The 126,832-nt window shown below is 45.4% G+C and overlaps 3 protein-coding genes and 1 non-coding gene across 8 annotated transcripts; 2 read left to right on the top strand and 2 right to left on the bottom strand.

Annotated features, from left to right (window-relative positions):
• Positions 1-9,544: 9,544 nt before the first annotated feature.
• Positions 9,545-25,673, top strand: ppwd1 (peptidylprolyl isomerase domain and WD repeat containing 1). Its single transcript, XM_007892123.1, has 11 exons — positions 9,545-9,716; positions 11,455-11,557; positions 13,516-13,616; positions 15,792-15,912; positions 16,582-17,029; positions 18,237-18,427; positions 20,339-20,528; positions 20,772-20,953; positions 23,585-23,666; positions 24,517-24,699; positions 25,393-25,673. Exons 1-11 carry the CDS (start codon positions 9,581-9,583, stop codon positions 25,534-25,536), a joined length of 1,881 nt encoding a protein of 626 aa, XP_007890314.1. The 5' UTR covers positions 9,545-9,580; the 3' UTR covers positions 25,537-25,673.
• A 678-nt stretch (positions 25,674-26,351) lies between these two features.
• Positions 26,352-39,835, bottom strand: trim23 (tripartite motif containing 23). Of its 2 annotated transcripts, none has more exons than XM_042335000.1 (11): positions 39,553-39,835; positions 37,013-37,175; positions 36,471-36,592; positions 35,349-35,627; positions 34,524-34,706; positions 33,447-33,662; positions 32,289-32,423; positions 30,275-30,404; positions 29,153-29,263; positions 27,941-28,065; positions 26,352-27,328 (listed from the first exon to the last, which is right to left on the bottom strand). In XM_042335000.1, the coding sequence occupies exons 1-11, from the start codon at positions 39,616-39,618 to the stop codon at positions 27,149-27,151; spliced, it is 1,710 nt and encodes a 569-aa protein (XP_042190934.1). In that variant the 5' UTR covers positions 39,619-39,835; the 3' UTR covers positions 26,352-27,148. The 2 variants fall into 2 exon arrangements, with proteins under 2 accessions (XP_042190934.1, XP_042190937.1); XM_042335003.1 differs by having other exon boundaries at positions 27,941-28,062.
• A 2,046-nt stretch (positions 39,836-41,881) lies between these two features.
• On the top strand, positions 41,882-68,047 carry trappc13 (trafficking protein particle complex subunit 13). 4 transcript variants are annotated; one of them, XM_007892118.2, is made up of 13 exons: positions 41,882-41,996; positions 49,211-49,279; positions 50,399-50,498; positions 52,704-52,788; positions 53,299-53,426; positions 54,660-54,732; positions 55,956-56,000; positions 58,480-58,497; positions 61,521-61,654; positions 63,260-63,458; positions 64,337-64,437; positions 65,002-65,149; positions 66,245-68,047. In XM_007892118.2, exons 1-13 carry the CDS (start codon positions 41,951-41,953, stop codon positions 66,350-66,352), a joined length of 1,254 nt encoding a protein of 417 aa, XP_007890309.1. In that variant the 5' UTR covers positions 41,882-41,950; the 3' UTR covers positions 66,353-68,047. The 4 variants fall into 4 exon arrangements, with proteins under 4 accessions (XP_007890309.1, XP_007890308.1, XP_007890312.1 ...); XM_007892117.2 differs by having other exon boundaries at positions 64,999-65,149; XM_007892121.2 differs by lacking the exon at positions 58,480-58,497.
• On the bottom strand, positions 52,356-52,427 carry trnal-uag. Its single transcript has one exon. It is a non-coding gene; the product is annotated as a tRNA-Leu (tRNA).
• Positions 68,048-126,832: the final 58,785 nt, after the last annotated feature.

Raw genomic sequence — 126,832 nt, 5'->3', positions numbered from 1 at the left:
ATTTGAAACTTTGTCAAATGCAAATAAATACAACAGTTTACGTCCATTAGTTCAGATACATTTTCAAAGAATACCAGTAGGTACAGACATGTTTTGAGGTATGATCTATTGCATTGCAAACCTCCAGAATTGCATAGGAAGATTTCCAGTGGCAGCAAAGCAGGCAATGGTAGATGGAGTAATACACTAGTGAATAAAGAAGATGTGTTCAAGGTCACAGTCAAAATTTCCACTATGCGGGGGAGAAAGAAAGCCTGGGACAAAGATACAGGGATGGTGAACTCATTGTACAAGGCTACGAGGTCTGTAGAGGAGGTCAGGAGGAAATGTCGTGATCAGTAGAGGAATGCTAAGTTTCATTCTTAAACTTATGCTAAAATAGTCTACAGACTGCTTCAAATTGCATGCAAGTGTTTGTAAATGCTATCATGTTATCTGCAGATGCATAGCTCTTTAAGTAGCCTAAAGCCCATTTGCCAAGACCTCCACATTCTGTCACGGGCTATGAAGATAAGGAAATGATGGCAACTCCAATCTTTGTAGCAAACAATACATTTCAGAGGTCCATGAGAAAATATTATCAATGTCAAATGAGAATGGGTCTGCCTCTTTTAAAGATGCTTCTACTCCTGACATGGAGGATCAGTTGGCCGTCAGGACACCGATACAATTTGACACCGTCTCTAAAAATGTGCAACCCTGCATTGCCAATGGATTTTCTACACTTGCCATAGTGCTCAGCCAGCGGAACTCCACTAGTGTCAACATTGCTAGCGGAGATAATGAGCCGTCTTCCTCTCATATTATGGTGATTGCTGTTACTGTGTCTCAGCGCATGGAGGAATATTCAACATCTGCCTGCTAACACTGATGGTCTGTTGCATAATTATAATGGAAAATCACATTGTAGAGATAATGAAAAGGTAGCTATTAGTTTCAGCATTATAGACACTAGTGGCTTAAACACAACCTTCTCATTAAATTGAATAATATCACAATAGAATACGAAGGTGTCCAGGTGTGATCTGAAGATGGGCAAGGTGGGGGAATTGAGGCAGAGTTCCAGAGTTTCGGGGCATAGTAACTGAAATCACGGGCGCTGATGGTTGAGCAGATGGGGACAAGGAATGTGCAGTAGCCGGAGCCAACCGAGTGAAGGGTGTAAGCGGATTGGAGAGTTTGGAAGGGGCCAGAGCATGAAGTGATTTGTACTGTGGAGCCTGGAAAGGACTGTGGTGACAAGGGGTGCAGAGGTGAGGATGTGTGAGGATATGGGCAGTGGAGTTTTGAATTAATTGGATTTTATGAATGGTGGATCTGGGGAGACTGGTGAGGAGGACACTGGAAAAGTCAAGCCGGGAGCTAACGAAGCATGGATAAGGGTTTCAGGTTCATTGAGTGAGAGATATGGTTAAAGGAGGGCAATGTGGCAGACATGGAGGAAAGCAGTTATGGTCAGAGACCAGATTAGGTATCAGAAGGACATATGAGGATCAAACCTGATGCCTAGGTTGCACACATGTTCGGTAAATCTGAGGGATAGGCCTTGAAGGTTAAGGGGGTTGGATCCACAGGTGAGAAGACATTGATGTGAGTGAAGAAGTATGGTTTCCGTCTTGTCAATTTTCAGACACATAAAGTTTGGTCTTGTCTGACAAGCAGAAAGACAGAACATCAATGAACCTGGGGTATTGGCTAGAGGACAAAAAATAAATTTGGGTACATATACATACATGTCTGTGGATAGTATCACTAAGTGGGAGATGTAAATGAGAAAAAGGAGGAGGCTGAGGATAGAGCCTTGGGTATACTACAGGGCTCCCAGAAGTCGTCTGGTGTGAAGGGCGCTAATATAAATGTAAGTTGTTGTTGTTGACCCTGTGGGGGCGGGAGGTCAAACGACTTGCAGAGACAAAACAATGGCAGGTTTAATGCCTCATCCAAAGGACAGCACCTCTGACAAGGAAACATAATCCCAGCACATTATTGGGTATTATTTTAGAGACTATGTAAGTTTAGGTCCCAACGTGGGATGTGAATCCACTGATTCAGAGGTGAGGGTGCTACCAACTGAGCCAGACTGACAGACAGATTAAACTGAAGGTTCATTAATCATACATTAAAGTTGCTATAAACACCTTCCAGTCAGAGTGGCATTGGTCCTGAAAGAGTATTGAAAGAGTTTCAAGGTTTGGTTGTTAACACCGATTTTACATATAGCAAACATTGCATGAATATCAGTGGGAGAAAAGCAGACATACAGCAAAACAATAACTAAAGTCTGCAAAGAATTTGAGAAATTAATTGCACAAATACAGGTGTGGAGGCCTCCATACCAGGGTCAGATTGAGGTCACTCACACAATTACGATGAAGCCAGGAGGCAACCCAAAAGCAAGTGTCAGTGAAGCATTTGACCATTTGACTCTTATTGTTAATTGAAAATGCATACCACAATTCTTCAATTGAAAAATCATCCTTAAAATTCAGAAGAATAGCTATTTTATCATCATGTGGAGTCCTGTAGCTCAGTGGTTAGAGCACTTGCCTCGCAAGCGAGAGGACGTGGATTTGATTCCCAGCAGGGCGAAACATTGGGCAAGTTTCCTTACTCCACACACCTCTGTTTACCTAGCAGTAGATAGAGACCCGATTGTTAGTCGATTCAAAAATAAAAGGGAGTTTCTCCTGGTGTCCTGGCCAATAAACCACCAAATACAATTGGTCAGTTCATAGCTGTGTGTGGGACATTGCTGTGCGCAACTGGCTACCGTGTTTTGCTGGCAAAATACAGTCAATCTACTTTACAGAGTTTCCTGAGAAGCTCTTTGAGACATCTCAACGATGTGATAAGGCGCTATGTCAAATTCAAGTATTTTTATTATTGTATTAGACAATTTGTGAAATACAATAGAGGAAATGTTTCAGGACGAGAGTGAAACATCTTCAATAAGAATTTATAGTCAGACTATGGGCCATGGATTGCTTGTGTTGCTTTCAGTCATTTCTCTATATATCTACTCCTTAGGCAACCATGTATAAACAGTTGAAATCACTATTGTTATTTGTTTTAAAACACTCAAGGTAGTTTGCTTGGATGCAGAGCTAAATCTAGCTTAAGTGACTCATCAGCTGGATGTAGATAAAATGCCTAATACTGAATTTGAATTGAAGAGGTTCACAAAGGATATCAGCGTTAAATGTATGATTGTATGATGTTACTTATATGATAGATAATTTATAAGTCACTAAAGACATATTTAACAAGGAGGTAATGAGTGATTCACATACATTATCAATACATTTTTCATAGGAAAATAATTAAAATGCAGGCAGTGTGAGGGCTCTGCTCAGAAGATCTTTCCTCGGGCCTTGGAGTGAATGGTGCATCTCCTACGCTACTCAGACTCTCACAATTGAGCTATTTTGTGCATGTGCAAGGATTAACATTATTATGTGTATAGATCCCTGGAGTGGCTCTGCAAACACAGTCAGGTCTGCCACCTACTGGCCTGCTTGAACTGAAATGAAATGAAAAGTAATGATACTACCTTTCTGAATCATTATTTTCATTATTTTCAGGATCACAAAATGAACTGAATTCATTCATATTCACCACGTCTCCAAATGGAGCCTCTCTGCTTTTTACTTAGATATTAAATATAAATCTCACCAGTAAAATACATCCTCGCGTTTCGAAAGCGAAATTTGAGCACCTTCGCATTAACTCACTGAGGTTGTCTGTAATCTAATGAGTGACAAAGATATGTTTAGTGAATGTTGTAACAAAGCACGCTCTTGGAATCAGCCTTCAACCATTTGTGAAACAAGGCATATATTACAGCATAACATTCTGGATTGATAATAGGATAAGTGGATAAACTAGCAACACCTTGACTCTGCTTATAACAAAACTTTTGGAGCTTATAGGAATTCGCTCTGCGGTCACTTCCCCTCCAACATCCACCAACCCCCCCCCCACCCCCTCACTCCCACACTCCGACTGTTACCCATCCTCCCCTACTCACTTTTGTACCCATTTCCCCACCCTCTGTCACCAAACTCATCCTATCCGTGAAACCAACCACCTGCTCCTTTGACCCCATCCCCACTCCACTCCTTATCTCCCAGCTCCACTTTCTTGCCCCACATATCACCGACATCGTCAACCTGTCCCTCTCCTCTGGCTCTGTCCCCATTCCCTTAAAAACTGCCACCATCACGCCCACCCTGAAAAAACCCTCCCTTGATGCGTCGCAGCTATCAAGCTACCGGCCCATCTCCAACCTCCCCTTTCTCTCCAAGGTCTTGGAAAGAGTTGTCGCCTCCCAACTGCGCTCTTTCCTTTCCACCCATTCACTTTTCGAACCCCTTCAGTCAGGTTTCCGTGCTGCCCATAGCACAGAAACTGCCCTGGTCAAGGTCACCAATGATATCCTGACCATCTGTGACCAGGGCTCCCTCTGCCTCCTCGTCCTCCTCGACCTATCGGCAGCATTCGATACGGTCGACCACGCTATCCTACTCCACCGCTTGTCCTCCCACCTCAACCTTCAAGGCACTGTCCTTGAGTGGTTTAGGTCGTACCTTTCTCACCGTCTTCACTTTGTCTCGACAAATGGCTTCTCCTCCACCCCCCGCACTGTCTCATGTGGTGTCCCTCAGGGCTCTGTCCTCGGTCCCCTCCTCTTCACCCTCTATATGCTCCCCTTGGTGACATCATCCGCAGACATGGGGTTAACTTCCACATGTATGCGGATGACACCCAACTCTACCTTTCCTCCTCTACTCTCAACTCCACGACCACCGATGTCCTGACAGCTGCCTGTCCGACATCGAGTCCTGGACGAGAGACAACTTTCTTCAGCTCAACGTGCGAAAAACCGAGGCCCTCCTGATTGGCTCACGTCAGCGCCTCCGCACCTCAGGCGCCGACACCATCAGCATCCAAGGCTGCACTCTCCACCTCTCAAAGCCAGTCAGGAACCTCGGCGTTTTGTTCGACCCTGAGCTGTCCTTTCTCCCTCACATCCGCACCACAACTGGCACTGCCTTCCATCACCTCCGGAACATCGCCAGACTACGGCACTACCTCACCCCTCACGCTGCTGAAACCCTGGTCCACGCCTTTGTCACCTCAAGGCTGGACTATGGGAACTCTCTCCTCGCCGGCCTTCCCGCCACCTCCCTCCACAAGCTGCAGGTCATTCAGAACTCTGCAGCTCGTGTACTGTCCCGCACCAGGCTTCGGGACCACATCACTCCCACCCTCGCTCGCCTCCACTGGCTCCCCATCCCCCAGAGGATTGATTTCAAGATCCTCATCCTCACCTACAAGGCCATTCACGGCCTTGCTCCCTCCTACCTCTCCAACCTACTATCCCCCTACCTACCTGCCCGTACCCTCCGTTCCTCTGGCTCCGGTCTGCTCCACGTCCCCCGCCCCAACCGCCCTACCATCGGTGGTCGGCCCTTCAGCCTCTCAGCCCCCAGGCTCTGGAAGTCTATCCCCCAGTGCCTTCGCCTTGCTTCCTCCCTTTCCTCCTTCAAGGCCGGTCTCAAAACCTTTCTCTTTGACCGAGCCTTCAGCTCCCCTCTCGACTCTCTTCCCCCTCCTCGCTCCCTCCCTTCCCTCCCCTCACCCTGACCATTTCCCCCTCCTCGCTCCCTCCCTTCCCTCCCCTCACCCTGACCATTTCCCCCCCTGCTCGGGTCCTGACCCAACTGTGCAGCGCCTTGGGACGTCCTCCTGACGTGAAAGGCGCTTTATAAATGGAATCTTGTTGTTGTTGTTGTTATAAAGCCATTAATTACATAACCTGTGTTTTCCATAACCCAATATTACTACAGTTAAGAACTTTCAATGATAGTTGACAACTATTAATATTTATATAAAGGGGAATTTAAGAGGAAGTTTTTCGCCAAGCGAGTAGGTGGGGTGTGCAATGCCCTGGTGAGTAGGGTAGTGGAACCAGAGTCCATTGTAGCTTTCAAGAGGGAAATACTTTTATCAACAAATGAACATGTATGAACGTCATTTATTTTAACAAAAATGTTGCCCACAAGCTTGAACTTGCCAATTTTTATTCTGTAAAAAAATGCTTTAATTTAATAGTAATGACTTGAATTTATACAGTTTCAAAGCACTTTGCAAAATGTAATTGATTAGAAATGATGTTTACTCATATAAATATTTCCTCAGATATATCTCACAAGATCACAAGATTAGTCTGGATAAAGATTCGGCCCATCCGATCTCATTCCTTCAGAACACCCACCCTACTGTTGCCCCATTACTGCATCAAGCTGCTTTTTAAATGAGTCTTGTGCCCCGGTCTCTATCACCTTTCCTAGCAGCCTGTTCCATTCATTAATCACCCTCTATGTAAAGAAAACTTCCTGGTATCTGTCCTGAAATTGCCCTTTACAATTCTAAACAGTTTTGCTCACAAAACACTCAATTCAATTTACAGTACCTCACTCCGCCAATACCTCACTCCAAAAGCCACTGAAACCCTGGTCCATGCCTTTGTCACCTCAGGCTGGACTACTTTAACGCCCTCCTCACCGGTCTCCCATCCACTACCATCCATAAAATCCAAATCATCCAAAACTCTGCCGCCCGCATTCTCACCCGCACGAAACTCCGCTCCCCGATCATCCCAGTCCTTGCCAGCCTGCACTGGCTGCCTGTCCCAGAGAGGATCGACTTCAAGTTCCTCACCGTTGTATTCAAGTCCCTGCACTCCTCTGCACCCCCCTACCTCTCTGACCTCCTCTCTCCCCAAAACAGTACCTGTTACCTTCATTCCTCTGGGTTTGGCCTCCTCCTCGTGCCTCAAGTCCTCTGCTCCACCCTCGGCAGCCGTGCCTTCAGCCACTGTGCCCGGAGGCTTTGGAACTCCCTTCCTCACTCCCTTCACCTCGTTCCCTCCCTTCCTATTTTCAGGTCTGCTGAAGACTTTTCTTTTTGACCGCGCCTTTGGTCACCTTCCTCCCCCTCCTCCTGGCTCGGCCCCGGGATCCGTTACTATGAAATGCTCTCAGACACCGTCCGGCGTGGAAGGCGCTATATAATCCAAGTTGTTGTTGTTGTTGTATATTCTGTGAAGTGCTTTGAGATGCCTCAAAGAAGTGATAAGGTGCTATTTCAAATGAAAGGATTATTATTATTATTAAACCTATGTTCACTTGTTCTGCTGTCATAACACCCCCTAAAGTAATGATCTGGATTTACTTTCTCAACGGCAGACTCATCAATCCACAACGAACACTGGAAACTACACCAGCTGGAAGATTTTCAGCACAGTTCATTTTGTTATTCTTACAACATTAAACTGAGAATCTCCTTCTGTGCTGTAAGATTGTATGATTCTATTTTCAACACAATACAAAATTACATTTGTACAGCGCCTTTCACGTTGAGAGGACATTGGAAGGTGCTGGACAGTCAGGGATTTGGACCCGAGCAGGGGGTCTGGGATCAGGGAGGGTGGAGGGCTGAGAGGGTAGGAGGGTGGCCGAAGACATGGTCGAAGAGGAGGGTCTTGAGATGTGCCTTGAAGGAAACAAGGGAGGTAGCGAAGCAAAGGGAATGTGGGATGGAGTTCCAAAGAGTTGGGCAGAGAGGGTGAAGGCCCAACCGCCGATGGTGGGGCAAGCCAAATGGGAGATGTGGAGCAGCCTGCTGAGTGGAGGGAGCGCACAGGTTGATATGAGGTTAGTAGGTAACAGGGGTAGGAAGGAGCAAGGCTGTGGAGGGCTTTGAAGGTGAGCATTTTGAACCATATCCTCTGGGGGATGGGGAGCCAGTGGAGCCAGGCGAGGGTGGGAGTGAAAGGTTCATGGAGCCCGGTGTGGAGAGAACATGAGCTGCAGAGTTCTGGATAATCTGCATCTTGTGGAGGGAAGAGATGGGAAGACTGACAACAGGGAGTTGGCTTAGTCGAGCCTCGATATGATGAATGCGTGGATGAGGGTTTTGGCAGCCTCAGGGGTGAGGCAGTGGTGGAGCTGGGCGATGTTGCGGAGGTCGGGGAAGCCAGAACGTATCATAACAACAACAGCTTGCGTCCTCCACGTCTCAGAGCCCTTATGGTCCTATCTACCCCACATCATGGCATAGATGTGGGGTAGAAAAGACAGTTGAGGGTCAAACAAGATGCCAAGGTTCTGGACTGGCATCCATGGATGGTGATGCTATCAGTGCCTCAGGCGTGGAGACTCTGAGGGAGCCAATCAGGCAGGTCTCAGTCTGGTTAACGTTCAATGTAGAAAGTTAGCTCTCATCAAGATTTGATGTCTGGCAGACATTCTGCCAGGACAGCAGTGCTCCTGGAATTGAGGGTGGAGTATAGAGCTATAATGGCTGAGCATCACTGAGCAGTATGCAAGTAACTTCTGGTGTATGAGGATGAATTACTGGGTGTGTTATGCATGCTTGGAAGAAAGTAAATTTTGCTAAAGCCTGATGTAATAGATACTATGTCAAATGCAATGATTATTATTATACATTTTCAGATTTGAGAGACAATGCAAGTTTGTGGAGTCCTGTAGCTCAGTGGTTAGAGCACTCGCTTTGCAAGCGAGACACCTGGGTTCAATTCCAGGCAGGTCAGGGCGAAACCTTGGGCAAGTTTCCTTACTCCACACGCCTAATAATAATCCCTCCAAAACCAAAAACAATAATAAATTGGTCATTTTCAATCTACGACTGTTTGTGGGACATTGCTGTGCGCAATTGCTGCCGCGTTCGCCCACAAATATACAGTCAATTCACTTTACAGTGTGTTCTGTGAAGCGCTTTGGGACGTCCTCCCGACGTGAAAAGCGCTATATCAAATGCAAGGATTATTATTATTATTATTATATACAACAACCCTTCACACAGGCAGTGTATCGGAGTATATAATGCAATTCAAGCTACACAAGTAGACAGATATTTATAAAACAATATTATATAATCCTTGTACTTGATATTGCCTCCATGAGTTTGATAGGATTTACGTTAGAGTGTAATGACTGTGTATTTTGAAGGTCTTACACATGTGTACTCACAAAATACAGTCACACCACTTTACCGTGTACACGTTACATGTACCCAGTGAAGCTCTTTGTGCCTCCTTGAAGGAAGTGGTAAGGCGCTATATCAAATGCAAATGTAAGGATTATTATTATTATTATTATTATTTCATCATTTAAACAGATTCATGATCAAGCATTCCCTATCCAATACATTTTTTCCAGATGTGCGTGACGCTGGCAGGAGCAGCACGTATTGCCCGTCCCCCGGGTTGCGGTGGCGATGGACCTTATCCTCAAAACACTGCAAAAATGCAATTGCACTTCAGTGTAAGTCACCGCCAATGCGACTCTCTGAGCCCTCGTTGCGCTGCCACCAAAGTGTTGGGGAAGGACATTGCTGCTCAGGTCGGGTCCCTGGAGCTGCCGAAGCCCCGCCCAACACTGGGGCCCCGCCCCTGACCTCTGATTGGCCGCCTGGACTGCCAATCACCCTGAAGACCCCGCCCCCCCGCCCCGGAGTCAGGGGTCGAAGGTCGGGGCGGGAGCTGAGGCCCAACATGGCGGCGGAGAGGGAGACGGAGAGGAAGAGGAGCGGCGAGCGCGGGCGGGAGGAGGAGACCGGCGGCGAAGCGGAGGATGACGGGTGGGTGGGACCCCTTCCCTCCGAGGCCGTGAGCACCAAGAGGAGGAAAGGTAACAGCCGCCGCTCCCCCGGGGGTCGATCCGGAGCCCGAGACTCGGGGGCCTCAGTCAAACCGTGCACTTGGCTTCACGCGCCCAACAACAACAACAACAACAACGGCATTGCATTGATACAGCGCCTCTCACGTCGGGAGGACGTCCCGAGGCGCTGGACAGTTGGGTCGGGAACCGAGCCTTGGGGGGGGGGACTGGTCAGGGGGAGGGGAGGGGAGGAGGGGGCGAGGAGGGGGGACTGGTCAGGGGAGGGGAGGGGAGGAGGGGGCGAGGAGGGGGAGGGTCAGGGGGAGGGAGGGAGGAGGGGCGAGGAGGGGGGAGTGGTCAGGGGGAGGGGAGGGGAGGAGGGGGCGAGGAGGGGGGAATGGTCAGGGGAGGGGAGGGGAGGAGGGGGCGAGGAGGGGGATGGTCAGGGGAGGGGAGGGAGGAGGGGCGAGGAGGGGGAGTGGTCAGGGGGAGGGGAGGGAGAGGGGCGAGGAGGGGGGAGTGGTCAGGGGGAGGGGAGGGGAGGAGGGGCGAGGAGGGGGAGTGGTCAGGGGAGGGGAGGGGAGGAGGGGCGAGGAGGGGGATGTCAGGGGAGGGGAGGAGGGGCGAGGAGGGGGAGTGGTCAGGGGAGGGGAGGGGAGGAGGGGGCGAGGAGGGGGGAGTGGTCAGGGGGAGGGGAGGGGAGGAGGGGCGAGGAGGGGGAGTGGTCAGGGGAGGGAGGGGAGGGGGCGAGGAGGGGGGTGGTCAGGGGAGGGGAGGGGGGGGGCGAGGAGGGGGAATGGTCAGGGGGAGGGAAGGGGGGAATGGTTAGGGGAGGGGGAGGGGTGAGGAGGGGGGAATGGTCGGGGGGGAGGAGGGGGAGTGGTCGGGGAGGGGAGGGGAGGAGAATGGTCAGGGGGAGGGGAGGGGAGGAGGGGGTAGGGAGTCGAGGGGTGGGGTTGAAGGCCCAGAGCCGCCAGCGCGAGCCCGAGGCGGTCAGAGAATTATAATCACAGTCACAGTAAGGCACGGCCGCGCGGGAGATCATCAGAGCAATTAATAATCCTTGCATTTGACACAGCGGCTAATCACGCCGTCCGTCTTCCACACGCGGCTCCAGGCCGAGGTGGCGGCTCCGTTACGTCTTGTTGTTTTCGTCGGAGCCGCGGTGTGTCCGACGCGTGCGGAAGCCCATCACCCGCGCAAAGGCGTCCAAACCAAACTGAGATTGGAAATCCCGTGGAAATCCCGGCGGTAGATTGTTGGAATGGAATCCGCGCTCGCTCCCTGGATGGAGGGAGTTATCTTGCTTACCTAATTCCGCAAACTATTAGGCGCAGGTTGGCAGGAGCCAAGGCTTGGGGGACCCCAGAGTAATGAATTTTGCCGAAATACTTAACTGTGCAGGAAGGTACTCAGCAAAGGCTTGGGGTTTTGCTGGATGCTGGAGGGAACATGGGGACCTCACCTGTTAGTGGAGCACATTAGATCATCTTCTGCCACAGCAACTTGCATTTATATTGTGCCCTGTGTGCGAGTTAGCGGCTTGGTGTGCTGGAACCGTTGTAGACATTTTATTTAAAATGCTCAATTCTTAAACACTTAAGTTGAGTCCATTTCTACAGTTCCCCAGAGTTCTTACCTGGTGATGGTGAATTATGAAGGAATGAGAAATTAAGTATTTTTCTAATTGTATATCTAGGTGTACCATAAATTAGATTATTTGTTCTGTTTTCCTGTGTAATTCTGAATTGTTTTATTTTGGTTCCAGTTCTTGACTTTGAACATGTGTATCTGAACAACCTTCCTTGTGCATCTATGTACGAGCGGAGCTACATGCACAGAGATGTTATTACACACTTAGTGTGTACTCGGTAAGACCTGCTTTTGTTTACCTTATTTACTCCATTGAAATATAAGACTACAAATGAAATCTTTGTGGTGGTTCAATGAATACATTTCGATTCATGTACAATTCTAATGTAATGTTCATATTGTATTTGGAGTTTTGAAGGGGAGGAATTGCCTTTATTTTTAAAGTAAACATTTTCTCTCTCATGTTTGTAGCCCTTGTTCCCTCTGCACCACAATCGGCGGTCATGCCTTCAGCCACTATGCCCTGAATCTCTTGATCTCCTGGCCTCAATCTTCTGTCTTGCCCCCTTTGCCCATCCTCAAGTGACACCTGAGCACTTTTCTCTTTGACCGTGCCATCAGTCACCTCCCGTCCTGTTTCGGCTTGCTGTCGAGCCATACTGCAGTTAAGCGTGTTCTCCCAGACACTACCTGTGTGAAAGCATTAAATAATATAAAATACAAGTTGTTGTTTTCCACTCCCCAGCACGATGCATTCGATTTTTGAAACTATCCACTATAAATCTTGTGTGTTTTGACTGTGATATTTAATTTTGTGTGCATTTATGACTCAACAATAAATGTATATTTATCTATAAATCACACCGATTAAGCAAAATTTGCTATTATAGAACCCAAACATTTATGTCTATATGCTCCCTCTTGGTGACAGCATCTGCAGACAACTTCCACATGTATGCAGATGACACCCAACTGTGCCTCTCTGCCTCTACCCTTGACTCCAGGACCACTGCTTTCCTGACAGAATGTCTGTCAGACATCAAGTCCTGGATGAGAGCTAACTTTCTTCAGCTGAACGTCAACAAGACCGAAGCTCTCCTGATTGGCTCCCATCAGCGCCTCCATACCTCAGGCGCTGACAGCATTACCATCCATGGTTGCACACTCCACCTTACTAAGCCAGTCTGGAACCTTGGGGCCCTGTTTGACCCTCAACTATCCTTTCTACCCCACATCTGCGCCAAGACCTGCTCTGCCTTCCCCCACCTCAGCAACATCGCCCGGCTCCTCCACTGTCTCACATCGCAGCCCACCGAAACCCTCATACATGCTTTCATAACATCGAGTCTTGACTATGCAAACTCTTTGCTTGTCGGCCTTCCCAACACCGCCTTCCACAGGCTGCAGATCATCCAGAACTCTGCAGCCCGTGTCCTCTCCTGCACCAGGCTCCGTGACCCTATCACCCCCATCCTCGGCCGACTCCACTGGCTTCCCATCACAAAATCCTGGTGCTCACCTTCAAAGCCCTCCATGGACTTGCTCCCCCCTACCTCTGTGACCTCCTAACCCCCTACCATCCTGCCCACTCCCTCTGCTCAGTGGGCTCCGGCTTGCTTCTCCTCCCCTGCCTCGTGCACCCCACTATTGGTGAGCGGGTCTTCTGCCACTCTGCCCCGCCTTCTGGAACGCCGTCTCGCAGTCCCTCCACCTCGCCCCCTCCCTTGCCTCCTTCAAGACCCATCTCAAGACCCTCCTCTTCGACCTTGTTTTTGATCACCTTGCTTCCTCCACCCGCCCTCCAATCTCCCCAATCCCGACCCCCAGCTCGGGTCGTCTGATGCACTGACTGTCCAGCGCCTTGGGATGTCCTCCTGACATGAAACGTGCTATACAAGTGTAAATTTGTTGTTCTTGGTGCATGTATGTTTGATCATTACATAGTGACACAGATCATATGAGGGTACTAGTATTGAAGATAATCATTCCTGATTCTAAATAAACTATTGAATAAATTCTAAACACTAGTTCATCGACATTAATGGCATTTACCAGCTGACATTCGTCTGTGGAAATATCTGATGCATGAATTGTTTGATCATTAAGTACAATTAAAATTAACTGCATTAATTTTTTTTCCCGTTTTTTGTTTGAGGCTTCTCAGAACATGATTTTTTGGACAGTTTAATATTTGAAAGCTTGCTAAACCACTGTTCCTTGATTTGTGAATGCATAGGACAGACTTCATAATAACTGCCAGTCAGGACGGACACATCAAGTTCTGGAAGAAGAAAGATGAAGGGATAGAATTTGTTAAACATTTTCGCAGTCATCTAGGTAAAAATTACCTTTTTTTTCAAAAAATGTTGTGTTATATATTAAAGTGAAAGTCAAATATAACAATTTCAGTTGGAAAACTATGATTTTATGCTAAACATTATTACAGAGAAAGCATTATACATGAAAATGATAGCAAACAAAATGATCATTTCATGTTGCTGTTTAGTGATAGGCAAATTGTGATGTTTTGGTCTGTTTTTACAGTTAACAAGTTGACATGTTCAATGTTCAATGCCCACCGTACAATATGCTTTTAGTGGAACTTACGTAGTCTTCTTATTGCTAGATTTTAGCCTTTCAAATCTAATAGAAAATAAGTACGTGGTGCTATTGAGATCAAAGGAGCTATAAACCATTCACTTGGTATGAGCTCTTCTCAACTGACGTTTATGGAATATCTAAACCATCAATTTTGTTGTTATTGCAATTACTGTCTATCAACTGTTTGATAGGACAGACTAACTGCTTGGAGTCCTGATTGTGTGATCCACAAGTAATGTGGAGTATGATTGTCACAAGTAATAAAGGAGTGAGACTGTTTGTGTGTATGTGTGTGTGTGTATATATATAATTTAGCTGTTCCCAGAACTGCATTGAAGCCTTGAGCTCAAAGTCCTGATGTGGGGTTTGAACCCACAAGCTTCTGACTCTTGAGACAAACCAACTGAGAAAAGTTGACACCTTGTATCCACTTATAATAATAATAATAATCCTTGCATTTGATATAGCGCTTTTCACGTCGGGAGGACGTCCCAAAGCGCTTCACAGAATATACTGTAAAGTGAATTGACTGTATATTTGTGGGCGAACGCGGCAGCCAATTGCGCACAGCAATGTCCCACAAACAGTCGTAGATTGAAAATGACCAATTTATTATTGTTTGGGGTTTTTGGAGGGATTATTATTAGGCGTGTGGAGTAAGGAAACTTGCCCAAGGTTTCGCCCTGCCTGGAATTGAACCCAGGTGTCTTGCTTGCAAAGCAAGTGCTCTAACCACTGAGCCACAGGACTACACTTCTATGCCATCAGTGTATATTAATTGTTAATAGGGCATGGAGTGGGATAGTTCAATTATCCCTTCAATCCTGTAGCTCACGTCTGCTCACTGTCATGTCTGATAGCCTGTGGCTGCTTTTCATCCAGAGGAAATGAGTGAAACATCACCAGGGGCACTGAATAACCAGGCTGAATTGAACAGTGTTTGTGTCTTTTTATAATTTTAGTATTCTGCTTATTTCAGTAGAGTTTAGAATCCCCATTAGGCCCTGGAAGTCTCTCTGCAGCTCATTGACACAGCAACACAATATTTTCAGATTTTATTTTGTGTTCTCAGCAGCTACTGGAGTCGATTTCAGTTCCTGCCACTCGCCTCGATTCAATATTTATGCCTTTTAACGCAGGGAAAACAAATTCTCTTGAAATTGTGCAAAAAAGAAAACCCAACCTTCCCACATTAATTTTTGTAGTGTTCCATGTATTTATTTCAGTCAGCAGTAGAAAGCATTCCTAACTTAAAGGCTCCTAACAGTCTCATAAGCAATTAATGGCTGCTGCCAAGTAAGTGAAAACCCAGTCTGAAAAATATCTGTGCTATAGATGGAATGGAAATAATTGAACTGGTCCTAGGATCTAGATACTAGCTGGGTGTCTTCCTTTTCATTGAGTCAGGGAAAAATGCCTATATTGCAAGGGGATTAGTGTGTAAAATGTCAGCTGGTATTTGTACTTTGCTTTCTTGTTATGGCATCTTTCACCAGGTGAATGCTGTATTTGTGTTGGTAAGAGCCTACCTTGATGGGTCATCAAAGGAGTTACATCTGGTACGTTCACAGGTTGGGCAATACTGAACAAGGATGTCGACAATAAATGTGTTGCTGATCTAAGTAAAAAGGGAAGCTAACACAGTACTTCAAAAAAGATTATTAAGTGTTCTGATCATGGTTTTACTATGAACAGTCACAGTGGGTAAATGGAAAGCAACAAGATACACCAGTTAATGAACTGGGGAATATATTTTAATAATAACAGTATTAATCCTTGCATTTGATATAGCGCTTTTCACGTCTTCTAGACTTCTCAAAGCGCCTCACAATATGCTGTAACGTGAATTAACTGTATATTTATGGATGAAATTACTATTACTTGAGACTCAACAATTTTTTTTAATTGCAGGTGTTATTGAATCTGCTGACATTAGTTCAGAAGGGGCTCTGTACTGTTCAGTTGGTGATGACCAAGCAATGAAGATTTTTGATGTTGTGAACTTCGATATGATCAATATGGTCAAACTGGGGTAGGTATCAGTCAGATAGTAATTTTACTTTCATATTTTTTCTATAAATGCTTTAACTGAACATTTGTAATATTGAGATTTCTTTTCTTAAACTTTTTTAAATTTGGAGATAATAATAATCCTTGCATTTGATATAGCGCTTTTCACGTCGGGAGGACGTCCCAAAGCGCTTCACAGAACACACTGTAAAGTGAATTGACTGTATATTTGTGGGCGAACGCGGCAGCCAATTGCGCACAGCAATGTCCCACAAACAGTCGTAGATTGAAAAGGACCAATTTATTATTGTCTTTGGTTTTGGAGGGATTATTATTAGGCTGTGTGTGGAGTAAGGAAACTTGCCCAAGGTTTCTCCCTGCCTGGAATTGAACTCAGGTCTCTCGCTTGCAATGCGAGTGTTCTAACCACTGAGCTACAGGACTCCACAAACCTAGATGAGTATCTAGGTGGTCTAGACAGTCAAGTCTATTTGATTAAAAATAATCCTTGCATTTGATATAGTGCCTTATTGCGTCGTTGAGACGTGTAAAAGTGCTTCACAGAATATACTGTGAAGTTAATTGATTTTAGTGAGTTCCCATTGTAACTAGCATCTAGATGAGAAACTCGCATTGCTCACATTGTTGTATAATGAATTTAAAATTAAGGGTTCACAATTTTGTTTTACAGCTTCCACCCTGGGAAGTGTGGATGGATTTACTCACCAGGAGATGCTATATTTGCTGTAGCATGTTCTGAAAAGAACAGTGGAAAGATCTTTGTGTATGACGCTCGAGGAAATAACAAACCGCTCCATGTGATTGAGAAACTGCATAGCTCCCCCCTCAGTCAGATCAAGTTAAATCCCGTGTACAAGGTTGTCGTATCCACTGATAAATCAGGAATGCTGGAATATTGGACTGGGCCACCCAATGATTACAAATTTCCCAGAAATGTGGCATGGGTATACAAGACGGATACAGACCTGTATGAATTTGCGAAGTGTAAATCGTACCCAATAAGCGTTGCATTCTCTCCTGATGGAAAGAAAATGGCCACCATTGGATCTGATCGCAAAGTCAGAATTTTCAGGTTTTTGACGGGAAAGCTCATGAGGATCTTCGATGAATCCCTTACAGTAAGTAGATTTTTTAAGAGAAAAATAGTTTGCTTTATTCTGATCAAGGTGAGAAAGTATCAGTGAAGTGGTATAGAACCATTTCCATTTTTCCAATGGACGTCTTGTAAATCAGATGGATATGAAAGGATTCCTGTCACTATTGCAAAAAATGGTGGCGTTTGCCTCTGTTAACTTGTCTTATATTCTCTTTTTGACACATCAATTCAACCCTCAAATGCCTTCTCGTTTTATTGTTGATGATGCTGTTAAATTAGCTGCTGTGTCTGCCTCCATAACATTTACTTTATTCCTAATTAATTACATTCTGTAAAGCTCTTTGAGGCATTTCTCTCATGTAAAAGCAAATTTATAAATGTAAATTACTGTTAATATTGTGCATTCTCAGAACAGGTATATGCTCACATTCAGAATTCATTTTCAGTGTAACAGTTTGCTTAAATTTGCAGGCATCTGTTCAAGCGACTTAAATATTATTGAAAAGCTGACTCAATTTAAGGGATTACCCAGGAACCTATTAAACATGTAATTTGATTTTTTAAAAAATAAAATTGCCTTTGCACCAGATGTGGTTATACTATAGACAATGCCAATGGAAAGCAACGAGCGACTATCTCCTCGAACAGTTTGGTGCTTGTTACCATGATGAGCGTGTGTTATTTCAGTGTGACTGACATTGATTCAGTGCAAACTAAAGTAGAGCTTTGTTATAACAGGAAGCCAGTTATGGGTCCCTATGGACCCATAACTGGCTTCCTAAACCCAAAGTGACTCATCGTTATCTGGTATAACTGGATCAGTCCCAAAATTTGCTTAATATTTTTGATAATTTTTCACTATTTTGGAGGGCTTCAGTAACATATTTGAAACTAAGTCTTGCCTCCTTGACTCCAGGATCACTGCTATGTTGACAGAATGTCTGTCAGACATCAAGTCCTGGATGAGAGCTAACTTTCTTCAGTTGAACGTCAACAAGACCAATACCCAGCTCGCGTCCATAACTCTGTCTGTCCATCGCCTTGGGACGTCCTCTCGACGTGAAAGGCACTATTCAAATGTAATGTTTTTGTTAAAGTTCTACAGATCTATACATTTCACTAGTTCCTCAATCAGTATTTGACTTGCAAAGAATTTCTATTTGCAAATGTCCTATAGTAGAATTCTGTCAAGGGTATTCACTACTTAAAAGTTAAACTTTTGTTTTAAGATGTTTACAGAATTGCAACAAATGAGGCAACAGCTTCCAGACATGGAGTTTGGCCGGCGTATGGCTGTTGAAAGAGAACTGGAAAAAGTGGATGGAATAAGACTGGCCAATATTATTTTTGATGAAACTGGACATTTCATACTTTATGCTACAATGTTGGGAATCAAAGTAATAAATGTTGAAACTAACAGGTATGTTCATTGCTGGAAACAATAATAAATGCAATGGCAGATCATGTGCACTGGCTTTGAGATATCGGAGGTTCACAGCTGTAATCCCATCAAATTAATCAGTTTACTGTAGAAAACCCTTAAAAAGTGAGCTTCTGTTTATTTCTGTGATGGGATAATGCACTTTTTATAGTTGTAAACCCATTTGGTATGCATCACGTAATCTTGCACATAATTTTGTATTTCTTTTACAATAGATCTTATTTATGGAAATATTCTAAAGAAGGATGACTAGAATAGTGAAGTGTAGTTCACATAATCCTGGTTAAGAATCCAGCAGATACAGTCAACTCCTGATATCTCGTCACTCCAAGAGTAAAGGGCTCAGTGACGAGTTATTCAGAGGTGAGTGAGGCATAGGTCTTTCCGGACCACAAGGGGGCGCTGAGAGCACCTACTGTATACAACAACCTGTGTATACAGCACCTGCCAGAGTGACAGAACAGTTTAATAAAACTCATTTAAGTAATGTATATTATATATAATAGACTTGTTTGTGTATAAATGCACTTATATTCTGTTTCCTACTGCTTATATCTGTTACTGTGTTAGAAACTGCTCTTCTCAAGAGATGTACTATAATGTATTTGTATACACACAACTTGCATCACAATTAACACCACGTAGCTGGCTGAGCAGTGACCTTTTCTGCAATTGTTACGAGAGTTTGCTTCTTGTCATGGCAAATTATCTCATTGATTTTACATTGAGTGTAATTACGAGATTTTCTGAAATGTGACTTTATTGCGTGTTAAGCGGAGTGACAATATTTTGAATGGGATGCAAGCAGGATATCGTCAGCATGGCGACTTAAGTGGTAGTAACTAATTAAGCCAGGGTCGGGGTTATCAAGAGTTTGCTGTACTAACTTTGCACTGAATGGATTTCCTCAGTGCCTCAGTGGGAGAGTGGAGTCCTGTAGCTCAGTGGTTAGAGCACTCGCCTTGCAAGTGAGACACCTGAGTTCAATTCCAGGCAGGGCGAAACCTTGGGCAAGTTTCCTTACTCCACACGCCTAATAATAATCCCTCCAAAACAAAACAATAATAAATTGGTCATTTTCAATCCACGACTGTTTGTGGGACACTGCTGTGTGCAATTGGCTGCCGTGTTTCGCCCACAAATATACAGTCAATTCACTTTACAGCATATTCTGTGAAGCGCTTTGAGACGTCTAGAAGATGTGAAAAGCACAATATCAAATGCAAGGATTGTTATTATTATTATTAATGTATCTTGTGATGTGGACTGTGAAGATCCCAGGTTTAGTTGTTTCTAGTTGCTGAATTAGAGGACCTCAGGGTGGCAGTGGGGTTGGTACAGTTCGCCTTATTGGTCCCTTAAGTTAGAAAAGGGAAACATTGGTCAGAGTTTCCATTCCTGCTGTTTTAAGTAATGGAAACAGCAGCATCCAAAACCAATCACTGATCACTTTAATAATATCCTGAGTTATGGAAGTGTTTATGTGCAGGGTGGGGTGGGGGATTGTTGGGAGTGGAGTACTGGAAGGTTTGCTAGAATTGTACCCCAAACCCAGGGGTAAAGGCAGAGAATTAAAAACATTGTTTGAAAAAGTATTGAACAATCATAGCAGAATTTCACCCTAGCGGGGATTAAAGGACAGTAAATTATAAGATTTACTGGATTTCGGTATTAATACCAGAGTTGCACAAATAAACACAAGCCGAAATACAAGGCACTGAATCAAAAATAGGCCATTTATATTGTAAATTTTGAAATACAGAGAAACTAAAAATTGGTGATTGATAAATGCATTGCTGCTTTCTATTGCTTTTATTTTTCATGGATATTTTAAAATGTAAATTACAGCACCACAGACACCAATGAAAAGCCTTTCTATTTTCTCTTAAGGTGTGTGCGTATCCTTGGTAAACAAGAAAATATCCGGGTGGCTCAACTGGCTTTGTTCCAAGGTGCAGCTAGACAAAGTCAGGTTGTAATGACGGTGGAGATGAAAGCTTCTGACAACCCTGTGCTACAGAATATTCAACACGACCCAACCATTTTCTGTACAGCATTTAAAAAGAATCGTTTTTATATGGTACGTGAAAAATCTAAGAATATGCAAATGTACTAACTTCAATGACGTTTTAAACTTCAAATTTTCCTTTTTATTTTTTTCCATCACGTCTGAAATTTACTGAGGGAAAGAGATAATGGCACAAGTATAATCTACTTGTAATCTCTGAAATGTAAATTGCTTATAGATTTTAATTTTCAGATCCTTTCACGTTAATTATTTTTTAAAGATGCGTTTTTAAAATGAAGTGTTTTGCATTTTTAGTTCACAAAGAGGGAACCAGAGGATACAAAGAGTGCTGAGTCCGATCGAGATGTCTTCAATGAAAAACCATCCAAGGAAGAGGTTATGGCTGCCACACAAGCAGATGGTCCTAAGCGTGTTTCTGACAGTGCAATTATCCACACTACTATGGGGGATGTGCATGTTAAGCTGTTTCCCGTTGAGTGAGTTCACTTTTATTTACAACTGTTTTGCTCTGAAAATTTGAAGCATTGAACAGATATTTTCTTAGACTGGTAATTTAAAAAATACATGCAGTAAATTGCTGCTCTTAGCAATTCCCAGGTTAAATTATTACCATTAGAAAGAGATTCATTCAGTCCTGGGTGGGACATTGCTGTTGTTATCACATGACGTGTTACAATAATATACAAGCTGGATCCAAATCAGGTGCAGATGAACGTAAGTTTATTAAAGGAACAAGTTTAAGCACTTTCAATGAAACAAATATTATACTTAAAACATTAATTTCTCCTACGAAGGGAAGAAAAATGAACTACCGAGGAAACAGTAGATTAGCCTGGCTCAATTTGTAGCACTTTCACCTCTGAGTCAGAAGGTTGTAGGTTCAAGCCCCATGTTGGGATTTTGATCTTACAATCTAGGCTGCACTGCACTGTCAGGTTTCAGAGGTATCAATGTTCAAATGAGATGTTAAATCATGGTCCTATCTGCTCAGTTGGATGTTAAAGATCCCATGGCACTATTTGAAACGGAGAAGGCAGTTTCTCCAACGTCCTGGCCAACAGTTCTTAAGATAAAATTGGTCATCACTTGAACATTGCCAAATGCAAATTGACTGCTGCATTTGCCTACACTACACTTTATATAGTATATCCCATGGAGCGCTTTGTGATGTTTCAATAATGTGATAGGTTGCTGTATCAAATGCAAGGATTATGATTCTTTATTAATAAGTTCTAACTTGTAAGACATCACATTCATAGCAGCATGGTAGAGACTCAACATGCTGTGTCTCCTGCCAAAACAGCTGCTTGGGTGATGTCAAGTGTGAGCATTTCAGTGAATGCTGTGCAAAAGGAGTGCCTAAATGATATAAGAATCTAACCAGGAGAATACTGCTTCCTTGACCATAATGAGCTGCTTTGAGTCCTACCCCCAATTGTCCTTCCTCCCCCACATCCGGTCCCTCACCAGCACCGCTTTCTCCACCTCCGACCATTCGCCCGTCTCTGCAAATACCTCTCTTAAAGCCGCTGAAACCCTAGTCCATGCCTTTGTCACCTCAAAAAACCTTCCCTAGGTCCCTCAAACTCCAGCCACTACCACCCCATTTCTAACCTGCCCTTCCTCGCTAAAGTCTTAGAACGCGTTGTTGCCAATCAACTTCGCGCACACCTCTCCTCCCACTCCCTCTTCCTGGACCGCTCTGTGGCATTAGACACAGTCGATCACGCCATCCTCCTCCACCGCCTTTCCTCCGTCATCCACCTCAGTGGGACCGCGCTCGCCTGGTTCGAGTCCCACCTCACAAATCGCCAGCAGTACATCTGCACAAACGGCTTCTCCTCCCGCTCTCTTCCAGTTACCTGCGGGGTACCCCAAGGATCAATGCTTGATCCCCTCCTCTTTCTGATTCACATGCTCCCTCTTGGGGATGTCATCCGCAGACATGGGGAACATTTCCACATATAAGCGGACGACACCCAACTCTATTTTTCTACCTCTCTTTGCGACCCCCAGTCCCCTGATGTTCTGTCAGCCTGCCTATCAGACGTCAGGGGCTGGATGAGCGCAAATTTGCTTCAACTGAACGTTGACAAGACGGAAGCCATACTCTTTGGCTCTCGTTAACGTCTCAAATCCCACGACTCTCACCTCCTCCACCTACCTGACTTCCCCCTAAAACTCTCTGAACCCGTACTCAACCTCGGCGTTAGGTTCGACCCCCAATTGTCCTTCCTCCCCCACATCCGGTCCCACACCAGCACCGCTTTCTTCCATCTCCGACGCATCGCCTGTCTCCACAAATACCTCTCTCCGAAAGCTGCTGAATCCCAGGTCCATGCCTTTGTCACCTCGCGGCTGGACTACTCTAATGCCCTCCTCGCCGGTCTCCCATCCACTACCATCCATAAAATCCAAATCATTCAAAACTCTGCCGCCCACATTCTCATCCGCACAAAACTCCGTTCCCCGATTACCACAGTCCTTGCCAGACTGCACTGGCTGCCTGTCCCAGAAAGATTCAAATACCTCCACTCCTCTGCACCCCCCTACCTCTCTGAGCTCCTCTCTCCTCAGAACAGCACCCGTTGCCTTCGTTCTTCTGGGCCTGGCCTCCTCGTCTCCTGAGTCCTCCGCTCCAGCCTTGGTGACTGTGCCTTCAGCCACTATGCCCCGAGGCTCTGGAACTGCCTTCCTCACTCCCTTCGCCTCGCTCCCTCTCTTCCTACTTTCAGGTCCCTTCTGAAGTCCTTTTCGACCGCGCTTTTGGTCACCTTCCTCCCCCTCCCCCTGGCTCGGCCCCGGGATCCGTTACTGTGAAGCGCTCTGAGACGCCATCCGGCGTGGAAGGCGCTATATAAATCCAAGTTGTTGTTGTTGTTGCTTGACAAACTCACCACATTAGCTCTTTTCTGGTTTGGGAACCTGACGTGTATTTGTAGTTCACTGCTCTCTAACTCTATTCCTCTGAAAGTTAAAATCAAATTGTTTTTGTTTGAGATAATACTTTCAAAGTGAATGCATTGTCATTCTCATTCCAGTCCAGAGTGCTCTTTAAATTGTGTTTCTGGGTATGTGTAACCAATACTTAATTTTTTTCTCTGCAGGTGTCCCAAAACTGTTGAGAACTTCTGTGTGCACAGCAGAAATGGATATTACAACAGTCATGTATTTCACCGTGTCATCAAGGTATCGTGACTCTATCTCTAGTGATAATTTGATGAATTGTATAGCAAATTAAGAGTTCAAATGTCAACTGTAAAGTCCTGGATGAACCTCAGCTATCTTCAGCTGAACGTCAGTAAAACTGAAGCCAGTTTGTCTTGCGCTTACCAGCACTTTTTTGCTTTTGGTTCTACCTCCATCAGCTCCCTTGGCTATTTACTCTGGTTGAATGAGAAGTATGTCTGAATCCCTACTCCGTTTTAAACGCTGTGTTTATATTTTCACAAAAGCTACCTTCTCCAACATTGGCTGCTTATGTCTATGTCATTTCTTCTGCAACCAAAACCCTCATCCCTGCTTTTGTCACCTTGAGGCTATATTTCCCCAGTATTCTCGCCAGCCTCTCCAGTATAAGCTACATAAGCTACAACTCATCCCACACCTTTAGTCTGTATTCTCTCCCATGCTAGGTTTCACACACACATTATCCCTCCTCACTGAGCTCCACTGATACCCAATAACCCACAGATGGATTTCAAAGGCCTTCAAATAGCTTCACAGAATTAGTCCTCCCCCTTGCATTCTCCGTTTTGTTCACTCTGATCTTCTGACTCCACTTAATGCTCATTCCTCACTCCCTCTATTCCCATCGTAATTTGCCAAGCCTTCAGCCACTATGCCTCCACTCTCTGGAACTCTGTACTTCTCAACAAGCACATCTCTCCTCTCCTCTGTTCACTGATTCCCACTGTCTTTGTAAAGCATTTCAAGATGTTCATTCTATGAACGGCACTGTATAAGTATATTTTAATGCAGATTAAAGTGCTTTATACAATAAATGTAATTTGGTTTGTATTTATATATTTTTCCCTAGGGCTTCATGATTCAAACTGGTGATCCAACTGGCACAGGAATGGGGGGAGAAAGCATATGGGGAAGTGAATTTGAAGATGAATTTCACCCAACGTTGAGGCATGATCGACCCTACACATTCAGCATGGCCAATGCAGGCGCCAACAGCAATGGGTCCCAGTATTTTATAACTGTTGTACCTACAGTAAGTTCTTTATCTTTCAAGTATTCAATATCATGTGGCTGTCGGATGACTGTAAATTTGCTTTTTTTTTAAGCACAAAGGAAACAAAATGGCCAACTTGTCTACTGCACATAGTGACAGAAGCAGAGGCCTGATGATCTAGAAGTCAGATATTTTTTATGTGGGAGCTGGCCCATGTGCAATGAATTGGGTTTACATTCGATTCACACTATAAGCAAATGCATATTATAACAAAGCATTGTGATGCACTTTTTTAGCTGACCTTGTTGCTGATCAGTGTCAGGTAGTAATTTACTCATGTTGAAGTGATCCTTGGCCAATAAGCCCAGGCAACCTTGTAGTTGAGTGACAAAACATCTGGTTGGAGAAGCAAGACCATTGTTACGTTATTGAGAGAATGTGAAATGCTAAGCAATATATGGAAAACACAAACCTCTGGCTCAATGTATGTTTTTGTCCTGTGTTGCATTTTCACCACAAAATACCATTTGACCCATCATATCTATGCAGTGCTTGTCCTCATTTAAAAAAAAACTTGCTAATTTGATTGGCCTCTTTTTGCTGAGATTTCTGAAAATTGTACTGCATGTGGATTGTTCACAGGGTGTGTTTTTCCTTTAAAATGTTATTGCAGTGTAGTTTTACAAATGAGGTATTTGCCACTTAATAAAATACTTGTTATTTCTTTTCTAGCCATGGCTTGACAACAAACACACAGTTTTCGGCAGAGTAACAAAAGGAATGGAAGTGGTCCAAAGAATTGCTAATGTCAAGGTCAATCCTAAAACTGACAAGCCATATGAGGATATCAGTATTATTAGCATCACTGTAAAGTAAAATAGAAAATAAGTACCACTTTCTGATCTGTCGTATTTTATAAATTTATTAAGCCTATCTTGTAAGTTTCCACATTGTGAAATAGTGCTACTTTTGATAATCCCATTGAATAAATAAATATTTTATATTAAAGTCTAGTACTGTCACTTGACACTTTTTAAATGTGCTCCTCACTGGCCTCTATAATTGCAATATCACAAGCTCATTCGAAATCCTATTGCCCTCATAAAAGTTTGTATATCCATCATCTCACCAGGCTCCAGTGTGAGCCTGGTGAGATGATTGTGGATCGACTTCAACCCCTCTGTCTTTTAAAGCTTGTATAAACCTACCCTTGAATGTATGGTCATTCAAAGTTTATATAAATACCATATTCAGTTTTATAATGGAATTTTGAAAATGGAAAAGAATGCAGGAGAAGGAACCACTCTTGCATTTATTTATTTTGCATAATGATAGGATTGGTCAGCTAAATTAACATCTGGAAAAATCACTTGGGACAGTGTGTACAGATTATATATTCTATTCATCCTTGATCTCACATTAAATAAAAACCCTACCCATCAACTGCTCTTTGAGGCTTTATGCAGGGTGAGTTTGTGGAAAGATGATTTATAATCTGGAAGATACAAAACTGGAGAAGGTTGTTTCAATCTCTAGGTGCACAATAAGCCTTCCCTAAGGTACGTAAACAGTAGTAAACATTAAATTATATGTATATGCACCTTACCCCCACCAACATATAACCAAAAGTTGACTGAGTGAAAGCAGATATTTCACACTCGGATGTAAAATAATGCTAGTTCAAAACAATATTTTTGCATTAAAAAGCATTAAGTTGATTTTTATTAAGCACACTCAAATAGTAACAAGTGCAACATTTCTTAATACTGTACCGCAAATTGTATGAATGTGACCCATTTATTGACTCGAGCATTCAGGGTATAAATGGTGAGACACGTGCCTGTAGTAATAATTAAATCTAATATGGATATCTTTTAGACTCACTTTTTTGTTTTAAGTCAGAATAACTTCAGGTTTGCAGTTATTTACAGCAATAGTTGGTTATCAGTACATACCTCAATCATTACCATCATTAGCACTGAAGAAAATTATATAGTGCACCATGAAATTAAAATATTAGTCCTGCTAAGAACCAGGACGATCAATGAAGTAGAAAGTCAATGCATTGTTTTAATCTTGAAAACTTTTCACAGCATCACACAACTGTATATTCCTAAAAGGAAGCACTATTTAAAATGTTTTAAAGTGTCATTGCACTGACTGTTAAGAGCTATATATTGGGGAAAAAAAATCACTTCACAATTCATTAATGCATTGTCGTACACAAGAATTAAATTGAACTTACTTTTTTCCAAATTAGGTCACAAATGTGAGCGTTAAAGAATAATGTAATACACTTCAAGTCAATTTTTGGATCAATTTCAACAGTGTGAATTTCTCCACAAAGTTAAAGCCTGTTTACTCTCCCAATGCCAGCTTTCTTAAATATACATTACACACGGTAGAGGTACTATAGTGACATAAGCAGAATGGAAATGCAGGCCAAAATGAGAAAACTTGTTAATCAGCTAAAGAACTTGCTCCACACCTATGCCACATCCAGTACACCTGCAGCCACCAACTGTCTTGAGAGCCAGTCCAACCCTTCATGTAGTCCCAGGCCACTGCGGGCATCACATCCTTGAACATGCCAGTTACGCCCACAGCAAAGCTTGTGCAGACTGAGCAACTCTGTCATTTCTTCTACTGTAAGTGCTCCAGTCACATCCTGTGCAATGAATTATAACAGAAAGAGGAAGTTATGACTGCTAGTAGTGCAGCTAGTACCTTACTGCTAGTAGCTTTTAACATCAAAGTGTACAAACTGAAAATGTATAGAACTGCTTGGCCCAGGAGCTTCGGTATACTTGACTGCACACCAAAGTTTCAATAAACTATTTCATTGACACAAAATCCTCATTCACCTGCTTTCACACCCTTCCCCACCCTACTTTTGTGGTCTCTAGCAGTCCTACACACTCACCCACTTCCTGCACTCTGATAATTCTGGCCTACTTTGCATCCACCAATCTGCCCTGCCATTGCTAGGTGAGCTTTCAGCCACTTCTCCCTATTCACTGGAACACTATTAATCTCCCACCTCACACTCTCCCTCTCCATTTAAAAACACCTAAAAACTCAGCTCTGTCACTGCCCCTCTCTCCCACACTGATCGGTTTTACTCTGAAGTGCTTTTAGACATTTTCCCCCATGTTAAGTGCACATTGTTTTATTTTGCAGCAATGCCCATTACAACATTTTTAACCACCTATCCAAAAATATTAAATCAAGCTTAAATTTGTACTTTTAATAAACATAATTATTCAGACTAAGGACATACCTGTTTATTGGCAAAAATGAGAAGCAAGGCGTCTCTAAGCTCCTTTTCGGTCAATAACTTTGCTAGCTCACCGTGTGCTTCCATTAATTGCTCCCTATTGCTGCTGTCGATCACAAATACAACTGCTGCAAGAATGAAAGATGAGCAATAAAACCATGTTCTGAATAATTCATCTACAAATACCAACTCTCATATACACATGCAATTTTAAACTGTCTTTTTGAAAAAAAAAGTTTAACCAAAAGATAGCATTGGTTGTGAAGTTTAAGGGTTTGCTTTAAAATTCAATGTCTGCAATATTTTCTCACATCATTTTTTTACAGTATTATAATTAATTACAAAATCCCAATCAGAAGACAGTCAAGTAGAGCAAAAGAGGTCCCACTGGCCCACTTTGAAATGATTTGTTCATAACAATACAAATAATAATCCTTGTATAGTGCTTTTCACATCTTCTGGACATCTCAACGCGCTTCACAGAATACATTGTAATGTGAATTGACTGTATATTTGGTGCACAACAATGTTGACTTTAGGAGAATCAAAAACATGAACATGAATGCATGTAGTAGTTGTATATATGCATCATGTAATTGGCAAAAAGCCCTGGTAGATCAGAGAGATCCAGTTTCCAGGTACAAAAAAAATAGACAAGAGACAGGATACATTCTCAAAGGAAAACACATAATTGTTTACCCATATGGCTTGGAATATATTCACTACCTGGAATGGTGCAAATTAGCTGCTGTATTCTTGTTGTGTTCACCTACACAACAACATTCAGTTCATTTTTTTTTAATCAGTAGATAAAGTACTTTAAATCATTTATTTTACACTATATAAATGTAATTGGTTATTGCTGGTGTTTACACAGAGGGAAATAAACAGCTGAAATTAGTTAACAGGCAGGGTATTTGAGACAGATTGGAAAGCAGATTTTTTGTCTAAGAAGATGGCAGGGTTGATCATTTGGAAGAATGAAGTCAAATGGGTCAAAAGGCATTTCTACTTTGTAACCTCCCTTGTGAACAATTACAGCATAATGTCAAAGTAAGAAATCAAGTGCAGTCAAGTACGAATTAATACACTGTAATCTCAACATACAAGTCAAAAAGGGCTACAGGGTGGTGCCAACATTTTATAATGATACACAGTAATACTTAGGAGTTGTTGACAGATAATAAGTTATTCAATGACACAAATATTGTTTACCTTGTGTATTAAGATAATAATGCTTCCAAAGCGGTCGCAATATATGTTTGCCTCCTACATCCCAAATGGTAAATTTCAGGTTTTTGTATTCTACAGTTTCCACATTAAAACCTGAGGAGAGGAAAACGTGGTTATTACCATTTTATATGAAAAAAGGTTCCCGAAAGCTGTCCTAAAACTACTCATATTTCCAGATGGACAATAACAATTTACATTCAAAGTACTTTACACAGCTAACTGAGGGGGTAGAGGGTGTAGGGGGCATGAAGCAGACTGGTGCTAAGTGGAAACATTCTGCATTATTTATTGTTAACATTTCATCCAAAGAACAGTATTCCCCAGCACTGCAATACAGTGTCAATCTAAACTATGAGCTCAAGCTCTGGCATGAGACTTGAACCCATAATCTGCTGTCTCGAAGGCAAGAGTGCTACCAACTGAACCAGCCACTTGTTAGCATATGCAAACCTCATCTATCTGGAATCCAACAGAAGTCTCAAGAGGATGATATCTGTAATAAAAAATTCTCTCTACATTCTTACATCACTTTAATAAACACAGGTATACTTAACATTCAACTCTCCCCATTCCCCCTGCTTTCAGCCACTATGCCCCCAAACTGCAGAACACTCTCCTTCAACCTTGCCCCCTCTCTCCCCTTTTTCAAGTCCAGCCTGAAAACCTCCCTTTTTGACCATGCTTACTGTCACCTCCCCCCACCTCTGAGATGCTACCCTGCGTGGAGGGCGCTATAGAAGTGTGTGTGTGAGAAAAAAATAGACTGCACTGAAAGTTAACTATTTACTCACAACTTTTATACTCAAAGGCAGCACTGCACCATCAAACTTCACCTGATATCCTCTCTGCCAATCAATTAATGATAGAAGTTCCAATGTGTAGGAACTGATCCCAGTGTTTGTCATTTACCACCAGGAATACCCCTCTCCCAATGACACTGTGAATGACAGGTGAAATACAATTGGCCAATCCTAGCTAATAATTTTCAAACAAGCAAAAATGCAGTGCTCAATAATATGCAGCACAGCCCAGTTATTAAGTGCTGTGCCAGAGTGTCTAACAATAGTGAACAGACATGGTTGTGATAAAATAATTCAACATTACCTATGGTAGGAATAGGTTGCATAAACTCATTCTGCTTCAGTTTGAAAAGAATGGTTGTTTTGCCTGCTCCATCCAGTCCTAAAGTTACCACACGAATCTCCATCTTTGGCCCAATATGAACCCGATTATCCTGTTAAAAGATTATGTGATTGTATGCATTTAACTACACAGCTCTGGAATAAGTCATTTGTTTTCAGTTCACTACTTTTAAAAATGATGAGGTTATTAATGCTATAAAATTCCATTGTGTTAGTGATACACTGACCTTGTCACAAGTTGTCATTCATTCATTTTGACTTTTATTCAAATAAACATTCTCAGTAGAAGAAAATTGAATTTTTTTTGTTATGATATACTGTTAGAATAGGTTACCGTGAGTTGTGTGAAATTTTATTGTACACCCTTATCAGAATTACACGAGGAAGACCACAAGCATTTTGAGGAATAGTTCCATGCAATAATGGAGCAAAAGTGTGTGATACAATAAGACACAGCCAGATAAATTCTGCAAGGAAACTAGAGGGTTCTACTGCAAAGCAATTCGTAAAAAATTGCAAGCAAGAAAAAGACGCACTTTGGACATTATTTCTAGTTCACTAACATAGTCACAGTTTAAGACGCAGTGCATCAACTCAGTGTAAGTAATATCTGAATACCTTTATCTCTCATAAATCCAAGATTTTCAAAAGAGTTTCTGAACAGATGTGTTTGTAATCTCCGTTGGGCTGTATAGAATTCATGTGTAGGCTACGGTTAACACAAACCATCAAGTTCTGCAGTGCTTCTCATTTTTGCTTACTGCTTTTAAACCTTTGCTTCCACATTTGATATATCACCTTATACATCTCAAATCATTTCACAGGATTTTTACTGTGTATTTTGTAGGCAAATGCAGCAGCCTGTCAGCCGAGTACTGAATTTAAAATACAGCCCTAATTAATCAGAACTGATCAGCATAGGTCTAAAGATGCAGTAAAAAAAATAAGCAAATGTATAATCTTTGCATTATATATAGCACCTTTCACATTAGGAGGATGCCTCAAAGCCAAGTACTGAATTTAAAATACAGTCCTAATTAATCAAAACTGATCAGCATAGGTCTAAAGCTATAATAAAATAAATATACAATCTTTGCATTATATATAGCACCTTTCCCATTGGGAGGATGCCTCAAAGCGTTTCATAGAATTTCCTGCAATGTAGTGAATAAGTATTTTGTAGGCAAACAGCTACATTTGTGTTTATGTTGTCACAAATCTCTGACTGTATTCATAGAACTAATAGGGACAGAGTAAACATAAATCACATTAATTTAAATAGAAGGGACTTGCAGAGGTCAGCCAACTACACATCATTTATAGGTCTTAAATGTCAGTATTTTTCTTATTAAAAATTAGTCACGTCAGAATGTACTTGAACTTTAGCTAACTCAGCACAAGTTACAGAATTGTTGTGCCAACCACAACACATTTGGGTTGGGTAACGGTTAAGACTGTTTGAGGATACAGTAAAGAATGAGAAAAGACCGTTTAATCAATCTAACTTATTCCATTTGGCTCATCTAACTCACTTCAAAGAAATATGCAACTACAACATATTGGAAACATTTGTATAAAGTAGTATAACATGACAAATTTAAGAGAGTATTATTTAGCCTGATAGTGATGCACCATATTTTTAACATATGTCCCATGGAATAATAATAATCACAATAGGGGATTTTCCCTCAATTCACTTTTTGCCAAATATCTAAATTCAGCTATGGAATGAAGGGAGGGACAAGTAGAAAAAAGGCATTTTGCGACAGAGAAAAGGATAAATCCAGTCAGTGGACAGGGTATTCCAGGACAATTATCTACATCTCCTATCAACTGGTGGACATCCGAAAGCAAATCACTTCCTCGGTTCCGAAGCTGGGAATTGTCTCCAGAGCAGGACAGAAAAAAAACACCCCCAAGAAATAATGAAGGAAGATTAGTCACACAGAAAGGCAAAGACAGAAAGGATTCTTTACCTTTGTGAAGGTAACAGGGATGCTGGCATCCAACTGAATGTGATCAGCGAGCTCTGTGAACTGTTGCTGCTGTTTTTGTAGTGTTTCCAGCAAACGAGTAATCTCCTGTTTTGCCCCCACCACACGACAATCATCCTGTGGAAGGAAAACTGATTTCACTCTGGTCCACACTGAGTTTATTATCTAGTCACAAAACTAAAAAGCAAACAAGTGTTGTGTGCTGTTACAGTTGTGTATACAGTGTGAAGAACTGCTGCTGCACTTTACGCTGATGCAACTGAGAAAATATATTTAATAGGTTAAACAGGTCTGTCGCCTAATACAAATGTGTCAAGTTCAGAGAGGCAACAGAACAATGGAACATGTTGTTGCACATAGAGCAATAGGAGCAATTTGTCCATGCAAACCTCCATACAGATTTCCACATCTTACCCATGCCTATTTAGAGGCTGGCAATACTTTATCAAAGAAAGTGTCACCCCAGGCCACTTATGTACACATTCTGATTACCAGAGATATCCAAATTTGTTCTCTGCCATGGGATGTTTAACGTACACCTGAATAAGCAGTCAAGATCTCAGTTTAATGTCTCATCCAAAGGATGGAACCTCCAACAATGCAGCTCAACCAGCACTGCAATGGAACGTCAGCCAAGATTGTCTCAAAATCCCGACACACGGCCTGACTCACAACTTTCTGACTGAGAAGTGAGAATGTTACCAACTGAGCCAAGCAGACACCTGATACCCGCCATCGCCTGTTCTAACGCAATTGTTCATGGTTGTGCCCTTGTTGTGTAGATTTTGTTGCAGGCCTTACTTGTGGTTGCTGGTAAATACAGGGGAAGTAGCCTGTGTTTTGGGGTATCATCAATCACATTTAGTAGCATATTTAAGAGCCAATCTGAATACATAGATTTGATAGGCATTAACAAATGTCCATTTTCCTTCAGTGTAATGCTGTAAAATAGCGATCAGGAGCTATTCAAGGGTAGTTGGAATTCATTACTTTTACTGCACAAATTGTATCTTGGACATTACAGCAATGCAACTGCATCAGCAATAAGTATGAGTATATGTATATGAGCAATCTTATGAGTATAAGACTTTCATGTGAAAGGAGATGTACAAAATTCTGGTTTGCTGGTTCACCACTTACCTGTTGTAGTGTTTTTTCACAGTGAAGACAAGCAGTTGAAACCTGAGATAGTAGAATGGTCATGTCCTCTTGTTGTTGTCTCAGCCAGATCAACTTCTCCCGCACATGAGCATCAACAACACTGAGTGCCATCTCCTCCTGCCTACAGAGGGTTTCATGCAATTCTGCAAAATACGCACGAACACAGGAACGTGCATTCTCAGCACTACCTGGAACCTACCGTAGGATCAGACAGTTCAGCAATTAACAACCAAAACATCAGATAATATTTGTTTTAAATGATTAAATATAATTGTTTTTCACTATTAAATACACCACCACCACCTTCTCAGGACAACTAGAGATGGATAATAAATGTTGGCCCTGCTAAAGTCATCACATCCTGACAGAGTAATGAAATAAGGAAAGTTTCCTTTTCCTGGTCACTAGCCAGTAGCCATTACTGAAAAGAACTTGTGGGAATACTAGGTGAGGAGATGATCAGGTTCAGCTATCATGCCGCTAATGAACAAATAATTCAACACCCCCATTAGACCTCACATCTGCAGAATGACTGAACAAGGAAGTAGAGGGTTTTTAACCACCTATGAACCTGAGCCCAAGTCTGGAAAACCATTTTCTTTTTTACAAAAAAGGGGTGGGGGGGGTGGTGGGGGTAGCTCTGTCTAAGTAGCAAATAAGTAAGCAAGTATAGTCAGTGGAGCTTAAAACAAAAACAAGCATCATACACAAAATTTGGAAAACCCAAGGAGATTTGATATAACTTCAGAAATATATAGGATTTCTAATATTAACTAGAAACTGTCAGTCTAAAGATCAATTAAATAGCTACATCGAAGATACATGCAGGGATGGATATTGGATGGGGGTTCAGTTTATTCTATGAGACCTTGAGAGTTGAAAAGTAATTAGGGATTAAACAACATGCAACTACAATAAACTAAATAACAAATGTTACGCTTAAAATTTATGGATATTTGTGTGTAAACGCTATAAATGTTCATTGTTTAAAAATAGTATGAATTGGCAAGATCCTAGTTGTAAAGATAGGTCCACTTGAAGCTGTTAATATCTTACATGTTCTGTGTGAGCCATTCCAATTCGGTCTTCTACTATTTGTTCTCCTCCCTCAATCTTCTGAACAATTCCACCTAATTTTCTAGAATAATCAGCAATCTCCTCAGTAAAAGTACGAATGCAGTGTGCCATATCCAGAATAGATGCACGGATTTGATCTGCTTCAGTTTCCAAGACTGTACACTGCATTTGAAAAAGCAGATAAAAATCTAAAAAGGGATTTCATGGTTTTACATTAAGAAGAAAATCACTAAAAAATGTTTAACACACATATCAAAAATGCAAGTATTTTTACTATGCCACATCATATCTTCATTGACACTACTGGTAATAGTTTCTCAATAAATGCTTCATTCTTTCCCTCACCCACACTGTTGGTTAGTTTCTTCAACAAATCATATACAATTACCTGCAAAGTGGAGAGGTAAGCAATCTATTTCTAGGGCTTTTCCCTACTGAACTAATTCATAAGAGATGTAGGAGTACAGAGTAGATGGCTTTGGGTCCCAATTTTCACCTTTTCAAGTTCTTCTACAAATATTTATATTCATATTTTGACTAAGATTGATTTATTTCAGTGCATTTATTGAGTCACGCTGCTTAATAAGCTAGTTCATAATAACTCATAAAAATATTTTTCTCTATTTCTCTACCTTTTTTTAAAGCATGAGGGTATTCCTTGAGTTCTTACCAAATCAGTACCACAACATTTAGCGCCCTTCACGGCCTTATAGCGACCTTCACACAGGGCAGCATCTCGGACTAAAGTACAATTGAGATCAATGCTTAATATTCACATTAGGTTCACGTAAAAGTTAGAAATACCTTGTGTCCTTGGTGCTTCCCATACTCTTTGCAGACACAGCACATAAGGGGACTGGATTGACATGGTTCCTCCAAACAGACAAACTCAATCACATGCACCTGGTGCTGGGAGCACATTGTCTTTTCGTGTGGTTTGTCTGCCAGGGGCACACGGCGATGTTTGGCCAGCGTACGTGTAGAGTGTGTCACCTGGGAGCAGTCTGCACAAAGGTGAGTTGCACACACAGTGCAATACATGGACGCCACATGGCTTTCATCTTCATCACAACGGATAACTTGCTTTAGAAATAAATAGCAAAAAAGTAGATATTTAATTCATGCAAACATAAAATCAATGTTGACATTCTTTCTGCACAATACTGGCTGGTTTAGTGTGCAATCTAATCAGAAGATACAATGCCTTAGCGATACTTCGAAGAATCGTGTGAGTAGGATAATAATGGTTTGAATGATTTTCGCAGTACTATTACAACAGTTACTTCTTTATCTAGTATGTTTCAGTGTAAATTGTAGATCAGTTACTAACTTCAGAAGAGATATCAATAAATTAATTAATGGATAATGTCCATTTCAGCTTCTTGTGGATAGCCTTTCAATAAAACAGAACAACCAATTTCACTGTTAAACAGTTCTTAAAATTAAACATACAGAGCAATCCCATTATAATGCGATGGTTTGAGTCCATGGGGGTGGTTGTGCAGTACACATTTGGGTTTTAAAATTGTATTGATGTAAAAAAGGAATCATAGAAATTATAGCAAAAAGAAGGCGATTCATATTATTGAACATATACCGGAGCAATCCCCTCCACTAGAGCTATCTCCTATCAGTCCTCTGCGCTTTCCCTGCACCCTTTAAAATTGATTCTCTTCAAATATTTCTCTAACCGTTTTCAAACATTATGGTCATCGCTTCAATAGTCACCTGTGGCTAAGTATTCAAATAGTCTTCTAACCCTTGGCCTGAAAAATCTTTTTAATTGTCACCCTAAATTCTTCAATGATAATCTGAGATTTATGGCCTCTTGTTACCAATTATAAGAAAGAATTTTTCACTACTTATGCTCTCAAAACTTTTAAAAGTTTTGAAGTCAAATGTCTTGAGACGTCCCTTTTCAGGTACCTCTCCAGAGATTCCTAGAGCCTCTTCAGATGTTCCTTGATAATTGACAGCACCATTCTGTAACCGCTCTAGCAGCTCCAATAAAGCAAAGTTTTTCTTCAAACCCCAGACACCTGAATCACCTGTGAAATAAATTTACCATCAGTCTGAATAAAAAGATCCATTAATTTATTACCCCAAGTTTACAACCGAAGTCAACCACAAGGAAATTTTTGAGTGCAAACATTATTTTAAGCGTCTCTGAATCTCGTTTTTCTCAAAAGTTAAAAAAAAATCATTTCTATTCTTACACTTTCACGCTTCATTTGGACTGTTATATAGGCAAATTCACAACACTGATACTATAATATACGTATCTGCTAGATTTACTGCATATTTCACTTCAAAATTTGCCATATGTTGTATTGCATCCTATCACGCTTGCCTTAGGTTTCAAATTGCTTATAAACCTCATTAGAAAACAGCAATCAAACATAAAGGCCTTAACAATTTGGTTGCTTTTCCTGGTTAGAAATGGAAAATATGAAAGTTTCCAGACCAACCTAGTTCAGTGACTTGCCGGTCAAATGGACAACGTATTGCTCTCCCCTGAAGTGGAAGGCGAGTAAGACAGTCATGGCAGACCGTGTGGCCACAAAGGAGCAAGCGCGGCACTTTGTCTCCCTGCAAAGTAAATACGTCTTCACAAACTCCACATTCTAGAACCTAAGATTGAAAAGATAGCGATAGTTAAACTCAGGTTATCACTTTAGGTTTTAACCAGCTTCCCACTATTTATTCTGTCAATCCATTACATAGCTTTGTACAGAACAAGGCACACCAGGAAAACTGCAGACTTAAAGCTTTGGACTATAATTAAAATGGCCAATATTTGACAGAACAATAATAATAATCCTCAAATTTGGTACAGTGTCTTTTTTCAGAGGATGCCCAAATGAAATTCACAGGATAAAATGTTAAATGGAGTGACTGTTTTGTGGGCGAATACATCAGCCAATTTTCAATTGGGATTTTTAACTTCCACCTGAACAGGCAGACGGGTCCACAATTTATCTACCCATCCGAAGGGCATGCACCAATAATGCAGCACACTCCCAGCACTGCTTTGCAGTGTCATCTTAAGACTATACGAGTTTCAAGGCCAGTGGAACTTGAACCCATAACCTCTGACTCCGAGTGTTACCAGGTGAACCACGCTGTCACATAGAATTGAAGTGTAGGGATGGGGTGAAAGGGGAAAATATCCAGTTATGTGTTCCATTTTTTGTTTCTATTCAGTCGTCCAGTCGGAAATGCATATGTGGATATCAGGTGAGGAAAAGGATCAGGCTCAAGTCACTAATGGTGAATGGTCTGCCAACACTTCCCATCCATGCACACATAAGGAATGTCCACTTGAACAAGATACCAAGACAATGATGTCCAGGTATCTAAACCCCAGTTGCCACATTCAGAAGATGAAGAACAAGCAAAACAAACAAACCACAGTCCTAACAGAGAGGATAGTCCTCGCTGGATAAGCAGCGGGAAAGCTTGCTACATAGTGCTATCAACAACAACAAGATTACATTTGTATAGCGCCTTTCACATCAGTGGTAAATTGTGCAGATTTAGCTGATTACAGTAGACTCTAGACTTCAGCAGTACCCAACACACATCCTAGGGTCCCCAAGCCTTGGCTCCTGCCAATCTGTCCTAATGCTTTCGGGAATTAGGGAAGCAGGAAGCAGGATACATCTCTCCAGGGAGACAGCGTACATTCCATTCCAATAATCTATCTCTGGGATTTCCATGTGTAGGTGGGATACATGGAGTTCTCAATTTGGTTTGAATATCCTTAAGCGGAGTGATGGGTTTCCACATGTGGCAGACACCGGGCTGACAAAAAAAGTTTCATCCACTTACATATGGAATCCCAAGCCTATGGATGATGCAGGAGGTGCAGTTGAGAGGTGAATGAGAACAACAGACAAAGAGAGCCCTGATTGATGATGGAGAGAACGGCACTGGTGACTGACCAGGTCAGCCTGGATGTTATGGGCAAAGTAGAAATGGGACTGGAGGGCTTGAAGGGAGAGACAGGAACGAAGCTGAGAGGCAACGGCTTGTTCCAGCGTCTCAGTGAGGAATGTGAATTTATTGAATCGATAAAACTAGAAATTTAAATTAAAAAGGCAATTGTCGACGCCGTTTCTTTCTTTGTACATTCACACGCATGCACTAGATATGTTCGGCAAAGGTTTGGGAGAGAAGGGTGGAGCAGGGGTCCCCGTTACAGAATGTAGGTTGGGGAGAAGGTGTGGAACAGGAGCACTGGTCCCTGTTACCATTGGTGTGTGTGTGTGTGTGAGGGGGGGATGAGGAACCAGTGGGGGAGTGGGTGTGACTGTGGCACCTCAGGGTCACATGCAGTCACACCCGGGAGGGAAGGGCACAGAGTCAACAGTAACTTGCAATCATATAGCACCCATCATTGCAGGGTAACCCCCCGGTGCTGCTGAGGGTGAGGGGGGTGAGGGGGAGGGGGTGAGGGCAGAGGAGCGGAGGTGCGGGGCAGTGTGATGTGATGTGATGGGATGGGGAGCGCGGGCTGTGGAGGGGCTGTGGAGGGGCTGAATGGCGGCTCCTGTTGTTGCTGTTGGTCTGTCCCTGTGTGTGTGTGTGTGGGGCGCCACGACGGCAGCTCCGAGAACCCAGACCCCCGCGCTCTCCTGTACTCTCTGCGGCCCTACCCTGCCCGACCCTACCCTGCCCTGCCCGGCCCTACCCGGCCCTACCCTGCCCGGCCCTACCCTGCCCGGCCCTACCCTGCCCTGCCCGGCCCTACCCGGCCCTACCCTACCCGGCCCTGCCCTGCCCTGCCCGGCCCTACCCGGCCCTACCCTGCCCGGCCCTACCCTGCCCGGCCCTGCCCTGCCCTGCCCGGCCCTGCCCTGCCCTGCCCGGCCCTGCCCGGCCCGGCCCTGCCCTACCCTGCCCGGCCCTGCCCGGCCCGGCCCTGCCCTACCCTACCCTGCCCGACCCTGCCCGGCCCTGCCCTGCCCTGCCCCGGGGTGGGTGGTCAGACACGGCTCCCACTCACCTTGACGGAGCCCGGGGTGCCGGCGCGGGGCTGCCGGAGCGCTTTGTTGACAGCAGCGGCCGCCATCCCGGAGCCCAACACCACCGGCGACCGTAAGAGAGGGGGGAACCGCGGCAACCGCTCCACAGCCCACTCCGCGCCGCCCCCCGGGAACCCCCGAGCAGTTTGACGTGGAACCAACCCCCGGGGGGTGTGTTACCCCATAGTTAAAATACAGGGGATGAAAGGTCCCCGTCCCTCGGGTGCGGCCCTGCACCGGGCACTCAGACCCCCCCCCCGCCCACAGCGTCAATGGTGCAGCCCAAGACCCCGCTGTGACGTCACCGCGCTCGTTATTTTGAACTGCGCATGCTCAGCTGCCGGTCAAGGCAACGCCTCACGTGACCGCACTTCCTGTTCCTCTTCATTTGGGGTTAATCATCGCTCACACAGTTGTTAATGGTTCGGACGTGGAGGGCAGCGCCTCCGTCAACCTCGTCGAGAGCCTTCGCAAAGCGCCGCACAAGGATCGCGCCGTGAAGCGGTGCGGCTGTGCGAGCGGGAACGGAAGCCCCTCAGAGCGCTGTGTCGGGGGGGGTCGGGGGGTCAACCGGCAAAAAGGGGAGATTTATTCACACCATAAAATCAGTGGTTGTCGCCACCAATAGGGAAAAGCCTGACATGAGTCTTAAATTGGGCGCAAACTGCGCGCCGCTGCTACGTTCCCTCTTTCAGTTTTTTTCCGGCCGGGCGCGGAATGAATTTGGGTTTGTGCGCCGATGTGAAGGCTGTGTGCGCCGGCGTAAGAAAAAAAAAGGGCTCAAAACTTTGAATAGAACATCTTAGGGTATCTGACAAACAGAACCAATATACAAAATAATGGATGAGTGTTAACAAGGCGAGCGGTCAAGGATTTTTAATGAAACAAAACTGGTTGTAGAAATTTCAGAAGTAAACACCTCCACCAGAGGAATAGGGACATCCTGAGTGAGACCCAGAGTCTGAGGATGACAGGCCAGATGACGGAGAAGAAAAGGGTCACTTGTCTCTGGTTCGGATGTTTTTCTCTTCTGTCTCTCCCTCTCTTCCAGTGTTTATAATAATAATAATCCTGCATTTGATGTAGCACTTTTCACGTCTTCCAGACATCTCAAAGTGCTTCACAGAATATACTGTAAAGTGAATAAACTATATATTTGTGGGAGAAATGCGGCAGCCAATTGCTCACAGCAGTGTCCCTCAAACAGTTGTGGATTGAAATGACCAATTTATTATTGTTTTTTTTTCTTGAGGGATTATTATCAGGTGTGTGGAGTAAGGAAACTTGCCCAAGGTTTCGCGCTGCCAGGAATCAAACCCAGGTCTCGCTTGCAAGGCGAGTGCTCTAACCACTGAGCTACAGGACATATTTTGTCCAGATTTACTTCTCTACCACTTGACAGATGAGATTTGATCCGCATGAGCATATCAAGGTGATTTTCTTTCAATTGGTTTTGGGATTTTGTTTTTATATTATTCATAAGGCTGAACCCACACTCACAATCAGCACTTGAAGCTTGAAACGTTGCACATATATCCTCTAGTTGTGAAACCACATTGCACTGTTCTGTAATTTGTAGCCTGAATGTCACCATGTCCTGAAACGTTTTCAATGACTTTGTTTCAATCTTCTCTGCAATTAAGTACTTGTTGTCATTGTATTGGCTCACAATGAGTTCCATTTCATCCATGACGTTTTGCCCAGAAGACCTTACTTGACCAAGGATCAGGATTTGTCTGTATTTGTCAACCATCTTTTCAATATTCTCAGTGCCAAATTCATAGCTGGTTTGTTCTGGTGCAAGTGAAGCAAAACCGAAAGCAGACAATTCATTGAGTTAATTTTCTGGGAACTTTTTCTCCAGATCATCCCATAGCAGGGATATGAATGTCAGAATCATATCTGACTGGCTGCTGCGTTTCGCCCACAAATATACAGTCAATTCACTTTACAGTCTATTCTGTGAAGCGCTTTGAGACGTCTAGAAGACATGAAAAGCGCTTTGTCAAATGCAAGGGTTATTATTATTATTACCCTGTGAGGCGCTTCGAGACGTCGCGACAATGTGATTAGGCGCTCTATCAAATGCAAAGATTATTATTATAATAATAAAACTGAAAATCCAGCATCACGTGAGTAAAACGTAACCAAATTACCTGCAATGAGAAGTTCAGATTTTTTTTACAAGAGAAGGGGGCAAAAAAATCCCTGTGAGAGCTCTGATTGGATTGGTGGGCGGGGCCTCCCAGGGATCACGTGGGTTTGTATCCGGGGCTCTGCGGTTTCGTTTCGAAATCTCGCGAGTCGCTCTTCTCCCGCGGCTTTCCGGCTCATCTCGGGCTCCGTACTGCCGTCTGCGCATGCGGGTGCGATCTGAAGATGGACGTGAATCAACCGAAACTGGAGCACCTGCTGGCCCTGAAAGGTGAGAGCGGCCCCGCCCGGACAGCCCCGTCCCGGACAGCCCAGGCCCGGCCCGGACAGGCCCAGGCCCGGCAGTCCCAGGCCCGGCCCGACAGCCCCGGCCCGGACAGCCCAGCCCGGCCCGACAGCCCCGCCCGGCCCGGACAGCCCAGCCCCGGCCCGACAGCCCCAGGCCCGGCAGCCCCGGCCCGACAGCCCCAGGCCCGGCAGCCCCGGCCCGACAGCCCCAGGCCCGGACAGCCCCGGCCCGGACACCCCCGGCCCGGTCTTCCGAGACAACATCGTTAGAGGGAGACAGGGATTAAATCCATACACCGTGGAGGGGACACGGGGCCTCTGGAGAGCGGAGGGAAACACACAGGGGCTGGTGGGGAGGGGGGGAATGACAATGATTGATGAGGGAGAGGGGGGGAGGGAATGAATGTCGCTGCGCACTCAAACCCTGGCACTCCCTACTTGATTCCCTCTGCCTTCCCCGTTTGTCAGTTCACCCCGTAAGACCTTCTTCGAAGACCATTCCTACTGTCACCCCTCTCCCCCCCCCGGGTCTTGGCGTCAGGCTCTGCCACTTTTAAGCACTCCCGAGACACTCCCCCCGAGTGAAGGGCGCTATGTAAATGCGTGTTGTTGAATGAAAGGGGGAATGGATGAGGAGAATGATTCATGGAGGGGGGGGGAGTGGAGGAAGAGAGGCAGTATATACACTACACCTGGTGTTCAGTGATGTTTAGTGAATCAACTCCTCACCTATCCTGTGTTTGGTAGTTGTCATTTAAACAGGAGTAATTGAAAAGTGTTGGTGTGGCACAAGTTTCATGTAAGCGCTCTGAGACGCCATCTGGTGTGAAGGGCTCTTTGTCAATGCAAGTTGTTGATTATTATCACAGTGCCTCTGCTGATGAGATTTTAAAAAGTAGGTGCGCTGCTTAAGACTGGCCTTTCATTTCAGTGGCACTGGGATAGAGCGCAACAATTGAGTGCGGATACCATTCCTGATTGCTATCAGTTGGCGATCCTTATTGAAAAGTATGAATGTGTAGCTGTCTGGTTAAATTAGGATTAGGATATTTTGAAAATAATATTACAATAGCTCATACCTCTTAATTAGTTGTCTTTGCAAAATAGTTATCCAATTCCCTCTTGAAATTGCTGATACACCCACCACCATTGCTACCACAGGCCATCTACTATTCGCCACACTCTGTGTAATTATATTAAAATTATTTGTGTCTCTTCCCTCTTGTTATTCCTAAATCTGTGTTTACTTTAGATTAATGACAATGTTAAGAGTTTATTTCTCTGATCTTTAAGATTATTTAGAAGGTGGGATAAATAATGGCTGGGAAGAAACTCGTATGTTTTAAATGAGGTTGCAATGTTTGTTCATTGTTAGCTTGGTAGGGGCTCATTGCTGGAGATGGCTATGAGGATTAAACGTGCTGAGATGGGGAAAACTCGTGGAGTCCTGTAGCTCAATGGTTAGAGCACTCGCTTTGCAAGCGAGAGACCTGAGTTCAATTCCAGGCACAGGGCGAAACCTTGGGCAAGTTTCCTTACTCCACACGCCTAATAATATCCTCCAAAAACAATAATAAATTGGTCATTTTCAATCCATGACTGTTTGTGGGACAATGCTGTGCGCAATTGGCTGCCGCGTTCTCCCACAAATCCTTGCATTTGATATAGCGCTTTGGGACGTCCTCCCGACGTGAAAAGCGCTATATCAAATGCAAGGATTATTATTATTATTATTATTAAAACAGTTTGATTTAATTGTTTTTTTGACTGTAGAGCAAGATACTATTAACACTGCAATATGTCTTAGAACTTTGTTTATCCCTTTCTGTTTACCTATTTCTGTACACTGCAAAAGCTACTAAATCATCTGCAATTCAAGCTTCACTAGTTGTACTTTTAGTAAAATTCAATTGTCTTGTGTAGGGATTGTCATATTTCTTGGTATTTTTATGTAGTTGCCACAGAGTGGTGAACATTGATCCATTTCTTTCCAGAAAATAGGCACAGATTGGCAAGAACCCAGAGTGTCTGTTGGGGTGCTGCTGGAGTTTAACCAGTTAAAACTGCACAGCTTGCCATTGAAAACACTGTCTAGCAAGCTTCACTCTGCTTGTCCAGCTAGGACCATCCTACCCGTTAGGACTTTGGATTATATGGTTAACTGGAACTGAATGGAAAGAATCTCAGAAATCGGACTGAGACTGCCACAGAGTTGACTTGATTCCGACATTCCAAGGGGAAACATATCAGATTGGAGCCAGTTCAAAACAATGTAAATTTGTATTGTATTGGGTGCTGATGAAGGTTTTTTTTATTCATACGCTTTTGAAAGCTATGCGTTTGCATCACATTGAATGTAAATGGTTAGCATTTCAAAGCACTGATTTTCTTGAATGAACTCCATGCAATTTTTGCACTGTGAAACTCCTGCACGTGACATTTAGTGTTTTAATAGATGGATATTGGTGAGGGCATGTTCTTATATGAAGTTCAGACTTGCCAAGAAGAAAATGGTGTATTACTTTTTGTTCGTTGTAAAAGATTGCTTGTGAGATATTTAAAGACCTTTATCTCTGCAGGGTAGCACTTCCTGAAGGTCTTCAATACTGGACTTTTGCGTGAGCTCCTTTCTCATTTAACCTATACTAAATTTGAGAAGGGAGCATGCTCAGTGACAATCCATTTCATTCTGAATGAAAGATTTGAGATTGATAAAATGAAGAGAGAGAGATTGACGTTTTTGAAAGAAGACTGTTACTTCAAGCTTTTTTTAAAAAAAGATGAAATCACTTCTGGACGCCCAGAGTTGCCACTCATATGGAGTTAGTGGTACATTATAGGTCCAATCGAGAGTGTGGTCCAGAAGTGCTGAAAGTAGCCCAGAGAGCATTAGAGGATTTCCCAAAGAGACCTTTAACAAGATTCACTCCATGGTTTTCAAATGACCTTCAGAATCTACCATTGAAGCCTAAGAACCATCCGCCAATAATTTCAAATGAAGAAACAAGAAGGATTGAAAATTATTTAGCTGCATTAGAACCTAAAGAGCAAGTGCAAAGCTATGATTGTACAGAGCATCTCCAAGAGTTTTTTGCCAATTTACAGAAGGTTGGTACTGTTACACAAGAAGCTGATGCGGAATTTTTTACTGAGACCGGCTTACAGCATGGCGCTACAGATTGGCAAAGCAAATCGCAGCGATCTTGGAGTATTACAAAGTGCAGCAGAACGGAAAAATCGAACACATTTACGGTGAGCAAAGCACTCCAGATGATCCAAGCAAAGTTACAGCTACATTCTTTTCAAAGGACAAAGTGGGTCATTGATCAATCCAACTGCAGCAATCGGAAATTGGAAGAGCACTGGGCTGTACTGACCAACCTTCTTAAATATGGTAATCTACCTGGCTGTAATGCCAAAATACATAGAGACCTTGGTCAGATATGGATCTTTTGTGACTTTCAATGTTGTGAACATGTTGGTAATCAGATTAAACAAACTTTAAATCTCACTGGTAAAATCAATTTACTTGTACACAGACATGGTGTTATTTATAAGTTGTAGTTACTTAGCTTGTTTCTTCGGAAGTAAAATGTCATATTCTATTTGTTCAGAAGTAAAACTTCATTGTGACAGGTTTATAGTTGATGACTTTTAATGGAAATTATTAACTTGCAAGCAATTTTGCTATATTTTAATTGGTATTAATGAACATTTACAAATGTTCTTAAGATGAATTCAGATGTGCTCTTTTGGTTTTACAACTATAGCAGTAGCCATGGTTTGATTTGTACTTTAACTTTTAGAACCATTGAGAGTTGCTTCCATGATCAGGGATTGTTCTATGTGACTTTGTTTTAAGGCAAAATATATTTAATTTTAGTGCCTTTATTGATGTGGAAAATCTGGGCAAGAATAAAATGTATCCTGTTTATTGTGTTACTGGTCATCTTGGATTGATGACAGCTCTGCTTGTCTCGCATGGTATCCTAAAGTAAGAACTGGTTTGTTAGGTAAGCGATGGATTTCTGACTTTGCAGGAATTCTCTTCCCCTCTTAAAAAAGGCAACCAGGAAATGCGAGGGATGAATGTAGAGTTTTTTAAAGAAAATGTTCACATGGAAATGTATATTGTATGAAAAATGTGATTAAATATGTGAATACACTGACAAAACGTTTCAAAGCTGTCTATTAAATTATTTTTTGGAAACTATAACCAATTGCTCTTAATAATAATCCTTGCATTTAATATAGTGCTTTTCACATCTTCTCGACGTCTCAAAGCGCTTCACAGAATAGACTGTAAAGTGAATTGACTGTATATTTGTGGGCTAAACGTGGCAGCCAATTGCGCACAGCAGTGTCCCACAAACAGTCGTAGATTGAAGTGACCAATTTATAATTGTTTTTTATCTTCTTGAGGGATTATTATCAGGCGTGTGGAGTATGGAAACTTGCCCCAGGTTTCACCCTCCCGGGAACTATAACCATTGTGTCTATAACCATTGTGCCCTTTACACAATGCTGGTGAGTAGTGCGTTAGATCAGGTGATAATCAAGGCATGAATTAGGGTTTCAGTGGCGTTTTTCCGAGATAAACGAAAGCCTCTGAATGAAGTTTCACTCCTGCTGCCTTTCCAATATTTTTGTACTCAAAGTAATCTTTATAGATTTGTATGCCTACTTTTGTTTTTGGTTAGTCAAGCGGTTGACAATTTGGAAACCCATCACCATGCTTAAGAGTATCCAAACCAGACTGAGGATTCCATGCATCCCATCTATACATGGAAATTCCTTTATATTGGAATGGAAAGTGCATTCTCTTACCTAATTCAGGAGAGTATCGGGCGCAGGTTGTCAAGAGTCGAGGCTTGGGGACCCCAGAATGTGCGTTGGAATAATGCTGGCGTTTAACCAGTTAAAACCACATAACTTGCCATTGAAAGCGCTGTCTTGCAAGCTTTCCTGATGCTTGTCCGGCTAGGACCATCCTATCCATTAGAACTTTGGCTTGTATGGTTACCAGAAGCTGAGAGGGAATAATCCCTGCCCCTAGTGACAGGTCTGCTCTTCCGGGGCTATAGTCAGAAGTGCCTTGGAGTACTGTAGGCCCGCAGAGAACTAGATTACCAGAGGATTGACTACTGTTTTTTTTTTAAAAAGCAGTAAATCTGTCCTGTGCCTGTTTTATAATAATCCTTGCATAAGTACTTCATACTTATGCAAGGATAACCTCTTGAAGCACAGTACAGGTAAATGCTGTCAAGTCTAGGGGGAAGGCATTTCTAAACAACTAGCAGCCAATTTGTTTGTGCACAGGATCCCACAAATGGCTATGCATGCAATGATAATAATCTTTCTGTTAGATATAGTGCCTTATGATGTCTTCAAGACATCTCAAAGTGTTTCACAGAATATACTGTAAAGTGAATTGACTAGATTTTGTGGGTGAAACACGGTAGCCAATTGCGCACAGCAATGCTCCAAAAACTTGTTAATCCAATTTAATATTAAATTGTTACTAATATTTAATATTTACTGTTACTCTTCTAATTCCTTTACTTTGCTCTATCGCTTTAATATTGTTTTCTTCCAACATTTATCCATTTTCTCTTTTGAACACGGTTTTGTACTCAGCCATTTGTAGTAAAGTATTTAATATTCTAACAACTCTGGATGTATAATAGAAAAAAAAGAAAAAAGTTTTCTATTATACACGTGGAAAAGTGGATTGAATGACCAAATTATTCTTATTTTTTTAAGGGATTATTACTCGCGAAAAAACGATCTGCCAATTGACTAACAACCGGGTTCCTACTTACTGCTAGGTAAACAGAGGCTTGTGGAGTCAGGAAACTTGCCTAAGGTTTCACCTTGCACCAGAATCAAACCCAGGTCCTCTCGCTTGTGAGACGAGTGCTCTAACCACTGAATTACGGGACTCCAAATTATAACCACGTTACAGTCCTGACTTCTGTCATGGCTGAAATAAGTTAATTCAACACACGGTGATAAACCTACAACCTTCTGGCCTGTACATGCCTAGAATGCTTTATGTGTAATCTTTAACCTTAGTCCCTTCTCTCCACACAGGGAAACTCAACGAAGTATAGCAGCAGGCCATTTGATCCATATAGTTACAGGTTTAAATTCCAGGATAGCAGATACAATAGGTTTCATTCCCCAAGGTTTAACAGGGCTATGATACCATCCAAGTTAAATAGCCTTCAACAGAGAAGCACAGTGGACAATATAGAGTGAATAGTTGGTTGGTGGGTAATTGAATTAAAAGGAACGTTTTTCTATTATACACACAGAGTTGTTAGAATATGAAATACTTTACTACAAATGGCTGAGTACAAAACCATGTTCAAAAGGGAAATTGGATAAATACTGGAAGAAAACTATATTAAAGCGATAGAGCAAAGTAATGGAATTAGAGAAGAGAGTAACAGTAAATATTAGTAACAATTTAATATTAAATTGGAATAACAATATTCAATTACAAAAATTAGTTCTTGTTTCACAAAGTTTCCCACTGAGGGGGGTGCAAAATAATGTTGTTTGGTGTGAAATGTCTGTATAGATGTAACTGCGATCCTGCCTGCCGTAGCTGTTCAGCCCTTGGGCTGGTTGGTGCATTTAATAGTAAATGTCCTTTCTCAAACCTGTTTGCTTCCAATATTAAACCATGTGTTGACTGTTACACGATAAAATACTCATAAGTATGAGGTTTGAACTGCCTATGGGTGATGATATAACTTCAGGGAGCCTGTTAAGTTAGGTTCCCTGTATTTTTTTTACAAAATCCCTAGGTTTGTTCACGTCACAGTCCCATCTAATTAATGAGAGGCAACCTATTCGCAAAGGAGAGTGGCAAAAACAATCATAGCACAAAACAATCAAAGCAGACCAGTGGTACTCTGGGGAGAGGATTATTACTACCTACATATATCAGGATCAGTGGAAAATTAAGTCTGGATTTTCTCCCGGGAAGAATTTGCTTTAAAGCAATCAATCACATGAGACATATATCGAGCTTGCAGTGTGGTGACAGTATTTATCTAGTATTAACTGTGTCACTTTCTTAAGCATTGTAAATGGTTGTGGTTTATTTGTGTCAAATAATATTAGGTAATGGTTGATGACCAAGTTCTTTTCTGTTGCACTATAATTCTTTTTACTTTCATGTTACAGTGATGAGGCTAACAAAACCAACTTTATTTACAAACCTGCCAGTGACCTGTGAAGACCGAGACCTTCCAGGTAAGTCAAAACAACTGTTCCCACTTTTTTGGGGGGCAACAAAACAGTGTAGTACAGACTTCTTTAGTGGTTCATATGCTATTGAGTAATATACATTTCAGCACAATACATAGTGCATTCTGAATGTGAATGGTTAACATTCACTGGACTTTTGTAGAAAGCCTACAGTGTCTTGTATTATAAGAATAATCTGTACATACTTAGTCTGAGTATTCTATATTTATGGGATTGTATATTTCAGTTGGTTTCTTCCACCAGAATGTTTAATGTTATTGGTTTTGGGCAATTCGTTGAATTTTCTAAGAAGTCTTTATTCAAAATAAAAATGTGAAGTGTCATAGAATCCATTTCACTGCAATGCAGGGATGTACTTCACATCACCATTGAACCAAAAGTTTTTTGCAGTTGTATAAGTGATTGGTTTCAGGACAACCTCAACCTGCAGATGTTCATCTTTTTTTATTATTTCTCAATATGGAACAAAGCCACATGGGGATACACTTTAATAATTTGTTCTGGTTTCAATTGCTACAACTAAATTGGGAGTGAATGTAGGTCCTTTCCAAAAAGTAAAACCATTTCTTTATAACATCGTAATCTACAAAATATTGTCATTTAACTTGCTTCCTTCCCTCCCACTATTCACGCACATGAGTGGAGGGCTGGGGACAAGTTGCAGCCAAGTTGATCCTGTCTTTCGTAATTCAAATATCTTGGTTTTAAAAAAATATTTATAGGTTTTGCTTATCTAAAGGGTGTGGGTTTGAAGGCTTTTTGTCAATCCACATTTTCTAATGTTCACTCTCCAGCAAATAGCGACATAACTTTGTTCTATCCTGTGACCTGAATTAATTATTGAAAGTTTTTTTAATTCAAATGTTTGCTTCTTTATACAAATATTTTACAAGGAACAGATTTGATTGAGGCAATGGAATCCAGTGAAATGGATATTCTTTTGTACATCTTCAGGAAGAACCTGGTACATTTAACTGTGGGTTTCTTTGATGTTATGAAGATCCTGTAAAACAAAGTTGTCAAAGTAGAAATGTCACCTTTGTATGATTTCATAAGTATTTCATAAACAAGAATGCAAGTTAACTATCATCCATTTTATAATAGGAGACCTTTTCAGTCAACTTATGAAGGATGATCCCTCTACAGTAAAGGGAGCAGAGATTTTTATGTTAGGAGAAATGTTGACTCTCCCTCAGAATTTTGGGTAAGAATATCATCTACATAATTTGTTCTGTGTTTGTTTCACTTACCCATTGCAAGAGGAGATGTGGAATAATATATTTTACAGAGGGAATGAATGCAAAAAAAATAGACTTGAGCTGTGCTTAACACCTTGAGAAAGGACAACAACTTCAACAACAACAACTTGGATTTATATAGCGCCATCCACACCGGATGGCGTCTCAGAGCGCTTTACAGTAACGGATGCCGGGACCGAGCCAGGGGAGGGGGGGAAGGTGATCAAAGGCGCGCTTGAAAAGAAAGGTCTTCAGCAGAGACCTGAAAATGGGAAGGGAGGGAGCGAGGCGAAGGGAGTGAGGAAGGCAGTTCCAGAGCTTCAGGGCTTAGTGGCTGAAGCTACGGCCGCCGAGGGTGGAGTGGGGGATGAGGAGGAGGCCAGACCCAGAGGAATGGTTTGAGGAGAGGATATCAGAGGTGGGGGGGGGTGCAGATGAGTGCAGGGACTTGAATACGAGGGTGAGGGTCTTGAAATCGATCCTCTCTGGGATAGGCAGCCAGTGTAGTCTGGCAAGGACTGGGGTGATCGGGGAGCTGAGTTTTGTGCAGGTGAGAATGCGGGCGGCAGAATTTTGAATGATTTGGATTTTATGGATGGTAGTGGATGGGAGACTGGCGAGGAGGGCATTAGACTAGTCCAGCCGAGAGGTGACAAAGGCATGGACCAGAGTTTTAGCGGCTTTTGGAGTGCGGTATAGGCGGAGACGGGCGATGCGTCCGAGATGGAAGAAAGCAGTGCTGGTGAGGGACCGGATGTGAGGGAGGTAGGATAATTGGGGGTCGAACCTGACGCCTAGATTGCGTACAGGTTCAGAGAGTTTTAAGGGGAGGTCGGGTAGGTGGAGGAGGTGAGAGCTGTGAGATTTTAGACGTTGACGAGAGCCGAAGAGTATGGTTTCCATCTTGTCAACGTTCAACTGAAGGAAATTTGCGCTCATCCAGCCCCTGAGAGCTGACAGGCAGACTGACAGAACATCAGGGGACTGGAGGTCGCAAAGAGAGGTGGAAAAATAGAGTTAGGTGTCGTCTGCATACATGTGGAAGTGTACCCTATGTCTGCGGATGACATCCTCAAGAGGGAGCATGTAGATCAGAAAGAGGATGGGGGCAAGGATGGATCCTTGGGGTACCCCGCAGGTGACTGGGTGAGAGCGGAAGGAGAAGCCATTTGTGCAGATGTACTGCTGGCGGTTCGTGAGGTAGGACTCGAACCAGGCGAGTGCGGTCCCACTGAGGTGGATGACGGAGGAAAGGCGGTGGAGGAGGATGGCATGAGTGACTGTGTCGAACGCGGCGGAGAGGTCCAGGAGGACAAGGAGGCAGAGGGACACATGATATTTGAAGTAGATATTGTTTATACAAGATCAGAACACCCATAAAGTAGAAACTGCTATCCATTTCTATTCATGAGTACCAAATTTGGGTAGTGGGAAAAAGAAAATATGTTGTACACAAATGTTTAACTACCATATCAACAACAGCAGCAACTTGATTTGGTTGTGTTTCTTCTTTGTAAATGAGCATCAAGTTTGGTATTTTGGAATTCCAAATAGATGGTTCTTCCTCCACTTTTTCCTCATTAATAATAATAATAATCCTTGCATTTGCTATAGCACTTTTCACGTCTTCTAGACGTCTCAAAGCACTTCACAGAATGTATTGTAAAGTGAATTGACTGTATATTTGTGGGCGAACGTGGCACCAATTGCGCACAGCAATGTCCCACAAACAGTTGTAGATTGAAAATGACCAATTTATTATTGTTTTTGGTTTTGGAGGGATTATTATTAGGTGTGTGGAGTAAGGAAACTTGCCCAAGGTTTCGCCCTGCCTGGAATTGAACTCGGGTCTCTCGCTTCTAAAGCGAGTGCTCTAACCACTGAGCCACAGGACTCATTGCTTTCTTGTTGGTTCTGAATTATGTTGGGTTATGTTATTTGAGTGGTACACTTTCCAGCAGGAGTTGCTGGTTAAACCTTGAGAGAACCAGATTAAATAATTTCCTAAATGCCTCCCCATCTGATTGGAGGGTCTAACAGTGGGATCTTGCTTTCTTTGCTGCTATATGACCTTGCACTTGTTCATAAGTGTTCATTACAGAATGCTCCAGTACACAATTTATGTTTTGTAGGTCTGCTTTACTAAAGTGTACCTTTCATATTTTGGGCAGAAATATCTTTTTAGGAGAAACTTTCTCAAGTTACATCAGTGTACATAATGACAGCACACAAGTTGTTAAGGATATACTAGTTAAGGTAAGAATGTTTGGATTACTATATTTTTCCTCCTTACCAATGGGGGTGACAGTTTGGACTTGGTGACAGTTTTTTTTTCTGACTAATTTTTTGGAAACCAATACATGCGGCACTTGATCTATGCAATTTCTCCTCCTCATCGATCAGTTTTTTTAAGTTCATTTTTCTTTTCCTTTTTTCCTCCTGCATCCCGTTAGTGTTATGGACCAGACTTAACTGACCAAGACTACTGTTGTATAACTGATTCTAACCCTGCGAGAGTGATCAGACTTCATTATTATTTTTCTTTCTGTGAAATTCACATATAATAATAATAATCTTTGCATTTGATGTAGCGCCTTATAATGCCTTTGACATCTCAAATTTTCAGATGCAAACCTGTATCTTACTGGTCACTGGAATGTTAAACTTATTTGGCCAGCAATAAGTAACTGCTGGACTTTTTAATAATAAAAAGAAAAAGCCACCAATTTATAGTTTTCTAATGATTCTGTTTTTTTATTAAATCAGGCTGACTTGCAGACCAGCTCCCAGCGTTTGAATCTGTCAGCTTCTAATGCTGCTGTGGCTGATCTTAAACCTGACAGTTGCATTGATGACGTGATTCACCATGAAGTTAAAGAAATTGGAACACACATGTAAGTTTTTTGGGAAAACTAAAGGTGCTTTAAAAGTTTGACTTGACTCGCCCAAGAACCATGTATTTGCATGTGAAAATTGTGCACGTAAAGATGTTCTTTCATGAATGTTGCATAACTGAGCTACAGAGTAAAGGAGCTACTCTTGGTGACGTACTCTGTGACAAAAATCATCCCTGGAATCTTGCATCGTATTTTACTACTAGAAAACTGTGCAGTGCTCAACCAATGACATGTTCGACTTCTGCCTCTAGTGATGAGTATAGTGACTCAAAAATGAAGGTGCTGATAAGGGTGCTGCTCCATTTGTTGCTGCTGCATCACTTTGCACTTGTGGCAGATCCCTTCCAGCCTAGCTTTTGACAAACCAGGGTAACCAAATGTAGTGTATACGTTACAAAAGCTCCCACTCTATGGAGGTTTCCATCTGGAAATCTTTTCCGCCATCATTGGAAGCAATGTCTCAACCTTCTGTTTGTTCATTTCCTAGTCGCCCTTCAACTAGTTATTTTAAGTCCATTATAACCGAGCGTATTTTCTTCCAGAAAATGTTTTAGTTTGATATTCTGTATGTCATGTTGCACATTCCCATGCCACGGACTCAGTAACTATCATCTTCAATCTGTTTCAGATCCTCCCCTTGGTCTAGTGGTAAATTCAGCTCATTTAAGCAGTAAAATGTGACTGTTTATCTTTATTTTGTAGAGCTGAACTGACTACTACATCAGCCAAGGAAGCAGTGTGGGCAGAACAGTATCCTTGGTTAGAAAGCAGGAAATCCTATTTCTCATTTTTCTTTTCCCCCCCACCCTCCCATGACCAGTTAGGCTGCCAACACTGCTATTTTGACTCACATATGAAGGATGAACACTTACCACTTCACCTTCTTCCATATAATTTCTGAAGTCCTCTTCATTGGTATTAACCCAACAGTCAAGAAGCTACACATCACATTGTCAGAATGTGTTACAAGTTTTCATCAAATAATAGTGTAGGAATTTCATGTTGATGGATGCCAACAGTGAACTCTCTATGTACCTTCCTCGTACAGTTAAAGATCTGAACTCCATTTGGATAGATAAAATAAGTAGTATGCATATCTTCCTACTGAATCCATTTGTTAATGTCCTTATTGTGTCCTGAAGCCTAACTTATTGTGCTTTCATGGATTTCAGCAATCTTTTATTTTGTATCCCATTTTCTGATTTTATTCACTTGTCTTTTCTTTTACAGTTTAGTCTGTGCAGTCAGCTACACAACACAGGCTGGAGAGAAGTTGTATTTTAGGAAGTTCTTCAAATTTCAGGTAGATTACATTTTTCGGGATAACCCTGAGAAGTCTTTTGCTAAACTCCCATTGTTTATTATCATTTGTTAATTTTCTGTGACCCGGGACTGCACATGGACATAACTGGTTATGCTTATTGGTTAGCCTACCATGCAGCCCGTACTGCATTTTATATTGTCAAAAATTAAAAATGCATTTGTCAAAACCATACAGTTAAGCTATGTTAATATGCTAACTATTCAGACGGTTTCATAAGATGAGCCAGGACTGTCTTGCTGTAGTTTTAAAATAATTGTATAATATCCAGTTCGGATCCATTGATTTTAAGCCAAAGTCTTACAGAAACTCTCCTCGTTACTTTGCTAATTTATTGCAAGTTGCATGTCCCGAAGTGCTCTGGGACACTACCCACATGAAGGGCACTATATAACTGCAAGTTGTTGTTCTCTCAAGATGGCAATGTATCTCTCAAATTGCTCCTCTCAATCCTTGTGTTGAAGTTTTCAGGAAGCCTTTAATTGTTCATCTTAAGTGGAACAATCTAACTGAAAGAAATGAGCAATATTTAACACCTTAAATCAAAATAAAACCCATCAATGGGAGTTGGCAAGAACTGTCACATAGACTGTTGATGTACATCTGTTTTTCAGTACCCCAAATGGTTGCTAACAACAAATACCAGACTTTGCTGGAGTCACAGCTAAACAAATGGAGGATTATGCTGTGCTAATCTAATACAGTGTGTAATGCCTTCACAGTGTGTCCTGCAGGATGGTTCTGAGTTTCAGTATGTATCACAACTGAGTGACTTTTAACACCTCCTACAATAAACATCAACTTTACACAAAAAGCATTTAGCATCTTCTGGTCAGGAACAGAAGTGAAGCTATCGAACTGGTACAACAATTTACACTAGCTGTGGATTAAATCAGTGGCTTGGTTATTAAACCTTTAAATCCCTGTGACGTAACAGATTGTTTTTGAAGGCTACAGGTCTCTGCAACTGATAACGTGCTGAACTTTTTACAAAATGGATAGGATTCTGCTGGCCACAGCGCACCCATTACTCGAGTTTGTCAAATGTGCTACATTTTCTTCAGTAATCAAGCACTTCAGTCGACTTGCAGTTTAAGTAACTGGCACTTAATTAGTGTAATTCAGGAAGAATCTACATCTTAACAGTTTTGATGGAAAACCACCCTGAAAAAGCGATCTTCAGTCTGCATTCTCTATTTACGCAGGTCCTTAAACCACTTGATGTGAAGACTAAGTTCTACAATGCTGAAGTAAGTACATGATTACACTACTTATATTAACGAAGAGGGGCTTTAAGCCATGTCATTTCTGTTCTTTGCTGCCTGCAAATATTTTTGACTAAATCAGCCACTGTCGTAATGATGCATTGAAATGTGTTTATTCTTTAGAATAACTTGCTTCATTGAGGCATTTTTATGCTGAGGTGGACTTGATTTGGAGAGGGTGGTCAGATTTTGTATGATTCTTATGATTCTTGACTGCCATCATACCACATATAATAACACAGCAGGGTGAAACCTTGGGCAAGTTTCCTTACTCCAAACGCCTAATAATAATCCCTCGAAAAAACAAAAACAATAATAAATTGGTCATTTTCAATCCGTGACTGTTTGTGGGACACTGCTGTGCGCAATTGGCTGCCGCGTTTCGCCCACAAATATACGGTCAATTCACTTTACAGTCTATTCAGTGAAGCGCTTTGAGACGTCTAGAAGACATGTAAAAGCACTATATCAAATGCAAGGATTATTATATATGAGCTTGGAGTAAATTGCCATAAATTACTTGGAATGGGAAAGCAGGTACACACCTGTTTTATATAAAAGAAAGCTTCGGCAACATGAGATGCAATATTTATGATGTTGCCAGTGCTGAAATATAAAAGGGGCATAAAGTATCACATTAGAAAAGGTTACATTGACTTCCAACTATTTATAGTGTCTTTGCAAAGTTTTTAACAATGTATGACCTGAATTTCTTGAGCCAGGTTGTAAAGATTTTACAAGCTAGTAAGCAAGTTATATAACTTAGCTGCTGAAATGTTCTGGTATTTGTCTACTCATCTTGTTACTTTTGTTTATTTTATTTTGTATTCATTGCCTTTCTTAGCATATGAAATGCCAGAAGCATTTAGTTAAGGTCATGGTTGCAGTCAGCATTTTGGCTTTGGTGAATCTTTGCAGATAAAAACCCTGGTTTGCAGATATTGCCTCTGTGTAGCTCTTTGTTGTAGGCAGCTAAAGGTTCATTTCAAGTGAGCTTTGCAAGGTTATGTGGAACTTGCTGTGCAAAGCTTTTCTTTGTTTAGAGGGTTTACAGACTATTGAAGGATCAATCATTACTTATCATTGGCAACTTTCTCCATTCCAGAGAGCATTAGGTGAAGATTAATGAACCAAGACTTGGAGGCCCTTAATTGTATGTTTGATGACTGCTTGAGTTTAAATAGCTAAAACCACGTAGTTTGCTATTGAGTGCACTATTTCGCAAGCTTCCCACCGCTTGCCAGCTAGGAACACCCTATCTTTGGGTCTTTGGCTTGCATTGTTTTTTGGTCGGCCAGATGTCTGACACATGCGGAAACCCATTGCCATGCTTAAGAGTATCCAAACCAAAATTCCGTGTTCCACCTACACATGAAAATCCCAGGGATAGATTGTCGGAATGGAATGTGCACTCTCTCCCTGAAGGGACCCATCCTGCTTGCAAAGAGAACTTGTGAGGTAAGGAGTGTCTACTTATTGAACACAATTAGTTGATTGTGAAGAAGAACCTTTTAATATTTAATCTCCAATATCTGGAGACCCTTCAAATCGCAATAATAATACGCATTTGATATCAGCAAACTTATATTTTTATTTAATTTCTATTTATTTTGAATTTTTCTCTAATTAAATTGTGCCTGGAATTAGCTTCTCTGGAGAGTTTGTGTGCATTCCATTTTAGATATGGCACGTAGGGTGATCTGCACTATGCAGCCAAGAAGACAGGTAATATAATCTATTCCCGGGCTTTTGCTTTCACCATCCCTGAGCCTCTCTTTAGGTATCCCTCCAGACTCTTAACTGGCTTGCCATTTTTCTCTCTCCCTGTTCCCCTCAGCAGTGCGGCTATAATTGAGAACTCAAATACCTGACAATCCAAACCTGTAACGCCTTCTACTGTATTTTAATTAACAGGTTTTTGTGCAAAGATTCTCGGATGTTTTTATAATTGAAACCAAACCTTTTTGAAAAGCAATAACATGTATGTAGTACCTTGCATTAACCTTCTTCCTTATGGTTTCCAGCGGTAGAAATAATTAGTACAACTTCAGTTTCCCTTGAACAGGTAATGGAGGATATCATTTCCCCTGGTGTATTTTTTTTTTCTGCCCAGTTGTAGAATAACTAAAATGTTTTGATCCTTTAAATAATTCCATGACTGGATATCATTTGAAAATTGGATTAATGTCCATTATATTGTTTGTAATTATTATGGGATATGAAAATGCTGGTCAGGTGTACATATCTTGGATCAGAAGTTTTTACATCTCAGTGTGTTGTACCTGACTACACACACTGATGGCAGATCCTTTGATCCCTGCTTTCTTTGCTACTGTTAGTTGCATTGGAAACATAATGAAGAAGTTAGTTCAGCTTTTCATGAAATTGTTTGGTAAACTAGTTGTTTTTTTCTTTTAACATTTAACCCTTCTCTAATGTATTTTTTTTATGTTTCTCTTATTAGAGTGACCTCAGTTCTGTGGTAATTTTTATTTATTTATTGCTACTGTGTGCTTTAATTTAATTGCAGCAAAATCACCCCCACCATGATTAACATTGGCTAAATTTGCAGAAGCATAATGGAGAAGCATCAGTCCAAATTTAAAGGTTGTTTTCTTGGGCTAAGTTGGCTGATCTCAGCCAGGTTGACTCTAGAGGTACCTACACTTCTCTACAACGTCTCTAGAGGTATCTACAGGAGTCCTGTAGCTCAGTGGTTAGAGCACTCGCCTCGGAAGAGACCTGGATTCGATTTCTGGCAGGGTGAAACCTTGGGCAAGTTTCCTTACTCCACACGCCTGATAATAATCCCTCAAGAAAAAAAAATTGATCACTTCAATCCATGACTGTTTGTGGGACACTGCTGTTCGCAATTGGATGCCGTGTTTCACCCACAAATATTCAGTCACTTCAATTTACAGTATATTCTGTGAAGCGCTTTGAGACGTCTAGAAGACGTGAAAAGGTGCTATATCAAATGCAAGTATTATTATTATTACAACTTGCTTCAGGGCATTTGATTAAGGAGGTGAAAGACAGACAGAATTCCTATTGCTGGCTGCCATCCATTGACCCCTGCTGGAGGTGCATGGGGATGCCAATTGAAATGGAATTGGGCTCTACTGCTTACAGTCACTGTTCAAGTTTGCTTATGAATAATGGCAACTTGGGCAGGATTTGGACTAGAAAGAGGGGGAAATGTAAAATTTAGAGTTTTGTAAAATGGAGTGAACTATAGTCTTTGTACAGTTTTTTCTTGGACTTCATTTCACAAATGAAAATAACTGTTAGCAAACTTAGATATCTTGAGTCACTTGATTGAATTGTACCAAATTTGTTATGCTTTTCCATTATACCACTAATCTCATCATCCCAAGCTTGCCTGAAATCTCTGCTAAAGTAAAATGCTTACAATGACCCAGAAAATGCGATTGATTTAAGATAAATGGAGCAATGGATTTGTGAATTATGAAATATGGTTTGTCTCGAGTAAAAAAAAATTGTGACCATTATACAAGGTGACAATGTAAAAATCCTAACTACAATGATGCAAAGAAATAAATTGACAACCAACAAAGTTTTAACCAGCAATGTAAAATAGGTCACTTCAATTCTGCCAATAACTTCAGTAACCAAATCCTTTGACACAGTTTCTGAATAAAGCACTTCTAAATTAGATGTAGCAAAGGCAAGATGTAAACTACCATTAATTACTCTGTTTAAAATAGGCTTTAACCATAACGCCAGCGAAGCTATCCCTTCATATGTTTGTACAATAGCACTCTTTGAAAACACAATCTGAGTTATGGGCAGCTACAGTACATCCTGAGATTATTAGGAGATGGTTGAAACTGTGCAACTGTATTCAATGTTAGGACTCTAGCAGAGAGGAGACTATATTGTTCAATGTCATCCTAAAGCGATTTTAGTAACTGCTCTTGGATCATAACTAATATGCAGTTTAACATTTCAGTGAAGTGGTCACTCCACAAGAAGATCAAAATTGTAAACCAGATATGTTTAACCCTGATTGTTTAAAAAAAATTGCCTTGTAGTCATTTTTGAGGAAAAGATAAGTTGTCATTCTCTCTAACCCTTTGACGTACCCAATATATATTTGTTGGTAATATGCAATAAATATTGTATTGCAAAAACCTGCTCCAATATATGGCTTAAATTTGCCCTAAATCTTAATATCAAATAACTACTGCCAGAGTCTGCTATTACTATGTTGAGAGAATGAAAGGTATTTAAATTAGTGATTCTGCACTAAAAATTGCTTTGTGTGCAATGTTTGAGCTGAAGGCACTGATTCAATGCATTGGGTTAGGCATTAGTACATCTTTGATGTGCTAGTCATTTCAAAATAAGTGACCATTATGTAAAACAAAAATCCTGTTGTATAGACCTGTTTAGCTATTCAGAACTTCCCTAATATGTTTTTCTGCAAGATTATTTTGGGTGCTTGTAAACTTGCATTCTTAAAATTGCAGTATGTATTCAAGAATTTGGTATAATGAATAATATCCTCCATATTATATAAATACAAGATTTGTAGCTTTCAGTCTTTCAATACAAAAAAGGTCTAATGTACTTAACTATTTGTGTGTGTGTATAAGATTTGCATAAATAAAGTGTGGGGTTGAGTTATTACAAATAGGCAAGAGTGACATTTATATTATTTGGTATCCCCCAGAAGTAAATTAAAAGCCATTTGGATAGCTGAAAATCACAATACTAAAAATTCTCAAAGTGAATTAAATTCTGAATTCCACTTGGCTCTAGATTTACTCTTTTTATGTAGCATTTGAGAACACTAAAATACAGCCTTAATTTTGAAGTCATTTTAAGAACCACAGAAAGCTATATTCAAAGTTAAGATGGAATTTTACAAGTTGCCTAATTCTGAATGCTTTAAAATGCTGAATAAATAAAGTAAATGTACACCCCAAGAGATCAGTTCAATAACATACAACCATCACTCCCTAGATTTCAACTTTTTTCCCCTTTGCATTTAATACCAGGTTAAATTTAACTTGATGTAAAATCTGATTTTGAAATACAACAGGAATTTTAAGAATAGTTAGTATCTAGTGTAACAAGACAATTCTTCATACAAAGGTGAGAGCAACTGAATGGGAGGTTCTCTACCAATAAATTATAAATACGATTAAGTTCTTCCAAACCTGTATGTTCATTCACTCAAGACTAAAGTTAGTGTGTTTATCCCATGTGATTGATCATTGAAAGATGAGAATTTAGTAACCATAAACAATTGTATGAAGTTATCCCAAATCCATTGCAGGACCTAAATTAATAAAACTAATATTGATTGAAGTGAATTGAAATATCTTGGGATTAATGCTTCTGCTTTCATTAATTACTGCATTGTGATTCAGAGGCATGAACTAATCACGTATTTGAATTGATTTTTTTTTGAGAATTAATTGCAAGACTTCTTGTCAGAGCACCTTTATTTTTATACTTTTATTTTTCGCCCCACAGACAGATGAAGTCTTTCTGGAAGCTCAGATTCAGAATATCACAACCTCCCCGATGTTTATGGAAAAGGTTTCTTTAGAGCCATCCATGATGTACAATGTCACAGAACTGAACACCATTGATACAGGCGGAGAGGGGTAAGGAGAAATTAGGCATCGATTTACGACTGCCAATTCCCATCAAGCCTTACAATCATATTCTCTTTCCTGGGGTTTTGTGGAGTGAGTGAGGATTCTCAGATCAGGTAGAGTAAAATTTTGCATCAAGGTTCCTATACATTGAGTCACTATTATGTTACTTTAATCTATGCTATGAGTGATGGGGCATTGATGGAGTTGCATATAATTTGCTACAACAATTTCCTTGCTGACTGTTTTAAGACGTGCAAGCAGATTTTATTCAAAGTACCCCAGGATCTCTTCTGGATATAAGCATGAACTAGATACAATGAAAGTGACCTCCTTATTGATCAGTGGTGCCACTTCAGGAATTCTTCCTGGGCAAATTATTCTTAACCTATAGTTGGCATTTTGAGCTCATAGTCTAGACAGATATTCCAGCACAGTGCTGGAGGAGCACTGCATTGTCAGAAGTGCTGTCATTTGGATGAGATGTTTAAACCAAGGATTTGTCTACCTATTCAAGTGGGCATTAAAGATCCCAGGGTGCTGTTTGAAAAGAGAAGGAAATTTTTCCTGGTCCCTTAGCAAACAATCCCTAAGATTTTAAAACCTACAAAATAGTCACTACACTTTAGTAAATCCTTTGAGACATCCTCCCAACGTATCAAATGCATGGGTGATTGTTGTTTTGAAGTAAATCAGCTAACAGTTGCACAGTTTGAAGAAATAGGAGAAATAGGAAATTATTAAGTATTACTAACAATGTAGGACTTCAACAACTTAACTGCAATCTTTGTTACAGTTTCAAAACAGCAATTATTCTGCTGTTTCATTTTAAGTATTCACAACTTAACAACTATATAGTGGCCTTCAAACAGGATAGTGTATCGGAACATCCACAGTGACTCAATTTAGATTCAATAGATGACAAATATCGTTTTGGAGCAATTTTGGCCATATTATAATGACTTCATAAGGAAGTGACTTGGTCCTAATAAAGGAAGGCGTGTTCTAGCTCAGGCTATCCATTTTTGGTGGGATTTCACTCTGAAGGAAGCAGAGTAAGGTTCAGTTATCTGGGAGGATCCAAGGATCCTTACTCCACACGCCTAATAATAATCCCTCCAAAAAAACAAAAAACAATAATAAATTGGTCATTTTCAATCCACGACTGTTTGTGGGACACTGCTGTGTGCAATTGGCTGCCGCGTTCGCCCACAAATATACAGTCAATTCACTTTACAGTATATTCTGTGAAGCGCTTTGGGACGTCTAGAAGACGTGAAAAGCGCTATATCAAATGCAAGGATTATTGTTGTAGTAAGTTATTTTCAGTGCAATCTATTGTTGTAGTAAGTTATTTGCAGTGCAATCTAGTGAAGATATAAAATGGCTGAACATATTCTGTGGTGGTCACAAGAAAAATTAGCAATCAGATAAAAGTTTCATCAAGATTACTCAGCATTCAGTGTGAAACTAATTATGTTGTAAACTTAATTCATTGAAATGCTTCACACTGATGCCTTTTAAATGTAGCAATATGGGATATAATGGGGCGTTTGCTGCTTGTTTATGTAGATTAATGAAAACTACTGTAATTCGTTCACATTTTCTCCTCAGGTTCTCTACATTTGGAAAAATGACCTATTTGCAGCCTATGGACACACGTCAATATCTGTATTGCCTTAAACCTAAACCTGAATTTGCAGAGAGAGCTGGAGTCATCAAGGGGGTTACAGTAATTGGTAAATTGGATATAGTCTGGAAAACAAATTTGGGTGAAAGAGGACGACTGCAGACAAGTCAGTTGCAAAGAATGGTCAGTAGATGTTTGCATGATTTTATCAAAACGGTGTATTGGTTAGAGCACTCGTCTCCCAAGCGAGAAGACCTGGGTTCGATTCCCGGACGAAATGTTAGGCAAGTTTCCTTTCTCCACACATCTTTGTTTACCTAGCAGTAAGTAGGAACCCATTTGTTAGTTGACTGGTGGATCCCTTTCCAAGGAGTAATAATCCCTTCAACAACAAAAAAGTTTTAAATAATAATTTGGTCACTCAATCCAAGACTGTTTATGGGACACTGCTGTGTGCAATTGGCTGCCTCATTTCATCCGCAACATATACAGTCAATTTACCTTACCATATATTATGTGGAGTGTTATTAGACATCTCAAAGATGTGATAAGGCACAAATGCAAGGATTATTAATGGTACAAATTTAGTTTTTGCAGGTTTGTGTTCACAATCTTGCATTTTCCACTGAGCTTTCCCTGGGAACTGAGCAGTTTTTCTATACTTCACTGTAATTAATTTTTGCCCAATCTGGTTACTTAAGTTAATACTATCCTATGTGAAGGGCACTATATGAATGCAAGCTGTTATTATCTTCCAAAATCCTGCTATTTCTGACCTTGCTTTCAAAGTCTCTTCAAAACCTCTCGTTTTGATTATTCCTAACTTCCTTCCTACTTCTTACTCAGTCTCCCATAAGCACTTTGAGTTTTGTTTTTACATGACTGGAGCTGTGTACTTGCTGCACTTTTAGTCGCTGTTCTATATGAGCCTGTGTTCCATTTCTACATAAACTACAGAATGCTTGTCTGCTATGTGGTACAATTGCTGGAAATGGCTGAAAAGTAGATGCTGCTTTTGTCTGCTGTAAGTTGAATTGTACTCCTTGTATGGTTTACTTCAGGCTCCTGGATATGGTGATGTAAGACTTTCCTTGGAGATGATCCCTGATACTGTAAACCTTGAAGAACCTTTTGAAGTCATGTGTAAAATAACTAATTGCAGGTAATAGTAAGGACACTAATTTTCACCATAAGGAAATATTTGTGCATGTTAACTATGCTGTGTTTTGACTCATTAAAGGAAAGTTTGGTTAGAGGGAAGAGTACTTTCCTCTCTCCCCATTTTATGTTAATATATTAGTAATCCTAAACTCATCCCTGTCTTTGAGACCGACTGAAACGTTACCAACTGTCCACTCCCTCTGCTTGGCGGGCACTGGCCTGCTCCATATCACATGGTGATTGAGCCTTCAACCTTTCTGCCCCTACCCTCTAAAACTCCATCCCAGAGCCCCTCAGCCTCACCCCCTCCCTTGCTTCCTTCAAGGCCTGTCTCGAGACCTTCCCCCTCCCCTCCATCCCTCTCAACTCCAACCCCCAGCTCGGGTGCAGACCACCCTTTATTGTTCAGCGCCTTGGGATATCCTCCCAACATAAAAGGCGCAATATAAATGCAATTTGTTGTTGTAAACTGATCTGTTGTATTGAAATGTTCTACCAGCAGGTGTATTATAATGAGCTATCTGTCTTTGGTACAATTAATCATTCAGTTTTATTCTACCAGCAGTGAGAGGACAATGGATCTGGTGCTGGAGATGTGCAATACAAATGCAATCCACTGGTGTGGCATTTCAGGGAGACAGCTTGGAAAATTGAGTCCAAATTCATCATTACATCTTGCACTGAAACTGCTTGCCTCTGTGCAAGGTTTACAGGTAAATCTTCAGACCAAAAACTATTAATACGGAAATAATGTTAAAATATGGTTTCCTTAATCGGTAAAATTAAAAAATGTATTCTATAGGGCAGAATCTCCACAGCATGTTTGTTCTTTCAGCAAAATATGATGGAGCTGAACCTGTATATGTGAGAACTTATCTTCTATCATTGTCTTATGTTCTATTCACATCTGTGCTGAGATTTGTCTTCAAGAAAAAGTTTTGTCAGTTTTCTTTTGGGTTTGTGAGAGCTTGTATTTTCCTTTTCAGTGGTGTGGTTTCAGCATGCTTTTCAATACTGTGTTTGCAAGTGAAGGTTTTCCAACAGTGAATGATGCTTCCTTTGTGGAGTCCATCGTGTAGTGGTTAGAGCACTCGCCTCTCAAGTGTAAGGCCCTGTGCTCGATTCTTGGGTGGGGCGAAACCTTTCTGGGGGTAATAATCCCTCAAAAAAAATTGGTCACTCAATCCACGAATGTTTGTTGGACACTGCTGTGTGCAATTATCTGCTGTGTTCACCCAAAAAATATAGTGAATTGACTTTACGACAATAATAATAATCCTTACATTTGATATAGCACTTGATCACATCTTCGAGACGTCTCAAAGTGCTTCACAGAATATACTGTAAAGTGAATTGACAGTATATTTTGCGGACGAAACGTGGAAGCTGATTGCGCACAGCAGTGTCCCACAAACAGCTGTGCATTGAAGTTACCAATTATTTTTTAAAAGAATTATTATCTCCGGAAAAGCGATCTGCCACTCGACTAACAACCGGGTTCCTACTTGATGCTAGGTGAACAGAGGCGTGTGGAGTAAGGATACCTGCCCAACATTTCTCCCGGCCGGGAATAGAACCCAGGTCTCTCGCTTGCAAGGCGAGTGCTCTAACCACTGAGCTACAGGGTTATCTTCTGTGAAGCACTTTGAGATGTCTTGATGACATGATAAGCTGCTATAGCAAATGCAAATATTAATAATACTTGAAACAAGTTTCCAATGTATGTTATAGAAATGAAAATGTTCAACTTGACCTTTCTCTCCCTATGCTTGAATCAGTCCAAAATCTTGTCCCATTTCTCTTTTCAGAGTATTTCGGGATTACGACTGACTGATACATTTTTAAAACGAACATATGAGTATGATGATATTGCACAAGTATGTGTGGTTTTTTCGCACTTGAAGCCAGAAAGCTGAAACATCTTGTGATACTGTTCCCTTCGTGGATCTCAGTGGACCAATTGTTTGTGTTTTAAGGATATTTGCCTTTTTCATTATTGAAAGACACCATGGAAAACCAAACATGAAAGATTTTATTATTTTAAAAAATGTGCTATTACCATCTGATATTACCAAACTGGTTTTTATCTTTGTGTAAATGTAATAAAGCTTTAAATATACTTACCAAAAATGAGCTAAAGGGCACATACCTGCTTTTTTGAAAGAAAGAAAACTTGCGTTTCAATGCTACATTACTTTTACAGTTAATATCCAGTGTGGACATTTTGTTCCGACAATAAAACTTTCTGGGAATCATTGATCCGCTTGCAGTTGTGACCCTAATACTAATTTAAATAAAAAATACTATTGTAGCTGCTTTGGTAAACTGGATAATATCTGTGGAATTGAAAGGAAAATGTATAATCTGATGGGATTTGAGGTCATGGGATTTCTTTCATTGTGAATAAAGAGATGACAGGAGGAGACTAATTTCCCTCCCCAAATGTATACTTTGTCTATGATACTTATTGAAATAGCTAACCAAGCTTTATACTTGGGACTCTGTGAGTAATCGCTACTTGAAAAGGGACCCTAAAAATGACCTGTGAAGAAGCCGGGACGTATACAATTAACTGAAATAAATCTCATTGTGGTAACCTTGGTCAAAATGTTTGGGAAAAACTCAACTGAAAGGAAGTGGAGCTTTTTAGCATTGTGATGAACTTGGTCCACCAGAGTTAATGGTGCAGAGAGCTTTTTAATTTCACCTGAAAAGATTTCCCAGATATTATATTTACTTCTGAAGTTTTAAATCATGATTACCACATAAAGAGCAGGTAATTGGTTTCATTATTTGTCATTTTTGTAAAGAAAATGTTTTTTTTTTAAAAAAACATTCTGTTCCTGAGCCTCTTAGCATAACTCAGTCTCAGCCTTTGAACTATTCAATGCACTTTTGTTGACTGAAGTCCCTCATTCTTGGTACCATCCTGGTAAATCTCTTTTGCACCCAATCCAAGGCATTGACATCCTTCCTAAAGTGTGGTGTCCAGAACTGAACACAGTACTCTAGCTGAGGCCTAAGCAGTATTTTATGAAGATTCATCAAAACCTCCTTTTGTATTTTGTGCCCCTATTTATAAAGCCGAGTATCCTGTATGCTTTTTTAACAGTTTTATCCACCTATCCTGCCACCTTCAAAGATGAACCCCCAGGTCTCTCTGTTCCTTCACACCCTTTAAGATTGTACCATCAGCTTATATTGCCTTTCTTCATTCTTCCTACCAAAATGCATCACTTCTCATTTCTCCATAATAAATTTAATCAGTTACGTGTTTGCCCATTTCACCAGTCTGTATGTCCTCTTGCAGTCTGCGACTATCTTCCTCACCGTTTGCTACTTTTCCTAGCTTTGTATCATCTGCAAACTTGGAAATTGTACTCCCTATACCCAGTCCAGGTCATTTATATAGATCAAAAATAGCAGTGGGGGACACCACTATATACTTTCCTGAACGATTGAAAGCACTGTGAATTGAGACTTGGCTGGACTGCCATCTCTGGTGGTGAAAAAAAACTGAAATGGGACTTGCTTAGATGATCTCTGTACTGTGTTCAGGGTGGTCAAGCAATGGCTGCCTAGTGAGGAATTAAAGGTTTTTAATATTTGCACACCTCTTGTCGAGCTTTTGTAAAGTTTGTATTGGACACTATACTGGATAATGTATTTACTCTTTACACATTGGGACAACTCTTGTAAAGCAATGGCAATACTAATTTCTACAAGTTTTGAATTGCTGTTTAACATTTTGCTGCCAGAAATACTCTGCCTCTCTTGAAAAACAATCTGCACTGCACTCTATCTAGGGAAGAAAGATTTGATGTGGATTGATTTACCTTGCTTGAAGCTAACTCATTGAATTTATAGTATATGTTTGCTTCTCATTTTGCTCCCATGTTAAAGAGCCACAGGTGAGAACCCATGTCCCGTTTATATGTCTAAGTGATGAACCATTTTAACTTCCCTATTTTACTCTACAGTTTTCTTTAAAAGTACCTAGAAAACTAAAGGAGAAGCCCTTTAGAAGTAAAAGCATTAAGGAATGTGAGAGACTGGAATGTAGGGTTAACAAACAAAAAAGGCCAACCGAAAAGCAGGTACTGACGTGATGCTTTGAATCCCTTCAGAGCAGAACATTTCTTTTGCATAGAATACAGCATGGGAACGGACCATTTGGCCGAATGAGTCTGTGTTGGGACTAAGCTAAACTACCTATGTCCGATATGTTGCAAATGCTTGAATAGCTATCAAATGCTTGAATAGTTGTCCAACAGAGCTGTCCAGTGTAAAAGTCCCATTCTACCATAATAACTGCTTCTCCAAACCCACAAAGGAAACTATTTTAAGATATGCAATTATCTGGGAATGCAGGACCAGGAATGAGACATTTGGTCTGTTGACTGTTCCGCTATTTTGATTCTAGCATGACAAATCTTTTACAGTAGAGCTGATTAGAGGAGTTGGGCCTTTTTGTGGATAAGCAAGTTCATGGGAATAATTGGACAATGTGTAAAATACAAATTAGCTGCAGCACTAACTAAAATATGTTTGCTGTACTCATTTAGGTCCAGGCTTTGCTGCCATTTTGACCTTTTTTCCTTATGTGTATCAGGACAGTATCTCTAACCCTTCACTGTAAACTGAAAGTATAAAGGCTACTGGCAAAAAAATACTGTTGCACATTTGTGTGAAGTTCTTGTGTGTGTATGACATTGCTAGGATAGTGATTGATATAGTTAGGATCAGTCCTTAGATACCTTTTCCTCACACACCTTCATACATGCATACAACCGTATTTTGCTGGTATTTCCAGCCCTATCAGTTTTTGCTTTCGAGCCTTATACACATAAATGAACATGTAGATAACCAATGTACTACTGTAATCCTCTATTCCCTTACTAATCAAACTGTTTAGTCGTGTGTAGTTTTATTTACCATATCACAAACTGAAGATAAGTAGTTGCATCTCTTAAACCATGTTGAAGTTGTTTACTTCATAAATAGAGGGACTGTCACATCTGAGTGGCCACATTGCAGCTTCGACACTGGTGTTAATCACTTGGCCCAACATCTGGCAACAAAACACTATTCCGTGCCTGTGTGAGATAATGTTTCACCTCAAGGTAAGCTACTAGCAACCAAGGTAACCAGCAATACACTACGGCAATTTTTTCATAGGGCAGGTCAGTATAAGGGCGCATTGTCCCAAAAGGACAAAATAAATCCCTAGATTTTATTTCTTTATCTCCTCGTTCCCCGATTATTTAAACAAACCAACAGAACAACTAATGATCCTTCAGCTGAATACAACAGACTGTCAAATGCAGGATTGCAAGAGAATACTACTCCTGAGATTTGACATTAGTGTTTCATAAAGACGTGCATCATCTTTTGCAATGCTGAAATAACATAAGAAAATGGTACTTGTTTCAGCTCTTAACTAAATAATGTGGAAGAACCGCAAACACAAGTGCCTTATTGGGTTGTTGGAGGGATGAGATCACCAAACTGGTCTTGTGAGCTGTAAAGACTGACCCATCTTTTTTCTTGCCTTATGAAACGGAGTTCAAGATCCTAGTCCTCACCTACAAGGCCATTCACGGCCTCGCTCCCTCCTTCCTCTCTGACCTACTATCCCCCTACTTACCTGCCCGTACCTTCCGTTCCTCTGGCTCCGGTCTGCTCCACATCCCCCGCCCTACCATCGGTGGCCGGGTCTCAGCCCCTAGGCTCTGGAACTCCATCCCCCAGTGCCTTCGCCGCCTCCTCCCTTTCCTCCTTCAAGGCCGGTCTCTAGACCTTTCTCTTCGACCGTGCCTTCAGCTCCCCTCTCGACTCTCTACCCCCTCCTCGCTCCCTCCCTTTCCTCCCCTCACCCTGATCATTTCCCCCCTGCTCGGGTCCCAACCCAACTGTCCAGCGCCTTGGGACATCCTCCCGACGTGAAAGGCGCTCTATAAATGAAATCTTGTTGTAATGCAGATTTCATCATGCAACTATTAAAGGAGACTGGTATTAGTCCCAGCATAAGGTCAACCTGAAAGTCAGGAAACTCAGAAAATCTTTAGGGAGCATTTATGATTTATGGTCTTATAGATAGTTGCATTTAGATTATACAGTGCAATTACTCTGGTAGTTATACTAAATGAAGCTAAGCCTCAACCCATGTAAGTTTACTAAAAGAAAACCAGAAAAAAGTGCACATATGTTATCTAAAGAAGAGCAACACATGCAAAATGTTGAAAGATAATTTTAATGTACAAATTACAAGACATGGGAAATCATACAGGTTTAAAGAAAAACAGACTTTCAGATAATCCTGTTAAATGCTAAAAATTGTAATTTACAAGTTAACATCAAATTCATAATATCAAACATGTACATGTCTGACTTGTATTGGATTTCTCCACTATCACCCACTGACCCAACTTAAAGCAAATTATTCTCATATATTGTGCAATTTACATTTATACAGTGACTTGCACATGCGGAGGACATTTCAAAGCACATTACACAACTGACTGGGCCCTCGAGCTGCTGTGGGGGGGTGGAGAAGAAACAAATAACACAAAGCACAGTCGAAAAGTTGGGTCTTAATCGTTCTCACCTTTAACTGGCCCAAGATACCAAATAGTCAGTCTGTCTTGATCTACACTATTTGAGACTCTTGTGAAATGGACCAACAATGATGTAGAGACATCTCCAGCTGAAAAGTCCCTGGCTGTTCTGATCATAACAGGTTGATAAGTGAATATGTGAATAGGAAATTGCAAATGTTTCATAACAATGTTAAAGTAGGTTGGTGTGAAAGTCAAATATTCAGTTGAGATGGGACATCCTCTATATGGGTGTGATGAAACCTACACTCCTTCGCCTCCATCACCCAGATGAAACCCACCACCTGCTGCCTCGATATCCTCCCCACCCAGCTGCTGGTCCCTCATTTCCCCCTCCTCTGTCCACTGCTGGCTGACACAATAAATCAATCCCTCTCCTCAGGCTCAGTCCCACTCCCCCTCGAAACATCTGTCATCACGCCCCTCCTTAAAAAACCTACAGTTGGTCCCTTCAACCTCACACACTATTTCGTTTCAAACCGCCCAGCCCACAGCACAAAAAAGCACTCATCAAAGTAGCAAATGACATCCTCTGTGACCAGGGCTTCCTCTGCCTCCTTGCGCTCCTGGACCTCTTCGCTTTGTTCAACAGTTGATCACGCCATACTCCTCCACCTCTCCTCTCTCATCCACCTTGGTGGGACCCCACTCGCATGTTTCCGAATCCTACTTAATCAACCATCAGCACTTCATCTCGGCAAATGGATTTTCCTCTCACCCCCACCCAATCACCTGCGGAGTACACCAAGACTCCATACTTGGCCCCTTTATTTTTCTCTACATGCTTCCTCTCGGCAATGTAATCGACAGACATTGATCAACTTCCACATGTATGCGGATGACACACAAATCTACTTCTCCAGCTGCAACTCCCAGCCCGCTGATGTCCTGTCAGCTTGTTTGACGGTCATCTAGGCCCGGATGAGCGCAAATTTCCTGCAGCTGAATGTCAGCAAGACAGAAGCCATACTCTTTGGTTCCCATCAATGTCTTTTCTCCTGCAGGTCTGAACTCCTCAACCTCCCTGGGCTCTGCCTCAGACTCTCCAAACCCATATGCAACCTAGGCGTCAGGTTCGACCCCCAATTATCCTTCCTCCCCCACATCCGGTCCCTCACCAGCGCCGCTTTCTTCCATCTCCGACGCATTGCCCATCTCCGTCAATACCTCTCCCAAAAGCCGCTGAAACCCTAGTCCATGCCTTTGTCACCTATCGGCTGGACTATTCAAATGCCCTCCTCGCCGGTCTCCCATCCACTACCATCCATGAAATCAAATTCAATCAAAACTGCCGCCCGCATTCTCATCCGCACGAAACTCCGCTCCCCAATCACCCCAGTCCTTGCACTGGCTGCCTATCCCAGAGAGGATCCATTTCAAGATCCTCACCCTTGTATTCAAGTCCCTGCACTCCTCTGACCCCCCCTACCTCTCTGACCTCCTCTCTCCTCAAAACAGTACCCGTTGCCTCCATTCCTCCGGGTCTATCCTCCTCCTCGTCCCCCGAGTCCTCCGCTCAACCCTTGGCGGCCGTGCCTTCAGGCCACTATGCCTTCCGCACTCCCTTCGCCTCACTCTCTCCCTTCCCATTTTCATGTCTCTGAAGACCTTTCTTTTTGACCACGCCTTTGGTCACCTTCTTCTCCCTCCCCCTGGCTCTGTCCCGGGACCTGTTACTGTAAAGCGCTCTGAGACGCCGTCCGGCGTGGAGGGTGCTATATAAATCCAAGTTATTGTTGTTGTTGACTGCTTTTTTCCACCTCCACCACATTGCCCACCTCCATCCGTACCTCATAAACGATGCAGCTGAAACCCTCATCTACACCTCCGTCACTTCCCGGCTGGACTATCCCAGCGTCCTCCTTGCTGGTCTCCCCAGCATACCCAAAATCCAATTAATTCAAAACTCCCCGGCCCGGATACTGACCCGCACAAAGCTCTGTACCCCCATCACACCAGTCCTTGCTAGGCTCCTCTGGCTCCCAACCACCAAACGGATCGATTTCAAGATCCTCTCACTCCTTTTCAAATTCCTTCATGCCCTCGCACCTCTTTACCTCTCCGACCTGCTTACCCTCCACTCCCCCACCCTCTGGCCTCCTGTTTGTCCTTCGTCCCCTCCGTCCACCGTTGGTGGCCAGGCCTTCAGCCACTATGCCCCAAAACTTTGGAAATCTTTTTCTCAATCCCTCCACCTTGCCCCTCCCCACCTTCAAATCCCACCTAAAAATCTTCCTTTTTGATCGTGCTTACGGTCACCTCCCCCCTCTCTCTACCCCAGCTCAGGGTCAGACTCCGCCACTATGAAGCGCTCCGGGACGCTACCCTGCATGATGGGAGCTATGTAATGCAAGCTGTTGTTGTTGCTGAAGCCTGGTGGAGATAGAAAACTTGGGGAGCAGAGAAGGGGCTTCATTAAGGAAGGAGAAGTCCTGCAGAATTTTTGAACAATTCTTCTTTAAAATGTTTTCAAATACTGAGTGTAACTTTCTGCTTTTATTCTAGTTTCTATTAAATCATCTGTTGTCGGTACTACCAGCCACTTCTGAATCAATTGGAATAGTTACTTTAAAAAACTAATCATACTTTATAAAGTAAAAAGTATCATTGCTGCAGGAATCTGATACCAGAAGCATTATATCAGGTAATTTTGTCTACATCTTGAGGACTGAGTTAGTAACATACGGTGAAGTTCATTTAATTGAATAATTTGGTTTATTGAATAGAATTTAGAAATCTTAAACCATTTGCAAGGCTAATCTAAGAACACAGACCCATTAATTGAATACTGGGAATATAAATAATTCGGGTTAACACATAACTTTCCTCGTGAACATTTGTATAAAACCAATTAATTTGATTCCAGATAAACGCACAGTCCTAAATCACTATATTCTACACTAAGCACCTACGCTCCACAGCATAGTCTATAATTAGGATCGCTTACTATTTTTTACGTAAGTACAACTTTCTAGAAAATTATGTCACTTGTTTTGACCCACCACCATCTTCTACCGCCCTTGGAAGAAGTTACCCCCACAATCCCTAACCGATGCCTTGGAGTCCTCTGAACTCCTATCCCTCTGGCCTTCAACCCTCACCGACCCCTCTTCTCCTCTCTCCCTCCTCCACAATACCCTCTCCTCCACACTCGATACTCTTGCCCCCATCACTTCCCGCACTGTCTCCTACTCCCGCTCCTCCCCCTGGTACACCACCCACCTCCGCTCACTGAAAAGCCAGGTGCGGGCTGCTGAACGCACCTGTGTCAAATCTGGCCTAACGGTCCACCGACAAATCTGGCTGGACCTCCTCAAAATTTACCGCTCCACTCTAGCCTCGGCCAAGTCGTCCTTCTACTCCAGGATAATCCTGGAGGCGAAGAACAACCCCAGGCTACTGTTTTCCACCACAACCCGACTCCTCCGTCCCCCCCGCCACCCCGCGCAGGTCATCTCCTCCAACCTTCACTGCGAGGAGATGCTGGATTTCCTTGAATCCAAGATCAAGGGAATCCGCTCCGCGGTCACTTCCCCTCCAACTTCCACCCACCACCCACCCCTTCCCTCCCACACTCCGACTCCTACCCATCCTCCCCTACACACCTTCGTACCCGTTTCCCCACCCTCTGTCACTGAACTCATCCTATCCCTAAAACCAACCACCTGCTCCCTTGACCCCATCCCCACTCCACTCCTTATCTCCCAGCTCCACTTTCTTGCCCCACATATCACTGACATCATCAACCTGTCCCTCTCCTCTGGCTCTGTCCCCATTCCATTAAAAACTGCCATCATCACGCCCACCCTGAAAAAACCCTCCCTTGATGCGTCGCAGCTATCAAGCTACCGGCCCATCTCCAACCTCCCCTTTCTCTCCAAGGTCTTGGAAAGAGTTGTCGCCTCCCAACTGCGCTCTTTCCTTTCCACCCATTCTCTTTTCGAACCCCTTCAGTCAGGTTTCCGTGCTGCCCATAGCACAGAAACTGCCCTGGTCAAGGTCACCAATGATATCCTGACCATCTGTGACCAGGGCTCCCTCTGTCTCCTCGTCCTCCTCGACCTATCGGCAGCATTCGATACGGTCGACCACGCTATCCTACTCCACCGCTTGTCCTCCCACCTCAACCTTCAAGGCACTGTCCTTGAATGGTTTAGGTCGTACCTTTCTCACCGTCTTCACTTTGTCTCGACGAATGGCTTCTCCTCCACCCCCCGCACTGTCTCATGTGGTGTCCCTCAGGGCTCTGTCCTCGGTCCCCTCCTCTTCACCCTCTATATGCTCCCCCTTGGTGACATCATCCGCAGACATGGAGTTAACTTCCACATGTATGCGGATGACACCCAACTCTACCTTTCCTCCTCTACTCTCAACTCCACGACCACCGATGTCCTGACAGCCTGCCTGTCCGACATCGAGTCCTGGACGAGAGACAACTTTCTTCAGCTCAACGTGCGAAAAACCGAGGCCCTCCTGATTGGCTCACGTCAGCGCCTCCGCACCTCAGGCGCTGACACCATCAGCATCCAAGGCTGCACTCTCCACCTCTCAAAGCCAGTCAGGAACCTCGGCGTTTTGTTCGACCCTGAGCTGTCCTTTCTCCCTCACATCCGCACCACAACTGGCACCGCCTTCCATCACCTCCGGAACATCGCCAGACTACGGCACTACCTCACCCCTCACGCTGCTGAAACCCTGGTCCACGCCTTTGTCACCTCAAGGCTGGACTATGGGAACTCTCTCCTCGCCGGCCTTCCCGCCACCTCCCTCCACAAGCTGCAGGTCATTCAGAACTCTGCAGCTCGTGTACTGTCCCGCACCAGGCTTCGGGACCACATCACTCCCACCCTCGCTCGCCTCCACTGGCTCCCCATCCCCCAGAGGATTGATTTCAAGATCCTCATCCTCACCTACAAGGCCATTCACGGCCTTGCTCCCTCCTACCTCTCCAACCTACTATCCCCCTACCTACCTGCCCGTACCCTCCGTTCCTCTGGCTCCGGTCTGCTCCACGTCCCCCGCCCCAACCGCCCTACCATCGGTGGTCGGGCCTTCAGCCTCTCAGCCCCAGGCTCTGGAACTCCATCCCCCAGTGCCTTCGCCTTGCTTCCTCCCTTTCCTCCTTCAAGGCCGGTCTCAAAACCTTTCTCTTTGACCGTGCCTTCAGCTCCCCTCTCGACTCTCTTCCCCTCCTCGCTCCCTCCCTTCCCTCCCCTCACCCTGACCATTTCCCCCTCCTCGCTCCCTCCCTTCCCTCCCCTCACCCTGACCATTTCCCCCCTGCTCGGGTCATGACCCAACTGTGCAGCGCCTTGGGACGTCCTCCTGACGTGAAAGGCGCTTTATAAATGGAATCTTGTTGTTGTTGTTGTTGTTGTTTTTACTTTACGTGGTAACAGAAGGGCTCTTGCAAAAACTTGCAACTTAGTGAGAAGGTTAAAACTTCTCGAAAGGGCAGAAGAACAGAAGTCAAGTGATATTAGCAGCAAAGCTTTAAGATTTCCCAGGCTCAAGTATCAAGAATCCTGAAGAGCAAAGATGCCACAATTCAAGAATGGGAGAGTAATTGTAACCCGGATAAAAATAAAAACCCGAAAGCAATGAAACAGACGTGGTTAAAGCACAGCTTGCATGGTTTAAGGAGAAACGTAGCTACACTAGAAACCTGTTTTGTGGTCACCTCGGTAATCCAGACACCTCACAATTGTGGGCACTTTTTCGGTCTCTTTCATTGTCTATGTCAGTGCGGTCAAACAAGCGGCCCGCGGGCAGCATGCGGCCCAGCTGGTGATTTTATGCGTCTCACGGCCATTTCCAACTTCCACTCCCTTCCTCCCTGGTGGACGTCCTCCCAGGGCAGCGGCAGGAGCCGGCGGTTGGGAGGATGCAGCGCGGAGAGTGGAAATAATCCCGGCTGTTACTGCAGCCTGTCAGGAGGGCAAGAGCGTCTCTTACCAATCACATCCTCAGCAACCAACCACTGGCTCCTGTCACTGCAGATAGAGATCTCTATGACTGATTGGGAGAGAGAAGGCATTCGGGGTGTGGGGGGAGGAGGTGCAGAGAGAGGGGGAGAGGAGAGAGATGGGGGAGGGAGGTGGGGGGAAAAGAGAGGGTGGGGGGAAGAAGTGAGTGTGTGAGAGGTAAGAAAGAGGGAGTGAGAGAGAGGGACTGTGAAAGTGATTGAGAGAAGGGGGGAGAGTGGGAGGTGGGAGGGAGTGAATGAGGGAGGGGGAGAGAAAAAAACAGATGGGGAGATTGAGAGTTTGAATGGGGATAGAGTGAGTGAGTGTGGGAGAGGAGTGAGAGTAATTGAGAGAAGGAGAATGTGTGAGAGGGGGGAGAGAGTGATTGAGAGGAGGGGGAGAGTGATTGAGATGGGGGAGGTGGAGTGTGAGAGGGAAGAGAGTGTGAGATAGTGTGAGAAGGGCAGCGAGAGTAATTGAGAGTGTGTGTGTGAGGGGGGGAATGCCCTTTCCCCCTCTCTGTCCCTGCTGCCTCCTCTCTCTCACCTCTCTCACCTCACCCCCTCTCTTCCCCCCTCCTCTCTCTCCACCCTCTTCCCCCATCTCAATCCCTCTCTCACCCAAATCAGTCATGCGGCAATCACCATTTGCAGCGGCAGGACCCAGCGGTTGGTAAGAGATGCTCTTGCCTTCCTGATAGACTGTATTTGCGAGGGATTGAGTTACCTGATCATTGGTCAGTACAGGAGGCAGAATTAGCTGCGATTGCATATGTGCTGCAAAATACTGATAGGCTGCCGAAGGATCGCATGCCCAGCATTGCTGAGAAATATATATATTATGTAGTTATATTAACAGAATGTTGTGTTGCGCGAGTGTAGTGATTAAAACAACTCATGTCATTGCTTCATCGTGTGATATTGCCTAAGGAAGATAACTGCTTGAATATCAAAAGATGTTAGTTGCAATATCAAGATGATTGTGTAGATTGCAGAACTGGTCAGTGAAACTGACCAACATAGTCACGTGAGGGCAGGAAAAACAAGAAGTAAGGTTGAGTAAGATTAGGCTGTGTGTGATTGATAAGCGGAATTGAGATAGTATAGAATGTTCTAGCTGTAGTTAAGGGTGACCAGGTGATGAAAGTCGGGGTGGCTTATGCGACTAACTGCATGAAGTACAGGATATATAATTATCTGTAAAAAGCCAGTCTCGATAGTGTTTGGAGACAAGAAAGAGGAAGACACAACTGCTGGCATCACTACCCAGAACAGGACCAGCTAAACCTGTTACAGTGTAGAACAGTGAACAAGTACCAAAGACAAGTTTTTAACCAGCTATGGTATCAGGCAATGCAGGAGGCGATGTTATTACACATTCATTCATTTTCTAACTCTGCAGCTCGTGTCCTTTCCCGCACCAGGCTCTGTGACCCCATTACCACCCCTGCCCGGCTCCACTGGCTCCCGCTCCCCCAAGATTGAGTTCAAAATCCTTGTTCTCACCTTCAAAGCCCCCACGGCCTTGCTCCTCCCTACCTTTATGATCTGCTAACTCCACATCGATCTGTCCACTCCCTCCGCTCAGCAGACTCCTGTCTGCTCCACACCCCCTGCCAGCCCCACCATCAGTGGTCAGGCCTTCAGTCTCTCTGCCCCCACAGTCCCTTAGCCTTGCTTCCTCCTTTGCCTCCTTCAAGGCATGTCTCAATACCCTTCTTACCTTTAGCCTCCCTGCCCTCCACTCCACCCTGATCCCAACCCCCTGCTTGGGTCCAATCCCTGATTCTCCAGCACCTTGCGATGTCCTCCCGATTTGAAAGGCGCTATATAAATATAATTTGTTGTTGTTGACATTCCTGACATTGTTATTCAAATTCAAACATAAACAGATGGCAGTCACAGTGGCCCCAAACCAACTCAAGCGACTATTTTCTTGATTCCAGTCTGAGAAGGATGATCATCAGTCTGTGTTCAATTGCCTATGGCTAAATCTACCTTAAGGACAGGAAAGCAAGATTCAGCAAGTGGCTATGGATCTTGGTAGTAGAGATCAAGAGTATATGTGGCTATTATTTCCTACCTCATTTTAGGGGAAAATGGGATATCATCTGGTTGATGGCTTGCTTGCTATGATTACAATCTACCAAGAGGGGAAATGTGACGGTGGGAGTGAGCCAACAGGCAGTGACCAGCGAGGGGCCGAGGGTTCAGTGTTCCAGGTGAGGAGGTTCCAGGCTTGGAGACACCATTTCGAAATCTCCCACTTGGACCAATGGCCCAAACATCGTGTGACGTCATTTCAGCGTGCCGGCTTTCAAATCTTCCACAGACTTAAGTATACATTTTTTATTTCTATTCCTCACCTCTTCCCTGACCTCCTCCTTTACCACCCCGTCCACCTTCTGATGGATAAAAAGGCACAAAGTTATAACCTTTAGTAAACCCTGCAATGAGAAGCTTGGCAGGCTGTGTTATCTGATTTTAGAAACGTACAGCTCAACTGCATGGAACCAGTTACGACTGTTTCCATGAAGGAAGTAAGCCCGAATCAACAGATATATGCGCAGACTAACCGCAGCCTTGGAGTATGAGACAATGGATAGTTGCCCAATACACATCCTATATCTCGACCACATTGTCACCTATGACCAAATCTAACGATTGGAGGAGAAGGATCCTCCCCATACTTGTATAAATGCCATTGTTGAATCCCACAACGGGGTCGTCAGCTTGGTGAAGCTACGACCCTAACTCTGTACCAGACTGAACTGACTGGTCCTGAGTTAGTTGAATAAATGTACTCTTAGTGATTGAACTGTGTGACTGTGTTTATTGCTTGAATGAACTAACATCCAATTGCAGAAGTATACAAAGAAGGTAGAAACGGAAAATTACCTAACACCTTCCCTCTCCTTCTCTGGCTTTGGTCCAAACAAAGCAATGAGTGCCAATCCGTTTCCCCTCTGTGCTGTCTCCCCTAGCCCCCGCCATGTCTGCGGGCTGACAATGCTCGCTGATCGCTCTGATGCCAGTCTTGCTGTGCGTGTTTGGCTACATTGGTTAGTGCTAGAACCATCTATAGAGATTTTCTGTAAATTAATGAAGTGCAATCAGCCAATTGGCAGACAGATCAAAAAGGAACTTGCAGTAGTGGGTATTACAACTATAGCCACATGCAGTACTAAAAGGAACCATTTACAATCAATATTAGTACAGTGTTGTACTGTAAGTGTGGAGACTCTGCAAAGCAAGTACCAGTATCTACGCCTCAGAAAATGGCATCGGACGTCGTCAAACAGGATTACCAAAACAGGGGAAAAAACCTACAACCCAATGCCTGAACATCAACGCTGCTGGAATCAGCCGGGCGAGTGGGAACGGAGTGTGACCGGAGCCTGGAGTTTTGGAGCTCAAGGCCTCCCATGGCGGACAGGCTTGGAGCGGCGCTCGAGGATAACACTGACCGCCGTGGGATCCGACGGCCCCAGCGGTGACCAGATCCACCGCGGGGACCAAGGCTACCGGTCGTGTGCGGGGCCAGCGTGGGATCTGTGACCTCGGCTGGTCCAGGCACCAACACGGCCATTTCTGACTCTCCCGCCAAACCAAACAATCATCAATCGACTGCCACGTGACGTCACTTCCGGCCGTCACATTTGAAACTCTGAGCCTGAACTCAACAGGACTACTGCACTAACAACAACAACTTGGATTTATATAGCGCCCTCCATGCCGGATGGCGTCTCAGAGCGCTTCACAGTAACGGATCCTGGGGCCGAGCCAGGGGGAGGGGGAGGAAGGTGACCAAAGGCGCGGTCAAAAAGAAAGGTCTTCAGCCGAGACCTAAAAATAGGAAGAGAGGGAGTGAGACGAAGGGAGTGAGGAAGGGAGTTCCAGAGCCTCAGGGCATAGTGGCTGAAGACAGGGAGCGGCGCCAGGACAGCGCGGGAAGGAGCCTGGGGCTACCTTCTCAGGTACTTAAGCCCGACGCGGGAGGGAGCCCAGCTAGCAGGGTGTTGGGGCTGAGGAGGGAACGGATGGGGGCGGAGCGGGGTAACCGCTGACGCCATAGTTGTAGTTTTCAGAAGTGTGCGTGCGCAACAACAAAAAAAAAACCTCTGCGCCCCACACCACCCGCCCCCCCAGGGCTCACATCAGAGCCCACCATGGTCCTGTTAGGTTGGCTGCCCCAGGCCCAGCCTATGGGATAATGTGTCCATCCACCTGACCGCTCGCTCCCGGTCCCCGCATGCACAATATGGCTGCCGCTATGACCCTCACCCCCTCCCTCCCTCCTCTCTACCCCCAAACCCTCCCCACTCTGCATCTCTCCCGCTCTCTCCTCCTCTCTCTCCGTCCCTCTCGCCTTCTATCCCCACTTGACCCTCCCACAACCTCCCTCTGTTCCAGCCTGGGAATCCTCCGCCGGGCTCACCGTGGCACTCGCCGTTGGCTGTCCAGCAGCAGCCACACCGACTGCCCCATTCCCCACCACACTCGCCAGCCACCCCGGACACAGACCCGGGGAGCCAACCTCTCCTCCCTCATCCCCATTTCCCCCACCCCTGCCTCACAACCTGGATCCCCCTCCCCCCACACACACCCTTCTGTCAACCGCTCACTCCACATCGGACTACAAAACGTCCGCTCCCTCTGTAACAAGGCCCTGGTCATCAACGATCTCATCCTTGATGAGAACGTTGACATCATGGCCTTAACGGAAACCTGGCTCACCCCAGGCGACACCTTCCCACTCACGGAGGCCACACCACCCGGCTACACCTCCCACCACATCCCTCGCCCCAACCGCCGTGGCGGTGGTGTTGCCCTTATCTCAAGGACACCACTTGCCCTATCCCCCTACTCCTCTGGTTCTTTCACCTCTTTTGAGCACCTCACCCTCTCCCACCCCTCCTTCCTCTCACTTAAAATCCTCCTCCTCTACCGGCCCCTAAAACCTCTCCCACCTTTATCTCTGATATCTCAACACTTCTCACATCTCTCTGCCTCTGCTCTGATCGCCTCATCATCCTGGGCGACTTTAACCTGCACTTCACCCCCTCCTGCTCCATCTCCTCAGACTTCTCTTCGCTGCTCTCCTCGCTCAACCTCTCCCTCCACATCAACTCCCCCACTCACAGTCACGGCCACCCACTAGACTTGGTGATCACCCGGGGCCTCAGTGTCTCGGATGTCACCATCACCGACAAGACCATCTCCGACCACCACTTCATCTCCTTCACCACCCCACCTCCACCAGACCCACCACCATCTTCTACCGCCCCTGGAAGAAGTTACCTCCTCAATCCCTAACCGCTGCCTTGGAGTCCTCTGAACTCCTCTCCCTCTGGCCTTCAACCCTCACCGACTCCTCTTCTGCTCTCACCCTCCTCCACAACACCCTCTCCTCCACACTTGACACTCTTGCCCCTATCACCTCCCGTACTGTCTCCTACTCTCGCTCCTCCCCCTGGTTCACCACCCACCTCCGCTCACTGAAGAGCCAGGTGCGGACCGCTGAACGCACCTGGGTCAAATCTGGCCTAACGGTCCACCGACAAATCTGGTTGGACCACCTCAAAATCTACCGCTCCACTCTAGCCTCGGCCAAATCGTCCTTCTACGCCAGGATAATCCTGGAGGCGAAGGACAACCCCAGGCTACTGTTCTCTACCACATGCCAACTCCTCCATCCCCCCCGCCACCCCGCGCAGATCATCTCCTCCAACCTTCACTGCGAGGAGATGCTGGATTTCCTTGAATCCAAGATCAAGGGAATTCGCTCCGCGGTCACTTCCCCTCCAACATCCACCAACCCCCCAACCCCTCACTCCCACACTCCGACTGCTACCCACCAAACTCATCCTATCCCTGAAACCAACCACCTGCTCCCTTGACCCCATCCCCACTCCACTCCTTATCTCCCAGCTCCACTTTCTTGCCCCACATATCACCGACATCGTCAACCTGTCCCTCTCCTCTGGCTCTATTCCCATTCCATTAAAAACTGCCACCGTCACTCCCACGTTAAAAAAAACCCTTGTTTGATGCGTCGCAGCTATCAAGCTACCGGCCAATCTCCAACCTCCCCTTCCTGTCCAAGGTCCTGGAACGAGTTGTCGCCTCCCAGCTGCGCTCTTTCTTCTCCAACCATTCACTATTTGAACCCCTTCAGTCGGGTTTCCGTGCTGCCCATAGCACAGAAACTGCCTTGGTCAAGGTCACCAATGACATCCTGACCATCTGTGACCAGGGCTCCCTCTGCCTCCTCGTCCTCCTCGACCTATCGGCAGCATTCGATACGGTCGACCACGCTATCCTACTCCACCGCTTGTCCTCCCACCTAAACCTTCAAGGCCCTGTCCTTGAGTGGTTTAGGTCGTACGTCTCCCACCGTCTTCACTTTGTCTCCACAAATGTTTTTTCCTCCGGCCCCCGCACTGTCTCGTGCGGTGTCCCTCAAGGCTCTGTCCCCTCCTCTTCACCCTCTATATGCTCCCCCTTGGTGACATCATCCGCAGACATGGGGTTAACTTCCACATGTATGCGGATGACACCCAACTCTACCTTTCCTCCTCTACCCTCAACTCCACGACCACCGATGTCCTGACAGCTGCCTGTCCGACATTGAGTCCTGGACGAGAGATAACTTTCTCCAGCTCAAAGTGTGCAAAACTGAGGCCCTCCTGATTGGCTCACGTCAGCGCCTCCGCACCTCAGGCGCTGACAGCATCAGCATCCAAGGCTGCACTCTCCACCTCTCAAAGACAGTCAGGAACCTCGGGTTCTGTTCGACCCTGAGCTGTCCTTTCTTCCTCATATCCGCGCCACAACTGGCACCGCCTTCCATCACCTCCGAAACATCGCCAAACTACGGCACTACCTCACCCCTCACGCTGCTGAAACTCTGGTCCACGCCTTTATCACCTCAAGGCTGGACTATGGGAACTCTCTCCTCGCCGGCCTTCCCGCCACCTCCCTCCACAACCTGCAGGTCATTCAGAACTCTGCAGCTCGTGTGCTGTCCCGCACCAGGCTTCGGGACCACATCACTCCCACCCTCGCTCGCCTCCACTGGCTCCCCATCCCCCAGAGGATCGATTTCAAGATCCTCATCCTCACCTACAAGGCCATTCACGGCCTTGCCTTCTCCTACCTCTCCAACCTACTATCCCCCTACCTGCCTGCCCGTACCCTCCGTTCCTCTGGCTCCGGTCTGCTCCACATCCCCCGCCCCAACCGCCCTACCATCGGTGGCCGGGCTTTCAGCCTCTCAGACCCTAGGCTCTGGAACTCTATCCCCCAGTGCCTTCGCTTCCTCCCTTTCCTCCTTCAAGGCCGGTCTCAAGACCTTTCTCTTTGACAGTGCCTTCAGCTCCCCTCTCGACTCTCTACCCCCTCCTCGCTCCCTCCCTTCCCTCCCCTCACCCTGACCATTTCCCCCCCAATGCTCGGGTCCTGACCTAACTGTACAGCGCCTTGGGACGTCATCCCGACGTGAAAGGCGCTCAATAAATGGAATCTTGTTGCTGTTGCTGAAGGCACGGCCACCGATGGTGGAGCAGAGGATTTGGGGGACAAGGAGGAGACGAGACCCGGTGGAGCGAAGGCAACGGGCACTGTTTTGAGGAGAGGAGGTCAGAGAGGTCGGGGGTGCAGAGGAGTGGAGGGATTTGATGACAAAGGTGAGGAACTTGAAGTTGATCCTCTTTGGGACAGGCAGCCAGTGCAGTCTGGCAAGGACTGGGGTTATCGTGGAGCGGAGTTTGGTGCGGGTAAGAGTGCAGAAGGCAGTTTTGGATGACCTGGATTTTGTGAATGCTAGTGGAGGGGAGACCGGCGAGGAGGGCATTTGAGTAGTCCAGCCGAGAGGTGACAAAGGCATGGAGCAGGGTTTCAGTGGCTTTTGGAGTGAGATATTGGTGGAGACGGGCAATGGAAATGTACTTCATGTCTGCGGATGACACCCCCAAGAGGGAGCATGTAGAGGAGGAGGCCAAGGATGGATCCTTGGGTTACCCCGCAGATAACCGGGTGAGAGCGTGAGGAAAAGCCGTTTGTGCAGATGTACTGCTGGCGGTGCGTGAGATAGGACTCGAACCAGGTGAGTGCAGTCCCACTGAGGTGGATGACGGAAGAAAGGCGGTGGAAGAGGATGGCGTGATCGACTGTGTCGAAAGCGCTGGAGCGGTCCAGGAGGACAAGGAGGCAGAGGGAGCCCTGGTCACAGATAGAGAGGATGTCACTTAAGACTTTCACAAGCGCAGTCTCTGTACTGGGCAGGGTGGAAACCGGATTGGAGAGGTTCGAAGAGGGAGTAGGAGGAGAGGTATGCGCAGAGTTGATTTGTATCAACACATTCTAGGACTTTTGCGAGGAAGGGCAGGTTTGAAATAGGGCGGTATTGGCTAGGGTTTGAGGGAACTAGGGAAGGTTTTTTGAGGAGGGGAGTGATGACAGCAGCTTTGAGGGGGGCAGGGAAGGAGAGGGATTGGTTGATAACATCAGCCAGTAGTGGACAGAGGAGGGGGAGCTGGGTGACCAGCAAGTTGGTGGGGAGGGGGTCGAGGTAGCAGGTGGTGGGTTTCATTGAGGTGATGGTGGGTGAGAGGGAGGAAGGAGAGATGGGGAGGAAGGAATGTAGGATGGGAATCGTGGTAGGAGCTGATGATGGGGGGGTGAGGGGGACGGAGAGGGGGTGGTGGTGGGGGACAAGAGGCAGGAGGATGAGGCTGCCTGGCGGATGTTATGTATTTTGGATGAAAATAAATCCATGACCTCCTCGCACTTGGCATTGGATGTGAAGATTGAGGAGATCTGAGGGGGCTCATGGAGGAGGTAGTGGGTGGTGGAACGCCAGAGGGATAGGATATCGGACGGTGTGAGGGCCTTTGTGAGGGTCACAGGGCGGTAGAGTATGGTTGAGGGCTTGGCGGAGGAGAGAGGAATGTGAGAGGAGAAGGAGATGAGGAAGTGGTTCGAGATAGCCTTGTCCACTATGCTAAAGTCGGAAATGTCAAGGCCATGGGTGATTACGGGGGCATGGCCATGGTTGTAGGTGGGTGAATTTATGTGAAGGGTGAGGTTTAGGTTGGAGAGGAGGGCAGTGAAGTCAGAAGATGTGGTGCAAGGGGAGTTTAGGTGGAGGTTGAAATCGCCCATTAGGAGCAGGCGTTTGGAGCAGAGGGACAGATGGCTGTGGAGTGTGGGGGGAGTGGAGAGTTGGGAAGGGTACGTATGAGGGAGGGGGAAGTTGTGTTTGCCTTAAGGAGGCGGTTTGTGCAGAGGGAGTGAATGAGCGGAGGGACTAACTACTACACCATGACCCATGGTAACCGGCTGACCGTGCCACGCTGACCCCCACCCCGTTCGCTCTTAGTCTTGGCGGTCGCAACTTAGCTGCCGCCCCGACCTGAGCTGCTTCCCCCAATATGTTCCCAGCCCTGTCCTCTACCCTCCACCGCGCTCAATCCTTTTCTCCCAGCGCCCTATCTGCCTCCTATCCCTGCTCGATCATCCCACAGCTTTCCTCTGCTCCAGCCTGCAAATCCCGTCGGGCCCACAGTGGCAGACACCGTTGGCTGTCCAACAGCAGCCACTCTGAATGCCCCATTCCCACTTCCGCTGCATGGCCCCTCAATCCCTGACCCGGGAGGCCAACCTCTTCTATCTTATCCACATTCCCACCCTCCCCGTCAATCATCCCCTTGCTTCACATATTTATCCCTTCCGCAACAGCCTACAAACTGTCCGCCTCCTCTCCAGCAAAACGCTCACCATCCAAGACCTCACTGTCAAAGAAAACATCGACATCCTCACCGAAAACTGGGTCACCCAAGGCGACGCCTTCCCCCTGTAAGCTAACTCAGAGTTCATGTGGAATGAACCAAAGAAGACGCAAAGCATTGTGGATTTGTTTACTGCATAAACCACAAGGACAGTGGCAGGCAGCCGACAAAAGGGCCCGGGAAAAAAGGAAGAGGGTGAAAACCCTCAAAAAAGGAGAAGGAGACTGAGACCAGGGACAGGGAAAGCTTGAGGCCGAGAGTAAGAGAAAAATTTGGCTGGTTGACAAATAACACTTTCAGAAGTGAAAATGGAACCTGGAGTGAAACGGACTCCGAGCTTGAATACGGATTGAAAAGTAAAATGCAGAAAGAACCAGAATTGAATACCAAGACTGCTGAAGTTGGTTGGAAGTTTACGACACAATTGGCAACAGTTTGAAACAGAGTAAAATTTTCGGAATTGCGCAAAATATAATGAAACTGCTGCAGAGACAGCAATCTGCGATCTTTTTGAATGTGGCAGGCGAGGAAGCAAGGGAATATTTTGCAATCCTAGAGAGAGAGGAAACATGCTGAGAGCCCAGAGTGAGCTACGTCCGGAGTGAGGCGAGGCCAGAGTGTGAGGGAATTTGGTGAGAGTGGGAATTAGGTGCAGAGGGGGAAGTGGGGGCAGGCTATATATCTTTGTATCTATATAAAGTTTGTGAAGATGGTGTGGCAGGTAAACTGCAAGGTCTGTCACATGTGGAAGTCAATGGAGGGTGCCTTAAGTCCGGGCGACTTCGTCTGCCGCAAGTGTCTGGAAATCAGAGAGAGTAGCTGAGCTGGAGTCTCAGGTGGAGACACTGCGCAGCATTAGGGGTGGAGAAAACTTCCTGGACAGCTTTATCCTGGAGCCGGACACTCCCCTGAGTCCCAAGGAAGAAGAATGTAGCAGCGACGGACATGACTGGGTGACAGTCAGGCGGGCAGGCAAGCGTTCCCGAAAGAGAGGGGCTGAAGAATCCCAGACTTTAGCCTTGTCTGACAGGTATGAAATATTGGCAACCTGTGTGGACAAGGAAATCTGCGAGGAAGACGGGCAAACTGACCCCAACACCCCTGTGCAGGAGGTTAAAAATGTAATTCTTATTGGGGATGAGACAGTCGAGAGGACTGATACAGTTTTCTGTAGCCGTAGCAGGGAGACAAGAAGACTCTGTTGTCTTCCTGGGGCCAGGGTGAAGGATGTCACCGCCGGGCTGGAGATAAATTTGAGGCATGAGGGAGAGGATCCAATCGTAATGGTACATATAGGGACCAATGACATTGGTAGGACCAGTAGGGACGAGTTAAGGAGCGAGTTCCGGGAATTGGGAATTAAACTAAGGAATAGAACTTCCAAAGTGATGATATCGGGACTGTTACCTGAGCCAGGAGCTAATTGGTACAGGCAAAAGAAGATCATAGATCTGAATGCCTGGCTAAAAGAGTGGTGCGGAGAGCAGGAATTCCAATTCATGGGCCACTGGCACGAGTATTGGGGAAGATGGGAGCTTTTCCAAAGGAATGGGCTCCACCTAAATAGGGCTGGGACAAATGTCCTGGCTACGCGAATAAATAGGGAGGTAGAAAGGGCTTTAAACTACTAAGGGGGGGGAGGTAAAAACATAGTAAAGTATAGTCCACCACAGTTAAACTTGAGATCAACAAAAGCAAGAGAGCAGATTAACAAGGGAGAAGAGCAAAGTGTGTCAAGCAGGGAAAGGAAGTACAGTGATAGAGTGCTGGTGAATAGGGTTAATAGCCGGAAGTCAGAATTAAGGGCGCTATATCTGAATGCACGAAGCATTCGTAACAAGATAGATGAATTAGTTGCACAAATAGAGACAAACCGGTATGATCTAGTAGCCATCACCGAGACATGGTTACAGGGTGATCAGGGATGGGAACTGAATATTCCCGGATTCGTGGTATATAGGAAAGATAGGCGATGTGGTAAACGAGGAGGGGGAGTGGCCCTGCTAATAAAGGATGGGATAAAAACAGTAGAGAGGAAAGATTTTAAATCTGAAAAGCAAGATATAGAGTATGGGTGGAGATACGTAACTTCAAGGGGCAGAAAACTATAGTGGGAGTAGTTTATAGACCCCCAAACAGTGGTCAAAGTATCGCTCAAGGTATAAATCAAGAGATTAGTGGAGCATGTAGCAAAGGAAAGACACTAATTGTGGGTGATTTTAACCTGCACATAGACTGGGACAACCAAATTGGGAAAGGTAACATAGAAGAGGAGTTTATAGAATGTATTAGAGATAATTTTCTAGATCAATATGCTGAGGAGCCGACCAGGGAACAAGCCATATTAGACCTTGTTTTGTGTAATGAAACAGGGCTGATCAGCAAACTGGAACTTAAGGCTCCTCTAGGGCAAAGCGATCATAATATGATGGAATTTAGCGTTAAGTTAGAGAGGGAAGTAGTTAAGTCTGAAGCAAAAGTCTTCAATTTAAATCGAGCCAACTTTGCTGGTATGAGAGGATTTAGCCAGAATAAACTGGGAGACTAAACTTAAAGATTTGACGGTAGACCAGCAATGGAGATAGTGCAAAATTCCCAACGAGCACATATTCCTTTGAGGAATAAGAATGCCATGGGAAAGGTGGTGCAGCCATGGCTAACTAGAGCAGTTAGGGAAAGTATCAAATCAAAAGAAAAAGCCTATAAAACAGCGAAGATGAGTAGTAAACCCGAGGATTGGGAGAACTTTAGGGAACAACAGAGGAGGACCAAAAAATTGATCAAGAGGGAGAAAATAGATTACGAGGGCAAACTAGCAAAGAACATAAAAACAGACTCCAAGAGTTTTTACAAATATATAAAGAGGAAAAGGCTAGCGAGGGTGAATGTGGGTCCATTACAGGCAGAGACCGGAGGAATTATAATAGGGGACAAAGACATGGCAGAGTCATTAAACAAGTATTTTTCTACAGTCTTCACCGTAGAAGACACTGGAAACATACCAAAAATAGAGGACCAAGAAGACAATGTTAGCGAGCAACTTAGGGAGATTAACATTAGTAAAGAGATGGTTCTAGGTAAATTGTCGGGTCTTAAAACCGATAAATCCCCTGGACCGGATGGCCTGCATCCGAGAGTTTTAAAGGAGGTGGCTACTGAGATAGTGGATGGCATGTCTATAATCTTCCAAAAGTCTGTGGATACTGGAAAAGTTCCCATTGATTGGAAGATTGCAAACGTAACTCCACTATTTAAGAAGGGTGGGAGAGAAAATAGGGAAAACTATAGACCAGTTAGTTTGACGTCAGTTGTAGGGAAAATTCTTGAGTCCTTAATAAAAGACGTAGTTATGGGATACCTGGAAGACCATAAAAAGATTAGGCAGAGTCAACATGGCTTTACAAAAGGGAAGTCATGCTTGACTAACCTTTCAGAATTTTTTGAGGATGTATCCAGCAGGTTGGATAAGGGGGAACCAGTAGATGTGGTATATTTGGATTTTAGGAAGGCATTTGACAAGGTGCCACCCAAAAGGCTGTTACTCAAGATCAAGGCCCACAGGATTAATGGGAAAACATTAACATGGATAGAAGAGTGGCTATCGGGTAGAAAGCAGAGAGTAGTGATAAACGGATCATTCTCGAATTGGCAGGATGTAGTGGAGTGCCACAAGGATCAGTGCTTGGGCCTCAGCTATTTACCATTTACCTGTGCCAAATCTGGCCTAACGGTCCACCGACATATCTGGCTGGACCTCCTCAAAATTTACCGCTCCACTCTAGCCTCGGCCAAGTCGTCCTTCTACTCCAGGATAATCCTGGAGGCGAAGAACAACCCCAGGCTACTGTTTTCCACCACAACCCGACTCCTCCGTCCCTCCCGCCACCCCGCGCAGGTCATCTCCTCCAACCTTCACTGCGAGGAGATGCTGGATTTCCTTGAATCCAAGATCAAGGAAATTCGCTCCGCGGTCACTTCCCCTCCAACATCCACCAATCATCCACCCCCTCACTCCCACACTCCGACTGCTACCCATCCTACCCTACTCACTTTTGTACCCGTTTCACCACCATCTGTCACCAAACTCATCCTATCCCTGAAACCAACCACCTGCTCCCTTGACCCCATCCCCACTCCACTCCTTATCTCCCAGCTCCACTTTCTTGCCCCACATATCACTGACATCATCAACCTGTCCCTCTCCTCTGGCTCTGTCCCCATTCCATTAAAAACTGCCATCATCACGCCCACCCTGAAAAAACCCTCCCTTGATGCTTCGCAGCTATCAAGTTACCGGCCCATCTCCAACCTCCCCTTTCTCTCCAAAGTCTTGGAAAGAGTTGTCGCCTCCCAACTGCGCTCTTTCCTTTCCACCCATTCTCTTTTCGAACCCCTTCAGTCAGGTTTCCGTGCTGCCCATAGCACAGAAACTGCCCTGGTCAAGGTCACCAATGATATCCTGACCATCTGTGACCAGGGCTCCCTCTATCTCCTCGTCCTCCTCGTCCTCCTCGACCTATCGGCAGCATTCGATACGGTCGACCACGGTATCCTCCTCCACCGCTTGTCCTCCCACCTCAACCTTCAAGGCACTGTCCTTGAATGGTTTAGGTCGTACCTTTCTCACCGTCTACACTTTGTCTCGACGAATGGCTTCTCCTCCACCCCCCCGCACTGTCTCATGTGGTGTCCCTCAGGGCTCTGTCCTTGGTCCCCTCCTCTTCACCCTCTACATGCTCCCCCTTGGTGACATCATCCGCAGACATGGAGTTAACTTCCACATGTATGCGGATGACACCCAACTCTACCTTTCCTCCTCTACTCTCAACTCCACGACCACCGATGTCCTGACAGCCTGCCTGTCCGACATCGAGTCCTGGACGAGAGACAACTTTTTTCAGCTCAACGTGCGAAAAACGGAGGCCCTCCTGATTGGCTCACGTCAGCGCCTCCGCACCTCAGGCGCTGACACCATCAGCATCCAAGGCTGCACTCTCCACCTCTCAAAGCCAGTCAGGAACCTCGGCGTTTTGTTCGACCCTGAGCTGTCCTTTCTCCCTCACATCCGCACCACAACTGGCACCGCCTTCCATCACCTTCGGAACATCGCCAGACTACGCCATTACCTCACCCCTCACGCTGCTGAAACCCTAGTTCACGCCTTTGTCACCTCAAGGCTGGACTATGGGAACTCTCTCCTCGCTGGCCTTCCCGCCACCTCCCTCCACAAGCTGCAGGTCATTCAGAACTCTGCAGCTCGTGTACTGTCCCGCACCATGCTTCGGGACCACATCACTCCCACCCTCGCTCGCCTCCACTGGCTCCCCATCCCCCAGAGGATTGATTTCAAGATCCTCATCCTCACCTACAAGGCCATTCACGGCCTTGCTCCCTCCTACCTCTCCAACCTACTATCCCCCTACCTACCTGCCCGTACCCTCCGTTCCTCTGGCTCCGGTCTGCTCCACGTCCCCCGCCCCAACCGCCCTACCATCGGTGGTCGGGCCTTCAGCCTCTCAGCCCCTAGGCTCTGGAAGTCTATCCCCCAGTGCCTTCGCCTTGCTTCCTCCCTCTCCTCCTTCAAGGCCGGTCTCAAAACCTTTCTCTTTGACCGAGCCTTCAGCTCCCCTCTCGACTCTCTTCCCCCTCCTCTCTCCCTCCCTTCCCTCCCCTCCCCTGACCATTTCCCCCTCCTCGCTCCCTCCCTTCCCTCCCCTCACCCTGACCATTTCCCCCCTGCTCGGGTCATGACCCAACTGTGCAGCGCCTTGGGACGTCCTCCTGACGTGAAAGGCGCTTTATAAATGGAATCTTGTTGTTGTTCGTATTCAAAGGGATTTGGGTGTCTTGTACACCAGTCCCAAAAAGTTAGTTTGCAGGTGCAGCAAGCAACTAAGAAGGCGAATGGCATGTTAGCGTTCATTTCGAACGGTTTAGAATATAAGAGTAGGGAAGTCTTGCTGCAACTGTATAGGGCTTTGGTGAGACCGCACCTAGAGTATTGTGTGCAGTTTTGGTCTCCTTATTTAAAAAAGGACATACTTGCCCTAGAGGGGGTGCAGCGTAGATTCACTCGGTTAGTTCCTGGGCTGAGGGGACTGACCTATGAGGATAGGCTGAATAAACTAGGACTGTATTCTCTAGAGTACAGAAGAATTAGGGGAGATCTTATTGAAACTTATAAGATTCTTAAAGGGCTGATAAAGTAGACACTGAGGGACTGTTTCCCCTGGTAGGAGAATCTATAACCAGGGGTCACAGTCTTAAAATTAAGGGTCAGCCTCTTAGAACAGAGTTGAGGAAACATTTCTTCACTCAGAGGGTAGTGAACTTATGGAATTCACTACCCCAGTAGGCTGTAGATGCTCAGTCCTTGAACATTTTCAAGGCTGAGACTGATAGATTCTTGAAAAATAGAGGGATTAGGGGATATGGGGATAGGGCAGGTAATCAGAGTTAGGTGAGAAGATCAGCCATGATCTTATTGAATGGCGGAGCAGGCACGAAGGGCCGAATGGCCTACTCCTACTCCTAATTCTTATGTTCTTATGTTCTTATGCCAGTGGAGGTGATGATGACTATTATAATGGAAAGATGGTGGGTGAAAAATAATGTAATAATTGATCGATTTACATTTGGAATAAGAAAGCCATGAACAGTTGGACAATCGTATGCTATTTGCTTGACCCACGAACCAAAGAAGACACAAAACATTGTGGATTTGTTTACTGTAATAAACCACAAGGAGAGTTGTGGTTTTGAATGTTTGAAAGGTTGCCAAACAGCAGCGTGTGGCCACAAACCGCAAAACGAGTATCATTTGCTACCAGAGACACTCCGAGATTCCAATACCAGGACTGCGCCCAGACACCAGACCCTGACGCTGGTGGCCACGGTGAGCTTGAGCTGAAAATACAGTGACGCGATGACGCAGGTGACGAAGCTGCTTATTGGTAACACTCTGTGCGCTCGGCTTTTCACTGAGGAGCCCGTGCGGCTTATAGAGGAGAGCGCGAGAGCGAACACCGACACAGCAGCCGCACCCCGAGAGGCCGACACCGGGACAGCGCCCCGAGAGGCCGACACCGGGACAGCACCCCGAGAGGCCGACACCGGGACAGCACCCCGAGAGGCCGACACCGGGACAGCGCCCCGAGAGGCCGACACCGGGACAGCGCCCCGAGAGGCCGACACCGGGACAGCGCCCCGAGAGGCCGACACCGGGACAGCGCCCCGAGAGGCCGACACCGGGACAGCGCCCCGAGAGGCCGACACCGGGACAGCGCCCCGAGAGGCCGACACCGGGACAGCGCCCCGAGAGGCCGACACCGGGACAGCGCCCCGAGAGGCCGACACCGGGACAGCGCCCCGAGAGGCCGACACCGGGACAGCTCCCCGAGAAGCCGACACCTGGACAGCGCCCCGAGAGGCCGACACCGGGACAGCACCCCGAGAGGACGACATCAAGACCGCACCCCGAGAGGCCAACACCAGAACAGCACCCCGAGAGGACGACATCAAGACAGCACCCTGAGAGGCCAACACCGGAACAGCACCACAAGAGGCCAACACCGGGACAGCACCCCGAGAGGCCAACACCAGAACAGCACCCCGAGAGGCCAACACCGGAACGAGCACGAGCGACCAGGGCAAGTGCAGCAAAAAGACAAGGCACATGGACCCTGCGATTCCGTCACCTGTCACACAGGAATAGAAGTGAGCCAACCATCAGAGTTGCTTCACCAGGTGGAATTCTGTAGCTCAGTGGTTAGAGCAGTCGCCTCGCAAGCAAGAGACCTGGGTTCTATTCCTGGGCAGGGCGAAGCGTTGGCCAAGTTTCACTGCCCCACACACCTTTGTTTACCCCGCAGTAAGTAGGAACCTGGTTGTTAGTCGATTGGCGGATCGCTTTACCTGGGGTATTCATTCATTAAAAAAAAATTGGTCACTCAATCCACGACTGTTTGCGGGACACTGCAGTGCGCAATTGGCTGGCACGTTTCATCTACAAAAATATACGGTCAATTCACTTTACAGTATATTCTGTGAAGTGCTTTGAGACGTCTCGTCGGGGAGCGGCGGCAGGACAGCGCGGGGAGGAGCCTGGGCCTACTTACCCAGGTATTTAAACTCGACGCCGGAGCGAGATCAGCTAAGGGGGAGGTGTGGGGCGGAGCGGGGGAACCGCTGACATCATAGATTAGTTTTCAGGTGCGTGCGCGCGCAACAAAAAAAAAACAACCCTCTACGCCCCCCCCCCCAGGGCTCACATCAGAGCCCACTATGGTCCTGTTGGGTTGGCTGCCCCAATCTACGGGATAATGCCATCCACCTGACCGCTCGCTCCCGGTCCCCGCGTGCGCACTATGGCTGCCGCTTTGACCCGAGCCCCCTCACCCCCTCCCTCCCGCCCCCCTCCTCTCTCCCCCAAACCCTCCCCCTCTGCATCTCTCCCGCTCTCTCCTCCTCTCTCTCCGTCCCTCTCGTCTTCTATCCCCACTTGACCCTCCCACAACCTCCCTCTGTTCCAGTCTGGGAATCCTCCGCCGGGCTCACCGTGGCACTCGGCGTTGGCTGTCCAGCAGCAGCCACACCGACTGCCCCATTCCCCACCACTCTCGCCAGCCACCCCGGACACAGACCCGGGGAGCCAACCTCTCCTCCCTTATCCCCATCCCCCCCACCCCTGCCTCACAACCTGGACCCCCCTCCCCTCCCACACACCCTTCTGTCAACCGCTCCCTCCACATCGGACTGCAAAATGTCCGCTCCCTCTGCAACAAGGCCCTGGTCATCAACGATCTCATCCTTGATGAGAGAGTTGATATCATGGCCTTAACAGAAACCTGGCTCACGCCAGGCGACACCTTCTCCCTCACAGAGGCCACACCACCCGGCTACACCTCCCACCACATCCCCCGCCCCAACCGCCGTGGCGGTGGTGTAGCCCTTATCTCAAGGACACCACTTGCCCTATCCCCCTACTCCACTGGCTCTTTCCCCTCCTTTGAGCACCTCACCCTCTCCCACCCCTCATTCCTCTCCCTTAAAATCCTCCTCCTCTACCGGCCCCCTAAAACCTCTCCCACCTTCATCTCTGATATTTCAACACTCCTCACATCTCTTTGCCTCTGCTCTGATCGCCTCATCATCCTGGGCGACTTTAACCTGCACTTCACCCCCTCCTGCTCCATCTCCACAGACTTCTCTTCCCTGCTCTCCTCACTCAACCTCTCCTTACACATAAACTCCCCCACTCACAGTCACGGCCACCCACTCGATTTGGTGATCACCCGGGGCCTCAGTGTCTCGGATGTCACTATTACCGACAAGGCCATCTCTGACCACTACTTCATCTCCTTCACCACCTCCACCCCCCTCCCCACCTCCACCAGACCCACCACCATCTTCTACCGCCCTTGGAAGAAGTTACCCCCACAATCCCTAACCGATGCCTTGGAGTCCTCTGAACTCCTCTCCCTCTGGCCTTCAACCCTCACCGACCCCTCTTCTCCTCTCTCCCTCCTCCACAATACCCTCTCCTCCACACTCGATACTCTTGCCCCCATCACTTCCCGCACTGTCTCCTACTCCCGCTCCTCCCCCTGGTACACCACCCACCTCCGCTCACTGAAAAGCCAGGTGCGGGCTGCTGAACGCACCTGTGTCAAATCTGGCCTAACGGTCCACCGACAAATCTGGCTGGACCTCCTCAAAATTTACCGCTCCACTCTAGCCTCGGCCAAGTCGTCCTTCTACTCCAGGATAATCCTGGAGGCGAAGAACAACCCCAGGCTACTGTTTTCCACCACAACCCGACTCCTCCGTCCCCCCGCCACCCCGCGCAGGTCATCTCCTCCAACCTTCACTGCGAGGAGATGCTGGATTTCCTTGAATCCAAGATCAAGGGAATCCGCTCCGCGGTCACTTCCCCTCCAACTTCCACCAACACCCACCCCTCCCTCCCACACTCCGACTCCTACCCATCCTCCCCTACACACTTTCGTACCCGTTTCCCCACCCTCTGTCACTAACTCATCCTATCCCTAAAACCAACCACCTGCTCCCTTGACCCCATCCCCACTCCACTCCTTATCTCCCAGCTCCACTTTCTTGCCCCACATATCACTGACATCATCAACCTGTCCCTCTCCTCTGGCTCTGTCCCCATTCCATTAAAAACTGCCATCATCACGCCCACCCTGAAAAAACCCTCCCTTGATGCGTCGCAGCTATCAAGCTACCGGCCCATCTCCAACCTCCCCTTTCTCTCCAAGGTCTTGGAAAGAGTTGTCGCCTCCCAACTGCGCTCTTTCCTTTCCACCCATTCACTTTTCGAACCCCTTCAGTCAGGTTTCCGTGCTGCCCATAGCACAGAAACTGCCCTGGTCAAGGTCACCAATGATATCCTGACCATCTGTGACCAGGGCTCCCTCTGCTCCTCGTCCTCCTCGACCTATCGGCAGCATTCGATACGGTCGACCACGCTATCCTACTCCACCGCTTGTCCTCCCACCTCAACCTTCAAGGCACTGTCCTTGAATGGTTTAGGTCGTACCTTTCTCACCGTCTTCACTTTGTCTCGACGAATGGCTTCTCCTCCACCCCCCGCACTGTCTCATGTGGTGTCCCTCAGGGCTCTGTCCTCGGTCCCCTCCTCTTCACCCTCTATATGCTCCCCCTCGGTGACATCATCCGCAGACATGGAGTTAACTTCCACATGTATGCGGATGACACCCAACTCTACCTTTCCTCCTCTACTCTCAACTCCACGACCACCGATGTCCTGACAGCTGCCTGTCCGACATCGAGTCCTGGACGAGAGACAACTTTCTTCAGCTCAACGTGCGAAAAACCGAGGCCCTCCTGATTGGCTCACGTCAGCGCCTCCGCACCTCAGGCGCTGACACCATCAGCATCCAAGGCTGCACTCTCCACCTCTCAAAGCCAGTCAGGAACCTCGGCGTTTTGTTCGACCCTGAGCTGTCCTTTCTCCCTCACATCCGCACCACAACTGGCACCGCCTTCCATCACCTCCGGAACATCGCCAGACTACGGCACTACCTCACCCCTCACGCTGCTGAAACCCTGGTCCACGCCTTTGTCACCTCAAGGCTGGACTATGGGAACTCTCTCCTCGCCGGCCTTCCCGCCACCTCCCTCCACAAGCTGCAGGTCATTCAGAACTCTGCAGCTCGTGTACTGTCCCGCACCAGGCTTCGGGACCACATCACTCCCACCCTCGCTCGCCTCCACTGGCTCCCCATCCCCCAGAGGATTGATTTCAAGATCCTCATCCTCACCTACAAGGCCATTCACGGCCTTGCTCCCTCCTACCTCTCCAACCTACTATCCCCCTACCTACCTGCCCGTACCCTCCGTTCCTCTGGCTCCGGTCTGCTCCACGTCCCCCGCCCCAACCGCCCTACCATCGGTGGTCGGGCCTTCAGCCTCTCAGCCCCAGGCTCTGGAACTCCATCCCCCAGTGCCTTCGCCGCTTCCTCCCTTTCCTCCTTCAAGGCCGGTCTCAAAACCTTTCTCTTTGACCGAGCCTTCAGCTCCCCTCTCGACTCTCTTCCCCCTCCTCACTCCCTCCCTTCCCTCACCCTGACCATTTCCCCCCTCTTCCCTCCCCTCACCTTGACCATTTCCCCCCTGCTCGGGTCATGACCCAACTGTGCAGCGCCTTGGGACGTCCTCCTGACGTGAAAGGCGCTTTATAAATGGAATCTTGTTGTTGTTGTTGTTGCTTCCACAAAAACGACCCATATTATACAAGAAGCAATCGCACCTAAAGCACTTGAAAATGAATGAAATGTGATTGAAGGCTGTGAATAATATTTGGGTTTGGCACTGGATGCTAGGTTAAACGAGTTCGAAAAGTATTTTCCAAACTTAGTTAAGAAAACACCCAGAAATCGGCCTGACAGTTACTGAGTTTTTACATATGGTTTCTTGCACATCGAATATATCTCAGGAATTGTTTGATGCAGCCAACAATGTGCTATCGAAACACAATGATGACTGGAATAAATGTGCTATGCATTCGGCAGACAATTCTGCAAGCATGCAGGATAAGCACTACTTTGACGCAGGTGCGTTCAGCGGCCCGCACCTGGCTTTTCAGTGAGCGGAGGTGGGTGGTGAACCAGGGGGAGGAGCGAAAGTAGGAGACAGTACGGAAGGTGATGGGGGCAAGAGTGTCGAGTGTGGAGGAGAGGGTGTTGTGGAGGAGGGTGAGAGGAGAAGATTGGTCAGTGAGGGTTGAAGGCCAGAGGGAGAGGAGTTCAGAGGACTCCAAGGCAGCGGTTAGGGATTGTGGGGGTAAGTTCTTCCAGGGGCGGTAAGATGGTGGTGGGTCTGGTGAAGGTGGGGAGGGGGGTGGAGGTGGTGAAGGAGATGAAGTGGTGGTCAGAGATGGCCTTGTCGGTGATAGTGACATCCGAGACACTGAGGCCCTGGATGATCACCAAGTCGAGTGGGTGGCCGTGACTGTGAGTGTGGGAGTTGATGTGGAGCTAGAGGTTGAGCGAGGAGAGCAGGGAAGAGAAGTCTGAGGAGATGGAGCAGGAGGGGGTGAAGTGCAGGTTAAAGTCGCCCAGGATGATGAGGCGATCAGAGCAGAGGCAGAGAGATGTAAGAAGTGTCGAAATATAAGAGATAAAGGTGGGAGAGGTTTTAGGGGGCCGGTAGAGGAGGATGATTTTAAGTGAGAGGAAGGAGGGGTGGGAGAGGGGAAAGAGCCAGAGGAGTAGGGGGATAGGGCAAGTGGTGTCCTTGAGATAAGGGCAACACCACCGCCATGGCGGTTGGGGCGAGGGATGTGGTGGGAGGTGTAGCCGGGTGGTGTGGGCTCCGTGAGGGGGAAGGTGTCACCTGGGGTGAGCCACGTTTCTGTTAAGGCCATGATGTCAACGCTCTCATCAAAGATGAGATCGTTGATGACCAGGGCCTTGTTACAGAGGGAGCGGACGTTTTGTAGTCCGATGTGGAGGGAGCGGTTGACAGAAGGGTGTGTGGGAGGGGAGGGGGGTCCAGGTTGTGAGGCAGGGGTGGGGGAAATGGGGATAAGGAAGGAGAGGTTGGCTCCCCGGGTCTCAAATCCAGCCTAACGGTCCACCGTCCACACTTCCAGCGTGACTCAACCACTAAGTATATCTTTCCCTCCCCTCTCAGCATTTCGAAGGGAACATTCCCTCCGTGACTCCCTGGTTCATTCCTCCATCACCACCAACAGTTTCATCCCCCTGGTACCTTTCCATGCCAGTGCAGGAGATGCAATATTTGCCTTTTCACCTTCTCGCATATCACTGCCCAACGCCCAAAACACAGTTTTCAAATGAGACAGTGATTTACGTGTACAACCACCAATGTAGTTTACTGCATTCGCTGCTCACAATGTGGTCTCCTCTACATTGGGGAGATCAAACGCAGATTGGGTAACCGATTTGATGAACACCTCAATTCTGTCCGCAACTACAACCCTAAGCTTATGGTTTCTTGCCACTTCAGCTCTCCCTCCCACTCTCACTCTGACCTCTCCATCCACGGTCTCCTACGCTGTTCCAATGAACCACAGAGCAAGCTCGAGGAACAGCAACTCATCTATCTGCTAGGGACCTTACAGCCCTCTGGCCTCAATATTGATTTCAATAATTTAAGACCATAACAGCTCACCTTCCCCCTCGCCCTCTTCTGTGACCATTACCACATCATCTGGGTCCCAGACACACCTTTTCTTTCCCTGGTCTGTCTGTCTCGAAGCGCTCTGAGACGTGGAGAGCACAATATAAATCTAAGTTGTTGTTGTATTTTGTTGCAATTTTCCCCCTTTGTTTTGCATTATTAACACCTCTTCTCCCCTTTTTTTTTGCAATCGCCCATTTGTTTTACATCGATAACACCTCTGTAACCCATCATCCCCTAGCCTCTACTCCATTTTCTCCTGTCTTCCTTGCCCTGCCTCCCCTCTCTCTGTTAGTCCTTAAAAGCCTCTCCCTCCCAAAATGCCCCAGTCCTGATGAAAGATTGTGGACCCGAAACATTAACTCACTTTCCTTTCTCCGTAGATGCTGACTGACCTGCTGAGTGTTCCCAGTGACTTCTGTTTTTGAGACAGAGAGGGGTCATTCAGGCTATTGTAAACATCCTGGCACAATACCTGGATCCCAAAAGACCAAATGAAGCTCCTGCAAAATTGCTGAAACCGGCCTCACCAAAAACAATTGAATTTGATGAGGAATTCTACATTCATGAACCCAAAGTAAATTTGACAAAACTCCAGCACATGGAGTGTCCGGGAACACAAACTACAACCTGAAATTTAAAAACCCTAATCCTAACCACTCTAGAATACGGGACTATGTGAGGGGCACTATATAAATCCAAGTTGTTGCTGTTGATCTCATAAAGTACAGGTGAGAAATGGGCCCCCATTTGTGCAATAATCATGATGAAATATACATTTCCATTATATCTGAACAAAGGGGTAAATTAAGAGCACAACTTGTGGAGCCAAATTGACAAAAGGTTAATCCAACCCTGATTAACTATGTTCCACTTGTACATTCTTGTGTAAAGCATCATTAACAAGACTTAATTGATTTTAATTGATCATTTTGTCCACAATACCCTTCCAAAGGACAGAGAATTAAGTAGATTTATCCAGACCCATTTCTCTGATCCATATTACAATCTGTGTCAAGATTACAACTGCGAATGGACACAGTTATAATTTAGTATGTCACAAGTCCTTTAATGTAGGTTGTGAGGTAGTTAAGGGTTACTCGAAATAAGGTGAATATTTGGGTTCATGGAGAGGAGTCACAGGTGCTCAGAGCCAGATAGTCTGTTGAATTTGTTGAGATTGTGATATCAATCTGCTTATCTCTCTTAAGGTGAAAGATGTTGGTTAAGTGCTTTCGGTTTATGCGCTTTGTTTAGATTTTGTGAGTCAATGGATTTTATGGTCCTGTTGGGAGTCTTTTAGTCTGAACCACAGTTAACGGGTTTACGTTTTTTGAACTGTCAAAGTATGAAGGATTGATTGAAGAAGATAATTCTTAGTCAATTAGGAGTTGAGTTTGTCAGGGATGAGAAGGACTGATTGGGTAAAAAAGTCCCATGGGCACATTTGAAGTATAAAAGAGAGGGGGTGGAGTTATACGAGATGATACAGTTGTTGCGTTTTGGAGTTTTAATTAACATTTGACTTTAATATCACTAATTATAAAAACTCTAATTTTCAGGGACTTATAAGAGATTTGAATTTGGGTAAGGTTACTCTATTTGGTACCCCTGGTGGTTCAAGTGTTGAGACTCAGTGGTTTAGATATTCTATAAAGTATAAGATATTATGCCTTATTAAAGTTATGTAATAATCTATTAATATAGCATTATCAAAGTATTATATAAGAATTGTGTCTGTTATAGTTGCGTCGATTGCTCCAAATGCGGGAATATATATATTGAATTATATTGGTTTGAATAAATAAGGAATATTTTGTTAAAAGCCAAGTGTTCAGTGTATTTTGTGAAACTGCTCTGACCAGCACATACCTTAATAGTAATTTGAGTAGAGAAGGATTGCTCCTTTCAGAGTGCACCTGGACAAAGCATGTAATTCTCATCTAGAGATAAGTTACTGCGACAAGGTGCACTTCAGGCCTGTTATCCTCCCTTAAAATCCTCCTCCTCTACCGGCCCCCTAAAACCTCTCCCACCTTCATCTCTGACATTTCAACACTCCTCACATCTCTTTGCCTCTGCTCCGATCGCCTCATCATCCTGGGCGACTTTAACCTACACTTCACCCCCTCCTGCTCCATCTCCACAGACTTCTCTTCCCTGCTCTCCTCACTCAACCTTTCCCTACACATAAACTCCCCCACTCACAGTCACGGCCACCCACTCGATTTGGTGATCACCCGGGGCCTCAGTGTCTCGGATGTCACTATTACCGACAAGGCCATCTCCGACCACTACTTCATCTCCTTCACCACCTCCACCCCCCTCCCCACCTCCACCAGACCCACCACCATCTTCTACCGCCCTTGGAAGAAGTTACCCCCACAATCCCTAACCGATGCCTTGGAGTCCTCTGAACTCCTCTCCCTCTGGCCTTCAACCCTCACCGACCCCTCTTCTCCTCTCTCCCTCCTCCACAATATCCTCTCCTCCACACTCAATACTCTTGCCCCCATCACTTCCCGCACTGTCTCCTACTCCCGCTCCTCCCCCTGGTACACCACCCACCTCCGCTCACTGAAATGCCAGGTGCGGGCTGCTGAGCGCACCTTTGTCAAATCCGGCTTAACGGTCCACCGACAAATCTGGCTGGACCTCCTCAAAATTTACCGCTCCACTCTAGCCTCGGCCAAGTCGTCCTTCTACTCCAGGATAATCCTGGAGGCGAAGAACAACCCCAGGCTACTGTTTTCCACCACATCCCGACTCCTCCGTCCCCCCCGCCACCCCGCGCAGGTCATCTCCTCCAACCTTCACTGCGAGGAGATGCTGGATTTCCTTGAATCCAAGATCAAGGGAATCCGCTCCGCGGTCACTTCCCCTCCAACTTCCACCCACCACCCACCCCTTCCCTCCCACACTCCGACTCCTACCCATCCTCCCCTACACACCTTCGTACCCGTTTCCCCACCCTCTGTCACTGAACTCATCCTATCCCTAAAACCAACCACCTGCTCCCTTGACCCCATCCCCACTCCACTCCTTATCTCCCAGCTCCATTTTCTTGCCCCACACATCACTGACATCATAAACCTGTCCCTCTCCTCTGGCTCTGTCCCCATTCCATTAAAAACTGCCATCATCACGCCCACCCTGAAAAAACCCTCCCTTGATGCGTCGCAGCTATCAAGCTACCGGCCCATCTCCAACCTCCCCTTTCTCTCCAAGGTCTTGGAAAGAGTTGTCGCCTCCCAACTGCGCTCTTTCCTCTCCACCCATTCTCTTTTTGAACCCCTTCAGTCAGGTTTCCGTGCTGCTCATAGCACAGAAACTGCCCTGGTCAAGGTCACCAATGACATCCTGACCATCTGTGACCAGGGCTCCCTCTGTCTCCTCGTCCTCCTCGACCTATCGGCAGCATTCGATACGGTCGACCACACTATCCTACTCCACCGCTTGTCCTCCCACCTCAACTTTCAAGGCACTGTCCTTGAATGGTTTAGGTCGTACCTTTCTCACCGTCTTCACTTCGTCTCAACGAATGGCTTCTCCTCCACCCCCCGTACTGTCTCATGTGGTGTCCCTCAGGGCTCTGTCCTCGGTCCCCTCCTCTTCACCCTCTATATGCTCCCCCTTGGTGACATCATCCGCAAACATGGGGTTAACTTCCACATGTATGCGGATGACACCCAACTCTACCTTTCCTCCTCTACTCTCAACTCCACGACCACCGATGTCCTGACAGCCTGCCTGTCCGACATCGAGTCCTGGACGAGAGACAACTTTCTTCAGCTCAACGTGCAAAAAACCGAGGCCCTCCTGATTGGCTCACGTCAGCGCCTCCGCACCTCAGGCGCTGACACCATCAGCATCCAAGGCTGCACTCTCCACCTCTCAAAGCCAGTCAGGAACCTCGGCGTTTTGTTCGACCCTGAGCTGTCCTTTCTCCCTCACATCCGCACCACAACTGGCACCGCCTTCCATCACCTCCGGAATATCGCCAGATTACGGCACTACCTCACCCCTCACGCTGCTGAAACCCTGGTTCACGCCTTTGTCACCTCAAGGCTGGACTATGGGAACTCTCTCCTCGCCGGCCTTCCCGCCACCTCCCTCCACAAGCTGCAGGTCATTCAGAACTCTGCAGCTCGTGTACTGTCCCGCACCAGGCTTCGGGACCACATCACTCCCACCCTCGCTCGCCTCCACTGGCTCCCCATCCCCCAGAGGATTGATTTCAAGATCCTCATCCTCACCTACAAGGCCATTCACGGCCTTGCTCCCTCCTACCTCTCCAACCTACTATCCCCCTACCTACCTGCCCGTACCCTCCGTTCCTCTGGCTCCGGTCTGCTCCACGTCCCCCGCCCCAACCGCCCTACTATCGGTGGTCGGGCCTTCAGCCTCTCAGCCCCGAGGCTCTGGAACTCCATCCCCAGTGCCTTCGCCTTGCTTCCTCCCTTTCCTCCTTCAAGGCCGGTCTCAAAACCTTTCTCTTTGACCGTGCCTTCAGCTCCCCTCTCGACTCTCTTCCTCCTCCTCGCTCCCTCCCTTCCCTCCCCTCACCCTGACCATTTCCCCCTCCTCTCTCCCTCCCTTCCCTCCCCTCACCCTGACCATTTCCCCCCTGCTCGGGTCATGACCCAACTGTGCAGCGCCTTGGGACGTCCTCCTGACGTGAAAGGCGCTCTATAAATGGAATCTTGTTGTTGTTGTTGTTGTTGTTGTTATATACCTCCAGGTTCAGCGCAGACGACCTCCCAAAGACAAAGAAGCGGTTACATTAAGACTGGACTTCATGAGAAGCAGTAGACAATATATTGAATTATATAAGAGGAGTTAGCTCAATGGCATTATATTTCTCTTAACTGTTATGAAGAGGAAAGTAACCAAAGTTTCTCCAAGCAGTCATACAGGGAGATGATCAAATAGTATATGGAATGCACTGCCGGGAGTGGTCGTTGAGGCAAAATCCACATTACCTTTCAAACAGGAGTGAGACATCCCAAAAAGAAGTAAATTATAGGGATATGGGGAAAGGGCAAGTAAATGGGACTGAAAGAATTGCTTGTTAAGAGAACCAGCATAGACACAATGGGACGAATGGCCTTCTGTGCTGTAAAATTATATGTTTCTGTAAGTGTAAGATATTACATTCTCCATGATAAACGGTCTTTGACCAAAGATTGGCTTGCAAAGCAGGATGGCCTTGGGTACAGTTTTTTTCAGAACTGTTTCAGAAGGAGACAATCGAGGACATCCTACAGAATCTATGGGAGACTCTCCGACCGTCAGACCCCCTTACATCTGGGTAAGGTGAAAGGACATTCTAAAATCTACGAACCACACACACAGGGGAACTCGGCTGCAGATAAGGCTGTAAAATAGGACCGTTGCACAGTGGAAGCCACCTTCACCACCTACTTCCCAGGTGGCATCTGCAGGGAAAACTGTTCCATCAGCCTTGGATCTTCGAAGTCCACAAATGACGTATGAACCTTAGGTCGCTGTGCTGAACTAGCATAAGACGAACAAACTATCTTCCCCACCACTACCTGGGCCCCTATGACTATAAACACTCAGACTTGTAAAGACACCACCTCCGAACCCATTTTAATGTACGCTACCCCGGATAAAAACCTGGTTGTATGCGTTGCCCCAGATTTACAAGATGACATATTCACCATCTTTCACACACATCCCACCTCAGGTCATTATTCGGCAATGAATAATAGTTAATATATGCAGCATGTGGTGGCCAAGTGTGATAGAGGATATCGAGCAGCGAAAACACCGCTGTTTGGTGTCTTTGCAGCACAACCTGCCCCCTGTGGACAACGGGCACTATTAGCGTCAGTCCCAAAACCTCACGGTCCATGAACCCATGTCCAAATTGATTTCATCGGACCCTTACCTGTAGGGCAGGGGGGTTTTAAAACACTGTTTGACTTATTCTAGACAAATTTATCAAATGGATAGAGGTGTTTCCCAAAGAACTATCACTGCACTGACAGCAGCACAGGTCCTCTTGTGTGAGATGATCTGCAGGTTGGAATACCAATACAAGTAAACTCAGATCAAGGGTTCCACTTCGCTGGCAAAATCGCGCTGGGCGGAGCCGAGGCATAGCCGTGTATATAAAGCACAGACAGGTGAGGAGCCACTCAGTCGGGAGCGGAGGTTGGAGAGCGCGGGGCGGAGCCAAGGCCTAGCTGTGTATAAAAGCAAAGCCAGGTGAGGAGCACCTCACCTTTTTCCATCCCTCTCTCCCATTGAAAATCTTCCTTGTATACCACCCCCCTAAGCCCCCCGGCTCCTTCCTCACAGACATCTCCACTCTCCTCTCTTCCCTGTCCCTCTGTTCCGAGCGCCTGCTCATAATGGGCGATTTCAACCTCCACCTAAACTCCCCTTGCATTACTTCTGCCCACTTCACTGCCCTCCTTTCCTCCCTAAACCTTACCCTCCATACAAAACTCACCCACCCACAACCGTGGTCATGCACTTGACCTCATCATCACCCATGGCCTTGACATTTCCGACCTCAGCATTGTGGACAAGGCCATCTCGGACCACTTCCTCATCTCCTTCTCCTCTCACATCCCTCTCTCCTCCACCAAGCTCTCAACCATCCTCTACCGCCCTTGGAAAAGGCTACCCCCTGCTTGAGAGGTGAGCGCTCTAACCACTGAGCTACAGGACTTCGTATTTAATTCCAGGATAAAGTGAGATCCTCATTAGCTTCTCTCACACAGAGGAAGGCCGCTGCTCTAGAAGCTCAAGTTACACAGAAACAAAAGATTTCACAAGTTAAGGTAAGTTGTGTTGTTTCAGTCGTGTTTCTCTCTATATCGTGGGCTGATTTCTGTGCTCTCAGTAGTGGTTCCCTCTTTATTATAATAATATTTTTTGCATTTAATATAGTACCTTAACACATCATTGAGACGTCTCAAAGCTTTTTTTTCAAAGGATTATTAGAATAAGAGAGCGGATAGTTTCAAGAGAAGAGTAGGCTCTCACACGCTGATTAACACCAAGGTAGTCATACATTCCTTTAACAAAACTAAGTAAAACAACCCGATCCTCATGTAAATGGGGAGCCACACGGGGAGCGGCGGCAGGACAGCGCGGGGAGGAGCCTGGGCCAACCTACACAGGTATTTAAACTCGACGCCGGAGCGAGATCAGCTAGGGGGGGGAGGTGTGGGGCGGAGCGGGGGAACCGCTGACGTCATAGATTAGTTTTCAGGTGCGTGCGCGCGCAACAAAAAAAAACCTCTGCGCTCCCCCCCAGGGCTCACATCAGAGCCCACTATGGTCCTGTTGGGTTGGCTGCCCCAATCTACGGGATAATGCCATCCACCTGACCGCTCGCTCCCGGTCCCCGCGTGCGCACTATGGCTGCCGCTTTGACCCGAGCCCCCGAGCCCCCTCCCTCCCGCCCCCCTCCTCTCTCCCCCCAAACCCTCCCCCCTCTGCATCTCTCCCGCTCTCTCCTCCTCTCTCTCTGTCCCTCTCGTCTTCTATCCCCACTTGACCCTCCCACAACCTCCCTCTGTTCCAGCCTGGGAATCCTCCGCCGGGCTCACCGCGGCACTCGGCGTTGGCTGTCCAGCAGCAGCCACACCGACTGCCCCATTCCCCACCACACTCGCCACCCACCCCGGACACAGACCCGGGGAGCCAACCTCTCCTCCCTTATCCCCATACCCCCACCCCTGCCTCACAACCTGGACCCCCCTCCCCTCCCACACACCCTTCTGTCAACCGCTCCCTCCACATCGGACTGCAAAATGTCCGCTCCCTCTGCAACAAGGCCCTGGTCATCAACGATCTCATCCTTGATGAGAACGTTGACATCATGGCCTTAACAGAAACCTGGCTCACCCCAGGCGACACCTTCCCCCTCACGGAGGCCACACCACCCGGCTACACCTCCCACCACATCCCCCGCCCCAACCGCCGTGGCGGTGGTGTTGCCCTTATCTCAAGGACACCACTTGCCCTATCCCCTTACTCCACTGGCTCTTTCCCCTCCTTTGAGCACCTCACCCTCTCCCACCCCTCATTCCTCTCCCTTAAAATCCTCCTCCTCTACCGGCCCCCTAAAACCTCTCCCACCTTCATCTCTGACATTTCAACACTCCTCACATCTCTTTGCCTCTGCTCTGATCGCCTCATCATCCTGGGCGACTTTAACCTGCACTTCACCCCCTCCTGCTCCATCTCCACAGACTTCTCTTCCCTGCTCTCCTCACTCAACCTCTCCTTACACATAAACTCCCCCACTCACAGTCACGGCCACCCACTCGATTTGGTGATCACCCGGGGCCTCAGTGTCTCGGATGTCACTATTACCGACAAGGCCATCTCTGACCACTACTTCATCTCCTTCACCACCTCCACCCCCCTCCCCACCTCCACCAGACCCACCACCATCTTCTACCGCCCTTGGAAGAAGTTACCCCCACAATCCCTAACCGATGCCTTGGAGTCCTCTGAACTCCTCTCCCTCTGGCCTTCAACCCTCACCGACCCCTCTTCTCCTCTCTCCCTCCTCCACAATACCTCTCCTCCACACTCGATACTCTTGCCCCCATCACTTCCCGCACTGTCTCCTACTCCCGCTCCTCCCCCTGGTACACCACCCACCTCCGCTCACTGAAAAGCCAGGTGCGGGCTGCTGAACGCACCTGTGTCAAATCTGGCCTAACGGTCCACCAACAAATCTGGCTGGACCTCCTCAAAATTTACCGCTCCACTCTAACCTCGGCCAAGTCGTCCAAGTCGTCCTAGGCGAAGAACAACCCCAGGCTACTGTTTTCCACCACAACCCGACTCCTCCGTCCCCACCGCCACCCCGCGCAGGTCATCTCCTCCAACCTTCACTGCGAGGAGATGCTGGATTTCCTTGAATCCAAGATCAAGGGAATTCGCTCCGCGGTCACTTCCCCTCCAACATCCACCAATCATCCACCCCCTCACTCCCACACTCCGACTGCTACCCATCCTCCCCTACTCACTTTTGTACGCGTTTCCCCACCATCTGTCACCAAACTCATCCTATCCCGGAAACCAACCACCTGCTCCCTTGACCCCATCCCCACTCCACTCCTTATCTCCCAGCTCCACTTTCTTGCCCCACATATCACTGACATCATCAACCTGTCCCTCTCCTCTGGCTCTGTCCCTATTCCCTTAAAAACTGCCACCATCACGCCCACCTTGAAAAAACCCTCCCTTGATGCGTCACAGCGATCAAGCTACCGGCCCATCTCCAACCTCCCCTTTCTCTCCAAGGTCCTGGAAAGAGTTGTCGCCTCCCAACTGCGCTCTTTCCTTTCCACCCATTCACTTTTCGAACCCCTTCAGTCAGGTTTCCGTGCTGCCCATAGCACACAAACTGCCCTGGTCAAGATCACCAATGATATCCTGACCATCTGTGACCAGGGCTCCCTCTGCCTCCTCGTCCTCCTCGACCTATCGGCAGCATTCGATACGGTCGACCACGCTATCCTACTCCACCGCTTGTCTTCCCACCTCAACCTTCAAGGGACTGTCCTTGAGTGGTTTAGGTCGTACCTTTCTCACCGTCTTCACTTTGTCTCGACAAATGGCTTCTCCTCCACCCCCCGCACTGTCTCATGTGGTGTCCCTCAGGGCTCTGTCCTCGGTCCCCTCCTCTTCACCCTCTATATGCTCCCCCTTGGTGACATCATCCGCAGACATGGAGTTAACTTCCACATGTATGCGGATGACACCCAACTCTACCTTTCCTCCTCTACTCTCAACTCCACGACCACCGATGTCCTGACAGCCTGCCTGTCCGACATCGAGTCTTGGACGAGAGACAACTTTCTTCAGCTCAACGTGCGAAAAACCGAGGCCCTCCTGATTGGCTCACGTCAGCGCCTCCGCACCTCAGGCGCTGACACCATCAGCATCCAAGGCTGCACTCTCCACCTCTCAAAGCCAATCAGGAACCTCGGCGTTTTGTTCGACCCTGAGCTGTCCTTTCTCCCTCACATCCGCACCACAACTGGCACCGCCTTCCATCACCTCCGGAACATCGCCAGACTACGGCACTACCTCACCCCTCACGCTGCTGAAACTCTGGTCCACGCCTTTGTCACCTCAAGGCTGGACTATGGGAACTCTCTCCTCGTCGGCCTTCCCGGCGCCTCCCTCCACAAGCTGCAGGTCATTCAGAACTCTGCAGCTCGTGTACTGTCCCGCACCAGGCTTCGGGACCACATCACTCCCACCCTCGCTCGCCTCCACTGGCTCCCCATCCCCCAGAGGATTGATTTCAAGATCCTCATCCTCACCTATAAGGCCAACCACGGCCTTGCTCCCTCCTACCTCTCTGACCTACTATCCCCCTACCTACTTGCCCGTACCCTCCGTTCCTCTGGCTCCGGTCTGCTCCACGTCCCCCGCCCCAACCGCCCTACCATCGGTGGCCGGGCCGTCAGCCTCTCAGCCTCGAGGCTCTGGAACTCCATCCCCCAGTGCCTTTGCCTTGCTTCCTCCCTCTCCTCCTTCAAGGCCGGTCTCAAGACCTTTCTCTTTGACCGAGCGTTCGGCTCCCCTCTCGACGCTCTACACCCTCCTCGCTCCCTCCCTTCCCTCCCCTCACCCTGACCATTTCTCCCCTGCTCGGGTCCTGACACAACTGTACAGCGCCTTGGGACGTCCTCCCGACGTGAAAGGCGCTCTATAAATGGAATCTTGTTGTTGTTGTAAACATCTGCCAATCTTACTAACTCTTTTCCTCAGTCGGGGACAGGCACTGGCCATGAGAGGAAGAGAGCTACCAGGCGCTGAGGACTGATGCGCAAGTTGCTCTGTATCAGAAGCCCCAGGTATCTTTGAAAAGGAGAAGTCTGGCGACAGTCGTGCAGCGCAAACATGATTGGTCGAATGAGCAACACGTGCAAAGCCCAACTACATGGCAGGCCTCCGATTGGGGGAACTATGGGATAGAACCCCTAGGCAGTATGGTATAACTAACCTAGCATTAAGCAAGCTAGGCGCAGACCCAGCCAAGTGAAGACGTGCAGGGGCCATTACTGCAGACTACTCCAAAAGTGGTAGTATATGTTTTATTACATTGTAATAATAATAATAATCCTTGCATTTGATATAGCGCTTTTCACGTCGGGAGGACGTCCCAAAGCGCTTCACAGAACATACTGCAAAGTGAATTGACTGTATATTTGTGGGCGAACGCGGCAGCCAATTGCGCACAGCAATGTCCCACAAACAGTCGTGGATTGAAAATGACCAATTTATTATTGTTTTTTGAAGGGATTATTATTAGGCGTGTGGAGTAAGGAAACTTGCCCAAGGTTTCGCCCTGCCTGGAATTGAACTCAGGTCTCTCACTTGAAAGCGAGTGCTCTAACCACTGAGCTACAGGACTCCACATTGTAAAAGCATTAATCTATCTGTTTTGTATGTATTATCCTGAACAATAAATCTCTATTACACCTTAATTGGATTGTCAGGTTATTATTCGAACCTTAGCATCGGAAATCTCAATAAGAGGTACACCCATATACTACATAGGCAACATAATAGGTTCATATATGTTATAGTGGTTAGATCGGTTAATGAGGAATGTGATTGTCGAGCGGGATAGATTATAAGGAAGTTCATTGTGTTTGCGTCGAGTGATTAAAGTGCGTTGGGCGTAATGGCGTCATTTATATGTTAAGCGGATTTATAATCATCTGTGCACTGGGATTTCGATGGTTTCGGAGTAAAACATTTCAAAACATGCTTAGTATGACTCCGTCTAGTGCTTGGTTATACTGGTAAGAATTCCTTACAGTTCGTCCCTGCTGATAACCCCTGTCAAATGAAACTAAGACGGGATCTAGAAGAATTTTTTTTAGAAGGGTCAAACTCTGTGACTTCTTTAGTAACCCCAAAACAGTAGATAGAGCAGGCAGGCAAACAAGATTCACAGCACAGTTTGGGAGGACCCCTAGGGAGAATCAGCTAAACCCCAAATTAACAACATTTAGGGACAAAACTATGGCAGGAGTGGGGAACCCCTCCCTGAACAAGACAGAAACGTAACTTGACGAAGAGGGAGAGGCGGGCATTAGTGGAACTCAGGAAATGCCCGGATATTGTTATAAAACTGGCGGACAAGGGCAATAATATTGTATTGGGACAAGGGCAATAGATTCAGCCACTCAGGGCCCGAGAGCGAGGGGCGGAGCCTAGACCGAGCGGTGGGGATAAAGCCACAGTGCGGAGAGCCAGTCAGTCAGAGGATAAAAAACCAGTGAGAAAATTAAAAAGTAATGTCAGAGCGACGTCAGTATCAACACTAACTACAGACTAACAGTAAACTAACAACTATCACTATCAACACATCACACACCACAGACTTAATTTGATCAATTTACCTTGATTGGTTTAACTTAACTTGATCAACTTAATTGGATCAACTTGATTAAATTAAAACTTAATTAAATTAACTTACCTAACTAACTCAAGTTAGAAGAGGTGATAATGGCATGGCAGGTGCTATGTGAGGAGTGAGACATGTGGGAGCTGATGAAGGGCAGTCTGACCCCAGGCGACCACATCTGCAGAAGATGTCTGCAACTGAGGCAGCTCCAGCTCAGAGTGGCTGAGCTGGAATCCGAGGTGCAGACACTACAGAGTATCAGAGACAGTGAGTGCTTCCTGGATAGCTTCATCCTGGAGCCAGTCACTCCCCTGAGAGAATATACAGTCAACATTGGTTATGGTCAAGATAGGTCAATGGACAGTCAGGTTGACAACAGAAAGAGTGGTAGTAAATCCGGCATTAACCTTGAGCAACAGGTACGAGATCCTTGGAACTTGTATCGACAAGGAAGCCGGTGAGGTGGAAGGAAAAACTACCTCTAACACTGAGGCAAACGAGCCGATGGTTGTTGTCATTGGGGATGAGACTATTAGACAGACACAACCATCGGCAACACCAACCAGAAGACCCAAAGGCTGTGCTGCCTCCCTGGGGCCAGGGTGAAGGATGTCTCGGCAGGGCTAGAGGATAATTTAAAATACGAGGGCAAGGATCCGTTGGTGGTACTTCACATAGGTACCAATGACACCGGTAGAGCTGGCCAAGATGACTTGAGAAGGGCATTCGAAGAGCTGGAGTCCAAATTGAAGTCAAGATCATCGAAAGTGGTAATATTGGGACTGCTGCCTGTACCATATGACAATTGGTACAGGAACAAACAAATTAAGGACTTGAACGCATGGCTAAACGAGTGGTGCGGAACTCAGGGGTTTCTTTTTATGGGCCATTGGCACGAGTATTGGAAGAAAAGAGAGCTCTTTCAGCGAAATGGGCTGCATTTAAATCGGGCTGGGACAAATGTCCTAGTTAAACAAATTAATAGGGAGGTAAATAGGAATTTAAACTAGTAAAGGGGGGAAATATATAGGTAAGAGAAACTATAAGTTAGCATTAGAAAAAGTAAAGATGACACTGCAGAATAGCATGCCAGATAATAGGAATATGTTAACTAGGGGTAAGAAACTTGGCAAAGTAGATAAGGAATCAGAGAGTAGAGGAAATGGTAGGAAATTAAAAATACTATATCTGAATGCACGAAGCATTCGGAATAAAACTGATGAATTAAAAGCACAGATAGACACATATGGGTACGATCCAGTAGCCATCAATGAAACATGGTTGCAAGGAGATCTAGGGCGGGAGTTAAATATTCCAAGGTTCTCATTTTACAGGAAAGATAGGCACTGTGGGAAACGAGGTGGGGGGGTAGCCGTTAATTAGGGATGAAATAAAAGCAGTGGAGAGGAAGGATCTGAAATCCGATTACCAGGAGGTCGAGACAATATGGGTGGAAATAAAAAAAATAATAAGGGGCAGAAAATATTAATGGGAGTGGTTTATAGACCCCCAAACAGTGATCACAATATAGCACAAGGTATTAATTAGGAAATCAGTGGAGCATATAGGAAAGATAAAGAGATAATAGTGGGTGATTTCAATCTCCACATAGATTGGGAAAACCAAATCGGCAAAAGTAGGTTAGAAGAAGAGTTCATTGAGTGTATGAGAGATAGCTTTCTAGAGCAGTATGCCGAGGAACCAACTAGGAGACAGGTCATCCTAGACCTTGTTTTGTGTAACGAAACAGGGCTAGTTGGCAGTGTAGGTATTAAGAATTCTCTGGGGCAGAGTGAACACAATATGATTGAATTCTGCATTAAGTTAGAGAGGGATATAGTTAAATCCGAGGCAAGTATTCTGAATTTAAATAGAGCAAATTTTGTAGGTATGAGGAAAGATTTAGGTAAAATAGACTGGAGAATAAGATTAAGAGATAAAAATGTAGACCAACAGTGGCAAATATTTAAGGATGTAGGGCAAAATTCTCAGCGGTCGCATATTCCCTTGCGAAATAAGAGTACCACAGAGAAAGCAATTCATCCGTGGTTAACTAGAGCAGTTAGGGAAAGCATCAAATTAAAAGAAAAAGCTTATAAAACTGCTAAGAAAAGCAGCAAATCTGAAGATTGGGAGATTTTTAGAAACCAGCAAAAAAAACTAAAAAACTAATTAAGAGCGAGAATAAGGAGTATGAGGGTAAGCTAGCTAGGAACATTAAGTCTGGTTGTAAAAGTTTTTACAAATACATTAAGAGGAATAGGCTAGCGAGGGTAAATGTAGGTCCACTACAGTCAGAGACTGAAGAAGTTATAATGGGGGATAAGGACATGGCAGAGTCCCTAAATGGGTACTTTGCATCTGTCTTCACCCTAGAAGACACAACAAGTCTGCCAACAATAGAGATGCACCAAGGGGATAAGGACAGGGAGCAACTTAGGGAAATTTTCATTAGTAGAGAATTGGTGCTAGAGAAACTGTTAGCACTAAAACGTGACAAATCCCCTGGTCCAGATGACTTGCATCTCAGGGTTTTTAAAGAGGTAGCTTATGAGATAGTGGAGGCCTTGTGTCTGATCTTCCAAAATTTCTTGGATTCTGGAACAGTCCCCATGGATTGGAAGATCGCAAATGTCACACCACTATTTTAAAAAGGTGGAATGAAAAGATGGGGAACTATAGGGCAGTTAGTCTCACTGATGTGACAGGAAAAAATTTAGAATCATTGATTAAGGATGTGGTAGTGCGGTATTTAGGGGAGCACAATATAATTAGGCCAAGTCAACATGGCTTTACAAAAGGGAAGTCATGTTTGACAAATCTCATGGAATTTTTTGAGGATATCTCGAGTAAACTAGATAAGGGTGAATCAGTGGATGTGGTCTATTTGGACTTTCAAAAGGCATTCGATAAGGTGCCGCATAAAGAGTTAGTCCAAAAGATAAGGTCCCATGGAATTGGGGGGAGCATATTAACGTGGATTGGGGAATGGTTAACGGGTAGGAAACAAAGAGTAGGGATAAACGGGTCTTTTTCAGATTGGCGGGATGTGACTAGTGGAGTGCCACAAGGATCAGTCCTTGGGCCTCAGCTATTTACCATCTACATCAACGATCTAGATGAGGACATCGAAGTTAATATATCTAAATTCGCGGATGACACAATACTAGGAGGAAGTGTCAACACAGAGGATGACATTAAAAAAATGCAGCAAGACATGGATAGGTTAGGTGATTGGGCAGGTAGGTGGCAGATGAAGTATAATGTAGGGAAGTGCGAAGTCATCCACCTAGGTAGCAAAAACAGTAGAGCGAGTTATTTTTTAGAAGGGGAGAGACTGGAATGTGTTAGCGTCCAGAGGGACTTGGATGTCCTTGTACACCAATCACAGAAAGTTAGTCTGCAGGTGCAGCAGCAATTAGGAAGGCGAACGGTATGTTAGCATTCATTATGAAAGGATTAGAGTATAAGAGTAGGGAAGTCTTGCTGCAACTGTATAGGGCCCTGGTGAGACCACACCTGGAATACTGTGTGCAGTTTGGTCTCCTCATTTAAGGAAGGATGTACTTGCCTTGGAGGGGGTGCAGTGTAGATTTACTAGGTTAGTACCAGGGATGAAGAGGATGAGTTACGAGGATAGGCTGACCAATTTGGACCTATATTCTCTAGAATATAGAAGAATTAAAGGGGATCTTATAGAAACCTATAAGATCATCAAAGGGCATGATAGAGTAGATAGTGAGAGATTGTTTCCCCTGGTTGGAGAAACTAAAACCAGGGGTCACAACCTTAAAATCAGAGGCCAGCCCTTTCGCACTGAGTTGAGGAAGAACTTCTTCACTTCTTCACTTTATAAATGGAATCTTGTTGTTGTTGTTGTTGTACCCTGAAGGGCTGTTGACGCTCAGTCCTTGAACATATACAAGACTGAGATAGATATATTTCTTATTGCAAAAGGGGTTAAGGGATATGGGGATAAGGCAGGGTTAGGTTATTAGCTGGAGTTAGATTAGAAGATCAGCCATGATTGAATGGCGGGACAGGCTCGAAGGGCTGAATGGCCTACTCCTGCTCCTACATGTTATGTTGTTATAAGGCCCACGGGATTAATGGGAAAATATTAACATGGATAGAAGAGTGGCTATCGGGTAGAAAGCAGAGAGTAGTGATAAACGGATCATTCTCGAATTGGCAGGATGTAACTACTGGAGTGCCACAAGGATCAGGGCTTGGGCCTCAGCTATTTACCATTTACATCAATGATCTGGACGAGGACATTGAATGTAATGTGTCTAAATTCGCGGATGATACTAAACTAGGTAGCAGAGTGAGCTCTCAGGATGATGCAAAAAGATTGCAACAAGATATAGATAGGCTCGGGGAGTGGGCAAGTAGGTGGTAGATGGAATTCAATGTTAGCAAGTGTGAAATTATTCACCTTGGTAGCAAGAATAAAAGAACAGATTATTTTCTGGAAGGGGAGAAGTTAGATAGTGTTCGTATTCAAAGGGATTTGGGTGTCTTGTACACCAGTCCCAAAAAGTTAGTTTGCAGGTGCAGCAAGCAACTAAGAAGGCGAACGGCATGTTAGCGTTCATTTCGAACGGTTTAGAATATAAGAGTAGGGAAGTCTTGCTGCAACTGTATAGGGCTTTGGTGAGACCGCACCTAGAGTATTGTGTGCAGTTTTGGTCTCCTTATTTAAAAAAGGACATACTTGCCCTAGAGGGGGTGCAGCGTAGATTCACTCGGTTAGTTCCTGGGCTGAGGGGACTGACCTATGAGGATAGGCTGAATAAACTAGGACTGTATTCTCTAGAGTACAGAAGAATTAGGGGGGATCTTATTGAAACTTATAAGATTCTTAAAGGGCTGGATAAAGTAGACACTGAGGGACTGTTTCCCCTGGTAGGAGAATCTATAACCAGGGGTCACAGTCTTAAAATTAAGGGTCAGCCTCTTAGAACAGAGTTGAGGAAACATTTCTTCACTCAGAGGGTAGTGAACTTATGGAATTCACTACCCCAGAAGGCTGTAGATGCTCAGTCCTTGAACATTTTCAAGGCTGAGACTGATAGATTCTTGAAAAATAGAGGGATTAGGAGATATGGGGATAGGACAGGTAATCAGAATTAGGTGAGAAGATCAGCCATGATCTTATTGAATGGCAGAGCAGGCACGAAGGGCCGAATGGCCTACTCCTGCTCCTAATTCTTATGTTCTTATGTTCTTATGTTATTTGGGAGCGGAGTCAGGAGAGCGCGGGGTGGAGCCGAGGCCTAGCAGCGGGTATAAAGCCCAGCGAGGTGAGGGGTTCACAGGGGCTCCGCAGATTTACAAAAAGTGACGTCGGCGTGACGTCATAGTTAAGTAATCTAAACTAGGGCCAGCGCAGAATCTAACACTAACAGCACTGAATACCAACACTAACAGCACTGAATACCAACACTAACAGCACTGAATACAACACTAACAGCACTGAATATCAACACTAACAGCACTGAATATCAACACTAACAGCACTGAATACCAACACTAACAGCACTGAATACCAACACTAACACTTAGAAAAGCTTAAGACAATCTAACACACAGTGAAAGTGGATAAAGAGAAAATGGCATGGCAGACCTTGTCACTGCCATCCCAACCATGACCACATAGCCTGAGGTGCTGATGCAGTCCTGCTGATCGTTTGCTCCCGGTCTCTGCGTGCGCATTTTGGCTGCCGCCCCGACCCGAGCCTCCCCCTCCACTCTGAATGTCTCTCCTCCCACAACATATCTATCTGCTACTCCCACTCTGTCCTTCTCTCCCACCACCCTCTCTCTCCTGGACCCAATCACCACTTCCCTCTGCTCCAACCGGGGCGTCCTCCGCCGAGCCCATCATGGCTCCAGGCACTGGCTGCCTCAGAGCAGCAACCCCAAGTGTCCCATCATTCACTCCCTCCACACAAACCGCCTCCTTAAGGCAAACACAACTTCCCCCTCCCTCATACGTATCCTCCCCAACTCTCCACTTCCCCCACACCCCACAGCCATCTCTTGTGTACACCCTAAAATCCTCTCTGTATCACTCGCTCCTCCCTCTCCTCCCACCAGCAAACCCACCCGCATTTCCCTTTAAACGTCCGTTCCCTCACAAACAAACCCCTCACCATCCATGACTTCATCCTGGATGAGCACCTCGACATTCTTGGGCTCACAGAAACCTGGCTCTCCACCAATTGAAGCCTCCCCTCCAGAGAAGTACCACCAGGCAGACCCATTGTGTCAGACTGTGGTAGCGAGTCCTATAGGGTAGCGGAATATATAGATATAATAAATAAATAATAAACAATAATAAATTGGTCATTTTCAATCCATGACTGTTTCTGGGACACTGCTGTGCGCAATTGGCTGCTGCGTTTCGCGCACAAATATACAGTCAATTCACTTCACAGGACATTCTGTGAAGTGCTTTGAGACGTTAGAAGATGTGAAAAGCACTATATCAAATGCAAGATATTATTGTTATTAAATCCTTTCCTGAACTCCCTATCGCACAAACACCCCAGTTATATTAAAGACATCTACCATTTTGTGGAGCTGATTTGAACCACGTAAATCCACCCTGCCCCCGCCGATGCCACACTATTCACGATGGATGTAGAAGCCTGTACACTAACAGAGACAGAGAGGGGCTTGCAGGCTATTACAAACACCCTGGCACAATATTCAGACCCAGTAAGACCAGATGAAGCGCTGATAAAATTACTGAAGCTCGGCCTCATCAGAAACGACTGATGGGGATTTCTACCTATAGGTGAAGGGCACGGCAATGAACAAAAAATTTGCCCCCGGCCTATGCAAACATTTACGTGGCGGAATGGGAGAATAGTGTTCTCCAGAACTGCACCAAGCTCCCAATTCCTTATCACAGGTACCTAGACAACATATTTGACGTATGGACACACACAGACACAGATTTCCAGGAATTTATGAACATATTAAACCAGCCATCCATTAAAGTAAAGGCAGTAACAGATAAATATAGGATAAACTTCCTGGACACCACAGTGTACAAAAGGGAAGACGACAACCACAAACTAGGTACAAAAGTATACTTTAAGGAAATGGACACACACACGCGCTACTACACACTAAAAGCTACCACCCGCAACACACCTTCCGGGGCCTAATCAATTCCCAACTAACACCATTCCACCAAATTTGCTCGAATTGGGAAGGCTTTTGAGAGGGCAACTTATGGGTGGACCCTCTTCTGACCATGACTATAACTAACACCTTATTTCACAGTGAAGTTGAGTCTCCTTGAAAGAGCCATAGTTTTAACGAAACATCGAAGGAGTCTTCTTTATGAACCGAAGTGACCTGGTGGTAAGCAACCTCTCTTTCCCACTTTCTTTCTTTTCTACTGCATCTTTCCATACCCCACTGTCTAAACAGCATGGTGCAGACTCCATGCAGTTGCAACAATGCAGCCAAACACACCTGAGAGAGGACAGTGGGAAACAGACAACCACACATAGATAATTTTGCAAAATGTAAGAGTATTTTGTAGGTTGATCCAGACCTTAACTGGAGCCTCAGGTCAACTGGGATGGTTGACCGCCAAGAGAAGGCTTTTAAGATGGCTGAGTCCTGGGGTAGGAATAATTTGAAGCAGAAATTTACCCCTAATTCTACCCTATATCCTAACCCTAACTCGCACCTCAATCCTAACCTGAAACAAGTTAAATGGATTAGACAGGCATAGCCATCCTTAGTCCCAAACAAAAAACACCTAGCCTGAAAGATCAAATGAGCAGATTGCTTCAGTACAAAAAATTAGGGTTTTTTTATGTTGAAATGCTCTTCTCCTAACCCCAAAATTGTAGTAGTACAAAAAATTGGAGTAAGACAAAACATTCATGAGCCCGAGCCAAATTGGACAAAACTCCAGCACGGGGAGTGCCTGGGAAACATAAGACATGTGTAAAACCACCCCCGCACGGCAACAGACAAAAATTTGCCCCGGCCTAATCAACATTTACATGGCAGAATGTTCTAGTCTGTTTTACTGGGCATTTAATCCTTCCAGTGTTACTGTCCGTGATTTCTTGATCCAATCCTTCTCTTTTTCTTTCCTCTGTGCTATGGTCCAGGCCCATGACTTCTATTCATTCCTCCCCATGTTCTATGTTTGTTTATTAGATTGTCCCTATATTTAATGGCACTGAGGTTGGCCCGTGAGCTTTGTGGTAGTGTATTTCCTGTTTCCCCAATATATAAGAAATGGCATCTTTTGCATCTAATTGAATAGACTGTGAAACGCTGGTCGCATTTAATTTTGTGGGTTGTTGTTACGGACGTCCCTGTCCTGTTAGTATCTATCCTCTTGGGGTTTGCTAGGTACCTACACATGCCACATTGCGTCTTCCCACAGCTTTTAGTATTTTACTTTTCAATTTACTGCTGACTAACCAATCTTTAATATTCCTATTCCTACTATATGCCGACACAATTCTGTAGTCGCACACCCCCCCACCCCAACTGGTGACCCCAGTTTTAGTCCCTCAAACATGTCTTTCACTCGTCTGGTAATCTGCCTTGTGTGGTCTGAGTATGTGGTTATAAGTGCTATAATTTTTCAGCTTCTGTTTGGGCCAATGGGGGTACCTAAGGAAATTGGACTTGATTCCCCTGAGGACTCGTTTAGTGTAACCCCCTCTGTCTAACTGCTGTAAACAGTGTTGTGGTTGCCCTCTCAAAATCCTCCCGATTCAAGCAGATTCGGTTGAACCGTATTAGTTGGGACTCGATCAGGCCCCGGAAGGTGTGCTGCAGGTGGTAGTTTTTTGGGTGCAGTAGTGCATGTGTGTCCGTGTCTTTAAAGTATACTTTTGTACCTAGTTTGTGGTTGTCATCTTCCCTTTTGTACACTGTGGTGTCCAGGAAGTTTTTCCTATATTTATCTGTTACTGCCTTTACTTTAATAGAGGGGTGGTGGTTGTTTAATATGTTCATAAATTCCTGGAAATCTATGTCTGTGTGTGTCCATACGCCAAATATTTTGTCCAGGTACCCGTGATAGGAAATTGGGAGCTTGATGCAGTTCTGGAGAACATTATTCTCCCATTCCGCCATGTAAATGTTTGCATAGGCCGAGGCAAACTTTTTTGCCCATCGCCGTGCCCTTGACTTGAAGGTAGAATTCCCCATCAAACTCAAAACCGTTTGTGGTGAGGCCCAGTTTCAGTCATTTTATCAGCGCTTCATCTGGTCTTACTTGGTCTGGATACTGTGCCTGGGAGACGTTCACAATGTTCGTCCCCAAGACCAGGTCCCGCTTTTCTGCGGCTCCTGTGCTTCTCAGTTTAAATGCCTGGACCAGTGTTTGATCATGGTCTGGGCTGTGTCCTTAGTCCAATGAATTTTGTTGATTCTATCTTTTTCGACTCTAAACTGATTGACTGGGATTGCCGGGATGCCCTCGTTTATTCCCAATAAATGTGTTGATTTCCTGTAATGTGGCCCTTTTGTTTCTATCCAGGTTCTGACTAAAATTAATTTCAGTGACCTGAATTTGAGCATTAGGGAACCGTAGCCTTGCTCTCTTTATTAAGGCCTGCAGTTGTTTAATTGCAGTCTTTCGCTGCCCGACTATGGTTATCGATTCCTAGTGAGAATATCACTTTCCGGGTTTCCCGAGCACCTGCTCATAATGGGTGATTTCAACCTCCACCTAAACTTCCCTTGCACTACTTCTGCCGACTTCGCTGCCCGCCTTTCCTCCCTAATCCTCACCCTTCATATAAATTCACCCACCCACAACCGTGGCCATGCCCTTGACCTCGTTATCACCCACGGCCTTGACATTTCCGACCTCAGCATAGTGGACAAGGCCATCTCAGACCATTTCCTCATCTCCTTCTCCTCTCATATCCCTCTCTCCTCCACCAAGCCCTCAACCACTCACAAAGGCCCCCCTCTCATCTTCAAACATCCTAAACCACTCAAAAGAAGGTCTCAGGGCCGGTTCTGAAATAACATCTTTAATCCCAACTTGGACAGGACAATGGATATTCACCTCATCAATGCTGGTCAGGCTGGCGCCAGGCCAATGATTGATTGGGATGAGTACGTGCAGAACGAGTTGTGAGAGGGTGGGGGAGGAAGTTATCTTACAAGGGTCCAAAAAAAAGTATAACTGCTCGGGGGACGAGAGAGTTGGGTTAGTTCCAGCTGGCAAGAGAGGGAGAGCCAGGCAGCAAGGCCAAGACAAGCGCTTGACAGCATCAGCCGACTCTTCCCTTCTGTTCTACGTTGATTAACCGGTAGTACGCTTTCTTTTACACATTTTTAAGCTCACTGTCTTGTAATAAAAGAATCATTGCACCAGTTTGGATTGTCTGGTCATATTTTGGAATCCTCGGGATCGGTATATCCCAACAAATTGTGACCACGAAGGCCCGACAGGCAATAAGGTTTTTTTTTTACTTGAAGTGATAGACAAACTGACCCACACATAGTACACCTCGTAGATCACACCATTTTCATTTGCCTGTACCCCAGATGTCTGTGTATTAGTATTAGAAAAGAGCGAAAATTGAAAGATAGTTTTCGGCTAATGGTTGAATAAATACGAGGAGAAAATATGTAAGAAAATAGGCCTAAAGGTAGAGCATATATGTGAGGAAACAAACCAGAAAAATGGTATAGAGTGGTTAGAAAAAGTATCAGCCGGCAACATCAAAGTTGGGGGAAAAAGGTTCAAGAACTTTTTCAAATACTGGATTTTGAGGGAATACAAGTGTAAAGCCTTTGAGTTAAAACGATTACAAGACAGTAAGGATAAGGAGGTACAGGATCTGAAAATTAAGGCAGAACAGCTCAGAGAGGTGATGACGGAAATACAAAAGGGTTTAAAGACCACTTTATTAGACAAAAAGGATATAGAAGAAGAATTGTGGAGCGTAGAAGGAGCACACGAGAATCAGGAAAGGAAGATAATAGAACTAACCTCCATCCTACACATGCTACAAGGTGAAATCCGAGCTAAGCTGGAGAGCTAAGCATGAGAAAAGGATAGTGCTGCAAGATTGCAAAAAAAGATGTGAAGTCATAAGTATAGAGCTGAACGCAGCCAAAGGTGTGGTAAAAACCCAAATGAAACAACCGCAGAGTAAGGAAACCGACCACAGCTATTGTAAAAAAGTGATAGATAAATTAAGGGGAAAGTTGAGATCGAAACAAGTGATGTTGTGTGCTGTTAGAGGGGAGGAGTTCATGGTTGGAGGAGAAACTAACAAGGATAAAACTAGCTGTGCATGTCCTGACAGCTCAGATGAGGAAGAAAGTTATGAGTCAGGGTTGGTTGCAGTGGTTACTACTACTCAGAGCAGAAGTCACCCAATGCAGACGAGGAGTCAGGTGTCCAAAGGGGAAGATGAAGGGAGAGATGACTTCTAGTAATAACACGAATGGCACAGACGGTAGGGAGGAGATACATAGTCGGGCGCTGAAGGAGAACAGGAGTTCTGGCCTGCATGACCGATAGTGACCCTGTACAAAAACTGCTTAGGCTAGTGGTTTTATAACCAGCATAGAGTAGGTTAAACTGGAATGGACCAGATAGCTGCCCAAGGATGGGGAACAAAGACAGGAAAGAGTAACTGAATAACAAGTCCATATTAGCAACAGCATTGTGATTGGAGCATTATACCTATATACGGAACGTGTGCCAAGTATTCTTTGTTCGAACCACAAGAGTGTGCCTGGACTGTAACCTGTTTGCGGTGCAGTAATAAGGAAGAACTTTTGAAATCTACCTGAAGTCTGAAGATTATTTTACACACATAAAGATGGTTTGAGAAGTAACCCAACAGGCGCTAAGACCTGAGGAGGTAGCGGCTTATGTGAAAGAGTTCTGAACGGTCACAGAACAAACTTGCCGCACTGAGTTAAACCAACAATACGATCTGTTTAAAGACTGCCACCCTGAATTGGAGGAAAAAGTCCTTAAAAGAATAATGTTATGAGCCATCAAATTAAAAGCATTTGCCACGGGATAAGTTGAGGCCAGAAGTGGGTGGTACGGCGTTTTTAATGGCGATTAAAGCTTCACTAACAAAAGGGAAAGCGTGGCGCACAAGTCAGGCATATGGAAAGGCAGGCAGGAGATGAAAGCCCAGCAGAATTTCATGAGAGATTAGTTGAACTATTCAAACAGATACAAGTGGAAGCTATGAGCTCAAGAGAGGCAGAAAGGTCGAATATATATTATATATATATATATATATATATATCGGGAGGCATTCCTTCAGAAGCTCATCTCTGAAATTGAATCAGTGGGATTGGTAACTGATGACATGCAACGGGAGAATGTGATAAGGATCGCTGACAGTGTCTATTATCATAACCTAAGACATAAAGAGGGCAAATTTGAAGAAAGCAAGGTGGGGTTGAAAAATGTGGTCCAGGTTGAAGAGGTAGAAGGACCCAAGAGCCAGAGAGAGGGCAAAAATAAGGAGCGTTTTCCCCCTAATTACGAGAATAGAAGACAGCTGTATTACCGAAATAAAAATCAGTCCGGGACGAGATAATCCGGTCCTTGGGGAAACACAGACTAGTCCAATTGCCACATCTGTCAAGAAGAGGTACATTGGGCCAAAGAATGGCCGAGTAAAAAGGCCAATGAACCCCAGGACAAAAGACAGTCTGCAATACCCAGTCACAGTCACGGCCACCCACTCGATTTGGTGATCACCCGGGGCCTCAGTGTCTCGGATGTCACTATTACCGACAAGGCCATCTCTGACCACCACTTCATCTCCTTCACCACCTCCACCCCCCTCCCCACCTCCACCAGACCCACCACCATCTTCTACCGCCCTTGGAAGAAGTTACCCCCACAATCCCTAACCGATGCCTTGGAGTCCTCTGAACTCCTCTCCCTCTGGCCTTCAACCCTCACCGACCCCTCTTCTCCTCTCTCCCTCCTCCACAATACCCTCTCCTCCACACTCGATACTCTTGCCCCCATCACTTCCCGCACTGTCTCCTACTCCCGCTCCTCCCCCTGGTACACCACCCACCTCCGCTCACTGAAAAGCCAGGTGCGGGCTGCTGAACGCACCTGTGTCAAATCTGGCCTAACGGTCCACCGACAAATCTGGCTGGACCTCCTCAAAATTTACCGCTCCACTCTAGCCTCGGCCAAGTCGTCCTTCTACTCCAGGATAATCCTGGAGGCGAAGAACAACCCCAGGCTACTGTTTTCCACCACAACCCGACTCCTCCGTCCCCCCCGCCACCCCGCGCAGGTCATCTCCTCCAACCTTCACTGCGAGGAGATGCTGGATTTCCTTGAATCCAAGATCAAGGGAATCCGCTCCGCGGTCACTTCCCCTCCAACTTCCACCCACCACCCACCCCTTCCCTCCCACACTCCGACTCCTACCCATCCTCCCCTACACACCTTCGTACCCGTTTCCCCACCCTCTGTCACTGAACTCATCCTATCCCTAAAACCAACCACCTGCTCCCTTGACCCCATCCCCACTCCACTCCTTATCTCCCAGCTCCACTTTCTTGCCCCACATATCACTGACATCATCAACCTGTCCCTCTCCTCTGGCTCTGTCCCCATTCCATTAAAAACTGCCATCATCACGCCCACCCTGAAAAAACCCTCCCTTGATGCGTCGCAGCTATCAAGCTACCGGCCCATCTCCAACCTCCCCTTTCTCTCCAAGGTCTTGGAAAGAGTTGTCGCCTCCCAACTGCGCTCTTTCCTTTCCACCCATTCTCTTTTCGAACCCCTTCAGTCAGGTTTCCGTGCTGCCCATAGCACAGAAACTGCCCTGGTCAAGGTCACCAATGATATCCTGACCATCTGTGACCAGGGCTCCCTCTGTCTCCTCGTC

Source organism: Callorhinchus milii, unplaced genomic scaffold, assembly GCF_018977255.1.
Source record: "Callorhinchus milii isolate IMCB2004 unplaced genomic scaffold, IMCB_Cmil_1.0 Scaffold1, whole genome shotgun sequence".
Lineage (NCBI taxonomy): Eukaryota > Metazoa > Chordata > Chondrichthyes > Chimaeriformes > Callorhinchidae > Callorhinchus > Callorhinchus milii.
Note: the sequence above shows the minus strand (reverse complement) of the source record. Positions and strands in the feature narration are given on the sequence as shown.

Coding starts and splice junctions, on each gene's coding strand:
- ppwd1 (XM_007892123.1), top strand. CDS start 9,581: ATGGCGGCGGAGAGGGAGACGGAGAGGAAGAGGAGCGGCGAGCGCGGG. Junction 11,558..13,515: donor ACACACTTAGTGTGTACTCG/GTAAGACCTGCT, acceptor GTGAATGCATAG/GACAGACTTCATAATAACTG. Junction 17,030..18,236: donor TCTTCGATGAATCCCTTACA/GTAAGTAGATTT, acceptor TTTTGTTTTAAG/ATGTTTACAGAATTGCAACA.
- trim23 (XM_042335000.1), bottom strand. CDS start 39,618: ATGGCGGCCGCTGCTGTCAACAAAGCGCTCCGGCAGCCCCGCGCCGGC. Junction 35,628..36,470: donor CTCTAGGAATCTCTGGAGAG/GTACCTGAAAAG, acceptor TTATTTCTAAAG/CAAGTTATCCGTTGTGATGA. Junction 27,329..27,940: donor TCATTTTTGCCAATAAACAG/GTATGTCCTTAG, acceptor TTCATTGCACAG/GATGTGACTGGAGCACTTAC.
- trappc13 (XM_007892117.2), top strand. CDS start 41,951: ATGGACGTGAATCAACCGAAACTGGAGCACCTGCTGGCCCTGAAAG. Junction 49,280..50,398: donor TGAAGACCGAGACCTTCCAG/GTAAGTCAAAAC, acceptor ATTTTATAATAG/GAGACCTTTTCAGTCAACTT. Junction 52,789..53,298: donor TTAAGGATATACTAGTTAAG/GTAAGAATGTTT, acceptor TTATTAAATCAG/GCTGACTTGCAGACCAGCTC.